Raw genomic sequence first — 143,693 nt, 5'->3', positions numbered from 1 at the left:
CACAGATTACTAAATATGGGTTAAAGTAAGATGTGAGAATTGGCCAATAAGAGGCTGAAACTATGGGCCAGGCAGTGTTTTAAAAGAATACAGTTTCTGTGTAATTATTTTGGGTAAAGCTAGCCAGGTGGTGGGACACAGCCCTCCATTCCTTCTACAAGGAGGTAACCAGGAGAGGGAAGAGAAACTATAATCAGGATATATTGTGGGAGGAAAAAAATCTATTTTGAATAAAAGAAAAAAAAAAGAAAAGAATGGCTACTACCGAAAAAAAAAATGAGATGGCTCAGCTCTTCCCAGCACCAACATGGTGGCTCAAGCTGCCTGTGACTACAATACCAGGTGATCCAGCGTCCTCTTCTGATCTCTGTGGGCACCAGGTGTGCACACACAGGCAAATACTCAAATACATAAAATAAAAACAAATATTCTTTAGACTGACTTAATCAGCCCAAGGGAATAGCTGAGAACTAGGGTAGGCTCTACATACTCAAGTTCACCCCAGTGTTAAAGTCATCTTGATGCTAACTCACCCCCTCTCGTGCCATTACCCACTCTGGGAGGCAGTGGCCTGCAGGATCCGAGCACTTTGTATAGGCCCTACATTTAGTACTGATACATTGAAGATGCTTTTTTCAATATGCTAACTTTAGGGCCATGACCATAGTTCTCAGGTTCATTCAGAGGACTACAATAAACATTCACAAAGTGAGTGTTTTAGACATTTAATTGTGTAACAGGTTAAAATAATAGATTGGTCATGCATTTAAAAGTAACTAATATAGGGTCATCAAGATGGCTCAGAAAGGAAGGTTTCTTAACCCCAAGCCTGACAGAATTTGTTTGACTCTTGACCACATGAGGACAAAACTGGCTCCCTAGAAATTGTATTCTGGCTTCTGTGTGCCCTCCCCTCAAGCAAATCAAAGTCCTGGTTTGTTAAACAAACTGCTAAAACCATTAAACGCTACACTTTTAAGTCCAGTTGGTGAATTTTGTTTTTCACCACAATTTGAAAATTTATTTTAGCTGGGCAGTCGTGGTGCATGCCTTTAATCCCAGCACTTGGGAGGCAGACAGGCAGATCTCTGAGTTTGAGGTCAGCCTGGGCTACAGAGCAATTTCCAGGCTCCAAAGCTACACAGAAGAACCCTGTCTCATAAAACCAAAACCAGATGAAAGAAAAAAAGAGAAGAAAAAGAAAGAAAGGACGATTACCCGACTCTGCCATTGTTATAGCAGCAAAGAACAGAGGAAAATATAAAGGTGGATGTCACATTCCAACAACCAAGGGAAAAAAGAGGATGACCATGTGTTGTAAGACTTTAAGACTTTAAAGTCATTTTAAAGCCATTTCTGACAATTCTAAACCCTCTCAGCCCCTGTGCCATAGTGCTTCCCCTCCTCCCTGGGAACCAAGGACTTAACAGCTACACATGCACGTACTCAGTTCCTGAACAATTACCCATATACGTATGTTTTGATTCAGTCCCCTGGGAAACGGGGTCAAAATGACCTCTTACCTCATCTGATCTGGCAACAGCTCTCCAGCCAATTATTTGTAATAGCCCCTTCGAATAAGCCAATCACAACCCCCCTTGCTTCTATGGCCTTCTCCTTTAAAAGTAGCCTGTACCAGCTAGTTGGGGTCTCTTGGCTTCCCGAATGCTGAGGGACCCTGTCATTACAGAATTAATAAAATCCGCATGCTTTTGCATCAGCTATGGTGTATGAGGTGGTCTCTGGAGGCGACTCCTCCTCGGTGTTTGGACTCTAGAGTCCAACAGTGTCAAATCTCTACAAGGCTGAGACATGAGTATAGCTGGTCCTTAAACCCAGCAGTAGGTTGAATTTACTATTGTTATTGGAGAAAGACAAAATGAGAAGCTCTACCTGAGGCAGGCAAAAGTCATAGCTAGAGAATCGAAGCCAATCCCAACATCTCCAGGAACCTCATGGGTCCAGCATTTACATTGTCTGCCTCAGATTGCCCATGATTTACATTCCCCAGATTGAAGCGGTTTTTTTTTCCTGGCCTTAGAAACTATTTCTGATGTGGAAAAGAAAATTAGCCTTACACTGCTTTGTCTGCCCAAGGGTGGCCCTTTATTGCTCTGCAATTTCTATACCAGACTAGCTGGTCCCTGGCTCTTATAATATATACTGCTGAAGTCGGGTGGTGGTGGCAGTGGTGGTGCACGCCTTTAATCCCAGCACTGGGGAGGCAGAGGCAGGCGGATCTCTGTGAGTTCAAGGCCAGTCTGGTCTACAAGAGCTAGTTCTGCATTGGCACAGGGAACCACTTCCTAAATATAACCCCAGCAGCACAGACACTGAGAGAAACAATTAATAAATGAGATCTCCTGTAACTCCAAAGCTTCTGTAAAGCAAAGGACACAGTCAACAAGACAAAATGACAGCCTACAGAATGGGAAAGATCTTCAATAACCCCACATCAGACAGAGGTCTGATCTCCAAAATATACAAAGAACTCAAGAAACTGGACACCAAAAGATCACATAATCCAATAAAAAATGAAGTACAGTCCTAAACAGAGAACTCTCAACAGAGGAATCTAAAATGACTAAAAGACACTTAAGGAAATGCTCAACATCCTTAGTCATCAGAGAAATGCAAATCAAAACAACTCTGAGATTCAATCATATACCTGTAAAAATGGCCAAGATCAAAAACACTGATGACAACTTATGCTGGAGAGGTTGTGGGGGAAAAGAGAACACTCCTGCATTGCTGGTGGGAATCCAAGCTGGTACAACACCTTTGGATGTCAGTGTGGCGATTTCTCAGAAAATTAGGAAACAACCTTCCTCAAAACCCAATAATACCACTTTTAGGTATATATCCAAAGGATGCTCAATCATGCCACAAGGACATGTGCTCAACTATGTTCATAGCAGCTTTGTTTGTCATAGCCAGAACCTGAAAACAACCTAAATGCCCCTCGATAGAAGAATAGATTTTAAAAAATGTGGTACATTTACACAATGGAGTACTACACAGCAGAAAAAAATAACGACAGCTTGAATTTTGCAGGAAAATGGAAAGAGCTAGAAAACATTACTTTGAGTGAGGCAACCAAGACAATAATCACATGTACTCACTCATAGGTGGTTTTTAAACATAAAGCAAAGAAAGCCAGCCTACTAGTCACAATCCCAGAGAACTTAGACAACAATGTTACCTGCAAATAGTTCCATGTAGACCTCTAAAATAGAGACACCCCCTTTAATGTAATCACACATTTATTTGTAGGCAGTTGAGTCTCTGGGGAAATTCCCACCAACCATTTCACCATGCAGCAGACAGAAGGAATTACATAATTTAAGAGCTGCCTCCATCCTACAAGCTAATTTTAAGAGATCAGAAAAGGAGAAATGGTAGCTCACATCCCTACAAAGAGACAAACAAAAGCCCAGATGCAGTCGCGCCCAACTTGTAGACAGAATGTGCCGGGATGAATGCAACCCAATGCATCTGTAGATGAATACGTCAAAATATCAAAGGTTAGACATTCCTGGGTAGAGCATCAGATAAACAGCCAGCTACCAAAGCCAGAGTTTGGTCCCTATGCAAGGAACTTACCTTTGGAAGCCATTTGGGAAACTTCCAATCCCAAACCTTGCTTGCTGCAGAAAAGAAAAAAGCCCTTTTTTTCCCCTAATTATATAATAAACGAAGGAGCCGGAAGGTGGTGGCACACGCCTTTAATCCCAGCTCCCGGCACTCGGGAGACAGAGGAAGGTGAATTTCTGTGAGTTCAAGATCAGCCTGGTCTACAGAGCGAGTGCCAGGACAGGCTCCAAAGCTACAGAGAAACCCTGTCTCAAAAACCCATAAATAATAATAATAATAATAATGATAATGTGAAGTGAAGGCTGCCCCTCCTCGGAAATGCCCTAAAGAACCCACCCAATCTTCACTTAAAACAAGGCTCCACCCTTGACCCAGCCCTGTTCTCCACCCAGGATCACCTTAGGTGTGCCTACTGGCAAGAAAAAGAAAGTCTGCCTTTTCAAACACAACTTGCGTTCCTTAAACACACCCTGAAAGGAATCTTCATATTTAATCCCTGTGTTATCTTTATAATGTCATTGTTTTATTCCCACCTAGACTGGAAGGCAGTGAGGGCAGATCTCCCAGACCGGAGTGAGCTGAGGACTTTGACGCTCCTGCTTACCACATTCCACTGATGTAGTACAAGAGAAAGCTACGTGAGAAACAAAGTCTGTCTAGCTCACAGTGTCCATGACATTCAATATATGATGGATTAATGAATACTGAGAATATAGGCAATAGAGGGCCCATGGTGACATTGAAAAGGACATTATAAGACTCTTGTGGGGATTTTTGTTTGTTTGTTTGTTTGTTTGTTTTGGTTTGGGTTTTTCGAGACAGGGTTTCTCTGTAGCTTTGGAGCCTGTCCTGGAACTACCTCTTGTAGACCAGGTTGGCCTAGAACTCACAGAGATCCACCTGCCTCTGCCTCCCAAGTGCTGGGATTAAAGGCGTGCGCCACCACTGCCCAGCTGACTCCCGTGTTCTATAAGCATTAAATTGTTTGGTTTCTGAGTATCTCTTGTAGCTCAGGTCAGCCTCAACTCCCGCCCCCTCCCCCACCCCGCGTAGCTGAAGATGACCTTAAATTCCTAATGCTTCTGCTGACTCCTCCTATCTTAACCTTTAGTTCTAATCAGGAATGGGGAAAATGGACACCTATAATTCCAAACTACTCAAAAAAGCTGATGCTCAAACTCTACCTCCAGAGCTCTGGAACGAAAGACACATGCCACCTCCACCAATCAGAAATAATGTTTTTAACTGAGCAAATTAATGGCAGGAGTCACAGAGGAGCAGGGTTAAGTTAGAGCTCAGAGTTTCCGGCTTGATTTCAGGATAGTTGATGTTCAGTAGCTATAACGAAGCTGAGGTTAAAGGAACATACCAGTGGACAGACATGAAGTCCTGGGCAGCCCTGCTCAAGAGCTGTGGCTGTAGTGGCCCTATGCTGTCTGCTTAGGGACCTCAGCCATTGCTCTGGGAGCAGTACCATGTTCACTGGGATAGATGGGAGTGGGGTGATGCTAGAGATGCACTGAGAGAGACCAGAACAATGCTTCTCCGGAAAGCCGGCTCACCTTTATTCCCAGGTTGCTGCCTGCTTACTGCAGCCTCCTCCTGTGAGATCACAGCACTGGACTCTCACAGCTTTGCCTCCAGTCTCCACAAACACCGTCTTTTAAAGCTCTGGCATGCCCCACTGTGTGGGAGGAGGCCCGCGACACACTACTAGTCTCCTAGATCATCTGAAAGAGAAGAGGTGTCCCAAGCCAGACCTGGTGGACACGCCTTTAATGCCAGCACTAAGGAAGCAGAGGCCAGGTAGATTTCTGTGAGTTTGTGGTCAGCCTGGTCTACAGAGTGAGTGTTATGGTTTTGGTCCCTGTCCCTTTAAGAGACAAGCCACCCCCACTCCCTCCCCCATTCGCTGAAGCAGGCTGATCTTCAGCCTGAGCTTGCTCTCTTTTCCATCTTCCTCTCGGAGAGGCAGCTTCGGTTCTGCCTCTCTCCCCACTTCTCTGCTTCCCCCCCTCTCCCCTTTCCCTCCCCCTTCATAACCCCCTTGAATAAATATTCAACCTCACTCTGTAAGTCATGTCTACCCATTCTCTGTCTTCTGCCCGCCCGCCATGTGTCTCCCTGCCTGGGACCAGCCACTGCTCGGGGACCGGCAGCCTTCTCTGCCTGGGACTGGCTGCTCGCAGGGCCCGCTGTCTGCCGCCACATGGCCTGCTACCACCATTTGGGACTTTATAGCATTTGCTGCTTGCCTACAGCTGCCGCCTGGGACTCCGTAGCATTTTTTTTTTAAAGAACAACAGTGAGTTCCAGGACAGCCAGGGCTACACAGAGATATCCTGTCTCAAAAACATAATAAAAGAGAAAGAGAGAGGTCCCAGCTGGCAGGCAGGCAAGGCAGTAAACGAAGAAGGAAAAAGAAGGGGAGAAAGAGGAAGCAGCAAAAGAAAGGCACCCTGAGGCTCAGACAGCTGCTGACAAAGGCAGCTGAAGTTGAGGAGGGAGATGGTGCTGACAGCAAGAAGAACTAGTCAGACAGAAACGGTCGGATGTAAAAGTGGGGAGGGACTAGAGAAGTGGCTCAGGGGACAGAATGCTCACCTAAGCACACAGGGCCGAGGGCTCAAACCCAGCCCCAGCATAAAGTGTCTAGAAGGGCACGTACTGAGAATCCCAGCATTCCGGAAGCAGGAGCGGGAGGATCAGAAACTCAAGGTCATCTGAGCTACTAGAGGATTTGGGGGGCCAGACAGAAATAAATTATAAAGAAAAACAGATGGCTCCCAAGGTCCAAATGAGGAGCAGAAGGAGGGAGAACATGAGCAAGGGAGTCAGGACTGTGAGGGGTGTGCCCACTCACTGAGACGGTGGGGCTCATCTAATGGGAGCTCACCAAGGCCAGCTGGACTGGGACTGATGGAGCATGTGATCAAACCAGACTCTCTGAACATGGCAGACAAGGAGGGCTGACTGAGAAGTCAAGGACAATGGCACTGGGTTTTAATCCTACTGCATGTACTGGCTTTGTGGGAGCCTAGTCTGTTTGGATGCTTACCTTCCTAGACCTGGATGGAGGGGAGAGGATCTTGGACTTCCCACAGGGCAGGGAACCCTGACTGCTCTTTGGACTGGAGAGGGAGGAGGAGGGGGATGGGGGAAGGGGAAGAAAATGAGAGGAGGTGGAAATTTTTAATTAAAAATAAAAAAAGAAAAGAAAAACAGATGGCTTGATATAGCCATCCCTACCCCCACCCAATTTCCCATCTTGGACATGGGCCACAAATGATTAATTCTCCCCTCTGTCTAAGCATGTTCCCACCCCAACCAACCAAAACACATTAGCTTGTAGTAAATGTGGAAAGCAATACAAGTAGCTTGCTTTTCTTTTTCTTTTGAACTGGAAAGTGTATGCATTATGCATGATTCAAACATCCAAACCTTCCATCAGGCAAGCCCTAGACACTAAGTCCCAGCTGCAGTCTTTAGGGCCTGTTTGGTGAGTGTATAAAAAAAATCTGGTCCTACAACAAGGATCTTTTTTCTTTTTCTTTTAAACGGTTTTACTGTATGTCCTGTCTATTCTTGAACTCTCTATGTAGGCCAGGTTGGCCTCAAACTCATAGAGACCCACCTGTCTCCTCCTCCCAAGCACTGGAATTAAAGGCCTGTGCCATACTTGGCTAGCAAGGATTTTATCTGCTGAATTGTTCTACCCAAAAACAAAATGTAGGGTAAGCCTATGCTTCTTCTAGCATTTGTTTTCTTCCCCAAAATTCAAAGTTCCAGACAGGTATGTTGCTGTTTGCTGTCATTTTCCCTCAGCATCCTGAGTTCCCACTTAGGGGTGACCTGTCCTGTCCCTTCTACCTCAAGCTGCTGCCAGGAATCCCCAGGAGCAGAAACCCTCTGTGCCTACTGTCTTATCTTCTCTTCAGTTCCAGTGTGCTCCTCCCCTCTCTGGCGGAGACTGATGCTAAAAAAGATCTGTTCCAAATTGCTCAATCTTTTTTAATGTTCCTAAGTCATCAATTGTGGTGGCCAATGTCTCCATCCCTCTCCATTCCCTTCTTCTCCCCCACTCTCCGAGGCTAGGCTTTGTGGGCATCCACCAAGTTCTTCAACCCTTTGAAAAATACACACAGCCAGGGCTGGAGAGATGGCTGAGGTTAAGAGCTGAGTTCAATTCCCAGCAACCACATGGTGGCTCACAAGCATCTGTAATGGGGTCTGGTGCCCTCTTCTGGCCTGCAGGCATACACACAGACAGAATATTGTATACATAATAAATAAATAAATATTTCAAAAAAATACACACAGCCTGTGTTCAGTGGAATACATCCAGGCAGATGCTGTATACATTATTAATAAATAAATCTTTTAAACTATTCCTGCCAATTTCTTTCATCAAGACAAAGGGGGGGGGAACAGATGGTAGTGGCACATGCCTTTAATCCCAGCACTCAGGAGGTAGGCGGATCTCTGTGAGTTCGAGGACAACCTGATCTACAAGAGCTAGTTCCGTGACTGACAGGCATCAAAGCTACACAGAGAAACCTTGTCTCGAAAAACAAAACAAAACAAAACGACAAAATGGATGAGTCCCATAAAAATGCAACACACACAGCTGATAAACTGGCAAAATTAGAGATTTGGCAGAATTACTTTTTCCCAAGATGTATTTTATTTGTATTATGAACAGGCTAAGGAACCACGCTAAACTTACTTGGGGATAGCCTGACACCGTAGGCCGCCCGCCACGTATGGCCCCACCCATTAAACAAATGAGGAGGAGGCGCTATATTTCTCGTGGTGCACATCTCACCGGACTGGCTCGGAAACTAGACTCGCCATTATGAGAGCGGCAAAACAGGAGCTACTCTAGCTGAACTAGGGAGGTGCCTCCTGCACCGGATTCCCGGGGTCACCCGCAACCGAAACCTTCTGGGTCTGGTGCACGGGAAGCCGCTCGCCTCGCCCGGTGTAAAAGACAGCCCAGCAGAGTCGCTACAGAGATGGGGACGGCGCCAGGTGCAGGCTACTTCCAAAGGGGCAGTCTGTTCTGGTTCACCATCATCACCGTCTCCTTCTCCTACTACACGGTAATGTAATGCCGGCAAGCGGCAGGCACGGGTCGCGCAGTCGCACTGGCCTGCCCGAGCAAAGCCTGGGAAACCGGCTCGCCCGGCTCGCCCTGCGTGGACGAGGGTGGGAAGCAGGTCTTGCCCCACAACCCGGTGTTTAGGGCTCTCAAGATGGTGGTGGCGAAGTCGGAGGCCCGCAGGGACGCCGCTACATACTTTCGTGCAGCCAGACCCTGGCCCTCGTTGGTCACCGCCCTGGGGCTGGGCTACTTCGCGGTGAGGTTTGAGACCTTCGGGCGCTTCTGGCCCCCAGGCCCCTGAGGGCGAAGTGCGCGCCCGGAGGAGGAGGAGGAGGAGGAGGAGGAGGAGGGGGGGGGGGGTGGCCTCTGCGCACGCGAACCGCGGTTGCCTAGGTTACGGGTGTACGCGGAAGTTCGGTGGGCACTGGGGATCTTCTAGTTGACGGTGTTCCGGTCCGGTGTCTTCTCCCTCCGAGTCATTGAGGTTTAACCAAGTTTTATCGTTTGGGGAAGGGAGAAGTGAAGTTAGTATATTTCCGGATACCTAACAACTCAATATAAAATTCGGAGCAGAGTGTTTGAATAAGTTTGAACTGCTTGGAAAATGATGATAAACTTAATGGATGGGTAGGGTTTAATTAGTAAGAAGGAAAGGAGAGAATATTACTGGATGTGGAAGAAGACAGTTGCATAGAGGAAGAATAACTTTTGTGCAGTTGAGAAATATTCTGTTTAAAGAATAACAAGAAAGGTGCTGGAAAGTTGGGCTCAATTGGTATAATTATGAAGAAATGCTATTTAAATATTCGAGGAGACCCAAGGGTCGTCGTGCCCACAGTGTTGCTGGTGTCTAGTGTGGCCACCCCTGTCCTAATTTCACCATATGCAGAGGTGTGAATTGAAAGATTTCAAGGATATATTTTTGTTCTGAGGTCCCCGTCTAGCGGATATAGAAGGGAGGAAGCCTTTGCTAGTTCAAGCAGGTATTGTGGAAATGGCAAGTACAACCCCTTAGTTCCCTTCATTTGGAAAGATGCAGTTACAATATTAGCTTCATCTGGACTTTGTCTGTGAAATAACACCCACAGAGAGGTAAAGGTGTCCTTGACAGAATGTACAGGATTATAATATAATATACAATATAATAAAATATAATATAATTGTAATAGTTTTTGCAAATGTTGGCATGTAATAACAGAAACTACACGGTAGACGCTGAGAAGATGGTAATTCAGCTACAGAACCCTTATACAAATAAGCAGTTGCAGTTCAAACTTCAGTTTTAGGGGTACAAAAGGTGAAAGAGCAGTTCTAAATTAAAATGGGAGATAGATCTGCTCCGGCTGTAACTTCTTCAGCCTAGCCAAGGCATGCGAATTTTTTAACAAATGGCTAATGACATCTATAAAATAACATTTTACTGTCGTCCATTAAGAATAGCACACGCTTTTAATCCCAGCACTTTTGGGAGGCAGAGGCAGGCGGATCTCTGTGAGTTCGAGGCCAGCCTGGTCTACAAGAGCTAGTTCCGGGGCAGGCACCAAAAAATACAGAGAAACCCTGTCTCGAAAAACAAACAAACAAAAAGAATAGCAGTCACCCAGGACACTGATTCTGATAAGCAATTTTCTTCAGCATAAATCTCACAATTAAGTTGTTATTCAGGAATGAAAGTTGGTGCTGGAGGACTGGATGATTTGTTCATGTTCTTTGGTTTGTAGTTGTTTTTGTAGAATCATTATTGTTCCACAGCTGCTGTTAAATATAATCATTTACTGGACATATTCTATGCCTCTGGTTCTCTTTCAGTGGGTTGTCTTCTGGCCTCAGAGTGTCCCTTATCAGAGCCTTGGACCCCTGGGTCCCTTTACAAAGTACTTGGTGGACCACCATCATACCCTCCTAAGAAATGGGTAAGAGAAGGGAGGTTATAAACACTCACTGCGGCTCCAGGCTCTCTGGGTACCTGGAAGGCCTACAGTTACCTTTAGGTAGCTAACAGAGATTCTAGTTTGCATTGAGATGCCTTTCTTTTTAAAGTTTCTGTGTTACAGTTAATTAGTAAATTACTATAACCTTACACTAAAAAACAGCTTTTTGTTGTTGTTTCAGGTATTGGCTTGCTTGGCTGATTCATGTGGGAGAGTCCTTATATGCCATGGTATTGTGCAAGTAAGTCTTTGTAATAGGAACTTCTCACTTTCATCTTGGTATTTGATGTAAGTCATGAGCAGCCATGTCTAAATAATTCATAACACTTTGAGGCTGAGAGCCTGCAGCCTGAATCCCTATACCTAATACTGAGCCTGGAACAGAAGTTCTCAGTAAATGATTGATGAATGAATGTAGTTTGCTTGCATTGACTAATTAATTATTTAGTTGGGTTTTTTTGTTTGTTTGTTTGTTTGTTTTTTCTTTTTTCTTTTTTGGTTTTTTGAGACAGGGTTTCTCTGTACCGCTTTGGAGTCTGTCCTGGAACTCACTCTATAGACCAGGCTGGCCTCAGACTCACAGAGATCCATCTGCCTCTGCCCCCTGGGTGCGGGAACTAAAGGCAGAGGCTACCATTACCTGGCAATTATTTAGTTATTTAATTGAGGTACTTTGCTGTGTTTCAAAAATTGTGTCTAACCAATGAGAGCAGTTAATACTCTGTCTTCTAATTTGCAAAAGAATTGAGTTAATGATCTAGGCTGTTGGTTTTCAATCCAGTTTCAACACAGAATCCCATGAGGAGCTGTTTTGAAACATGCATGCCTAGTTTCCAGATCAAGAGATTGTGATCTGATAGACCTTGCTTTGACACAAGTTTATGTAACTTGCCTAAAACTCCTCGGATAATTCTGTGGTTTGATGCAAATTAAACGCCCCCCAAACCATATCCTCATATACTGCACTTCAGAATTGTAAATAGAACTAGAAGTAGAATACAATAATCCCCTGGCACCAACATTAAAATTCTCTTGTTTAAATTTGCTCCTTTCCAGGAATAAAGGAATCACAGACGGCCAGGCCCAGCTCCTCTGGTTCCTACAGACTTTCTTCTTTGGCATAGCTTCTCTTTCCATCCTGATCGCTTACAGACCAAAGCACAAAAAACACAATTAAAGGAGATAGCCAAGTTTCTTTTCCACTTCTTTAAGCCCTCCTTTCTGTGGGTCCTGGTTTCTGGGATGACCTCTCTGCATTCCAGGCAGGGTCTGTCACAGAAACCTGTCTAAACCTGTCTAAATTGCACTTCTTTGGCGTGCTCTGACCAAACTTGGATAGACCATTTGTTGTTTAAGAAAGACCCTGCCATTTCAGCTCTGCAGATGACCTGCTTGGAGAAGGCCTTGGGCCTCTTTCCTGAGGTCCTTGGCCAAGGCATTTGCCTCTTGTGTCTTTTGGCTAAGACACAAACCGGATTATTTTTTTTATAGGTTCACCCTTGCCCTTCCTTCAGACTAATGCTCCTTCCCCTCCTCCCCACTGATAGCTTTCCACCCCCACCTTTCCCCCTGGTTTGGGACTAAGATAAAGTAAAACTTCCACATATTACCAGTTCCACAAGCATTTATCCACCATGAAGCAGGATTTTATACACACACACACACACAGAGCCGCCACCCCACCCCGCACCCCGTTTCCATTTCTCCAGCTACAGAGAAAGATAAAAACAAAGCAAGTGCCTGGCATAGAAACTGGAGGGACATGCTGAGCCTAAGTTAGGAACATTGGGGGTGTCCTCCCTGATGCTGCAAACCAGAGGAGGTGACTGTTAAGTTGGAAGAGTAGCCCCCCCCAGCCCCCAGTCCTGAGAGTTGTATTGGTCTGGACTCCAAATCCCAGAGTATTTATGTGAGCTCCCAAAGGAGAAACACGTGGTCCTTTTTCCTTCCTCATGGCCTCCCGGTTCCCCCTTGGGGCCACCCGAGAACACAGGAATCCCATTAAACCTGGATATTTCTTGATTTGGCTTGTTTTGATTTGGCTTGATTGGGAATTTGCATCAGCATAGAGTTTGCATTAGGAAAAATTCCTAACAGTGACCCTACCCAGCTTATGGTTGGGTATGCTGAAAGACCCCCCAGAGTAGGGAGACTCACTCAAGTCTCAGGATAACACCCTCCCCCCCCAAGAACTCATGAGAGACTGTCCTTGCTGCAATCACATGAGGTTTATTGACAGGAACCAGCGCACTGGGGCCGAGACTCATTTCCCATGCAGCAGTAGAGGAGTTCAACCAAGTAGCTGGGAGAAGGGGCATTTAAGGGAAGAAACCACAACCCAAAGGGGGTAGGGAGGGCGTCATTGGAAAATTTCGAAAATGCCAGTGATAATCACAAGGGGGTAACTCCCCATTTCTCAAGATTGTTCTCAAGATTATAATCTAACTTTATGGTCAGCCAGTTCCTGGAACAGAGTCACTGAACCGGCTAACCTAGATTTTTGGTTCTTCTCTCCCTGCTAGGTTTTTGGCTCTACTCTTCCTGGTCCTTCAGTGCTTAGGGCATTGAATGCTAATGCTAATGGCACTACCAGGTTGCTCCTTCTCTTCAAGCTACTTCTTATCTTTCTTTTCCCCTTGGTCCTCAGCTCCAGCCCTATCCCATCAATGGTAACCCTTCAGGGGCGCAGACCGAAACTACAAACCCATCTCACTGTGCTCCATGCGTAACTTTCTCCATGTGAAAACTATTGAGCCCGTTTAGTGCGCTTGGCCACAGAAGAGCCCAAGACTGCTCCTATCAGCAGCACCCCTCTGTGTGGGTCCTCCCTGGGAACCTGGTCTCCCTCACACATTCCTGCTCAGTCATCTGTCCCGCTGGCTGAGTTGCGTCATCACTCCGTTCTGGTGATACTCACCTAGGGATTAGCCGGCCTGCTACTTCCGCTTCCCCATTCACTGTGTAAGCCTGATTAGTGCTAACTGTGTGTAGCTGACTAGTGCTAACTGGTTGGGAGGAATCACTAACTCGTCCGTCCCCTAACCCTGGCAGGGTGACACTGTCAGCTCTAGGAGTCGTTACAGCTCTTTCCCCAGAAGACCAGCTATTCTCAGAGCAATTCCTCACTTCCCTTCAGTGACGGTGGGGAGGCGATTTGCTCACGTTGGCAAACATTTACAAGAAACACCTCAGGCCAGGAAAGCCCCCAAGTGAAGACTCACCCTGAAAGGTTGTAGACTCTTGCAAATGTATCTCAGCCTTCTGTTTTGGGATCAAGTATTGCATTTAGGTAAAGGAGATTTGTACCCAAGTTGGTTTGGGTTGCACACTGCTATCAGCACTTCATTTTGCTTCCTTTTCCCGAAGAGCACTTTTCCAGAACACTAGTCAGACTCTGGGAATTAATTTGAATTCTAAAGTTTTGTGTTCAACTCTGTGCCTTCACCAAGAAAGGAATCCACTCACAGCAGAGCAGGGCTTGGTGTGTCCATGGCAGCTACATCTCAGCATCAGGAGGACAGGAACCGATCTGGTGGATAGAGTCTACACAAAGCTTCCCACACACACACACCCCTCCACCATCCTGGGATCAGGGATTTGATAGGTTCTTCCTCTGTAACTATAGTTGGCCTGGTATTCATTATGTAGCCCAAGCACAATTTGAACTCATAACAGTCTTCCTACCTCATCCTCCAGAGTGCCAGGCCTACTGGCATACACCACCATATCCAGCTGTATGTCTCAATGAAACCATTATCCCTGAAGAAAGTAAGTGAATTCCTACCAAGATGAAACCCACAGAAACAGGAACCATAGTGCCTTTTGTAATGGTCTGTCCTGTCCCTTTAAGAGACAAGCGTGCCCACTCCTCCCTACCTTCTCCCAGGCAAGCGATCTTCTTTCTGCTTGTTTCTTAAAGGGACAGGACAGACCATTACGCCTTTAATTAAAGGTAGTGCCACACCTTGAATCTCAGCACTTGGGACCTCAACACTTGCAGGTGGATCTCTGTGAGTTCTAGGACAACTAGAACTATGTAATAGACCCTATCTCAAAAAAAAAAAAAGAAGAAGAAGAAGAAGAAGAAGAAGAAACAGTAGGAGCAAGAAAATGCGAAAATGCATAGGTTTCCAAAACTAAGGCAGAGGAATTCGAATTCCTCTCCACCTCCCTACACTGAGGATTTCTGGAACTGGAGGCAGAATGCTAGTAACCAGTGTTTGACTGACACATGGAAACCCCAAGCTGAGACCTTCTAGTCACATCCCTCAAGTTGCTGTAGGACATAATAGTTGTCAGGGTGGCCCTTTTAGTAGTAGCAATAGCATCTAACAGGATGCTATTCACAGATCCATCTAACAAATGCTTCTGCTACCAACACAAGAACCCTGGTTTCCACATCATCATGCTGACTCACTACACACAATTTTGGAAGCACACCGTGCTCAGCCAGTATCGCTACAAACAGCCACTGCCTCTGCAGTCTTTATGCTTGCGTCTTAGTTCTTTTTGTTTCTTCTGAATGTGCTATTGGTGTTCAGAGGGTTTTAAGTTTGTTTAGTAATTGCCATTGCCTTTTAGGTTTACTCTTCCCTGGCCTTCTTTTCTCCATAGTGCATCCTTGATATACATGATGCTGATAATGCCTCAAAGGCAAAACTATACCATACGTGTGCTTGGAGAAGTCCAGCTTCCCTCCTGCCTCTGTTTATTCCCACCCACCCACTTAGTTAAGGGTTAAGTTAAAATGTGCATAGTGGACAATCCCTAATGTAATGGAAAAGACAAAAAGAAATGTCACCTTTTATGGACAAAAATGGACAGAAGCTCTGTCATAAAATACCCCTCGTGGTGTTATAGGTAGCCATCCCTAGAATTAAGGAAAAGGGCACAGATAGAATGAAAGAGCCATGGATGTGAGGGCAACCTGGTTTTGACATCTGCTACCTCATTGGTCGTCAGGATTTAGTCAGCTGATCTGGCTGGCTAGGACAGTGTCACCTTCCTTGTAGCTCCCTGTGTGTTCCTCTCTAAGCTGTACTCCTGGTGGAGACCTTTCTGAAATAGAGGAGGATCAGTGTGGTGGTTTGAATGAGAATGGCTATCATAGGCTCATAAATTTGTTGGCATTTTTATTGTTCTTATTGAGCTATACATTTCCTCCACTCCCCCCCTTCCTCCCCTCTCCGTTTCTACCCTCTCTCATGACCCCCACACTCCCAATTTACTCAGGAGATTTTGTCTTTTTCACCTTCATATGTAGATTTGTGTAGGTCTCTCTTAGAGTCTTCTTTATTATCTAGTTTCTCTGGGGTTGTGGCCTGTAGGCTGGTTTTTCTTTGCTTAATGTCTAAAAGTCACTTATAAGTGAATATGTATTATATTTGTCTTTCTGAGTGTGGGTTACCCCACTCAGTATGTTTTTTTCTAGATCTATCCATTTGCCTGTAAATTTCAAGATGTCATTATATTTTACTGCTGTGTAGTACTCCATTATATAAATGTACCACATTTTCTTTATCCATTCTTTGGTTGAGGGGCATCTAGGTTGTTTCCAGGTTCTTGCCATTACAAATAATGCTGCTATGAACATAGCTGAGCACATGTCCTTGTGGTATGATTGAGCATCTTTTGGGTATATACCCAACAGCAGTATTGCTGGGTCTTGAGGTAAGGCTCATAAATGTGGATGCTTAGCTCCTAGTTGGTGGAACTATTAGGGAAGGATTAGGAGGTGTGGCCTTATTGGAGGAGGTGTGTTGGAGGGGGTTAGCTTTGAGGTTTAACAAGTCCAGGCCATTATCTATATATGTTCTCCCCCACCCCACCTTCTATTCCTCTTTTTGTTTTCTCGGCATATAAGCTCCCAGCTTCTACTCCATGCTCCCTACCTCATGATTTTGTATTCCAACCTTCTGGAACAGTGAGTCCCCAAATTAAATACTTTCTTTTATAAGTTGCCTTGGTCATGGTGTCTGTTCATAGCAATAGATAAGAAGCTAAGCAGCATGTTCCTCTGCTAGAGTCTCCAAACAAGCTGTCAAGAATGGAACAGCTAGAGGATAGGAAGGAGCGCTGTGAAGCAGTCTCTTCTGGACACGACATTGTGGATTCATTGCAGCTGCAGTGACCTACTCAAGATTGGTCCCATCACCCGTCACCTATTTCATCATGCACATGGGGAGCCAAATGACGCCCCTCACCCCCCATGAAGGAACTGTGGGAAGTTAATGGATGCTGGTAGAGAGAGTATCATGCTCTTCAGTGGGATAGCCACTGACAAGACACATATTCTAGTAATTAAACCCCCACTGATGCTCATTCAAGCCATCATTATTACACTCAATGGGTCTCCCACCCACCCACAAATACAAAGACTTGAAAATAGGAGATAGTTTAGAATGGTGGTGGAAGATACAAAATAATCCCACACTAGTTCAGAATGATGTATAATAAAGGGTTATTTATTTAGGGGAGACTCAGATCACTGTCCTAGATCACAGTCCTCTGCAGGAACAGGGAAGAGAGTCTAGTAGCTGGGAGCAAGAGAGAGAGCACACACGTGCTTTACAACTACATTTATAGTGTAAGAGACCGCGCCCACGTGGGGTGGTATCTTAAAGGCTATTGGCTGAAGGAGCTCCCATAGCATTAGAAGACAGTTTTCAGTGAGAGGAGGAGGAGGAAGAATATTTTTAGATAGTTTTGGTTGTTTATTTTTTCATTTTATTTTATTTTTTTTTGAGATATGGTTTCCTTGGCTGTTCTGGAAATAACCTCTGAAGACCAGACTATAGACTGGCCTTGAACTCACAGAGATCCACCTGCCTCTGCCTCCTGAGTGCTGGGATTAAAGGCATGCACCACACCGCCCGGCTGTTTTTTGTTTTTGTTTTTTGTTTTGTTTTGTTTTGCTTTGCTTTTTGAGACAGGGTTTCTTTGTGTAACCCTGACTGTCCTGGAACTTTCTCTATAGACCAGGTGGGCCTCGAACTACAGAAATCCACCTGCCTCTGCCTCCCAAGTGCTGGAACCAAAAGTGTGTGCCACCACTGCCCGGCTCTAAGAGTATTTTAAAAGAACCATATCTTCCAGAACTTCCTACTTCAACTCCTGAGAATTCGTTACCGGTTCATTGAGCTGGGATTATTTACCCCAGGACAATCATGCTTCATTTCCTTTCCTTTTGATGCTACTGGGAATGAAATGAGTCAATCAAGAAGAAGCAGAGCTCCCCCAAAGGGAAGACAAATGCACGAATCTGTTCTTTCCAATGAAAAAGTGACAACAGCAACAGTAACCTGAGAGTCGGTGACGAATAGAACACTGCTTTCTTTCAGTTTTCAGGTTAGCATGCAAAGCAATGGCTTCCATACATAGGTGTCTTTATACAGCAAGGCCTTGCTCAGTCATTTATTTGTTTGTTTGTTTGTTTGTTTATGAGGCAGGGTTTCTCTGTAGCTTTGGAGCCTGTCTTGGAAGCTGGTCTGCAGGCTTCGAACTCACAGAGATTTCCCCCTGCCTCTGCCACACTTCCCAAGCGCTGGGATAAAGGCGTTCATGCACCGCCACCACCAGCACCCTGCTCAGTCTTTCATTGCTGCCCTTGTTTGCTCTTGAGAGCACAAGGCCGAGAGCAGGGGTTTGCTCCTTTGAGTGACAGCTCTGTTCAGCTCAGCTCCACTTAACAGCTGTATATCCTAGGGAGCATTACATCATCTCTTTGAGACTTCTCTTGCTTGTTTTTCCTTTTATCCCCATTCCTTGCTGTCCTCGGTCCTAGGCAACAATTCCTATGCATTAGATATGCATGTCATATAAACATACATTATTATTGTGTGTGTATTTTTAATTTAAATAAAGAATAGTGTATTTGTAACAGAAAGGCCCTATTGTGTTGCCACATGTCAGCTGCCATTTAACACTGGCATCTCAGAAAGCACTCTGAGTACCTGTCTGGTTTTCATTTAATACTTGACAGTTTGCCAAGAAGACCTAAGCTGTTCACATCCCATGCTGCTCCCTTAAAGAGGGAACAGTCTATCTTGAAGACAGTACAAGAGTCAAGTGATAGCCACTCGTGAAGGGCAAGTAAGAAAAAAAAAGCCATAGCTGGGAATGGTGGTGCACACCTTTAATCCCAGCACTTGGAGTCAGAGGCAGGTGGAATTCTGAGTTCAAGGCCAGCATGGTCTATGAGTTCCAGGACAGCTGGAGCTACATAGAGAACCCCTGTCTTGAAGAACAAAAAAAAAAAAAAAAAAGGGGAAGGAAGAAAGAAAGAACAAAAAAAAAAAAAGGCTGAACTGAGCTGGCTAACACACATTGTAGACACCTCCAAATTCTATTTTGATCAATTTAGCTAGGACAGATTTAAAGTACACAGTATAGGGGTTGGTGAAATGGCTCAGCGTGTAAAGGTGCTTACCCCCAAGCCTAATGGCCTGAGTTTGATCCCAGTACACACACACACACACACACACACACACACACACACGCCATGGCACATATACCTCTCAACTTTTCCCCAAGCTGCCTGTCAGGAGTGTGGAATGAACCACCCAAAGTCATGTTCTCAGCAGTGTGCCTCATGCCCCAAATATTTTGCAAAAGTTTTCCAGGAATAATACATTCAGACAGAACGGTCCCTGTCGTTAGCTGCCTTAAATCCTACATCCTGTCCATGTTACTGGCGCCTGCCTTTGTGCTGTATCCATAGCAATGCACAAATAATATAAGCCCTCTGCAGACCTGGGGTTTCTTAACCAGCCCAGGGTGATTGCAACAGCATTTAGGAAGCTTTAACGTTTGCACAGCCAGGGTTCCCAGGCTTATGGTCAGACTATTAGACTATTTCCTAGGAAACTGAAATAAATACATCAGGAAGTTTTGGTGATTGATGTGTTACAACTGTTACCCTGGCACCTTGTCAGTTTTGTAGTGAGACATCCCTCCCCAGAGGAGGGTCCTTATGCAGTATCATCATGTCCTTGGAATCAGCAGGATCCCACAGAATGGCTTCCATGTTAATAAAATTCAGTGAGCACTCACTGCATGCCAGGTATTGTACTAACAGCCATGCTTGCCTTTCATGTAGTACTCCTTTAACCCCTGCACACCCAGATCCCCGATGTCTTTATATTTTCACCAAGCTACCTTGGTGAATACTTTGCAAATATTATCCAAGAAATATTGCTGCTAGCCCAGTTTTTGCAACTTAGAAAACTCCAGCATGTGGGAGTTAGAAACAAGAGGTTCATGAAATCATGTTACATGGTGAGTTCTGATGAGCCGGGTAGTTTGATATCCTTTCTCAAGAAGTCAAAAGCAAGGAAGACAGCGGGAACTGAATGAATAAGTAACTTCTTTATAATCAGGACTAGCAAATGAGGAAATAAAGGATCACATCTAGACGCCCAAAGTCTGTAATGTGTTCGGGACTAATTGCCAGGCACAAAACTAACCGTAGCACAGTCTTTCCCCAATAACCGTATATTCACAGTGAAATGCATTTCCTGTGAAATTCATATCTGAAGTAGACTCCACCATTGAGTTCCTTTTACGGAAATGATTCCATTTCTTTGAACAAAGGACCTCTTGAGATGCCTTTTTGAAGTGACATCCAGTAGGGAAGTAGCAATTTGAGTATTGAGGGACCACTGCACAGTGTCCCTGTGACCTTGTAAATGAATGATTCCAATGTTGCTCCTGATTTTTTACCTCAGGAAGAAGGGCTAGGTCAGATATGCAGGGTGACTAGGCTGATGAGATTCCCAGGCACCAGTCCAAGTTCACGTTAGTAACTCTGAGGACTCCTGCAGTGAAAGGGAGAGATGGCCAGGCCTCTCCCCTGCATACCCACATGATGTTCTGAACCTCCAGTCCTCACCGTGAGGGAATGACCCCTAGCCGTTCAGCTGTAACTAGCCACCAGGTGCCTTCTGCTGTGAAAGTATCCACACTCGAAGGCACAGACCAGTCGCTGCACATTGGCCTCCAGGGACTGTCAACCAAAGACATCCTCAATCCGGGTCAAAGTGCACATCAAGAGTCCACTTGGCAGGCCAGGGGTGGCTGTGGGGAAATGACTCAGCCTGGAGATCATGTATGAGGACCCAAGTTTGGCTACCAGCACTCAAATCAGGTGTCTTGCAACCACCTTAACTCCAGCCCTGGGGAGATTCATTGCCTCAGGCTTCTGTGGGCATTTACTATACCTATTGCTCTCATGTGCTCTCTCTCTCTCTCTCTCTCTCTCTCTCTCTCTCTCTCTCTCTCTCTCTCTCTCTCTCTCTCTCTCTCTGTGTGTGTGTGTGTGTGTGTGTGTGTGAGAGAGAGAGAGAGAGAGAGAGAGAGAGAGATACACATAATTAAAAGTGATAACCCCCTCCCCCTTTTTTTTTTAGAAAACTCACTGGGCCCCAAGTGAAGCAGTTGTTGGTTGAAGGATAGGCAGTGCACATGGGTCCTCGGGTATCTGGCTTCTTCTGTAGCCATGGGGCACAGCAACTATAACATGGACACATGTTTTTGTTGAGACAGGGTTTCTCTGTGTAACAGCCCTGTCTATACTGGAACTCACTTTGTAGACCAGATTGGCCTCAAACTCACAGAAATTCACCTGCTTCTGCCTCCTAAGTGCTGGGATTAAAGGCGTGCGCCACCACCGCCCGGCTTTATAGAACTCTTAAGCACAGTAATTTAAACATAAAACATAACTTTAGCCATCACATAGTAACCCTAACCAGTACACACTCTAAACACTGAGGACAGGAAAAAATATTTTTGCAGATGACAATAATAGTTGTTCACTACATTTGAAAGCAAAATAAAACTTTTGGGTTTGTTTTTGTTTTCAAGAAAGGGTTTCTCTGTGTAACAGCCCTAGCTGTCCTGGAACTTGCTCTGTAGACCAGGCTGCCCTCAAACTCACTGAGCTTCACCTGCCTCTGCCTCCCAAGTGCTAGATTAAAGGTGTGTGCCTCTACCATCCAGTGCAAAATGGAATTTTTAGGTGATTAATGATTTACTTGAAGGTAGCAACAGTCAATGAACTGAAACAAAAGCATCTCCACAAGATTATGGAATTAATTCTGACCTCAAAGGCTCTTGAAATCAGTATTTTAAAAAATGGTCAGTTTGTGCCAGGGGGTGGCAGTGGTGGCACAGGCCTTTAATCCCAGCACTTAGGAGGCAGAAGCATGCAAATATCTGAGTTCCAGGCTGGTCTGATCTACAGAGCAAGTTCCAGGACAACCAGGAATGCATAGAAAAACCCTGTCTAGAAAAACCAAATAAATAAAATTTTATTTGCTTTGGTTTATAGTATTTGAGCTTGGAATATTTTAAATATTAAAATTTTGATTTTTACATTGTGCTATTCTTTTCATTTAGGAAGGCTTATGCAGTTTATTTACAATATAGAATATATAATATACTTAAACTGTCCAAGCTCCCACTGACATTAGACCGAATATGAATCATTTATTGATATAAGCAACACTGTGCATGAAAAGACAAGCAAAGAAACTTTTGGAAGAATAGTGTGTTTTTCAATTTCTATGAAATATAAAGTCAAACAAAACTAGTTCATACTATCAAATGGGAATGGTGGGTGGTGAGAAAAATGGTGGCTTCTTGGATACTGCTGTTGGTCTGTCCTTTGGTCTGGGTACTGTTTACATGGGTGTCTTCAGTTCCTAAAATGTATGCACAGTGTAGTTCCAAACTTTAAAAAAAAATGACCTCCTGACTCCAAACCTCTTGTCCCTTTAACTCAGTTGTTGCAATCACACCTTCAGCAGAATAGAAAAAGTCTAGCCTCTAACTAACCCCACCTCTCTCCTCTAGAGCTACAATTGTAAACATCTGATGCTACCCTTCCAGGTTTGTGACTCTTCACCCAACCCTAGGGAGAAGGAATTGTTTTAGTCTCTCACAACTGGGAGGATGAAGAAGAGAGGCTGGCCTGCTCAGGGCTCCACTGTCCACTAGGGAAGGTATTACAGAGCTATTGAAAGCTAACATCACCTAGTGACCATTCAGATACTGACGTACAGGGATTGCCAACCACGTAAGGTAGAGAATTAAATGTACCTGACTGAAGGTCCTTTTGTTTGTAATGTATTAGCTCTCATCTCATACATTGGTGAAAGATTTTTATTTTCTTTTTGAGAGTTTTGCCATACAACCCAGGCCGGCCAAAAATTTGGCTTCTGCTACTCTTGGGAGCTAGTGAGGCAGGCGAGCATAGGAAACAGTTCAATACTCTTGGACACCAATCAAGATGATCCTCCAGTGTATACCAAGAGCCAGGCTCTTAAAAAAGGTGTTTGTGTATAATCATCCTACTTCATAGTTTCAAGTCAGTAGAAAGCATGGATTTGAAATTAAGTAAAAGCTTTAAAAAATTTTTAGAAACCTGGAAAAGCCTGGTGTAGTATGGTAACATCTATAGCCCAGCTATAAGGAAGGCTGAGGCCTAGTGTTCTCTTGAGACCGTAAGCACGTGCACGTGCGTGCGTGCATGCGTGCATGCGTGTGTGTGTGTGTGTGTGTGTGTGTGTGTGTGTGTGTGTTGTCTTAAACGCTATGTGCAGTCAAGAATCACTTTGAAGTCTTCCAGTGTGCGGGGATCAGAGGCCCATGCCACTGTCCCAGTGAGTCTAGTATTTTAAGGCCAGAGTTGATGGCACAGTAAGTCCTCATCTCAAACAAAATAACAATTTAGATGAGGGAGTTTGCACTGGATATAAACGGCAAACACCTATAGTCCCAGGACTGGGGCAGTGGAGGCATGAGTGGAGGATCATGGTTAAACTGGTTTCAGAGCAAGTCCGAGGCTAGCCTTGGCTGGAAGAGATCCTATCTCAAAACAAAATCAAACAAAAAGCAAAGATTGTGGAAGAGAAATGATAAATATTTGCTTAGGTCACCTTGATTTGAACATTCCACAAAGTCTGTGCACATACTGATGTCTGTAAATATGACAGTTATGTGTTGACTTTGTGTGGAGAGTACATAAAACTATGTACTCTTTTTTTCCGGAAGAAAAAGAATGAGATTTTGTTGTGACTGTGTCGCTGTTGCAGCTCAGTTAAACCCTGCCAGGCCTCCGCTGTTACCAATTTTCCTTGGACGTCCTGATGATCTGGCATCGCTCACGCCTTTCTACCCTGAGGAAAGTTGGAATCAGCAAGGCCCTGACTGAACAGCTTTAGGCTCAGAAAAACTTGGGAGAGCAATTCAGAGACGGGCAGAGGAATTCTACTGTGTTGCCCAGGCTGGCCTTGAACTGCCAACCCTCCCATCTCTTCCTCTAAAGGGCTGAGAATACAGGTAAGTGCCCACACCCTGCTTTACTTGAGATGTTTTTATTACTCCATTTTCTAGTGTGGGCTAAAGATGGGGGTGGGGGTGCTGCCTAAGGCTACAACGCCAGTAAAGATAATCAGGATTTGAACCAACTCCATAACTAGCAGAAACTAACTCAGATTCTTCAAACGGTCATCAACACATTGTCTGCAGACAGCTAACATTTTTATGGTGACATAAATGAGATCATCTCTCCAGAGAGTGCTGCAGAGAACATTCCCTAAGGGTTAGGGGTGGGGGGTGCCAGCTGCCACCAGTCTCTACAGGAAACCCTAGAACATCTGGGAAAAGCCATGTTTGTGATGTTAACTGAACTCAGCACTGTGAACGCACTGTGTGGAGCACCCCGTGTGTGAGTACCCCATGTGTGAACATCCCTTGAGAGCACCCCAGAGCTGAGCTGGCAGGTAACACACCATTGTTAGCATTCATCTGTTCCCTCATCCCTGCATTTCTGTCTCCCTGCACTAAGGAGATTGCCTCATCTTCCTATACCTCCTCCCTCCTGGGAGTGTTTGGGACAGAGGAACAACTGGGGCTGTTGCTCAGTAAGTAGAGTGCTTGTTTAGCATTTACAAAGTCCTGGATTCAGTATCCAACACCTCATAGACCAGGCACAGTAGAGCACATCTGTAATCCCAGAAATGAAGGCAGAAGGATCAGAAGTTCAAGGTCATTCTCAGCTACATAGTGAGTTCAAGGCTAGCCTGGGCTACACGAGACCCTGTCTCAAAATAAAATAAATAACTATTTTTAAAAGCACTGAATGTCAACATTCTAAGTCTTCTACCTCCTTTTCTTAACCCAGTGGAGGCGCCCATGCCAAACTAGTGACACATTTTCTGACTGTTGATTCTGTGAGCCTTGGACCATCAACTGCCCTCCTTTTGTGCATAGAAAAGCTGGCCTTTTTCAATGCATCAAGGGGGGCTTCCTAGTTCAGGCTTCCCTGTGGCTTTGGAAATCTTTGTTTGGTGCCAAAAACAGAGGACAAGAAGGCGTTGTGCATTCCAACCCCCACCCCACCCCAGCCACTGAGGCTCTTCCAGTTGGACAGACCCTCTCATCCAATCTCTATGCCCAGAAGTCTAGCCAACCTCTATTTCCTGCTTCCCTTGGCTCCGTGCCTTTGGCCTCAAGCAAGAACAAGTCCCTGCCAGATTCCCTGACATGTGTTCCCCAGCAGCCCAGGCTGAGGAATTCCTAAAATAGACTGTAGCATGCATGCATGGCCTGAAGCAACACTGGAGCAAACTGCTTGGGTCCCTAGAATGGCATACCTTGGCCACCTCTTATTCCACTGTATGTGGGTTTCTGTGCTACCTGGCAGGGAAATAGGATCTTTCCAGGATGGGGTAGCTCTTCTGGAAAGAGCACTTCCCTCTGTGGGTGGCCTTGAGACCCAGACTGCACAAGGCCCACCACTGCCAGGCACCAAATAACCCCACGTGCTTGTCGCCTCCTACACAGCCCTGGCTGCTGATTTTCCTGGGGCCTGAGAGTTCAGAGGACGAAGCAGGCTGCACAGACACACTCTGCCTCCAACATGCGATCACTTAATCCCTTTTGTATCTAAAACATAATCGCTGATTGCCTCACTGGTGCTAGGAGCAGTGCAGCCTCAGCTGAGCTCCGTGCTCAAAGAAGACAGTGAGAAAACGACGGAATAACAGCGAACAATGGCGCTCACTGCCACCGCCCAGCCAGCTCGCTCGTGTGCTCCGCTGCCTGGCAGCGGCCTGGCACATCCCACTAGTTCTAACCGTTGATGCCCACCTCCATTTCCAACGTCAGGGCTCATTTCTGGAGAATGCTGAAGGTGGACCTTAGAGAATAGGTGTGTACTGCCATCCTGTTAGTGTTCCCTCGTGTGCTTCGGCTGGCTTCTGTAGGTGAGCACGTAAATTTCTTTCCAAACACTGCAGTTCTGCCAACGTATGGAGTGATTCATGTCCTTCTAGTTCTGGTGGCTTTTGTAGGGAAACAAGCAAACCTTCTACCACTAGCAATATTTTGTCTCTTTCACCTCTTCTTGGGGAGCTGGGGAGGTGGCTCAGTGGTTAAGAACACTGGCTGCTCTTTTAGAAGTCCTGAGTTCAATTCTCAGCAACCACATGGTGGCTCACAACCATCTGTAATGAGATCTGGTGTCTTCTTCTGGCCTGCAGGGCTACATGCAGGCAAAACACTATATACATAAGTAAGTAAATCTTTTAAAAAAGAAAAGAAAGAAAGAAAGAAAGAAAGAAAGAAAGAAAGAAAGAGAAAGAAAGAAAGGAAGAAAAAAGAAAAGAAAGGAGGGAGAGAGGGAGGGAGGGAGGGAGGGAGGGAGGGAGGGAGGGAGGGAGGGAGAGAAGGAAGGACTGATTTGCTGCTCTTGAAAGGACCTAGGATCAGTTCCTAGCATCCATATCTAGTTCCAGGGGATCTGATACCCTCTTCTGGCCTGCATGGGCACTGCACGTACAAATCCCTGCACCATATCATGCAACTCACAACTGCCTGCAACCCCAGCTCCAGGGGATCTGACAGGTCTGCCTCTGGAGGAAACTGCAGTCATGTACATATACTCTCACACAGACACATAGTTAAAAATAACTTCAAAAATTAAAAAATGTTAGCTGGGCAGTAATGGTGCATGCCTTTAATCCCAGCATTGGGGTGGCAGAGGCAAGCAAGTCTCCGTGAGTTCCAGGTCGGCCTGGGCTATGTAGACAGATCCTGTCTCAAAAAACCAAAAAACAAACAACAACAACAACAAAAATCTTTCCTCTCAGACATAACATGTCTGCATTTCCAACTACAGAAAAGTACCCGGGAAGCAAATGAATATAAAACAACTGGAAAGAGCGCGCCCTCTAGTGGAGCGTCGAAAAAACCCTCTTCGTTGCTAGCTAGCCTGGAACGCTGGTAAATAAACATTAAAATATTGATTGGTAAATTCCCCTTCAGCATCTGGTACTGGAAGCTGGATACTGATCAAACGTGTCATTGGCTGGAGCGGTGACTCGGTGGATAAGAGCACCTGCTGCTCTCTCAGAGGGTTTGAGCTCTATTCTCAACACCCACGTGAGGTGGCTCACAACTGACTGACTCCAGCTTGGCGAGGTGAGGAATCCAATCCCTCTTCTGACTTCTGCCATCAACCTCACACACGCAGCATACACTCACAACACACACACTCATACATATAATATATATATATATATATATATATATATATATATATATATATATATTTTCCAGGTTGATTTCAAACTCATAGAGATCCACCTGCCTTTGCTTCCCAAGTGCTAGGATTAAAGGCATGTGCCATCACCGTTTGGCTATATTTTTAAAAATAGTATTTCATAATGTGGAAAACCCATGACTACACGTCTATTAGTAAAGGATACCAGATAAACAGTGGCACACACTGGGATCATTTGTGATGTTTTCCTTTTCATTTTATTGGTTTATTTTTAATGGTTTTAGTTTTATTTTCTGTGCACAGGTGTTTTGCCTGCATGTACGTGTGTGCACCTGGTGCACACAATCCCTGGAAGCCAGAAGAAGGTCTTCCCTGGGACTGGAGTTGCAGACTGTCGTAAGCTGCCATGTCTGCTGGGAATGCAGACCATCTGGAAGAGCAAACAACACACGTGCCTAATCACTAATCCATCTCTCTTTTTGCTGCTCTCAGAAGGAATTAAATGGCTGTTATTTTGTTCATTTCTATGAACTTTCTCAAGTCTTCAATGACCTTCCAAGATCTAATGATAAGACTGAGGTAAATATATATGTAAAAGCAAAATATCCCTTTCATCCCATGTCTAAATATATATTGAATAAATGCAGAATTTGTGGATGAAGAGGAAAAGGCCACCAAGCTGAGGGGACTGGGCAAAGGTAGGAGCAGCTAGTTACAGAGTGCTTTCAATGTTTTTACATTATATATTTCATTACTTTGGGGTTTTTTGTTTTCTTGGTTTTTTTTCCTTTGTTCCTTCTTTTTTCTTTTCTTTCTTTCTTTTTTTTTTATTTCAAGACAGGCTTTCTTTGTATCTCTGGTCTCTGGCTATCCTGTAACTCGCTTTGTAGACCAAGCTGGCCTCAAACTCACAGAGATCCACCTGCCTCTGCCTCCCTAAGTGCTGGGATTAAAGGCATGTACCACTACCGCCCGGCATTACTTTGCTTCTTTAATTCTTTTGAGACTAGATTTCATTGTGTAGCCCTAGCTGTCTTGGAACTTGCTATGTAGACTAGGCTCACATCAAACTCACAGAAATCCTCCTGCCTCTGCCTTCTGAGTGCCAGCATTAAGGGCTGTGCGTCATCACACTCATCAAATTAATTGATTTTTTAATTTAATTACTTTTATTCCTCTCTGTGTGTGTGTGTGTGTGTGTGTGTGTGTGTGTTGAGTGTGTATGTGTACATACCACACACTGCTTATGAAGGTCAGGGTCTTCCCCAGTGTGGATACAAACCTAGGTGAGCAGGCATCTTTACCCACTGAGTTGTTACATGGGCCCATACTTTGTAACTTAACAATGATGAAGTGCCTAATTCATATGTTATTTATTTGTTTATTTAGAGTCTGGATCTCACTATGTAATTCAGTTTAACCTTAACCAATTACCCTCCTGCCTAAGTCATCTAAGTTCTGGATTACAGACATGTGTCAACATGCCAGGCTTTGTGTTTCCTTATCTTAAATTCAAAAAATTAGGTAGCCCACTGGCTCTAAGATGAAAAAAAAATCCTATGGGTTTAGGTTTTTGTTTTACAATTTCATGCCCATCTAAGCTAAGCTAAAGCAGAATGCCCTATACAAGTACAGACAATTCTTGGCATTATTGAGACAAATCCTTCCCCCTAAACCTGCTCATCCTAATCCTAGAGGGGGGCAAGTAAGGTAAGAATTAGATCCAAGTCTTGATGGCAGACCTGATAACTCCTAGTGTCGGGGGGGGGGGGGGGGGATGAGCAGGAAGAGCTCCTGGTGAACACAGGGAGTGTGTTGTGCAGCAACTACATGGCTGGTTCAGCACGTGAGGGAGGGCTCAGCAGTCGAGAGCACTCCCTGCGCTTGCAGAGCGCCCAGGTTTGGTCCCTGGTACCCACGTCAGGGGGCTCACAACTGCCTGTAACTGCAGCTCTAGGGCATCTGACACCCTCGTTGGGTCTCTGTACTCATCTGTACACACCCACATGGAGACACAAACACGAACTTTGACAGTCATGACCCTCAGGCGCTCTCTTGACTCTTGATGGGTGAAGCCATTCTCCTGCAAAGGTGCCCAACCTGCAGCTAGGAGCTCTGTGCTTGGACTCTGCAGATCTTTTAGAATCCGTGTTCTCGTTTTATGGTTTTGTTGTCATTTGATCTTGCACTTGTTGGATGGGTGTGTTCCACAAGTGAAGCATCAGCCATTCATGCTCTAAACCGCAGGAGGTTTGAGATGGTTTCAAAATCACTGAAAACAAACAAACAAACAAAATCCCACCCAGCTCTTGATTGAAGACGCGCACCCTCCCTTCCTCCATCCTACCCTTCCCACAGCAGCTTGCTCAGCATAGAAACAGAACTAAGGGGAGCGGTAGTTATCTAAAACATTGGTTGCAGGCAGAGGCAGCAAAGCTAAATTTGAAGCCTGATTCCACATGGCCCAACTGTGTGGCCATCAGCAAGTTTCTTAACCTCTCTGAATATCAAGGTTTTTTTTTAAAAATATTTATTTATTCATTTTTATTTATTATGTATACAATATTCTGTCTGTGTGTATGCCTGCACGCCAGAAGAGGGCACCAGACCCCATTACAGATGGTTGTGAGCCACCATGTGGTTGCTGGGAATCGAACTCAGGACCTTTGGAAGAGCAGGCAATGCTCTTAACCTCTGAGCCATCTCTCCAGCCCCGGTTTTTTTTGTTTGTTTGTTTGTTTTTAATCTTCGGAATGGTTATGATAACAGGTCCTTGTGAGGTTATACTGAGGATGAGAGGGGGTATGGCGGAAGAGAACACCAGGGTTTAGCTCCAGTTTATACCGTCTCTGACATAGGCAGTTTAGATGTCTCTGACTCTGGCTGTGCTCTCCCTTTTATCTACAATAAACTTTTCATACCTAGGAGCAGTCATGTCCCTTCCTTTTTATTTCTTTTATTTTTTCCTCCATTCACCAAATACTCCCTAGTGCACGATTAACATATTTGCTAACTGCTATGGCTTCAGTTCTCTTTCATCTCTGGGACATCCCTTGCTTTTAAACTGCCTTGCAAGTTGTAACTTGTAAGTGATAAAGGTGAGAAATAACTCTCTAGATTTGTAAATTCCACCTGAGATGAGTTCACCTACTGCTGGTTTCGTCGCTTACTGGGTGATAGGCCAGGCGCCCTCACCGGCACAGACAGACAGGTCGATACCCCGGGTCTGAGTAGCTGTTTGGACACCTTGTAGCATCTCATTCCTTTACTCTTTAGTCTCTTTAGTAAGGAGTTAAATGGTCTTTATCAGTGAGTTTCTATGGACGGCAGCGCTAGGTCTTCAGTTTCCTCTGTCCAATACCATGAGCCTTCATTTTCTGGTTCAGAGATAGTGCTTCAGATCCTGCGCGATCCTGGGAGGGACATAGAGGAAAATCCTCATTTCTGGCCTCAGTCTGGTTGTCTGTGGAATAGGCTTATAAAGAGTAGTGGCCCCCGAAGCAGCCTCCTCCCCCACTTCTCTGTGGGGTCAGGGGCTGGAAGGTCTGCCCCGAGGAGAGGTGGCCTTGGGATGGGATCCTGGGCTGGGCCTTCTCGGTGGGTCTTCTGGAGGGGGCGGGTTCTCTGGAGCCAGAAACCCGGAGCCGCCCAGGAATTTTGGCTGGAACTGCATTTCCTTGGGCCGGGCGGGCGTGATCCCGAGGAGGCGGCTACGGACACACAAGCTGTGCTCGGTTGGCTCCTCATCATGCAGCCGCTACTCTGCGCCCTGGCCGGGCTCGCTCTGCTCGGCGTCGAGGCGGGTGAGTGGGATCAGGGACCCAGGGACACCCCCGGACGGCGAGGTAGGAATGAGAGAGGAACCAGAGACAGAGATACCGGGAGAAGGGGAGGGACGGAAAGGTGATGGTGACAGAAAATAGAAACACTGTACAGAAAAGGGAAGAGATCGAGAAGAGAGATAAGAGAGGGGACTGAGAGCGAAAGAGGCTTTGAGAATAACGCGTCTGTACGAGGAGAGCTAGAGCAGGGAGTTTGAGAAAAACACAAACAAGAAGGAAAGAAATGGGAATGCAGGAAGAAACAGGGAAAGAAAGATTGGGGGAAATGTGACAACCGGATGCCTAGGAGAGCGCGGGCAGCCTGGGCGGAGGTCCGGTTGCAGGGTGTGGCTGCCCTCGGGACAGAGCATCCAGGGAAGGACCGCAAAGGGGAAGGAAGAGGAGTGAAAAGGGTCAGTGATCCAAGTAGGGTCAGCACCACCATTGAGGAGACAAATGGAATAAAGGTACCGTCTCACCTTCCAGGAAGCTGGAGGGGTCTATAGTGAGGTGAGGGGGGGCATCTTCCAGTTTCCCAGAACGATCCAAGGGCTATGGCTCATCTAGTAGTCTAGGCAAGGAGTGAGCTCGGGCCTTAAAGTGCCAAGGCAGACCCAGCACCAAACCTCAGTCCTCTGGCTCTTTGGGGTTCTTGCTCCAGTCAGGCAGAAATGCCTGGCACTAAGAGTGAAGCTCTGACTGTTTTTTTCGACGCCCACACAGAGAAGGGAGACTAACTCCCTTCCATAGGAAGTAATTCCTATGGGGCGAATCTCTTTACATGTCACAGCATGGCTTCCGGAAGTGTAAGAAAGACCGTGCCCACCAGGGAACAAACACTAGTTCTCTCATCATCAACCCCTCTAGCCTCAGTTTCCCCATCTGTTAAGGAGTGACTGGCACTCTTTGTAACTCAGAATCTGCTCACAAGGCACAAGCTCCTTTCTCCTCCCCTCTCAGACTCTCCTGTCAGCTCTGCATGGGTGGCACAGGGCTTAGCTGGTGCCTCCCAGAGAAAGGAGCTGTCCCTGCTATGAATCGCTTTTCCTACCCCTTTGAGCCACGACCTTTTTAAACATTTCTTTCTTTCTGATATGCATGGTCATTGCAACAGATTAAGAAGAAAGGATAGATGTACCAATGGGGTTTCCCAAGTTTTCACTTCTAACCTCTCAATCTTCAGACACTATCCCACACTTAACTTTCTAAAAATATTTTCAATACTTTCCTTGTACATACTGTGGGGTACAGATTTTGCATGACTTTTGACTATGAAAATGATTTGAATACAAAAAATAGAGTTTAAAATGACAGCACACATAAAAATGGATTACTAAAATGTAATTATACTATAACTATTAAGCAACCTTACCTCTGCTGTCATCCTTGGGTTATTTTAAAGGAAATTCCAAGCACTGCGTTCATTTTTTAAGTTTATGTGTTTGACAATTTCATGCATGTGATGAATTTTGTCGTTCTCACACCCCTCCCCCAATCTGTTTCCCTCACTGAAACTTTCTTCTGAGCAAGTCCCTCCACCACTTGCGTGTTTTCTTTTTAGTTCCTCTTTTTAAAATATTTACTTTTTTATGTGTGTACGTCTAAGATTGTGTACGTGCGCCACATCTTTGTGCAAGCCTGTGGAACTCAGAAGAGGGCACTGGATCCCCGGGAACTCGAGCTGTAGATGAATGTGAGCCACCACATGGGTGCCGGGGAATGAACTCAGGTCCTCTGCAAGAACAGTAAGCACTAGTTAGTTAGTTAGTTAGGTAGGTAGGTAGGTTTTTTTCAAGACAGGCTTTCTCTGTGAAACAGTCCTGGCTATCCTGACACTTGTTCTGTAGACCAGACTGGCCTAAAACTTACAGAAATCCACCTGCCTCTGCCTCCCAAGGCATTGTTGGGATTGCGTGCACCACCACCACCAGGCCAACAGTAAGTACTCTTTTTTTTTCTGTTGTGTTTGTTTCTTCCCCGTCTGCACGGCCAGCCTTCCCTCTGAGCTGAACTACAGCAAGGGTAGAACCTCCTGACAGGGTTGGTTTTTTTTGTTTGTTTTGTTTTTTGTTTTTTTGTTTTTTTTTAAATTGAGCTATACATTTTTCCCACTCTCCTTCCTTCCTCCTCTCTTCCCTTTCACCCTCCCCCCCACCACACACACTCCCAATTTACTCAGGAGATCTTGTCTTTTTCTCCTTCCTAGGTGGATTCATGTATGTCTCTCTTAGGGTCCTCTTTGTTGTCTAGGTTCTCTGGAGTTGTGGACTATAGGCTGGTTAGTCTTTGCTTTATGTCTAATATCTGCTTTATGAGTGAATACATACTGTATTTTTCTTTCTGGGTCTGGGTTAACTCACTCAGTATGTTTCTTTTTTTTCTCGTTTTGTCTATTTGACAAGTTTCAAGATGTCATTGGTTTTTTTTTTTAACTGCTGAGTAGTACTCCATTGTGCAAATGTACCACATTTTCCTTATCCATTCTTTGGTTGAGGGGCATCTGGGTTATTTCCAGGTTCTGGCTATTACGAATAATGTTGCTATGAACATAGTTGAGCACATGTCCTTGTGACACGATTGAGCATCCTTTGGGCATATACCCAAAGTGATATTGCTGGGTCTTGAGGTAGATTGATTACTAGTTTTCTGAGAAACTGTCATACTGATTTCTAAAGTGGCTGTACAAGTTTACACTCTCACCAGCAATGGAGGAGTGTTCCCCTTACTCCACATCCTCTCCATCATAGACTGTCATCAGTGTTTTTGATCTTACCCATTCTGATAGGTGTAAGATAATATCTCCAAGTTGTTTTGATTTGCCTTTCTCTGATGTCTAAAGAAATTGAGCATTTCCTTAAGTGTCTTTCAGTCATTTGAGATTCCTCTGTTGAAAGTTCTCTGTTTAGGTCTGTACCCCATTTTTTTATTGGATTATTTGTTCTTTTGATATCTATCTGGTTTCTTGAGTTCTTTGTATATTTTGGAGAGCAGTCCTCTGTCAGATGTGGGATTAGTGAAGATCTTTTCCCATTCTGTAGGCTGTTGTTTTGTCTTATGCGTCTCAGTTTCAGGAGGTCCTATTTATTGTTTGCTTCTCTCAGTGTCTGTACTACTGGAGTTATATTTAGAAAGTAGTCTCCTGTGTCAATGCATTCAAAGCTACTTCCCACTTTCTCTTCCATGAGGTTCAATGTGGTTGATTTTATGTTGAGGTCTTTGATCCATTTGAACTTGAGTTTTGTGCATGGTGATAGATATGGATCTATTTGCATTCTTCTACATGTTGACATCCAGTTATTCCAGCACCACTTATCAAAGATGCTTTCTTTTTTCCATTGTATAGTTTTAGTTTCTTTGTCAAAAATCAGGTGTTCATAGGTGTGTGGATTAATTTCAGGGTCCTCAATTCGATTCCATTGGTCCATCTGTCTGTTTTTGTGACAATTCCAAGCTGGTTTTTACTATTTTTTTTATCTTATTTATTTTTTTGTTTTTTTTTTTTTTGAGGCAGGACTTCTCTGTAGCTTTGGAGCCTGTCCTGGAACTTGCTCTTGTAGACCAGTCTGTCCCCAAACTCACAGAGATCCACTTGCCTCTGCCTCTCAAGTGTTGAGATTAAAGGCATGTGCCACCACCTCTCGGCTCATCCAGCTGGCTTTATTACTATAGCTCTATAGTAGAGCTTGAAGTCATGGATGGGGTGATGCTTCTGCAAGTTCCTTCATTGTACAGGACTGTTTTGGCTATCCTGGTTTTTGTTTGTTTGTTTGTTTCTCCATATGAATGAAGTTGAGTATTGTTCTTTTAAGGTCTATGAAGAATTGTGCTAGGATTTTGATGGGGATTGCATTGAATCTGTAGATTGCTTTTGCTAAGACTGCCATTCTTACTATGTTGATCCTACCTATCCAAGAGTGTGGAAGATCTTTTCATTTTCTGATATCATCCCCAATTTCTTTCTTTAAAGACTTAAAGTTCTTGTCATATAGATCTTTCACTGGTTTGGTTAAAAGCTACCCCAAGATATTTTATGTTATTCGTGGCTACTGTGAAGAGTGATGTTTCTCTGATTTCTTTCTCAGTACATTTATCATCTGTATATAGGAGGGTTGCTGATTTTTTTTAGTTAATCTTGTATCCTACTACAGTACTGTAGGTGTTTGTCAGTAAACAGTAAACATTCTTAACTCCTGAAGCATCTCTCAGTCCTGTACTTAGAGTGTGGTGTCCAGAATCTTACATTTTATTTATAAACAGAACTGCAATGCCATCATAAATAATAATAATTCCCTGTCATAAAACATTCATCATGTTCAAGTGTCCTTGATCTTGTCATGTTTTCTGTTTGTTTGCTTCGTTTTTACATTTAATTTGTTTGATCCAAGCAAAGGTTACATGACTGGTTAAGTTTGGTTGACATGTCTGCTGTCTCTTTAAAAGTGTAATCTCGGATTCAATTTGCCAGTATTTTATTTAGTGTTTTTGCATCAGTGTTCATAAGTGAGATTGGTCTGTAATTCTCTTTCTTAGTAATGTCTTTCTGTGGTTTGAGTATCAGGGTAATTGTAGCCTCATAAAAAGAGTTTGGCAATGTTCCCTCTGTTTCTATTGTGTGGGATAATTTGAGGAGTATTGATATTAGTTCTTCTTTGAAAGTCTTGTAGAATTCTGAGCTGAAACCATCAGGTCCTGGGCTTTTTTTGGTTGGGAGACTTTTGATGACTGTTTCTATTTCTTCAGCAGTTATAGGTCTGTTTAATTTGCTTATCTGGTCTTGATTTAATTTTGGTAAGTGATATTTATCCAGAAAGTTGTCCATTTTCATTAAGTTTTTCAATTTTGTGGAGTACAGGTTTTCAAAATATGACCTGATGATCCTCTGTATTTCCTCCGTGTCTGTTGTTATATCCCTCTTTTCATTTCTGATTTTGTTAATTTGAATATTCTCTCTCTGCCTTTTGGTTAGTTTGGATAAAGATTTGTCTATTTTGTTGATTTCAGCTCTCAGTTTGATTATTTCCTGCCATCTAGTTCTCTTAGATGAGTTTGCTTCTTTTTGTTCTAAAGTTTTCAAATGTTCTGTTAATTCACTAGTGTGGGATTTTTCCAATTTCTTTATGTAGGTGTTTAGTGCTATGAACTTGCCTCTTAACACTGCTTTCATTGTGTCCCATAAATATGGGTATGTTGTATGGTCATTTTCATTGAATTTTAGGAAGTCTTTAATTTCCCCCTTTATTTCTTTCTTGACCCATTAATGATTCAGGTGAGCACTGTTTAATTTCCATGTGTTTGTGGGCTTTCTGGAATTAGTATTGTTGTTGACTTCTAGTTTTAGATCATGGTGATCTGATAAGGTACATTGGGTTATTCCAATATTTTTGTATTTGTTGAGGTTTGTTTTGTTACCAAGCATGTAGTCAATTTTTGAGAAGGTTCCATGGGATGCTGAGAAGAAGGTATATTCTTTTCTGTTTGGATGGAATATTCTATAGATGTCTGTTAAGTCCATCTGAGTCATAGCATCTGTTAGTTCTCTTATTTTTCTGTTCATTTTTTGTCTGATTGACCTGTCCAGTGGTGAGAGGAAAGTGTTGAAGTCTCCCACTATTAGTGTGTGGGGTTAATGTATGATTTAAGCTTTAGAAGTGTTTCTTGACATATGAGGGTGCCCTTGTATTTGGGGCATAGATGTTCAGTATTGAAATTTCCTCTTGATGGATTTTTTTCTATGACTAATATGAAATGACATTCTTTGACTCTTTTGATTGATTTTAGCTTGAAGTCTATTTTGTTAGATATTAGGATAGCTACACCTGGTTGTTTCTTAGTTCCATTTGGTTGGTATATTTTTTCCCAACCCTTTACTCTGAGACGATGTCTGTCTTTGAGGTTGGGATGTGTTTCTTGTATGCAGAAGGATGGATTCTGTTTTTGTATCCAGTCTCTTACCTGTGCCTTTTTATAGGTGAGTTGAGTCCATTTACATTAAGGGATATTAGTGACCAGTGATTGCTATCTCCTGTTAATTTAGTTTTCATCGTTGGTGATGCTAATTTGTGCATTTTTTTTCTTCTTCGGGATTTGCTGTTATGAGATCATCAATTGTCTGTGTTTTTGCTGGTGTAGCCATCTTCCTTGGGTTGGAGTTTTCCTTCTAGTATTTTGTGTAGAACTGGGTTTGTGGCTAGGTATTGGTGAAATCTAGATTTGTCATGAAATATCTTTTTTTGTTCTTCTATGGTGATTGACAGTTTTGCTGGGTATAGTAGTTTGGGCTGTCATCTGTGGTCTCTTAATGTCTGCATAATGCTTGACCATGACCTTCTGGCTTTCATTGTCTCCAATAAGAATTCAGGTGTAATTCTGATGGTCTACCTTTATATGTTACTTGGCCTTTTTCCTTTGCAGCTCTTAATATTATTTCTTTACTCTGTATGTTTAGTGTTTTGATTATTATGTGGCAAGAGGACTTTTTTTTGATTCAGTCTATTTGGTGTTCTGTAAGCTTCTTGTATCTTCATAGGCATACCTTTCTTTAGGTAGGGAAAGTTTTCTTCTATGATTTTGTTAAATAAATGTTCTGTGTCTTTGAGTTGAACTTCTCCTTTTTCTATACCTATTATTCTAAGATTTGGCCTTTTCATGGTGTCCCATATTTCATGAATATTTTGGGTTAAGCTTTGTTAGATTTAATGTTTTCTTTAACTGATGAGTCTATTTCCTCTATTGTATCTTCAGCGCTTGAGATTCTCTCTTCCATTTCTTGTATTCTGCTGTTCATGCTTGCATTTGTAGTTCTTGATCTTTTTCTTATGGTTTCTGTTTCTATAATTCCTTCAGCTTGTGTTTTCTTTATTGTTTCCTGGATAGTTTCTTTTATATGTTTGAGTTCTTTTTCTTGGTTTTCTTTAAGTGATTTGCTGATATCTTCCATTTTTTTTGTTTGTCTTTCCTCCATTTCTTTTTTAAAAATATTTGTTCATTTACTTATTATGTATACAATATTCTGTCTGTGGGTATGCCTGCAGGCCAGATGAGGGCACCAGACCTCATTACAGATGGTTGTGAGCCATCATGTGGTTGCCAGGAATTGAACTTAGGACCTTTGGAAGAGCAGGCAATGCTCTTAACCGCTGAGCCATCTCTCCAGCCCCCCTTTCCTCCATTTCTTTAAGGGAATTTCTCATTTCATCTTTAAGAATTTCAAACATTCTCTTGAAGTTATGTTTTAGGTCATTTTCTTCTGGTTCATCCATATTTGGTTGTTCAGATCTTGCTGTTGGAGGGTCTTTAGGTTACTACAGGTGTTGTGTTGCTCTCTGTGGTGTAGCATGTGATCTTACCTTTTCTACTCATCTTTTCCTCTAATAGGTGTGGTTGGGGCTGTCTGAGATTCTGTTGAATAATCTTCTAGGTGCCAGTGAATCCAATGCTCAGATGGTTGTTCCTCATGCTACAGTCAGTGTCACAGTTCTAGTTACCCCGTTGGTTACTCCTGTTCCTAGAGATAGCTCAGTGCTCCTGTGGTTTGGACTGCTCCCTTAAAGTTTGCTGTCTCAGGCCTACTTTGGCCTAGGCTACTGGATTTGATCTGTTTCTGTAAATCCTGGTGTGGATCTCCTCCTGCAGAAGTCCCTGGCTTGGAGTTGGACCTGTTCTGGTAGAGATCACAGACTCTGGATCTGGTTGTTAGCTCAATCCTGATCTGCCAGTGTTCTGGGACTGGGTTGGTTCCCAGGACTGGATTTGCTCCTGGCTTCTGCTCCTGGTGGAGTTTGTTTCCTCAGGCTCTCTCGGTCCTAAGTGGCTAGTTCAGTCCCACTCCTGTGGAATTTGTTGCCCAAAGTGGAGTTCCTTGCCTCAGGGCAACTTTGGCCTAGGTTACTGGCTTTGACCTGTATTTATAAATCTTGGTCTGGACTCCCTCCTGCAGAAGTCCCTGGGTTGAAGTTGGACCTGGAAAGGTTTCTGATTCCAGTCTACTGCCTCGGAGGTACCAGGCTCAGGTGCACCTGGACCCACAGAGGACCTGTTTACTTCCTCAGAGGTCCCAGACTCACACTCAGACCCATAGGGGTTCCAGGTTTCTACCTATTCCCTTTGATGTCCTAGACCAATGCCCCATTCCACCACATCTTTATTATTTTAATTGGATGTTTTTGATTCCTGCTAAGGATAGACTTCTTTTCTTCAAAGGCATTTATGATTCTTGTAAACTATTTAAGGCTTTCTAAATTGTCACGTTGGGATTTTCTCATATTATTCTGTTTACATATTGAGGGAAGTAAAATGGTTTGTATTATAAAGATCTTTAATTAAGTAATTTGTGTATTATTGTACCTGTGAGGTTACAAGCCACAGTGCAAGTGAGGAAGTCAGAGGATGACTTTGTGGAGTTGGTTCTCTCTTTCCACCTTTATGAGGGTTCTGAAGATAGACTTCAGGTCTCCAGGCTTGTGCTGTTGTATAAGTCATGTTACCAGCTCCCTTTATGGAGACCTTTTCAGAGACCAACTTCAGCTCAGTTCCTGTTTGCACACTGTCCACTGTCACAGAATTCTCAGTGTCTTTCTTCTATTTATTTACCTAATTTCTCTCTCTCTCTCTCTCTCTCTCTCTCTCTCTCTCTCTCTCTCTCTCTCTCTCTCTCTCTCTCTCTCTCTCTCTCTCTCTCTCTGACAGGGTTTTCTGTATAGCCTTGGAACCTGTTCTGGAACTTGCTCGGTAGACCAGGCTGGTCTTGAACTCACATAGATCCACGTGCTTCTGGCTCCTGAGTGCTGGGATTAAAGGTGTGTGACACCACTGCCTGGATCTTTTATTTTTTTATAATTAAAAATATTATATGTATGTATATGTGTATATATGTATGTATGAGTTTTTGAGTTTCTGTGGGCCATGTACAGGCAAGTGTTCTCAGATGCCACAGAACATAGTATCCTAGAACTGGAGTTTCAGGCCATTGCTGGGTCCTATCCTACAGAAGGGCAATAAATTGCTTAGCCTTCTATTCATCCCTGTGTCTCCTCCTTTATTTTTTTTTTATTTTATTTGATGAATACAGGTGTTTTGCCTGAATGTATGTCTGTGCACACAACTGTGGTACCCACAGAGGCTAGAAGAGGATGCTCTAGAACTGGAGTCACAGATAGGTGTAAGCCACCATGTGGGTGCTAAGTATTGAACCCAGGTCCTCTGGAAGAAAAGGCAGTGCTCTTAACTGCTGAGCCATCTCTTCAGTACCCTGTATCTCCTCTTGTAAGCAAGTATAACTACCCACACCTTTGGATCATAGCATTTCTTACTACAAGAAAGAAAGAAAGAGAGAGAGAGGGAGGGAGGGAGGGAGGGAGGGAGGGAGGAAGGAAGGAAGGAAGGAAGGAAGGAAGGAAGGAAGGAAGGAAGGAAGGAAGGAAAGGGACCAAACAAACATGGGAGAACAGAGACAGAAAGCCATCCTGTGTCTCATACCTTTGTAGGTTCCCCCATTTTACAGATGGTGTAAGAAAACATGACCATCACTTCATAATAAGAGTGCTGGGCAGGGGAGGCTGGAGTGTAGCTCAGTTGGTAGAGTGCTTGCCTAACATCCATGAAACCCCAGGTTCAATCCCCAGCACCCATGCAGCAGGTGACAACCACCTGTAACTCCAGTTCCAGGGAATTTGATGCCTTCTTCTCACCTCCAAGGGCACCAGGAATGCATGTGATGCACAGACTAACACACAGGCAAAGCACCCATACACATTACAAATAAATAATTTTTTTTAAAAAAAAAAAGAGCACTGGGGACTCAGAGTAGCAACATCAAGGTAAGTTATTTTTTGACCTTGCAAAGTTAGGTGTCAGCCTACAGAAAAGATAAAAATGGCTGGCCCACCAGTTTGGCACAAAATTGTGTATCTTATATTCCTAATCACATTTCCCTTCCCCATGAATTCCTCATCAGCTAAGTTCTTTAGGGAAGTACAGTCTTCCTGGTGTCTAGTATTACTACCTCTCAAGATTCCCCAATCTATTTGTTCAGGATTCAAAGCCTTATCTGATGTTCAAAGATGAACCTGAAATTCAAGATGCTCTCCCTTCTGATACAGGGGCTCAGTCACAGAGCCTAACTTTTTAAGTCAAAGATAAACTAAAAAGCTCCCAAGAAGCAGGCACTAGCTGTGAGCTAAGGGAGACAAGAACCTGTGCATGTATGCTTGCATGCGTGCATGGATGCCTGTGAGCATGCTGTCTAAGGGAGAGACAGACAGGAAGATAGAGAAAGACTCACTATGCCGCCCTGGCTTGTCTGGAACCCATTATGTAGACTAGGCTGGCCTTGAACTCATAGAGGATCAGCATGTCTCTGCCTCTTGAGTGCTGGAATTGAAGGTGTATGCTATCATCACTGAATTCTAAATGCTGTGGAAATTAAACATAATTATTTAGTTCTTACAAGGGGAGACGGTGGGGAGCCCCAGTGTAGAACTTCCTTTACACAGTCACATCACCAACAGGAACAGACAGTGCCAGGTGGTTGGATTCCAATCCTGTCACAACCACCTTTCTGCCATGAAATCTTTTGTATGTCACTTAAACTTTTGATTTTGTAAAGTAATAATAATAATAATAATTTGGGGTTTTGCTTTGTTTTTAAGACAAATACTTGTTGTGTAGCCCAGGCTGGCCTCACACTTGCAATTCTCCTGCCTCAGACTCTCAGGTGTTGGGATTACAGGAACACCCCAAACTCCATGTAGAAAAACAAAACAAAAAATATTTATTTTTTTAAGGTGGGGGAGTATATATAATCCAGCACACGGAAGGCTGAGGTGCCAGAGGATTAAGAAACAAAAGAAGAGTGACTTTATTTAATACCAAATGGTCAGCCCTGACAACATACATAAAAGTAACATTATATAGACTGAGCAGGTTATATTTAGGAATATATAGTACATGTATACATGCATATAATAAAAATTAATGGAAAAAGGCCATGAATTTGAAATAGAGCAAAGAGGGGTATATGAGAGGGTTTAGAGAAAGTAAAGGGGAGGAAAAATGTTGTAATTATATTATAACCTGAAAACTAAAAGAGGAAAAAGACTAGAATTAAATGTCATATCCATATATACATTCAGCAAAAAGCTTGGCATGATATAGGACCATAAAGCAATAGTAACTTAGAAGACAGAGTATGGTTATGTCCATTCTAAAACTAGCAAAAGCCAGGATCCAACAAATGGAATTGGTATGCAGCAGATGATCCAGTCAGGTCAGGGCTGTCCCAGCATCCTTGTTGGAGAAGCCCCTCTAGAACATGGTACCTTCTGACTTTCCACGTAGATTTAACCCTAGAGAGATGCCCTTCTATCCTAGAACCTGATCGAAGTGATCTTGATTAGGTTCTAGACTCCATGTGAGGCAGAGCAAGGGGCTCCCTGACAAACGTGCTACACCATCCTGAGCCTATTATTTGTTCATCTGGTCAATGCTTTCTGTTATTGTGATGAACACTGTGGCCAAAAGCAGTTTGGAGAGGAGTTTATTTCATCTTACAGTTCATTAAGGGAAGTCAGGGCAGGAATTCAAGGCAGGAACGTAGAGGCAGGAACTGAAGCAGAGGCTGTGAAGGAACACTGCTTACTGGCTTGTTCTCCAGGACTTGCTCAGCCTGCTTTCTTATAGAACCTGGGACCACCTGCCCAGGGGTAGGACTGCCCATAGAGAGCCAAGCCCTCTATATCATCATTAATCAAGAAAATGCCCGGCGGTGGTGGTGCACGCCTTTAATCCTAGCACTCGAGAGGCAGGCAGATCTTCATGAGTTCGAGGCCAGCCTGGTCTACAGTGTGAGTTCCAGGACAGCCAAGGCTGTTTCACAGAGAAACCCTGTCTCAAAAAAAAAACAAAGAAAAAGAAAAAGATAATAAATGTCAATCAAACTTCCCCACAGGCTAACCTGAAAGGGTCAGTTCCTCAACTGAGGCTCCTCTCTGTAGGTGACTGTAGTGTGTATCGAGCTGGCATCCTCCCTGTGGTTCACAGGCACCTTTAGGTGTGGCGTCACAGCAACTCTGCAAAGGAGACAGGGCAGAACAGACAGATCTCTTACTTAACATGAAGTTGAGTGAGAAGCAAAGAACATCCCGTAGACTGTGCCTCTGACTTCCAATTGTAGGCTGGTGAGGTTTAACTTGGGTGGGTTTGAGGCCTCAGCATCCTGGGATTTGGAGAGGGTTAGCTTATTATAATTAGTAGTTTAAAAAATATGGGGTAGCTAGACAGAATCTGGGTTCATGTCTAGCCTTAGGAATAGAGCTGCCTCAGAGCTTGCCCTTCAGCCAGTCTGGTTTTGAAGGGACACAGGAGAGAGAAGTAGACAGGAGGTGGTGATTGACAGGGGCTTTTCATAGGATGCAGCTTTACTTGCATCCCAAGGAAAACACTAACTGAACCCCAAAGAGAAAGCATGGGAAGGACACAGATACGTTTCCCAGTATCCCAGGAGTCTCAAATTCATTTCCGGAAAAAGACTCCAAACAAAAGAAGGAGATAGAGCACGCCTCTCCCTAAACAACAACAAAACAAACATGTCTTGAAATCTAGCTCTCTCTTAAAGGGCTTAGGGATCCTTGGTCTTTTTCAGCCAGAGCAGTCCCATGCAGACTTCTTCATACAATCCTTTTAAAATATCATTCCACTTCTTTTTAAGAATCATAATCCGTTGATGGTTTTGAACGTGTCACAAATATTTATACAAGTACTGGCTGTGGTAAAGTTTATTATCCTATTATACTGAATGTGGTCAAATATCATTGACCCCAAGTGGCCAGTGTTGCTGGTAAATATAGAATATGGCTTTGTAAGTTTGGATACTTTCTCCCTGCGTGAGTCCTGGGTGCCGTGGAAGGGCCGTGACTGGGTGGGGCCATATAGAAGACAAAACTGGTGGCCAAGCTTCTTTGGTTAGTTCAGCCAGTCCAGCACCTCTCCTGGTCTCTGGCCTCCCCTCACCACAGGATGCTACTTCACCATGGTCACCATCCAGGGTACAAACAAGGCTTTAATCAGAACCAGGCTAAAGAAAACAACCTATACCCTAGGAAATCCATTTCCAACTAACAGAGTAGGGAGGGCAGAGAGAGGGAGGGAGGGAGGGAGGGAGGGAGGGAGGGAGGGAGGGAGGGAGGGAGGGAGGGATGGGAGGGACGGGAGGGGGAGGGACGGGAGGGACGGGAAGGGGAAGGAGGGAGGGGGAGAGGGAGAGAGACACACACACTGGGGAGGAGAGGGAGGGAGGGAAGGAGGGAGGGGGAGAGGGAGAGGGGGAGAGAGAGAGAGAGAGAGAGAGAGAGAGAGAGATGAGAGAGGAGAGAGAGAGAGAGAAGAGAGAGAACAAGCCCGATTTTTGGCTTGCCTAATTTTTTTTTTTTTACCAAGACTCCCCCTCCCCCCTGCTTACTCAACCTAACTTGGTCCTCTGAGGCCTCAGGCAAATTCTGAAAGATTGACAAACTCCAACCTATTTTTGGGACACAGAGCCTCAATCCAACCCCAGCCAGCGTGGTAGAGGAGACTGCAGAGGCCAGAAAGTTAATGGCTGAGGGTGTAGGCTGAGGTTCTCTTCAGGGAGGGAGCTCTTTGTGCAGGACAGTTTTTAGGGTTGTGCTCCAAGCTTTCTGTCAGACTAGTCTCCAGGAGGCCTGGATGAGCTCAGATCACAGCTCCATCCAGATGTGAGGGATTAGGGCGGAGGGGAGCGACCTCACCCCAGCCTCTTCCCCTGAGGGATTCTGAAGCCAAGTTAGACCTCATCACAGCTCTGGAGAACAGTGTCTGAGGCCAGTAGAGAGAAGCAGATGCTTGCTGCTCAAGACACCCACAGGCACAGCCTTCATGGGTAAAGGATCTCAGCAAGTGCAAGTAACCTGGCTGGAGGCCCCAAGCAGAGCATACAGAGACTGTGTCTATGCAGACTCCCACCAGAACAGGCTCATCTTCCCAGAACAGCCCACCCTGGAGTAAGAAGAGCCCTTCCTGCCTTTTCTAACTCTCTCCAGGCTGAGGCTCTGGCTTCAGCTGAAACAAAACGTGGAGTCCCTTCACTAAGGCTAGTCCCTTCACTAAGGACCTCTTCTCCTGTCCCTCAAAGGCCATCTCAGATCACGGAGCGCAGCCTTCCAGAAGGGAGGTCTGAACTGAGGATCTCTTCCTCGTCCCCACCATTGTATATCTGTCCATTCAGCCCATCACGGATGGCTTCTGCTTTTAGCTAACAATCCCACCAGGCAACTGAGTTATAGAATAAAAACCTCAAGGGGTAGGGAACATGGCTCAGCAGTTAAGAGTGTGTATCACTCGTCTGGAAGACCTTAATTCAGTCCCCAGCACCCACATTAGGTGGCTGACAACTGCCTGTAACTTCAGCTCCAGAGGATCTGATGCCGGCTTCTGGCTTCTGTGGGTACTTGAACTCAAATGCACATACCCAGCACACAGATCACAGATGCAGTCACATACATGTAATTTAAGTATCTGGGTCAGAGAGATGGTTCAGCAGTTAAAAGCACTTTCTGTTCTTCCAGATGACCTGAGTTCAATTTCTAGCTCCCACAAGGAGGCCCACAACTGTCTTGTCTGAAACCCCAGGACCAGAGGATCTGATGCCCGCTTCCGACCTTCTCAGACACTGTGAGCCTATACTGCACTTATGAACATCCCATAAAATAAAAATGAATTAAATAAACAAATAAAGCTATATAAATAAAAGTAGAGGGATAGCCGAATGGACTCCCAGGACCTTTGCTGTGAACGCCCCTTTATGCTTCTTGTTGTCCCTCCACCAGGCCTGGGTGATTTTGAAGTAAATCTAAAGCTAACATTTTAGCAGGGAATATTCTAATATGGGTCTCTCAAAGACCCATTTTTTTAAAAAAATTATTTGTTATGCATAATATCCCAGAAGAGGGCACCAAATCTCATTATGGATAGCTGTTAGCCACGGTGTGGGCATTGAGAATTGAACTCCATTCCTCTGGAAGAACAGCCAGTGCTCTTAACCTCTGAGCCATCTCTTCAGCCCCCAAAGATACATTTCTACAAACATAGCCAGCATACCACTTATCCTTGCTGCTTTCCTGTTTGGTATAGGAGGTCCTTCTGTTTATGTGCTGCTTTTGAAGTCAGCTTGGGTGCCTGCCCTATGGAACATCGCTGAGCACTATTGGCAGACAAAGAGGGAAGCTTGCCGCATGACTCAATTAACTGCGCCATCTTTCTGCAAAGCAGACTTTATTTTGGTTGTTGAATTATTCCACTTAATGCCCTCTGGCACATTTTCAGATCCAGAGCTCAAAGAAAATACTGACGAAATGATTGGACCCTCAAATGTGTTACCGGTCTTTTCAAATTCTTCAGCTGCTCAGGCTGATAGGCTGTTGGGACCTCAGTTTATCTTCCCCAGTAATGTTTACCTGAAAATACTCTTTTTTTTCTGTGCAGAGGAAGCCTGGCCTGTATTTCCCACTGCCTTGTATTCTACCTGTTTGTCTTCCAGCTTCCTGTCAGAGGGAGCCATTGTCTCAGGACAACTAGCGCGATTCCTGGCTTCTAAGTCTCTTTCACCTAGAGGCAGAATGCCCTTCTCTCCAGAGAAGGTTGCTCTTGTACCAGCTGTCCTAAAGCCTGCAGCTTTTCTTCTGTTAGAGGCCACTGTTTAACCCATATTGGTTTCTCAGTTAACCATTTTAAAGACAGGGCCTTTAGTACCTCTGAAGGTTTGTCAATTGTTTTGTGCTTTTGTACAGCATGAATGGCTGGAGACCTTTGCCATAATATCTTCTAATATCTTCCCCAGAAACATAAGTTTTGGGGGCTGCAGGAATGTTAATCTGGGTATTCTATTGCTGCAATAGGCCACGACCCCACAAATTCACTGTAATATTAGCTACATATGGCCTTAGCCTTCCTCTCTGTCCTTTTGGCCCTCTGCATTAGACCCATCTCATGCTTTGTTTTACTTGAGATAGGATTCCAGTTTCTAGGAATTGAACATCTACCTCTTGAAGAGGCCAATTTGGATGCCAAGCTTGGGGGTAATGATATTTATATCCGCATCCATGTCTAGTAAGCCTTTAATAAAAATGCCATTTATATATACTCTTAGCTTTGGTCTTTGATCACTTATAGAAGTCTGCCAGAATATACATTTCCTATGTCCTACTGGAGTGTTGATCCATCCTCCACATCTAGTCCATCATCTTGACCAGTATGGGTTTTTACAATAGGCACTGGATTTTTAAATTTTTCTGGTAAGATACGTTCTCCACAGTAACTGGGAATGATTGGACCACGTTCATCATGGGGGTCTGCAAGAGGCCCCCCAAGAAGTTTCCCGATGGTGTTGGGTTGTCTTGTCTGTCTTTTGTTGACCTAGATTCATTGGTCCAATGTTGGCCTTGCCACACCTCCTACATATACCTGACGGCTGAGTCCTCCTATTTTTGCCATTTCCAGAGGAGACATTATTTCTAGGAATTCCTTGTCTACAATCCCTTTTCAGATATCCTATTCTACCACAATTAAAACATTTGGTATTTTGATGTCTCCTCATACCATTAGAAGTTGCTTCTACCCAAGCTTTAGTACTATAGTCAAGTGTCTCAACATACATTGTATGCAAGATTCATTTATTCATTGGTGCTGATCTGACCTTTAAAGACCCAAGGATCTTTTTGCATTCTAAGTTGGCATTCTCAAAAAAAAAAAAAAAAACCCAAAGATTTAATTAGTACAGATCTAGCTTCTGGGTCTGTTACCCCTATTTGTACAGCCTTAGTTAATCTTTGGAAAACATCACTAAAGGGTTCTCTCTGATCCTGATTAACCCTAATATATGATCTCTTTTCTGGTTTCTGAATCCTGTCCCAAGCATTTAAAGCTGCTGTGCTACATAGAGACAAGGTGTGTTCATGGTAAAGAGCCTGATCCTGAGGATCAGAGTAAAGTCCCATGCCCAGAATTTGATCTTGGGAAATCTCAATTCCTTTTGCTTTTTTCTGTTGTTCTAAAATTGAATCGAATCTTGTGGCATTGCTTTGTTGCTTGAACCCCACATTTTGACCATTACCCTAATGAATGTATTTCATAAGATACAATTGCATGTTTAATTTCCTTTACATCAGTCATACATATGGGCTCCCATGTATATTCTTTGGCTACTTTAGGGTATTTGGTGTCCGGTGCTCTTTCTGATGACATCACTGGAAAAGCAGGTAAACTCTGGGTAAGCTATCCTGGAGTTTGGTATGTACTGATGAGGCTAAATTTTGTCTTTGTATGTACCTTTTGTCCCTGGTCATTCCAAGGCAGAACAGTGTATACATAATAAATAAATAAATCTTTTTTTTAAAAAAAGAAATGATACAGTCTTTACAGACTGATAGTGTCCAACTAAAAGGGACATTCAGTACTCTGGAGAAGGATACAACCAATATGACAAATAAAACCTAGTCAATGACAGAGGGTACTGAGACATTGTCTGAGAGAATTTGTAATGTTGAGTGTATTAAACAGACTCTGTTGAAGGGTTGTGATAGATTGACTGATAGAATGTCTCTCCAGGAAGGTAATATGCATGCTATAAAAATTATGTCCAAGGATGAGACATTTTTTTCACCGGACAGACTTTACACCTTGGAATGCTCATTGAGGGCATTAAAACAGAACACTGGACAGGGGATCCAAACTCTATAAAAGGTGCCAGTAAAAAGATTTGAAAAGATTAAGGAATTTATTGAATTTAATGACCAGGGAAAAAAGGTACATACAAAGACAAAATTTAGCCTCATCAGTATGTACCAAACTCCAGGATAGCTTACCCAGAGTTTTACCTACTTTTCTGGTGATATCATCAGAAAGATCATCTGCCACCAATTGTAATAGCTCAATCTGGGAAATAACCAGGCTAACTAAAAGATAAACAATTATATTTTTATTTATTATAAGGTGGAAAACTCAAGAAACAGGAACAAGAAGTCCAAGCTCAGCTGTGCTGCAAGGGAACCACAGAGAGAGCACCTGGGCTGTGCACCCATTTTTCTCTGGGTCCCAGAAAGCCACACCCTAACTTGATCCCACCTCTTGAAGATAATTGGTTAACAAAGCTTCCCCATCAGAGGTACATAGGCAGAAGTGTGTCAGGATAAATGTTTGCCCCCAATTTGACGAAGACAGAATTGTAGGCTCTGCCTTTATAAGCACTTAACATACTTGGCACCATACTCGGGGATTACCTGGTAGGAACCTGGTCAGTATCCATCGTCCTGGCCAGTATTTAAAAAAGCTTACTTCAAATTTGTCTCAAAAATTGTGGTAGTGGTAGCCAGGTGGGATTAACAGCCATCATAGTAGGTTAGACATCTGATCCTCTCGCACTAGCAGTGTGGCTTCGGGCATGACCTCTCACCCCTCTGTGCATTAATTTCCTGGAGTACAAAATGAGGCTCATGTCAGGACCTCCTCAGCATGCCACCTGGTGTACAGCAGCTCAGACTGACTGGTTCCCAGTGCCGAGGCCACTCAGTCTCCTCCCTGGATTCTACCTGATACTGTCTGACTTATTCCTTCAAACATGGATTCCTGTCGTCACTGCCTTTCTCTAAAGTTGCATCCCTCCACATTCTCTAGATCTGAAATTCAAAGCACTCCCTCCAAATATTCATGGAGGCTCATGGAGGCCTTGGGTCCATGTGCTACCCTTGGTTTTGATCCCAAGACCCTGTGCTGGTCGAATCTCCCACCCACCTGGTTCTTTGCAGGCATTCCAGTTCCCTGGATGGTTTGTCCAAGGAAGATTTACATCTCTCCATGTCTTTGCAAGCAACCAAACCTTCCCTGTCTTGACTTTACCCAGCCTAAGCACTGCCTACTTGATGGCGCCCTCCTGGTTCTGGAGACAGCACTTAGGGTGGTGGGTCATCTTCATCCTCCCTCTGCATATCCTTGTGTCTGATTTCAGCACCCACGTCACTCAAGCCTGGTGTTGTACAGGACTCTCTAGTGCCACAAGGAAACCAATGGCCCCATAGTAACAAGACTTGTTTTCTCTACAGCTGCTGAGTCCCCCGGTTCCTCCAGAGAAGATCTAGCCTGGGGCCCAGGCTGTGACAGACATGTGGCTATCCAAGGCCGTTTAGACATCATGGAAGAGGTAATGAGGGCATGGGAAGAAGGGATTGTGAACTTCATGGCCATCTGCCAGGCTTTGTGCGGTATGATCGTCAGGAAACGCAGGCCAGTGCCTGTTTCTCAGCTGCTCTAACTAGGATATTGGGCTGAGCAATGTGTTATATACCCTACCTCTCAGAAAGCATCACTTACACCCAGCCTGAGATTTTTTTCTAAGTTGGAGAAGGTGTAAGTTCCACCATCAAATTTTGTGGAATAGCCATGAATCATAACTTGGGGTTCATAAATTTATATGGGGGAAAGTTTTATCTTCATTCCTGGAAACTTTTAAATTCTTTCCTGTAGTCAGAGGCATGCTCATTTATTTCCCAGCCGCTCAGACCAGAAATAAACACACAGAAACAATATTAATTGCAATACTTTTTGGCCAATAGTTTTAGCATATTTATAGCTCTTATATCCTAAACTAACCCATCTCCATTAAGCTGTGCATCACCACAAGGTTGTAGCCTACCAGCAAAGTTTTGGCAGGCTTCAGCAGAAGCATCTGTCTCCTGCAGCAGCTACATGGCTTCTCACTGATTCCACCTACTTTCTCCTCTATCTCTACTTGGAATTCCTGCCATACTCTATTCTGCTAAGCCACTGGCCGAAACAGCTTTATTCATTAACCAATAAAAGCAACACATATACAGGACTTCCCATACCACTTCCCTTTCGCCATGTGTGTCCCAGGGATTAATTTACATTGTTAGAGTTTGTGGCAGTTAACTTGACCTGCTGAATCACATTGCCTGCCTTTTTAAAAAATTACTATTATTAATTTTATTTGGTGACGCAGGGTCTTACCATGTAGCCATGGCTGGTTTAGAACTCACTATTAAACCAGCCTGGCCTGAAACTCATGGCAGTCGTCCTGGCTCTGCTCTTGAGCGCTAGGACTACAGGCATGGACCCACACACCCTGCTTCAGTGTGTCCCTATACGCCTTCGTCTTGTCAGGATGGCAGCAATCACTGGGCCTGATGGTAGACTGTTACTTAGTGAGTTAATAAGCACATATCCTAGGATATGGACATTTTGCTTTTTGGGGGGGATAGCTCAGTCTGTACAGCACCTGCCATGTAAGCATGAGGAGACATAGTGGCATGCCGGCACCGGAGGGAGAGGAAGAGACAGGAGGGTCTTTGGGGCTCGCTAGCCAGTCAACCTAATCTAATCATTGCCAGTAAGAGCTCCTGCCTCCAAGACAAGGTGAGGCCTGTGTGAGGGCTCACCAGGTGCTGGTCATCAAGCCTGATGCCCAAGTGTGAGCCCCAGGTCTCTCTCTTCCCCCTTCTTTTTTTTTGTTTTTGTTTTCTGTTTTTTGAGACAGGGTTTCTCTGTGTAGCTTTGGCTGTCCTGGAACTGGCACTGGCTCTTTAGACCAGGCTGGCTTCCAACTCCTGTCACTATTGCCTCGCCTAATCCCTAGAATTTTCAGAATTTTCAAAGTAGAGAGAGAACAGACCTCTACGCACTCCCATAGTGAGTGTGCCTCTACACACACACACACACACACACACACACACATACACACCCCACACACACTGCACCGCTCCTAAGACTGACATTTGGCATTTCTGCTTCCTTACTCCCATAATGATAAAACAATTATTGGAGAGACAAACTCTGAATCCCAAACTGGCCTGGAACTTGTGGTGATCCTCCTGTCTCAGTCTACTGACTTTTGACCTTACAAACATCAACAACCAAAATAATATGTAGTTTTTAACTTTTGAATGCTATTCTAATGTACTTGATATTCTGTTCTGAAGTCGGGCAGTGGTGGTGCACGCCTTCAATCCAGCACTTGGGAGGCAGAAGCAGGTGAATCTCTATGAGTTCGAGGCCAGCCTGGTCTACAGAGCCAAGGCTACACAGAGAAACTCTGTCTCCGGGGGGAGGGGTAAGTACTTTTATTAGGTTGCCAGCAGGACCTACAGCAACACACATCCTTTTAAGCAATCCCTAGGAAAACTTTAAAACCCCAAACCTGTCATGTAATAAAGGTGCCACAAGGGGGCGGTATGACAAAAGGAAGGTGCACTACTGCTGCCAAGTCCCAAAGAAAAAGGTGTTCAGGAGTTCCCTTTGCGTGCCAGGGCAGGAGGATCCTTCAGAGGCTGAAGGGGGCAGCCTGTGGTGGTGTTACCTGAGGAAACTGAGCAGAGACTGGGTGAGGGCCTGGATTCCCCAGCACCCAGTTCCCTCTCCACTGCATTACGCTGGGACCTAGGGCACAGTGGAATTTCTTTAGGATATCACTAAGCTAAGCTGAAGGTGGCCCAAACCCCTGTGCTTGACTTTGCCCCCACTGCAGACAGTGGAGAAGACAGTGGAGCACCTGGAGGCAGAAGTGACAGGTCTGCTGGGCCTGCTCGAGGAACTGGCTTCGAATCTACCCCCAGGGCCCTTCAGCCCAGAACCGGACCTGCTAGGAGGTGGTGAGTGGCTCAGAGGGCAGAGGGCCACCTGCTGGGCCTGTCCTCTAGGGCCGCTGGCAGCTCCAGCACACTGGTGGAGCCAGAACTCAGGGGATGCTATGCACCCCCAGGGACAGAAGGAGTAGCACACCATAAGTCTTCAAGCATTCTGGTCTGTGCTCCTCTGTCTATTCTCACCCTGGGCCCTGGCATCCTATTGATGCTCTGAGCAGCCCCCAGATCCTTTCTTGAGCCCTGTGTTTTGGTACTGTTATCCCAAGGGACTGGGAAGCTGGAGGGAGGAGGTTGTAGGGCACAGCAAGGATACCCCTTCAGCATCCTCTGCTGCTCACTCAGGGCACCCCCTTTTCTTGCAGATCACTTCTGACCATCAGGGGTAGTGGAACCTGGCAGCTGAAGAACCAAGTCAGGCTTCTTGCCTTCTTGCCCCACCTCTATGTGAAATAAACGCTACTACTCGGGCCTATGATTGCTAACAATGACCTCTGTAACCACAGTCCCAACTCCTGTCATACTCCCTGAACCCCACATGCTGTTCTGGCCCACAGACCTGGGTAACCTGGCCATCTTTTATAGGGACAGACCACAGAAACTGATTCACACCAAGTGAGGCACCTGAGGCCCAGGATGGTAGCAGGACACAGAAAGCCCTTTGTGCAGCATTGCTATTCAAACCGTGGCCACAAAACATCAGTAGTACCACCCAGAAATACACGGTCATCTGGGTCCCATCCAGCCATCCCCCACATCAGAATCCGTTTTCATCTGATCCCCCACTCTGCCCTCCTGGTGGTGACAAGTTGTGTGCCCATTAAGAATCCTGTTCCCTGACCGGGAATCCAAACATACTTCCAGCCTCTTTTTCTTAGAAAAATTCTATTTCCGTAAACAAAGTTCACATTACATAAAATTCACCTTTTGCAGGGGGAAGGGAGGATGCACCAGGAAAACTAAGCTGGGACCACAGGTGTACAGCCAGCAGAACTCGCCCTTGTCACCTGCACCAACTCTGTGCTTGCTAGTCTGCTCACTGGGTGACAAAGTCATCCCCATCGGTTCCAGGTCATTTTCAGCACCCCAGAACTCTGAACCTATAGCAGCCACTTCCCCTTCCACCTCTCCCCACTCCCAGCGCGCTAGGAACCATTTACCTTCCTGGACTTGCCTACTGTGGGCAGCTTCTGCGAATGGAATCAAGAGTTTCACTGGGCATTGCAGGATGGGTCAGTCCTTCGCGTGGCTAGACAATGCTCTATTGTATCACCCATCTGTTCATGGGTCTTTGGGGTGTGTGCACATTTGGACTATTAATGCAATTCATAACACTGGTGCTTAGCTCAGACACTTTGTCATTCTTCCTCCCACTGCAGGGGAGAAGCGAGGGTTGGTACCCCAGCAGCTGCCACTCAGCTGAGGCTTCTCTGGGGTTCTAGCCAGGGCCCAGGAGTCCAGAGAGACACTTGTCTTACTGGAGTATCATTATCCTAAGCTTTCTAACACAGGGGAAGTGAGGGGAGACCTCCAGTCAGCGAAAAACTCCATGCTCCTGGATATGACAAAGAATCCCAGAAATGATCTCTGCTAGTTCCCTTCTCTGAACACCAACAAGCAGAGAATCTGCAGGGCTAGAGCCAAATACCCTTCTGACTAGCGTTTCCAAGGGCATGAGGCTGGGGCACCTCCCTGGGTTGTTCCTGTCCTCATCACTACCAGGACCCGGGTGACCAGCCATTCTTTCCACCTCACTCAGGGAACTAACTCTACCACCTCCATCTGGCTTGGGCATCGGTGCCTTGTCACTACCTGGCCCTGTGTGGATCTGGAGAGCATCTTTCGCAAGTCCTTCAAACACAATCCCTGCCAATAGCTTATGCTTGGGATTTCCACAGTGTATGTTTCTAGTTCAACACATCCATTTTCACTAGCTAACAGGGCCGGAATCTCTGAGTCATAAAGCGGAAGAAAACAAGCTGGCACTAGAAAAGATATTTCCAGAATGTTCCAGAACTGGCTGACTTTAATTTGGAAACAGCTTTTGGCTACAGACATTCAGGTTTAAGGCACAGTACAAACTACAAGAGTCCCAGTCACTCGCAGGGGACTGGCTTTATTCTTGCATGGTTTTGCATGTGATGGAACAAATGATTTCTTGACCTTTTTTTTTTTTTTTAAAAAAAGAGTGAATTTGGCAAAAACAAAACTCATGACACATTCTTACCACACACAATAGTACCTTTACAAGACCTCCCTTTATCCAGCAGGGATGGGATGTGCCACCCACTGACCAGTCTCCTCAGAAACATGTATATAGTAAACACACTTATATGCATCTGCCTGGCAATGATGGTTTAAAAGTTTACCAATAAAAATACAAAATCACATGTCTACAACAAAGCCACAGCAATGAGGAATGATTGCAGGAGCCAGGAGAGCAAAAACATCTATTCTGAACAGCAAGAAGCTGTGAGGGTCAGGGAGATGGCTGCCTGAGAACTCTGGCCCAGCTGGGCCCTTTCGGCACAATATGTGGATGAGGAGGGATCAGAAGGAAAAGAATGGTGTGTCTGGGGATACTGGATAGAATATGAAGAACTGGACACTCTGTGGGCCTTTCCCTGCCAATGCCAGCAGGAGGCAGAGGAGAGCCACGGTCGCTGCTCAGTCATTGCCACCGCAGATCTTCAGCAGAATCTTCCTATAGTCCCCAGAAGTGTCTCCCTGGTGGCAGAAACAAGAGTGAAAGTTAAGGGAGGCCAGAAAGGCCCCAAGTGTCCTCGTGGAGAGGCAGGCCTGTCCTCGCTTGCTCGAACAAGTTATATCCAGCGATCCCCACATTCTATGTAAAATGAAAGCCAAAAGCCAGGCATGATGGCATATGTTTGTAATCCCTGCACTGGGTAGGTGGAGACAGGCAGATGCCTCAGGTCCCAGTGAGACCCTCAAAACAAACAAACAACAAACAAACCCCCAGCATTTATGTAGCTCCCGAGAAATGATACTCAGTGCTGACCCCGGCTTCCACATGCATGTATGTGTGCACACTCGTGCATATCACAGTATCACTCACCTATTACCGAAGTCAAATAAACACCCAGAACATTTTAATCGGCCTAAGGACCACCACCCAGGGCTCCTCAGCACGCTCTTTCCCTAGAGCAGCCACACTGGGCTCTACTGGAAAGCAATGCTGTGTCCTTGTGAACACCCATGGTAACATCATTATTGTCACAGCCCAACCTCTGCCCGATACCACTGCCTTCTCCACGAGTGCTGTTGCTCAGGCTTAGCTAATTTCAGATCATTTTCTGCCACCCTAAGCTCTCTGAAGGCAAGGTCTGTGGCTTCTTTAGCTGTCACAGCCTACTAGTACCCTGGCCACAATCTGACAGCAATGACAAGTTCTCTCCTACCACAGCCTCAATCCCACAGCACAGGGATGGAGATCAGCAAGCCCAGCGATATCAAATGCCAAGTCTGAAATCAGGCACTCAAGTGACTTAGTGTCTGCCACCCAGCTCAGGCACACGATGTTTCCTCCAGCATTTGTGGAGACTGCCACCACCACACCTGCGGAGGAACTATTATCCTTAGAGATGCTGGTTCACTGCTTGGGTGGTGTGCAGACAATGTTCAGGTTCATGAGGTTATCCAAGTAAGAACATCCAGGATCAGACACCCAGGCTGACCCAAGGGCTGAGCTACCTATGTGGTCTCCACTGTAAAGTGAATGGGGGAAAAGCGACATGCAGCAAACAAGAGCTGAGTTTCACAGATATGAGTTCTCCTTGGTGGACCACACCTTCACAGAGAGGTGGGGATTCTGAAGGTTAGGGACAGGAAGAAGTAAGGCCTGAGATTTCTCTATGCCACTGGCAGACACGCCTGTCCGGTTATTAAGAACTGGGGTCCTAGAGGGTGGGAACGTGGGGTGATCTGTTTGGAGGTTACTGGATGAAGCCCAGTAGGCCAAACGTAGGGAGAGGGGAAGGAGACAGGGAGGCCTGTTGGCCCCCTGAGCCCGTACCGTGATGTCGTGGTACAGTGACTTGCCGTACATCCGCTTATACTCTGCTCGGATATCCAGGAGGTCAAGCTCGCTTCGAGACACCATGATGCGAATCAGAGTCCGGTCTTTTGTTCCTGCTCCCTGGAGAGCCACGCAGATAAGAGTATGCACATGGGGCTTCCCACCCTCCCACTTTCTGAGGCCCCAGTCCCTCCCATGAATCTTCTACACTCAGCCCCCCGTGAACCCCTTAGACCCAGGATACTCTAAGATGTCTTAGATCAGGGCCCCTAGACACAGTGCTACATACCCGCATAGCCTTGTTGAGTCTTTCAGCAAAGAAGGCCGGGGTGTTCTTCAGGCATTTCACTACGAGAGGAACACAGCATGATGTCTGCAGGACTCAGGAGGGCACACACTGGACAGCAAACCTGCCACAACCTACCCACCTCTCTTTCCTGCTGGCTCTGATCCCGTCAATATGGCTCCACACAAACCAGGACCATCAACCTAACCCCTTTCTTAGCACCACTGGGCAAAAACCACCGGGACTGGGCAGGGGGTGGGGGCTTTAATGACGAAAAGAGGCACCAACTTCATGGGTGCCTAGGCATGAGGGGCCAAACAGAAAGACCCTCATGGAAAAAAAAGGAAGGCTAAGGGGATGTGGTGTTTTTCTCAGACCATGCAGGGAAATGATCTAGTCAGAATAAACCAAGAAAAACATACGAAAAGAAATGGGCAAACTGATGTCTCCTGGCGAGTATAAAGAGAGGTGGCGAGGGCTGTAGGCTGTAGGGCAAGAACCCAACTCCACATTAGGGGGAGGTTCCCAGAGCCTCCAAGATCTGCTGTAAGGGCACAGTGCTGAGAGAGGCGCTCCCCACGCTGGAAGCTCGGCCAGCATTCCCTACAATGCTGTTTTGTTGTTGCAAGTAAAAAAAATCTTTCCATGTGTTTCTATCACAGACAGCTGACAATTGCCTGCACGGACGTATTTTTAGAGGAAACTTGGCAGGATATGAGTCACCTTCCTCCAGGAGAGCAGTTGGACAGGCCCCCACTAATGCCCACACTGTAGCTCCGTTCGGCAGAGCAGCACTGCAAACACAGAGGCCTCTGTCCCAGAAGCCGGGGACTCATGGATTCCCACCAGACAGATGGTTCGGATTAGCGAGCTCAGATTCTGTGGTTCTCTCACTACACCACCTTCAACCACAGGGCACTGAGCACCCAGTGGGTGGGCGGGCAGGCAAACGAAGCTCCAGATGCCTACCCACAGCCAGCATGCCCTGCTCGAGATCCCCAGACATCTCCCGGCAGATGCTCTTCTCAATGTCTCGGCCCGTCATCCTCTGATATTCATTGAAAACTAGGAGGAAAGAAGAAGGAACATGTCATATTCCGCATCATGTTCTCTCAAATTTCCACGTTGCAGTCCTGACCCTCAGCACCCCAGGATAAACGCCACGATGGCAGGACCCGAACCTAGCTAATCAGTGGCATCCACAAACAGGTCAGGTATGTGTGTGGACCAACAAATCTCAGTCTGAGACGGCTTGGCTTAGGGCTTTTGCCTTTCAATTTTCACACACAACCACAGCGCTCTCCAAGTCCCACTAAGTACTACGGACTGTGGTAGAGAACTCCACTCTCCTGTATGTCAATGGGTTTTGAGTCTATTTAAGTCACACAGGGTCAACCTACGACTTTCACTACACTGGCATCATAAATGCATTTCTGTTTTTTGTGTGTGATGGAGTCACATCATATAAACCCTCTGGCTTTAAGGGACCCCCATCTCAGCCTCTCGGGTAGCTAGGACTACACGTGTCACTACCTAGCTTTAAGTGTATTTTTTGACTGATGATATTTACACAGGAGCTTGTTGGACAGCATGTCATCACAAATTATGAACATCGATGTAGGAAGAGACCATGTGGGGACACAGGAACAAGAGACTCATCCAGAGAGAGAAGCCTCAGAGGAAAACAATCCTGACAAGCTTACTGGCATCCAAAACCCTAAGAAAACACATTCTCGTTGCTTAGGTCCAGCCCAGTACTGTTGCACGAGAAGTCCTGCCTCTTTCACCTCTGCCCTGGGTCTGCTCTAGTGCAGCTCACAGGAAGCCACACCCTCTGCCTTAAGTCTTAGGCTATCTGATGCCCTGCAGCCAGGCCATTCCTTTATCAGGGCAGTCGTCTGCTCACCCATCTTGACGCCCTCTGCTCTCTTCTGCACATCTCCACATTCCCAGCCTGCTCTACCCCACTGTGAGCCATGGCCCACTCAGACACAACAGCCCACATTGTTCTGTCATGCTGAAAACCCTTCATTGTAAACCCAAGAGCTGTTGAGTGCCACGGAACAAGCTGCTGGCTCCTACAAGAAGAAGCAACGCTAGAGCCCACTGAGGGACGCTAGAGAGTCGGGTTTAAGAATGTGGCATCTGAGAAGCCATCCGTGCTCCAGTAGGGGGCACTACGTCAATGGACAGAACAATGCACTGGTGACACTAAGTGGTATAGGAGAGAGAGAGGGGGGGGGGAGGAGGGAAGGAGGGAGAGAGAGAGAGAGAGAGACTGACAGACAGAGACTAACATGCCTTTAATTCCAGTTCTCAGAAAGCAGAGCAAGCAGATCAGAGTTTGAGGCCAGCCTGGTCTACACAGCCAGTTTCAGGCCAGTCAGGGTTACCTAGAAACACTGTTTCAAAAACCAAAACAAACAAAAGAGAGCACATAAACTTGGGAAGAAAAAGTGGAGCATGGATAGGGGAGGGGATAGAGGTCAATTTGATCAAAACACATTACATGCATGTATGAAATTCTCAAACAATAAAAAAGACAACAAATACATGTTAATTGAGTACATCTGTGTTCATCCACACTCCATTACAGCATGCCCTGAGCCGGGCAACGGTGGAACACACCTTTAATTCCAGCACTAGGGAGGCAGAGGCAAGCAGATGGATCTCTATAGGTGTGAGGATAGCCTGGTCTACAGAGCGAGTTCCAGGATAGGCTCCAAAGCTATACAGAGAAACCCTGTCTTTAAAAAAAACAAAACACAAAAAACAAACAAACAAAAACAAAAAAAGCATGCCCTGGGACAGGGCTCAAGCCCAAACTTAACAAACTCACTCACTGGCCTCGTGCCAACCCTGAGACTGAGGGAATAACTCTCCCGTCCTGTGTGTCCGGGTAAGAGGCCCTGGGACATGAGCTGGAGTGCTACGATCCTTACCTCACTCCTCCCCTGCAGCAGCTCCTACAACCTTAGCTGTCCTATACTCTGCTGATCCTTCACCTGTCTGCCTGCAGGGCCTCTCTCTAGTCTTCCTCCCAAGAAGACCTTCTCATAATCCCAATGCCTCAGATACTTGAGCCCTCACAGCCTGCAACCTTCCATGCCCAAGACTTCTCCTGACATCCGGGCTCATCAGTATTACCTTTCTGATGTCCTTTGCTCCGGATGTCTATTCCGCCCACAGCTCTTACTCTCAGCTGAGGGCCACTGCCTTCCCACTTGCTCAGCTGATGGAATCCCTGTCCTCCTAGGCCGCCTGACTCCAACACACCATGTCCAGCTTACCCACAAGCAGGCTGGACTCTAGTCCCTTCTACCAACTCTCTATCCAGGCTACCACCGCCTCCTGCTCAACTGTGAATCCTTCACCCTCTTTTCTTCACACCCGATGCCCAAGGTCACCTAGGCAATCTGGAAACATGCTGTCATCTGCAAGCTGAGGGAAGATGTATTCCACTGAGGCCCTCCTGTGACTCCTGGCCTTCTCAGGATGAACCCCTAACTCCCTGAACTGTCAGCAGAGCTGTCCACCACCGGATCCCACCTCCTGCTACCATCATTCTATCTGCTCCAGATACACGAAGCCCCATGGCTGTTCTCTTATACCATAGAGGACTGCTCCAACCCTCCCTGAACTCTATCCCTTCACCTTCTACCCGGTTCCAGTCTGTTCTTTTTCTGTTCCAGTCTGTACTGAATACTTGTCTCCTGACATAAAGCAGAACCCATGAAAACAGACTACACCTGATAGGCAGAAACCTATTTTACATATTCAATAAGTAAATGTTACCCAGCAGTGCTGGAATGTTTTTTGTTGTTGTTGTTGTTGTTTTGTTTTGTGTTGTGTTTATTTGTTGCTATTGGGGGGAAGGCACATGCCCTGTGTGTGAAGGTCAGAGGAGAACTGTGCTTCTGCCCGCTGGACCACTGCTTTCCTTACGCTGACATCCCTCATTTCAGTGCATGGCAACCCACTTCCTCGTCTTTTCCTTTGTCCTACAGGCAAAGTTTGCAGGAAATTTTCTCAGTCTTTTAGTGAAAGTCCATACAGAGACACCAACTGAATATTCTGTAGGCTTTTTTCTCCATGTACTGTCCTGTCTGCCCTCCTCTGGCTGACCCAGGGCTGTCTTACCTGCCACCAGGTGCGCCCGGCTCCGTGAGCACAGAATTGCATTGAACTTGGACTCATCTGTTCCTAGGCGGTTCTCCCCAGCTGCATACAACTCCTGGATAGGGAGGAAGACGCATGTATACAACAAGCATCAGCTAGGCCCCAGGCTAAGATCACCTAGGCAGCATTTAGCTCTTCAGAGCCCATGGAAGGGCAGGGCCCTGGAGTGGGAGCACAGTCTTCTGAACCCTGCAAGCTGCACTTGCTGCAGACCCAAACTCGGCCATCCACATCCTCTCATCTGCCCATTTGGAGCACAGAGGATTCTGAGACCAGAGCCCAGCGCCACAAAGGAGGGAAGAGGAGCCTGGACTTAAGTCCTAGCTCGGAAGCAGCTTGCTAGACACAGCTCTGGCTCCCGAGCCTCGATCTTCTCATACACAAAATATAAGGATTAGATCTGACTTGAGATCATGACTCTGAAGCCCAAGGGGTCACATGGAGAAAAAAATGAGTGGGAAAACTAGAAGAGACTCTAGCCAGCTCCTCAGAGCAGCACTTCTTAGCAACAGGAAGGAGCGCGGGTCCTTGGCTGACAGACCTAGGTCTCAGGAGAAGCCAGTTGCCAGATTTCCATGTGACATTCATTCCCCAATCATGGAAAGCAGCTTCCCCCTCTATAAGAAACACACAGGATGATGATAACTATCACGCTTAAAAACCAATCATGAGCCAGGTGGTAGTGGTGCACGCCTCTAAGCCCAGCACTCGAGAGGCAGAGGCAGGTGGATTTCTGTGAGCTCGAGGCCAGCGTGGTCTAAAGAGTGAGCTCCAGGACAGACAGAGATACACAAAGAACCCATATCAGAAAAAAACAAAAACAAACAAAGCTAAACAAAACCAGTTCCTGGAATGGAGCCAGCTCAGCAGTGAACCCAACACCTTCTTTGACCCCACCCCCCAGGCACCAGGCATACATATGATTCACAGACATGCATGTAGGCAAGACATTCACCAACATAAAAATAAATCTTAAAAAAAAAAGCACATGTGGGGCTTCCCCCAGACTTTTCTCCATGGTTCTTTACATGTATCATGTTTGTTGAATTGAGCATCAGAGCTTTTTAAAACCTATGAAGGTTTGAACCACAACTATTTGCCAATCAGCAAGCAACCTTGCCCCAGAAAGTCATGAAGTTAAGGGCACTGATGCCCCAGGACACTGTCAGGTTGAGATCTGAGCAGTCAAGAAGGGAGAAGAAAGGGCAGAAGCCAGCCTTTCCGAGAAGGCTGGGGGAGGTCTGGCCACCTGCTAAGAAGGCAGGACAGACTGAACTGCCCAGCAGGTAGGAATTCAGATGTGCCTCTTCCGTCTTCAACTCATAAAGCAATAATGGCAAAGCTTAAGGATTTGGGGCTAAGGTGACAGCTCATTTCTAAGTCCGCAAACTCAGAAGCTGGATAGACGGGCACCTTCACACACCTAGCAGTACCTGCATGGGAAAGTACCCTATCGCGGCAAGTTCCACACCCGTGATCTGCTGCAGCATTTATTACCCGGGAAACCCAGAGGGCGGGGCCTATTCAAGTATCCGAGCCCCTCAGCAACAAGGAACTAACTGACCGGTGGCTATCGCTCTTCCCGTCACTGAGTACCTAACCACAAAGCAGGAAGTGTGACCCAACTCTGGTTTAGACCCCACAGTGGCACCTTGTTGGACACCATACGCACCTGGACGTCTCTCTGCACAAGGGACATGTCCACGTTTGTGCTCTCATCACGGTTTCCCTGAAAGGAAGGAGGCTGTAAGGTCAAGCCACTTTTTGGAAGATCACACCCCTCCCTCCTCATTCATCTGCCAGTGCTTTGATGCACCCCTCTCTCCTCTCCCACCTTCCAATTTCCTCTCCAACATCTCGTTGTGAGGAAGGTACCTGAGAGAGAGAGATGAGGAGCCGCTGGAAGTGTCCTGATGTGTCACTTCGAATGGCCTCCTCCAGAGTCTTTTTAAATTCTGAAAGACACACACCAGGCCTGCTACCTCTAAAGATATAGTTAACAGGAGGAGGGGGGATGGGCATGACAAGGGTCTCACACAGACTAGAGGTGACAGGTGCCCCATTGAACCTTTTAGGATCATATAAGTTTATGACTCCAGGCTGATCTGACCTCTGGTCAGGCCTGGCCCAAACCCTACAAGATTTTCCCCGCCCTTCCCAACCACAGGCACCTGCCCTGTATGTAAACAGCACGCAGGGCTAGGCTTTGGATCAAAGCCCAGAGAGTTGGGCGTGACAGGAAATAGGGGACAAAGAGGCCAAGGACATTGAGGCTTCAGAAACAAAACCATTTGTAAAGAGCACAGGCTAGGGAGCTTCCAACCTGTTTTGTAGGCTCGGTTTAGTTCCTGGATGTGTTCATTACTTCGGGAAGCGAGGATTTCGATCAGGCAGGCCTCATCAGTACCAGCTCCCTATGGTAGCAGAGAATATAACAGACCTCTTGCTGGTGACTGGGCCCTCACTAGCATCCAGAAGGACATCAGCAACAGAGGCCCCTCAACACAGACACACATACCCCACTCATGCCTGAGAAGCCAGCTTCCCTCCCAGCCCTAGACCAGGAGATAAGGACACAGTAAGCACCACCACACATGGGGTCATCCCCACGCACCAGGAAACTGAATGAGAAAAGGGGAAGTGTACAGTGACTATCCCACACCACACCCAGCTGAGCCAGGCTGAGGTGCACATCAATGTGTTTCTGCCAAGTTCTGGCCCTGAGTAAGATAGTGAACGGAAGCACAGTCCAAAAGTAAGATTATAACGGATACAAAACAGCTAGAGTCCCGAGTGGACTCTCTGGAGACATCTAGGAAAAGAAGCCAGAAGGGACAAAAGCAATGGCTGTGCCCAGGACGGCAGGAAGGTAGAAAACAGGATGGAGGCCTGGCTTTTGTATCAGCCTGGATCTTAGCTCTGCAGCTCACTGTGTAACCTCGAGCAAGTTTCTCATCTATAAAGGGAATGTATGTGTGCCTACCTCCCAAGGAGTCCTTAGTGGGGCTGAATGGGCTAATCTGTGAAGAACGTCTAGCTGACATGGTGTTTTATGATACCACAGCTGGCACGCTACTGACTTACAAAGGATGGGCACGTTTGCACCTTACCCAAATCTCCCTGTATGTCCTGAAAGAATATCCACTGTCTCCTCTCATGGTGCTCAGGGACACAACAGCTATTCAGCACACCTGTGATGTTCTAGCATTCCACCAACTTCTCCTAAAACTGGAGGTGGGCTCTGAACACTCCCAGGCCAAGGCCATTGCCACCCTGTCTGTCCTTAGCACCCTCTAGTCTACAACAGGTGTTGGATTTCCGGCGGTCTTCTCTCCCTTCCAGACCACATACAAAGCTCTCAACCTATAGCGGAGGTGGAATCTGTTGTGCCCAGCATGCCTCTGAGCGAGTAGCTCCATCAGGGTGCCGAGTAGGGACCCACCTCTACTCACAGGACACACAGCCAAGTGGCTGTAGAGCCCACACAGGACCTGCCCTATGGTCAAAATCGACTAGACCTAGGAAGACAGACAGTCAAGTTAAGCCGCAGGAAAAGGCCCTGTGAGGAATTTGGGTTCTTCTAGAGTTGGATGTCTGGGAAGGGGCAGATGTGGGGACAGACATCTCTGAGACAGCACAGGACAGACCCAGCAGCCAGGAGAGTGAGGTGGTGCTCAGAAAGCAGTGGAGACAAAGACAGAAGTCTCTTCTGTGTCCTAGTTCCAGCCCTACCTCTCCCACCCCCAACTGGGTGGTGTCCTCCTCTGCTGCTCTGGCTCCTCATGCTGCTATTTGCCAGCAACAAATACTCTCTAGTGAGTGAGAATGATCAACAACAGCCCTAAACCCCTTCTGTCATCTGGGTCCTCCATAACCCAGTCTGGTCGAGATGGAGACAGATAGTCCCTGTGAGGAATAACATGTTACCCGCCTCTCTAAAAAACTACTATGCGCTCCTTCTAAATCTCATGGGCTGTAGCCAGGAATGCCCAGAAGTCAGGGTAGGCAGCGACTAGTGAGTAGGTAACACATCACCCAGTCCTCTCGCACTCGAGCTGTGGCTATGCACACCCGTGACGGCAGGCACCCATGAGCACAAGGACACACCTTGATGGCTTCCTTTATCTCACAGACATCAAACAGGACCGGGGTCTTCATCAGGGCCAGGATAGTCTTCTCAAAGTTTCCTGACAGCTCTGATTTTAGGTCTTTGATCAAATCCTGATTGGACAAACAAAAAAAAATACACAGATGCAGAACACTGCAGACGATGGGGCTGACAGTATCAGTCCAGCCATGGGAAGAAGCCTGAGCAAGAGCACTCACATGTTCCGTATTAATGTACTTTACCTAAGACTCAAAACCCGGGGAGCTCAAAACGCAACCCCCTTAAGCCTTTTCCACCAAAGCTCTTCCATTAACTAAACCTCCCTGGATCCCCTGAAAGCAGAGGAGGGGAGATGGAGGCTGGGTAGGGGGGAAAATGACCGATCTACAGACTGGTCTCGGCAAAGCCAAAGCTAGACCCTGAAACAACCCTAACTAAGCCTGCTGTCCATCCTAGAGATCTAGTCCTATGAGGTCCCAATTCCTGGAAAAGCGGAGTGAGTGGGCCTGTAGCTATGCTGGTTGCAGGCCCTGCAGCTGGGCTGAGGAGAACCAGGCCTCAGTGGTCTTCCTGCATTCCCCTCTGCTCCTCACCTTGCCATAGGCCGTCTTGAAGGACAGGAGGATCTGCTGCCGCTGCCTGTTAGAACGGCTCCCTAGGCAATCGATGATGGCTTGTTCATCCGTTCCTGAGAAAGAGGAAGGAGTAGGCATGCTGCGGGTTAAGAGGACGCTCTACGGTGTGGCCATGGACTCTCCAGTCTAGGGCCTCCAATTCATTCTCCTGGACATCTAAGACAGCTCTACTTTCATCTCCCTGGCCAGGCTTGCCTACCCCTCCCACACAGTGAACTGCCCAGGGATCTGCCTGCCTCTGCCTCAGTCTGGTCTCTTACCAAAGCCCTTCATGGCCTTCCGGAGGACCTCAGCATCTCGCAAGGGGTCAAATCCAGAAGCATCTGTGATGGTGCCTCGGTTTCCAAACTACTCAAACAAACAGCCACAGGTAAGATGACCCACCCATGCCACCCTAAGGTGCAAGACTCTTCCACCTCCTCCTACGCCCCAGATAATGCCCCCTTCTCTAAGAGCTGAGGCACCTAAAGGAAACTCGAAGTCAAAAAAAGTACTAAACATAAATACCCCAAGGCTCATGTGTCGAAGGTGCTGTTTAAAACCAGCTACTGTTAGAATGGTTACTGGGAAGACAGCAGGTCACTAGGGGGGAACAGGTCTGTGAAGGGGATGCTGAGGCCCACGCCCCTTTCATTCTTTGCTTCCCATCTGCTAGGAGGTAGACAGCTTTGATTCACCAACTGCTTCTTACAATGATGTTCTGCCCCACCACAGGCCTACACTGACAAGGCCCAAGCAGCCAAAGTCAACCTTCCTCCTTTTAAGGTGTGTTTCCTTCAGGTATTTATACGCAGGCTTACTGTTGCCTAGTGAGTGATCTTTTCAGTGGCTAGTATGTGCTGGTCATCAAGGCAGTAAGGACGTACGCTCAGAGAAGAGATAAGGGAGCGAGAGTGGGTACCAGTGCAGAGTGGGAAAGAGTGGGCAGTAGTACAAGGGGAGGAATAGAAGCAAGGAGAGGACCCTCTGTCTAAAAGTAGTAAGCCAGCACACACCACTAGCCCCGTGTTTGGCTGGTTTGGTCATGTAACCATGACGATGAATTGTAGGCATCGCAAACATGCACTGATCTCCAGAATGAGCCAAGATAAACCCTGGCAGAACTGCTAATCTTCCTCACTCAGAGAGGATTCTGAGAGTCCTTTACATTTGTCTAGGAGGCCACATAATGGGCCTGTTGGGCATGAGGTCATGAGACTGAAGGCCTTAGGAGTCACCTCACATGAGGAGCAACCCCCAAGGCAGTGCTTCCTGACCTTAAGGAGTATGCCCTGGGGTGGGGAGCACAAGAGGAATCAGCATGGTTTTTCTAACACAGTATGCTGTAACTAGAGGCCTGAGCTTCTCCCTGTGCCTTCAATCCCCCAAGGCCTTGCTGGCTGGACCAGAGTCCATCCTTTGAACTCAATTTGGATAGCACTCACCTGGGCTGGAGGAACAGCAGGGGTAACAGTACCGGATCCTGAGTATCCTGGATAACTTGGCACTGGCTGCTGCCCAGGGGGTGGCATCGGTGACTGTCCAGGATAGGTCATTGGAGGCTGTCCAGGATAGGCCCCTGGGGCCTGCTGCCCAGGGGGTGGCATGGGTTGGCCTGGCACAGGGGCCCCTGGGTATGAGGGATATGATGGGTTTCCCCCTGGGGGTGGATACATTCCATAAGGAGGGACAGGCTGCTGGGCAGGAGGGGGCTGCCCAAAGCCACCTGGGGGGACTGGAGGATAGCCACTCCCAGGAGCTCCAGGATACAGGTTTGGCATGTTGGCGCCTCCAAATGTCCCAGACATGTTGGTTGCCTGCCAAGTACACAAAGTAGAGCCTGAGACTCATAGGCCCAGAAAGGCCGGTACCCTGCCTCTCTACCCTTATGAAGTTTAGCAATGGCTCTAAGTAAGGAGCCCCCTAGCAGAACCACCCCTCCCACAGCACTGTGTACACCTAGCAATGAATGCAGGCACCATTCTGCCAGCTCAGTCCTATCCCCACCCCAATGGGACAAGAAAGGCAGTCCCACCATGGATGATGGGTACACTTGCTCAGTGAATATCACTCTATATGTAATCCAGGCTCTCCAACCCTTCTGGAAATGGAAACATGGAAGATGAGGCTGTTTCTTTCAACTAAGACTAACTGGACAGAGCCGACCACTCAAGGAGCCAGAAAGTAGAGGGGCCCCTTCTGTAGGCATGGGGTGGCCCCATCACACGAGTTTGCTAATAGTCAACTGAGGTAGGTGGGGCTTGGGTAGGTTTGCATGTGCCCAGAACAAAAGAATGAATCTTCACCTCAGCCTCTGATGCCCAATGCAGAATGGGTCCCCCCATCTTCATCCCTCACTTCCCTTCTTCAACCACAGAGGCCTATTCTTCACTGTCCCCAAGCTCATCAGGCCCATGGCCATCTCAAGGACTGGCTGTTCCTAGACATTCACACAGCACATTTCTCTACCATGTCAGATCTTGGTTCAAAGTCTCTCTTTTCATCTTCCACCTAAAGGTCTTCAGTCTACACTGCCCCGCCAGCACCTCTGACCCTTTACCATATTCTATCCCCTCCTCCCGGTACTAGGGATCAAATCTATGGCTTCATGAATTATAGGCAAATGCTCTACCACTAACCATTATATCCCTATCTCTTCTTACTTCTTATTTTGAGACAATGACTCACTATGTTGCCCAGGCTGGCCTTGAACTCACCCTGTAGCCCAAATGGGCCATGAACTTGAGATCCTCCTGCTTTAGCCTCCCAAGAAGCTAAGATCATGCCATCAGGGCCATGTTTCTATTTCCTATCTTCCTTACTCTTTTCTACCCCTCTCTTACCCACCCTCTCTGTTCTTCCTTTTGATTCTTCTCTTTTGAGGCAGGGTCTTTCTATGTTGCCCAGGCTGGGCTGGAACTTTTAGTCCTCATGAATTTACTTACAGAATGCTAAGTGCTTGCCACAATGCTCAGAAACACCTGTCACTTTCCAATATCGCCATCTGGTAACACAAGTTATTTTCTGTCTCCTTTCCAGAGATGCTAAGCATACCTAGACTGAGCTTTGCATGTTTGCAGGTGCACATGGAGGTCAAGGTTATATGCTGTTTACCTTGTTAGAGACAGAATCTATCACTGGCCGTGGGATCACCATATAGGCTAGTCTGGCTAGTCAGCAAGCCCAGTGGATCTGCCTGTCTCCACCTCCCTAGCACTAGGATTACAAGGACCACACCTGGCTTTTTTCACATGGGTCCTTGGAATTGAACCCTGGGCCCAAGGCTGATAAAATAAGCACTTGACTGCCTGGGTTATCTCCCAGCCCAGAGATTTTGTTTGCTGCATTTGGGTGTCTACTAGTTGCACTGTTCCCATTAAGGGCACATTTGTTTTCTGATTATAAGATGCACTCTTCTAGGGTTAGAGAGATGGCTCAGAGTTTAAGAGTACTGGCTGCTCTCCCAGAGGTCCTGAGTTCAATTCCCAGCAACTACATGGAGGCTCACAACCATCTATAACAAGAACTGGTGCCCTCTTCTGGCATGCAGGCATACAGGCAGACAGAATATTGTGTACATAATAAATAAATCTTTTTAAAAAAATACACTCTTCTAAACGCAAGACAACAAATAAAAACAAGTACAGCCTAACCTACCTGCGACATGGCCGCCAAGTCCCAACCGAAACAGAATCTGTATGTGTAACACCCCCATACCTCTCCACAACCACCCTTTCTTCCCTCCAGGATGTGCTCAGCTCATGAGACATTCTCAAATTTCCCTGCAGGTACCAACTTTACCCAACGTCCCAGAACCACAAGGACCCGGAAAGACCATCAGCTCAAAGAATCTCTACCCCACATATAGATGGGAAAATTGATGCCTGGAGGGGGCGGTAAGTAGATGATCCTCATAGTATAAGTCTCTGCTCAGCACTCTATGCTCACATAGACAGGCATGAGGTATCTCGGGAGCCTTGATCTCTACAGCCCTGCAGCCACCAGCCCAGGGTACCTTGGCAGGGGCCTGACTCACCATGCCTGAGAGGTAGTCCTGGTTGAACTGCCCCGCATAGTTGGCCACGTTATCCAGTCCAATGGGGGGCATGCTGGGGAGAGGAGGATAGGCAGCACCTCCCCAGGGACCGCCACCTGAAAGCAACACCAAACTCATCAGCTCACATGCCTGGCCCAAAGAAAGGGCAGAGAGGGCTGCAGAGGAACATGCTGCAGTAGTCAAGCAGGGACTCACACCAATGTTATAAATACCCAGAAAGACTGGAGCAAGAGGGTCAGGGGAAGGAGAGGAGGTTTCCCTTATTCCAGGGGAAAAGGCAGGTTCCGCCCTCTGTGGGGATCCAGCTAAGCTTTGTCCTGTCAAGCCCAGCACCATGGGGCGAGAGAACAGATACAGCCTTGGGCTCTGTGCTGAGCATGTGACAGCAGGGAGCTCCACGAATGCTAAGGATTCTCAGACGGAGGACACGGACCCCATAAAAGACAGCAGCAGAGCTGGCTGGCCGTGCGTCCTGGGCAAGGCGCTCAACCACTCCCATTCATATCTGCAGACACCTGGAGAGGATGGCAAGCGTGACGTCAGGCTGCTGAGGTAAGGGCTGAGCCAGAAATGTGGCCAGCACCAGCCAGATTCATCTCACCCAGGGCAGCTCAAGTCTCACCCAGGGCTTTCTAATCCTGGGAGCATGCCATCACAACAGCAGAATTTCTGCTGGAGAAGGGCCGGTTTCAGAAGGAAGATAAGCCCTGCGGCCGCCCTATGTGAGTAACTTCACCTCATCACCAAGGCTCTCAGTAGCTACAGGGAGGGACAGTGAAGCAACCCTTGCTTGGTATTGGCCTCAGCAGAAGAGAATCCAAAATCATACTCCGCGAAACAGGGTAGGTGGCTAGAAGCAGTACTTTGGTGGGCACCCCTACAGGCTGTCAGTACAGCCGGGGGAGGAAAAGAACCTTGAAGCTACTTTGCAAAGGAGAAAGAGTCTCAGAGAGTGGCAGGCCTTTCTCAGCTAATAAGGCCCTCCCAGTATCAACCAAATCCAGACCTCTCCAGCCTCTCTCCCAATGGGTGAGCCCTCTGGGGCCTAAGAGAAACAGACTCCATCTTTTTGCACAAAGGATCCACCCAAGTCCTCTTACCTGGAGCAGCTGGAGGGTAACCACCTGCAGGTGGGGGGTAGCCTGGGTAGCTCATGGTTAAACCTGGAAAAGAAGGGAAAATGTATTCAGATTACAATGAGCATGCTCCTCACCAAGCCTACTGGGATCTGCTTCTTGGAACACAACCCCATGCCAGGCCCCTACAGGAGGGATTAACTCCCCATGCACCAGTCCAATCCAGTCCACACGTCTCTGCTGGACCTCCAGTTAGGTCAGGCCCACCCCAAAAATACAGGAGGGTACAATCCCACAAGCCAGCTAGGTTCCTTGATAGCTGCTCCCCCAGACCTGGTCTGCTCTGATAATCATATTATAGATAAAGCATTGCCTCAGGCTCCATGTCTTCCTGGCTCATCTTTCTTGTCTTCCTGGCTCATCTTTCTTGTCCTCATCACTGTCCTTCCCACAGCAGGGGAGGACCCCATTTTCCTGCACCCCATCTATAACTCTCAAGCTTGCCACAGCAAACACCCCTATTAACCAGCCCCAGGATCAGACCCAAACCGCAAGTATAGAGCAGCTGCTGCACAGTCTATAAATGGCTGATCGATGCCTCTCCTGGGCATTCCATTCTCTAACGAAAACAACACAGTTGTATAGGAGTCATCATTCAGAACCAAGAGGTATGCTCAGAAAGGCCTGTCTGCTACAGAGCAGTGAATCAGGGCAAGTATCAAAGCCCAAAGAAAGAGTTAGACAGAGATGAGGCACCTGCTCTCACAGTCTTCAGCAACGCCCCATGTCAATTAAAATGCCCAAGAGGAACAGAGATCAGCACGGCCCCACAACCTGCCTGCTCTTGCCACATAACAGCTGCTGCTGCAATAAGCTCAAAGGTTCAGGGCAAGGTCACGTGAGGAAATTCATGGCCTCGACAGTCATGTCCACAGGTTCTAGGATAGCCACTCTGTTTTCATACATTGGCATTGTAAAAATATTAAGGGTTCCACCATCAGTTTCTATTCTGAGTAAGTTCCCAGGTGATGGTATTGGATCTGGGATCCCCACCTTAATAACTGTCTAGAGACTGTTCATTTAAAATAGTCTAGTTACCCATCATGTCTACCTTGAAGAACTGAGTATGTTGTCCCAAGGACATTACAGAATTTCTCTAGGGTACCACTAGCCCTCCCTCCCCCCAAAGTGGACCTGGCTTTCAGCCCACTTACTTTGGTCACTGGGTCCAGAGGGGACAGTAGACAATACAATAGGAAATGAGGTGATGCCTTCATGGCCGTGGATGGAACTAGAACTGGTAGCCCTTTACACAGCTTTGTCTTTCTAAACTCCTATGCATGTGTGGTTCCTAACATGTATGTGGGGCCACTCACAACTGCCTCCAGCTGCACCTTTTGGCCTCCATGGACACCTGTACAGGAATATGCATGTATGTGCATGTACACACGTACATACACAGAAATTTTTTCATTTTTAAAAATTATCTTTATTATTTTTATTGTATGAATGTTTTGATGTCTGTTTTGCCATGTGTGTGCCTAGTCCCTGTGGAGGTCAGAGAAGGATATTAGATCCTCTAGAACAGGGTTACAGGCAGCTAACTGTGTGGGTATTGGAAATTGAACTCAGGTCCTCTACAAGAGCAGCTACTGATCTTAACCACTGAGCCATCTCTCCAGCATACAATATTTTTCATTTTTAAAGTAGAAACATGCAAACCAAGAGATGTGGGCACACATATGCACAGACCACCCTTGGTACCGTACACAAGGCACCGAGCAACGCTAGTTGCCTCTGAAAGAAAACAGGCTGGAGGTGAAGCTCACTTTCCATGGGCAGACCCTACACATTCATGGTGGCCTAATAAAAGCAACTTTAAGAAAAGGTTCAATTCAGACAGGCATTTATTTCTAACCACACACGAACCTACCCCTTCCATTCTGCATGGCCTTGGTGGCTCTTTCAAATTAAAAATAATGCACACAGGGTTCATTCAGCTCAGACATCCAGGACATGGGAGGATAGCCCTCCCCTTCCTGGAAGAGCTGTCGGGGAGTTTCCTGGCAAGAGTAGCATCTGTCGCCTGGAAAGAAGCCTGCCCTCAGGGCCCAATCTATGGTCAATTCCACTGCAAAACTCAGTCCTGCCATGACCCTGGCCCCTTCCCTCCCACAAATTCCGCTTCCAGTCTTTCCTTCTCCAAAGATTCATTTTTCACCTGGAATTGTTTGAGCATGCTCCTTCTCTTTCCCTCGGAGGCTTGTCAGGACTAAAACCATGGACTAGTCCAGAGATTACAGGGCAGGATTGCTCCCTGCAGTTGGAGCTTCCTGCTCACTGGATGGGAACATGTGGGTTTTCTGGATGATCGAGCCATCAGGGATTCCTACGAAACTTCTCTTGTGGGTCTGCCCATTTTCCCATCCTTCCTCAACCTCTGGCTGTGGTGACTCACAGTGATCATCTTAGTTCTCTCTCTCAGCTGTTTCATAACCACTGATCTGGTGTACATGGCATTATGTTCCTCTAAGTAAGTGATAAAAATTGGCCAATGGCAGAGACAGTCTTGAACTATCATACCGAATTTTCTGCTGATATCTGTTGCCCACATCCCCACCATGTTCAAATGCCAGCTATTATGCTGTTATGGCTTGAATCTCAAGTGTCCCCTCCAGGCTCAGAATTTGAATACTTGTTCTCAAGATAGCATGATATTTCAGAAGGCTGTAGCAACCAGGAGGTAGAGCTGCTGAAGGAAGTAGGCCAATAGAGACAGCCCTTGGGTTAGCTAGCTCCATGCAATTTCCTGTCCTGCTTTCTTGACTTCCTAGTCCACAGTGGCGTGAGGAAGTCCTGCATCCCACGTCAATATCGCCATGCCTTCTCCACCATGACAGCCTAAACATTCCCTCTCTTAAATTTTCTCTCAGATATTTTAACACACATGTGTAACACCCTGCAGCTCATCCACCTACTAATTCCCAGGCAGGAGTCACCTGCTCAGAGGCAAGACCCTCGGGCTCTAGTGAGCTCCCAAGGGAACTCAGCATCCAGGGACCTTACCACCCTTCTCAGCTCTAGCTCTCCGTGACAAATGGGAGCACAGTGAGCTACTTGCTACCTTCCACCTGACCAAAGCCTTTCTTCTACTTTATCCTTCAACAGAGAAGATGGATGCACGGGTGAGAGATACTTCCCATGGCTGAAGTGATTTGGACAGCCAGAATGTCCTGTCCCATATGCCTGCTTCTGACCATGGCACTCAAACATGGGACACCTCATACCTTCTGCAAAGGACGGACACCTGGCTCTGATTCTAATAACCCTGCCTACAGAGAACGTGTAGCCTCTGGTTCTGACTCTCTTAGGGACGTTACAGCAAAAACATCACCCTTCCTTCCTCACTGGGACTATGTAAATACGGCTGGGTAGATTCAACCAGCTGCAACCCTCTCCAGCGTAAACACATGTGTCTTAGCTAGAGTTTCTACTGCTGTGATAAACACCATGAGGAAAGGGTTTATTTCAGCTTACACTTCCCTATCACTGTCCGTCATCAAAGGAAATCAGGATAGGAATGCATAGGGGGCAGGAACCTAGAGGCAAGGGTTGATGCAGAGGCCATGGAGGGGTGCTGCTTACTGGCTTGCTACCCATGGCTTGCTCAGCCAGCTTTCTTGTAGAACCCAGGACCACCAGCCCAGAGATGGCCCCACCCACAATGGGCTAGGCCCTCACCCATCAGTCACTAATCAAGAAAATGCCCCGCAGGCTTGCCTACAGCCCAATCTTATTGAGGCATTTTCTCAATTGAGGCTCCTCTCTGGTGACTCCAGCTTGTGTCAAGTAGACATAAAACTAACCAGCACAATGTGTTTCCAAAACAGACCTTTGTGGAGCATGTTAAAACTTAGACTGCTGGGCCCCTGCTGAGTGCAGGACTGCTCCTTCACCCATGAGAATGAAGGGGGGGGGGAGGACCTGGATCCTAGCAACCAGCAACCCTTAGAACCAAGTCTCACGGTACCCAGCCAATAAAGAAACTGAGGGGAGGGCTTCTTTGAACTGTGAAAGGGCTTATTCCCTAAAGTCATGAATACTCACACCAGTGGACCCTTAAATTTTAAGGGTCCCCACCACATAGGCAGAAATCTGGAGACAGGGAAAGTCTTCCAGAACAGAGTTCCTCTCCCCAGACTCAGTCACTGCCCCACCACAATGCATTGCCTTGTGCTTTCCACGCTAACAGGAAGAGGTGGATACAGGCCTCCAGCCTGCAGCGAAGCCATCACACCCTCCAGTGGCCAGCCTGGTTTCTAGGGACACTGAAAAGGAGTGGTAGTGGTACCAAGCCTAGAGCACCGGTCCAGAAGTAGCCTCTCCTCATGTAGAACAGAAACCACCCCTGGCTGATGCTCACAGGCAGAGTCTGGAGAAGTCCAGGGCCTAACAGCCCTTGGCACTCCGAAGCAGACAAGTCAGATCTGATGTCTGCCACAGTACTTTCTCAGGCTGTTGGCTGAAGGGTCGCTTGCTCTCACACAACACGAATACACAGTTTAAACCACACAGCTCTGACTGTCTTTGCTGACTTTTTTTTCCTAAGTAAAAGGAAGAAAGCCAGACATGGTGATACACCCTGTAATCTCAACTGCTCAGGAGGTTGAGGCAGGAGGATGAATCCCTTATGGACAAGGATTTAAGGCCAGCCTGGGCAAACAAACTAACAAGAGCCTGTTTCAGATAAAGAAGGAAAAAAAAAAACCCTACAGAACGACTGAATGTATTCCTAAAGATACATCTGATCAAGGGATTTACAAAAATATAGCAAAAGACCTCAGAAGGCAGCTCACCAAAGGGTATGCAGAAATGACAGTACATGGAAAGGCCCTCAATATGCCACTGTATATGGAAACAACAAACTGCACAGCTATCAGAATGGCCAGATCCAGAACAGTGACCCATCAAACACGGGGGTATGGACAACAGCTTCCACACTGCTGTGGGGAATGCTAAATAGTTACAACAAGATCTCTTTGAAAGAGATCTTAGCAGTTTCTTACAAAACTAAGCATATTTTATGAAACCAGCAACTGCCATGATCTTGGTATTGGTCCATGTGAGACGAAAAATTACAGGATGGTTGTATGAGCCAGTCTTTTGTCACTGTAACAAAATGTCTGAGTTAAACAACTTAGAAGGAAGAAAGGTTCATTTGACATGCTGTTTCAGGAGATCCAGTGAGAAAGTGTAATGGGGACAGTAGAAAAAGAGGAAGGGGTTAGATTTCCAATACACCTTTCAAGGGTGCCCCACCAATGTATATCCCACCTACCTACTGTACACTGGGGGAGATTGTGTCTCAGATCTAAATGCAGCAGTGTTACTCCCGACTACCCACCCTCACAGGAACCAAAATGTGGTTCAGCAGATGAATGGATAACCCAGTTGCACATCTAGAAAACTGAGTATTACTGACATCAAAACAGCAATGCACCGGGCTGGGACTGCAGCTCAGCTGGCAGAGGGTTTGATCACTAGCACTGGATAAACTGGGTGTGCTGGTGCCTGCTTGTAATCCTACCACAGGGAGAAGTGGGGATGCTGCAGGAGGATGATCATGAGTTTACGGCCAGCCTAGGCTAAACAGGAAGAAACGGTTCCAAAAATCCAAAACTGCATAAATTTTATTTCAAAAAATAAATAAAGGAATACACTGGCGGTGGTGGCGCACACCTTTAATACCAGCACTCGGGAGGCAGAGGCAGGAGTATCTCTGTGAGTTCGAGGCCAGCCCGGTCTACAAGAACCAGTTCCAGGACAGACTCCAAAGCTACAGAGAAATCCTGTCTTGAAAAACAAAACAAAACAAAACAAAATAAGCAGATTAAAGAAGAAAATCAGAACAAATAGAGAAGGCCACTATCCCCTCCCCTAACAGTAACCACCAAGCATTCTAACATACAACCTAAGACATACGCAATACAAGTGTACATATATTTACAAAGCATCTACATACATAGATGAAAATATATATATGCACATGTATTTGATTCACATATACAAATGATATGCGAATGTCTGAAAATAAGTAAACGTTCAGTATAGTGGCATGTGTCCTAAATCCCAGCACACAGGAAGCAGAGGCAGGGGATCTCAGAGTTAGAGGCCACCCTGGTCTACAGAGCGAGTTCCAGGATAGCCAGAGCTACAGAGACAAACCCTGTCTTGAAAAAACGACACATATACCAAAAGAAATCAGGTAAAATATTTTCTTTCTTTCATGTTCTTTCTTTCTCTCTCTCTCTCTCTCTCTCTCTCTCTCTCTCTCTCTTTCACACACACACACACACACACACACACACACGATCTTGCTATGTAGCCCAGACTAACCTCAAACGCTTTTTTCCCTTTTTAAAACTGTATTTACATATTTATTCATGCATGTGCGTGCGCACGCATAAGCCCTGGCGCTCACCTGTCCCAGGTTACTAGACAGAGGTGGGTACTTATCTAGACAGAGGTGGGTACCTATCTAGTCCCCACTGCCCTTGGTTTTGTCACTAGATCACGTCACGTCACCAGGGAGCCAGGACATGGCCCCAGGTGGCTTTGTCATTGATAACCTGCCTTAAGAGCTTTCTTCCAACAGATAGGAGAGACAGCACAAAGAACAACAGGTTTTGAACTAGAGTCAGAGGTTCCTGAATCTTTTAATGTTTCAGAACTTCCTTCCCTCTACTGAACCCAGTTTTCAGGTCAAGGCTGTTGGCTGTGAGGGAAGAGGGAAGCCCCACATGACTAATCCCTACCATACACGCACTCAGAGTCAGCAGAGCCGGCCTAGCACACCATGTAAACAACTCAATTCCAAGGAATGACTCATAAGATGGAAGCACTGATGATCAATGATTGACAGGGCGAGTTTATATAAGCAGAATAGGGCCGTAAACCTTCGACTATCAGCTTCATCAAAGCACCGCTTCAAGGTCGATCTTAATTTATCTGGACCAGGGATTCTTAACCTGTGGGTCACAACCCTTTTGGATCAATTTGTAACAATGAAAATACATCCTGCATATCAGATATTAATATTAGGATTTGTAATAGCAGCAAAATTACAGCTATGAAGTAGCAAAGACAATGATTTTATGGTTGAGGTCACCATACATGAGGAATCTGTATTAAAGGGTCACAGCATCAGGAAGGTTGAGAACCGCTGATCTAGACACTATCCACTCCGTTTGTTTCTTTAAGAAAACTCCAGGCACTGTAAACTATTTCCTGTGTAATTTTTAAGTGCTATCAACTTTTAATGTATGATCTCTCTCTCTCTCCACTCACTCACTATAAAACTACATGTTAACCCTGAGTTCCTATGCCAAACATGGAACTTGGGGGCTGGACCATCTTAAGGAAAGTGGGAGCACGTGACACTTGAAGGCACCAGTCTAGAAAGGGGACCAGAGACCCAGCCCAAGCAGCCCAAGGTAAAACTTAAGAAACAGATACACAGGCTGGAAGGATGGTTAAGTAGTGAAGAACACTGGGACAGAATTCAGATCCCAGCATCACGACTATCTATAACTCCCACTCCAGTGGGAAGATCCAACACCTGCCTTACCCAAACACATACCCTTAGGGACTCTGGGCACTTGAACATACATGCGTACACACACACACACACAAATACACACACACACACATACACACACACACATGGGGTGGGGGAGTCATACATATTCCCCCACACCAAAATGGAGTTGTGTTTGTAAGTATAGTGTGCAGGTCTTTGCTTTTGTACCACCACCCAGGGTCTGAAATGGTGTCTACCAGGACTCTCTAGGGAGCATGGTCAAAGGTGCTTGGTGGGAAGCATCACCTCAGCTCCCTAACACCCCTTTATTCAAAAAGTCTAGATTGTTTGGCTGGGGGCTTCACCCCAGCTCCTGGCATAAGCTCCCTCCCCTGGGAGTTGCCTCAGTCCAAACTCCACTTTCGAGAAAGGCTGACAAATGGTGACCCCTCCCCAGGGAAAGTCAAGACCACTCCCAAAGGCTATTTAAACTGCCCCCCAGAGAATGAACACGTGGCCTCCAGGTTTCATGTGGTCTCCCCTTCTCTCTCTCTTCCCCCTCCATGTTTTCCCGGGGCCACCCGGGAGCACTCCATTAAACATGGGCATCTTTTAATTTGGTCTGATTCGGTCTGACTGGGATTATTTGCATCGGCGGAGAGAAAATCCCTAACCAAAGGGACTACAGGTCATCATGGACCGATGACAATATTTGAGCCCCCCAAGATCTCTCTAGCCCCAGCAAAGCCCCTTGAGCTTGAGATGCTTCTGCACACTAAACCCTGCAGTGCCCAGTTACTGCCTCTGTGCCATGCAATCCTTCTAACAACTTAAGAGGGATGGGACCATGGGAATCTCTGCTTGACCCCTCATTCTAGCAGGAGCTAAACTGAGCAGACTGAGATCAACTCCCTTAGTACTGGTGTCTCCACATGACCACAGAAGATAGGCTATGACAGACAGGCAAGGAATTAAGGATCTAAACTCTTAAGCTCACCAAACTTCTATATACAGCTATTTATCAGCTGACCCATACAGTGATGGGACCAGTCTTCAGGGTCACAGGGCCTTAGGACACCACTGCTCAATCAAAGGAGTACAGGGAAGGGCATTCCAAAGCCTGAGACAAGGCCATCATCATCCTCCAAAAATGTCCCAGATACAGTATTCAGCCCCAATGTCTCAGAACTGTCTATGGCAAGAGCTGGTCCAATGTGACTGGGATTACCAGCCAGATGAATGCAGTACTCTGATGGATTACCTGGGTGAGATCAATCCAACTGCAGGCACTTGAAATTAGACACTCTTTCCCTTCTACGAAAGAGTAAAAACAGGAAGACAACACCAAGCAGACAACTGCTCCACCTGTAGAGGAATGGGCCACAAAGAACATGGACAGCCACCAGGGCCAGAGACAACAAGCAAACAGATCAACCCCAGTTAAGGCACAACCCTGTGTACACCTTGAGTGTCCCTCCATGACAGCTATAATACTAGACTAAGCCTTCCGTTCACTCCTGCTTCACCCAGAAAGCCCCATTCCTCTCTGTCTAAACCCTACCCTCAGAGAATCTCCAACTAAGAAAATGCGCCAAAAAGCCCAGTTCCACATTCTTGGCAGCCATAGCAACTCCTCGCTTAAGGTTGCCAGCAGCCCAAGATCCCACCTAAAGTGGTCAGCTTTTGATCATACTTGGCCACAAACCCAGCTTGTGGCAGACACATCATCACCACCTTGCCTACAGGCTCTATAACCTCCCCGTTTTAGTTCAGGCAACGTGACCTCTCCAGCCCGATCTCTGGGGCTGGAGAGCTCACCTAGGAGTGGCTTTGCTCAAATAAACCTGTTCTTTTATTTTTTTTCAATTCTGTCTGATCTGGCTTACTGCATCGGTGGAGAAACCTATTATCATGCTATAGAAAACCTATTAGCTCCTAAAAAGAAAAGAAAAACCCAAAAGTCTAAACAGAACTACCATAGGCTCCAGCAAACAAAAGCAAGAGCTTGCACAGCTATGTAAGGATGCATTCTCATCTAGCAGCGTCATCCACAAGTCTAAATGCAAAGGTGGGGACCACTCAAGTGTCACAGATGAACAAATAAAGAAAATGTGAAACCATTTTCTCACTCTGAAACCAAAGGACATCCTGGCGCATGCTACAACACGGATAAACTTAAACCCAGCATGTTAAGTGAAATAAGTCAGTCACAGAAAGATAAATAGTGCCTGATTCCACTCAAAAGACAGAAGGATGCCGGGCGGTGGTGGCTCATGCCTTTAATCCCAGCACTCAGGAGGCAAGAGGCAGGCGGATCTCTGTGAGTTCGAGACCAGCCTGGTCTACAAGAGCTAGCTCCAGGACAGGTTCTAAAAAAAGCTGCAGAGAAACCCTGTCTTGAAAAACAAAAAACAAAAATAATAATAATAATAATAATAGACAGAAGGATATTGCTGTCCACAGGTGCTGGGGCAAGAGGGAAATGGGATGATCCGTTAAGTGGGGAGTTATCTTGGGCAATGAGAAAGTTTTAGGTAATGGTTGCACACAAAGTAAATATTCCATGCTATTGAACTACACAGCTAAACTTAGTAAAAACAGTCAATTTCATGTCGTGTATAGTACCACAAAAGCACGCTGAAGTCTGTGGTGATCTGCAAGAGCAGGAATAGCATAATCTATCCAGTAGTCACCTCTTCCTTCCCCTAGATCCCTTCCTGTCTGAGGTCTATGACCAGCCCATACAGCCTGGCCAGCGTCTTTGACAGAAGCATCAAACCCCTAAGACCACAACAAATCATTACAACATTACCACTAGGTGCTTACTGCTCCCTCCTGTCTGAAAGAAGGAGCCCAGATAGGGCTTGCTCACTTGTATTATAGGTCAACACAGTCACCATAGTCACAGTGAGTCACCATAATAAGAGCTGGGGTAGGTTCTCTGGGGCCAGGCAACACACCCAGTCAGCAATGCAAACTTTGGGGGAGGGAAATGCTAAGGACCTGATTTATGCATGTAGGTAACAGAGCATGCGGTCCAGCTGGTAAGCCATCATGGCCCTAAGAGGTGACTCAGTTTACTCCTACCCACCACACCTCTTCTTTCCAGTTACAGATGGAGAAACTGACAACATGTCATGCCACCATGACACAGCAAGGGACCCAGCCCAGAACCTTTTGCTTCCATGACAAAGTGCTAAGATGCAAAGGGCGTGGCATCAGCACAGGTTCAGGGCTCACGAGGGACCCACTTCACCTGGATGCTTCCTTTTACCAAAGGCTCTGAAGGAGTAAGAGTTCTAGCTGAGCTCCACGCCCGAGGCAAGGGTAGATGAGGTGGAGAAGACAGACCAGCACTACAAAAGATGATTTCACACAAGGGCAAAGGGGTGGTCTAACAGAGCCCAAGGACTGAGCACTGCTTATGTAAGTAGACAACAAAAGATCACAGGACATCTGAACAAGATCTCCAATAAGAGCAGGAGAGACCAAAACAAGAGACAGAGAAGTAAAGGGAGACAGTACAATTAGTATGCTCAGAGACACAGAGAAACATCTACCCATAACACAAAACCAAAAGAAAACTCTGTACACACGGAACAGTAAGAAAGCAATAAGGTGTGTTCAGAAACTGAAAACAGCCAGGCGGTGGTGGCGCACGCCTTTAATCCCAGCACTCGGGAGGAAGAGGCAGGCGGATCTCTGAGTTCGAGGCCAGCCTGGTCTACAAGAGCTAGTTCCAGGACAGACTCTAGAAACTACAGGGAAACCCTGTCTCGAAAAAACAAAAAAACAAAAAAACAAAACAAAACAAAAAAAAAAAACAGAAACTGAAAACAGAAGAGATTAAAATCTCAAAATCCAATAGATAGTATCAAATAAATGTGTGTAAAAAGGGAATAAAAAACAAACAAACCCCAACATTTAACAGAAAGGTTAGAAAAGCAAGTCTGGAGAAATTCAGAGATTAAAAAAAAGAGCAACAAAAAGCTGGCTGTAGTGAGCCACGCTTGTAATCCCAGCTCTCAGCATCAGAGGCAGGGGGTTCTGGAGGCCAAGGGCCTAGGTACATAGTGAATCTGAGGTGTGATCTTATTCTGAAAATAAGCAAGCAAGCAAGCAAACAACAGGAGCCAGGGAGAGGTTTTAGTCAATAAAGTGCTTTCTACAAAAGCATTAAGACCAGAATTTAATGCCCAGAACTAACATTAACTGGCTAGGCACAATGGCATATGCTTAGAATCCTAATGCTGGGGAGGTGGAGACAAGTGGCTTCCCGGGGATCGCTAGTCGCCAGCCAGCCAGCCAGCCAGCCAGCCAGCCAGGGATCGCTAGTCAGCCAGCCAGCCAGCCAGCCAGCCAGGTGAACCTAGATAGAGAACACCAGATTTCATTGAGAGATCCTGAGGAACACCTGAGGCTGACTTCTGGCCCCCACATACATGTGCATGTACTCACACACACAAATGAAAGGCATTAACAACCACAAAAACGCATAAAAAGATGTATGAACATCATGATCTAAGCAGTGTTTCTCAACTTGTGGGCCATGACCCCCTGGGTTAAACACTTTTTTACGGGGTCACATATTAGACATTCTGCATATCAGATATTTACATTACGATTCATAACAATAGCAAAAGTAGAGTTATGGAATAGCAACTGTTAGGATTAAGTTATGCTGGCCTGGCCTGTCATCCGGCAGGATGCACCCAGGCAAAACTCAGGGTCCTAGTCTGTACACAGGTACAATAGGTCCCTCTCAGAGACAAGTCCCGCCTACTCCTGCTCTCTTCCTTTCTGCCATTTCTTTGAGGAGGCAGTTTTCTATCCCTCTCTCTTTTCTCTTCCCTTTTCTCTCTGTATTTCTCTGTCTCTCTCCCGTTCTCTTGGTCCTCCCCCATTCCCTTTATCACAATAAACTCCACACTCAAGCTCACCCAACCAAGGCCCCAACTTGTGTCGTATTTATAAAAGCAACAAAAATAATTTTGTGCTTGGGGGTCATCACAACAAAGGAACAATATTAAAGAGTCGCAACATTGGAAATGTTGAAAAACAGTGATCTAAAATGAGTCCCAAGGGGGAGGGCAGGAAAAGCTGAGGCAAAAAATTATCCGTTATAGCACAAGAACACTGTGAGAGTTGGGGATGGCTCAGTGGGTAAGGATGCTGGCTGCACAAACATGGACACCCAAGTTCAAATCCCCAGCCTCCATGTAGAAAGCTGGCCATTGTACGTATATGCCTGTAAGCCCAGTGCTAGGAAGTAGGGTGGAGACAAGGGGATCCCTGGAACCCAGTGGCTACCAGTCCTGAAGTCAGTGATGGAATAGAACACTCTAGAGTTCTCTTCTGGCTTCTGTGCATGCACACACAGGCAAACACATGTTTATACACCACACACACCCACTGGCACACACACAAATAATAATAACATCTATGATGATCTAAGAACACTGACTAGCACCCGAAGAGCTACTTTAAGTCGAAAGGACCACCTAGTGGCAATCCAATGTCTGAAAAGAAACCATCAGCAAAGCTTATCAACCTGACTTAAGAACTCAGAAGCAGAGAAAAAATATTATAAGCTTTCAGAAAAAGAAAGGAGCCGCAGTTCTTCAGGGGAAAATGGAATAACACTAGGCTCCTCAACCACTACTGGGAACTATAAGGCAATAGCTTGATGTGGGGTGTCCTTCTGTATATGTGTTGCTTTTATTGGTTAATGAATAAAGCTGCTTTGGCCTTTGGCAGGGCAGAATATGGCCAGGCTAGAAGAGATACAGAGAGAGAATATGTGGAATCAAAGAGACACCATGTCACTGCCAAAGAAGACAGATGCCAGAAACTTACCGGTAGGCCACAGCCTTGTGGTGATACATAGATTAATAGAGATGGGTTCATTTAAGCTAGGAATACACCTAAGCTACTAACCAAACAGTGTTGTAATTAATATAGTTTCTGTGTGATTACTCAGGTCTGGGCAGCCAGAAAACAAACAAGCAGCCTCTGACTGCAAAATGGTGCCCAACGTTATGGATCCACATAAGACCTAAAAAAGCTTAAGAAAAAAAGGGGGGACAGCCTCCGATTACAGTAGAACCTTCTTTCAACCTCCCAGCTTTCTGTTCATTCCTACAGCTAGCTAAATTCCCACTACCAACAGGATGCCACAGATGTTCCAAAGGACTCAAAAATGGGAAGTACCCACCTCCCACTTACTTTTACTAGAAATTTCTAAATTCTGACAAAATGAGAAAGTAAATAAAGAAATAAAAAAACCACAGTGCAAGGGGAATATAACACAGAAAACTTAAAAAAGAAGACCCAAGATAATAGCTGAGTGACAGATGTGGGGTCAACGTGTCCTGCTCAGAACAACGGGTGTGAAAAAACTCAAGCTCAAGGGGAGGAGTGACTCACTGCAGGAACAGGAAGCTTGGTAGCCCCGCACGCATAACCACACAAGTTGCTAGGACAGCAGTGAGCAATACATTCTACAGTCATAATAATGCAATTAACATTGATATACGTACTGATTCCTTATCTATCCAAGCAGCACGTCAGCAAGATAAATTAATGAACAGAACTAGAACTATAAGCCCATCATTTAAACAAAGACATTTGTTAGGAAAAAGTTACCTACACAGAAGTAGACAAAGGGGAGGGTGTGTCTGGAGACAGCGGGTTTCATTTTAAGCCCTTCAGATCAATATAGTTGATTTTTCTCATTCTGTAAACTGCATGTTTTATAATGCAGCAATAAGTGCTACATATGAAGGGGACCCTGACACCTAACTCAAAAATGGACTATCCCTAGCCGGGCGGTGGTGGCGCACGCCTTTAATCCCAGCACTCGGGAGGCAGAGGCAGGCGGATCTCTGAGTTCGAGGCCAGCCTGGTCTACAAGAGCTAGTTCCAGGACAGGCTCTAGTAACTACAGGGAAACCCTGTCTCGAAAAACCAAAAAAAAAAAAAAAAAAAAAGGACTATCCCAGCACAATTACAGTACCATATTCAACAATTCTCTGAAAAACAAAACTTTTTAGCTAAAAGCTGAAACACCATTTGTCCTCAATGTGCCCTTGCACCTGTCCCTGGTTTTTTGTTTTCTTTGTTTCTCACCATCTGTAGGCACAGGTAGAAGTCTGGTGTCACACAAGACTTACAGGATTTAAAGGGCCCTCTCAAGGAAAGGATACCAAACACTTTCCTTTATGCCAATGCTATCAAGCGGTATGGCTTCTACAGCCCTCCCAGAGCCCAGTAGAGTAGAGATGGAAGTGAGGATGGGAGGGATTGGTGATAATCTGATTCTGCCCCCCTGCACTGGAAGAGGGCCCATTAGACACCCCACGACAGGGGGCTGAACACACAGGCAATCCTGCCTTCTCCCGTGGGGGGCGGGGAGAGCCTGAGAGGATGGGAGGTAGTCCTAGGGCTACACAAGGATATGAGGAGACCCACTTCTCTCTAGTGGATGCAAGCAGATCCAGACTCTCTGGGGTTCCTGGAACCCACCTATTCAGGCAACTGGTGCTTCATGAAGGTTTTTTTTTTTTAAGATTTATTTATTACATATACAGTGTTCTGCTTGCATGTATACTTGCAGGCCAGAAGGCACCAGATCTCATTACAGATGGCTATGAGCCACCATGTGGTTGCTGGGAATTGAACTCAGGACCTCTGGAAGAGCAGTCAGTGCGCTTAACCTCTAAGCCATCTCTCATGAAGGTTTTGTAGCCACCTTCAGGAAGGTTCTGTAGCTCAAAGTTGCTTCCTTGGGGATGCAAAGAGGATCTATGACTTAAATACTTTTAGAAATGGAACAAGAAGGCTGGGCCCCTCTGCTAATCCATCTTTAACCTCTCAGAGGCTCGCTCTCCTCTGAAAGGCATCTCCACACTTTCTTGCAGCAGCGAGGGACAGAGGCTGAAATCAAGGCCTACAGGCTGCAGGGGCTCTGATCCAATATGACTGTCACATACTCATTGCCCATTTATCCGCTCAGGAGCTTTAGTGCCTTCACACCCAGAAGACACACGTGTTCGACTTTTCTGTAGTACAGCGGCCAGCCATGCTGTCAGAAATGGAAAGGAAGTCCCTGGAGAACATACAAATCAATCAGGTATAAGATTCTCTGTCAGGCTGTACTAGGAGTTACACTGGGCCACTAATAAACAGCAAAAAAGGCAGGCAGTCCAAAGAACCCCTAAGGTATGTATGTGATGCAAGAAGTCAGGAAACATGTCTCTCACTCAACCAAGCTTAGCAATTTCCATCTTAGACAACTGCTCAGTTGTTCCTATGGTTGGCCACCCTGCTGTCTCCTAGGTTTCCCTGGGGCCACAGGGGGTCCCCACCTTTTAGGAAGCTATCTTGACCTCCCCATTCACAATGATGGCTCTTTCTGGAACTCAGTCTAACAAGTTCTTTCTTCTAGTTCCTAGGATGAGCATGTGCATTTCCTCACTAAACAGCTCACTAACCTTCTCAGCAATCTCATGGGTGTGTACCATACTGCCACCCCCATTTAACACACCAGGGAACAAGGCTCTGAGGTCAAGGGCCAGTGCTAGATCACTTCTCCTGGCCTCTCAGGGAGATGATGGCTCCTGCAGGCTGTTGGCCTCCTTGCTGCTTCCCACCACTGCCCAGTAGAGTTGGCACTGGGATCCTTCAACATAGCTGCATCCTGCCAGGACCACAAGTACCTGACTCATCTCTCCTCTCCCTGGCTGGCACCCGTCCTGACAGCTTGTCAGTAGGCAGGACTCCAGGAATCTGAGGGGCAACCAGTACCCTTCTAGAAGAACCCCTTCTCTTTTCCATCCCAAACAGGATGTGAGAAGATATAGGAACACCCTAGGTCTTCCATGTCTATAGAGTCCCACACCCTGGAATCACAGGGCACTAACCTCACCTATGTGGGTCATGGGTGCCATTAAGTGACTGATACAAGCCAGAGAGCCCTGCGGCAGCACTCACCAACCTTGACTGCATTTTCTCAGGCACTACACAAACAGTCCACAGAAGGTGGAGGCAAGGCATTCAGCTCCCCACCCACACAGAAGGAATTAAAAATAGCAGAGCTGACATCAATCATTCTCCGGGCTGTGTAGCAGACGCTGCCATCCAAGACTGTCTCCTGGGCTTCCATTCTGGGCAAAGCTGGCAGGATAGTAGTCATAGCGATCATTAGGGCCTCACCACAGGGTTGAACCTGTGCAAGCAAATCTGAAAGAACGTTCTTAGAAATAAAAAGCCAGTCCTCGGTGGCATTTGGATTGCTCCAGGATTCTGAACCACTGGCATTATTTCAGTCAATGGGTTAAAGGCCCAGGGAGTACGAGAGACCTGCCTGAGTTCTCAGGGCTGGCTGGGGACAACAGGACAAGGCCTGCAGCTGTATCTCTTGCCGTCTTGTCCAGTGCATTTCATCCCAAGATGCCAGTTGTACACTCCAGACTCTCAATCCCACGCTCCCAGACTGGAGGTTAAGTTGGGAGACATGAAGGTTAACCTGAGAAAACCAAAGTGAGAAAGTGACGGTGATCTCCTAACAACTGGCGCATTCACTGAGTCAGACACAAGGTACCATTTGTTCCAGTGACCTGAGTGGCGACAGAGAAACTGGGGCAGGCTGCCACAGACCTCATCTCTCATGAATGCAAGGAGCCCCTGCAAACATCAGCCTTACTTCAGCCAGGGCATACAGGGCTGTTAACAGGCCTGACCTCTGCGAGGAGGCTGAAGACTCTCAAGCATCAACAAGGAAGCAAAGGCCTGCCAGCATGTTCCCCCACCCAAGGGACAGAACTGCCCTGCTGTATGCCCTGCTGGCTTCTGGCTGCTACGATACACGGCAAGGTTCCCATTCCCTAACCTGTGCAGTGCCAGCTCAGTCAATGGCAGGAGGATAAACGTATTAGTTTCAAATTAAGGAGAGAAGTGGGTGGTGTTCCCGAACCTTCTGACTGTCATCTGTCAACCATCTGCCCTGTCTTGCTTTAGGAACAAAAGACTCACTATAACCTGGCACACAGAAACCCCAAGAACCATGTTCCCAGTCACTCCACCAGGTCAGCAGTACCTGTCAGAGAGTATTAGAGTAGGCTGACCAGGTCAATGCAGGTAAAGAAATCACAGAGACGTCAGTACCCAAGCGTGACCCTGGGGCTAGACACATCAGCACAACCTGGGCACCTGCCAGAATTAAAACATTCAGATATATATGTATACACAGAGACACAGTATATGCCCCGGTCAGACCTGGAGTCTAGAACTGTGTTTTATAAGTCTTACACACGCACAAGCTTGAAAACCACAGCCCTAGAAGATGCTTAAAGCAACATAATGTTGGGAAGCTGGTACCTGGACCACTCAGGAAAGTTGTAAAACTCAGTCTCTGATGTCAGAAGAGAGGGAGAGAGGTAAGCCCTCTGTGATAAACGAATAAGCCAGAATCCTAACAGCAGGGATGGAGAAGGAGAAATCAACCAAAGTAGCAAGAAACAAGAAGAAAAAAAACAACCTCCAAGTGTAATAAAGCAACAAAGGTAACACAGAATAAAATGACAGACAGCCACAACAGCAAGAATGTGAATTCCTCTATCAAAGATAGAAGCCTCCAAGCTGCCATGGCCTCCTGCCACCCCCTTTCTCTCCAAGACCAGACATGTGCTGATTATAAGAAAAACAAATTCTTAAACATAAATGATATGAAATTCAGAGCAATACAGAGACATAAAAACTAAGCAAAAAAGAGACAGGGAATATTAATATTAAAAATATGCTGGTGGCTGGTACATTTCAACAGATAAAGTACTTTGCTATGCAAACATGAGGGCCTAAATTCAAATCCTTAGAACCCACATAAAATGCCAGGTGTGGTGGCACATGCACCTGGAAATGGAGATAACGGGCTTGCTGAGTGCTCGGTCTAACCAAACTGGCAAGTTCCAGAGGCGCGTGAGACCCTCTCTCAAAACATAAGGTACAGAGGACAATACCTGATACCAACATTTAAATCCCCTTGTGTGCACAGCACAGATGCACACACAAGCATACGTCACACACATCAAACATACCTGCACACAAGCATGCACACATGCTCAAGATATCTTAAGGACTTTTTCATAATCCTAGACCACAAACCAAGGACTTTTCCAGCTGTCTTTGTAATTGTATGTCTTGTCTGAAAACACTGGCCTTGGAAAATTTCTAAGATCAGTTTAAGGGCAAGTAAACCAGGACACTCTGGTCCAGTCCACCGAGACAGAAAAAAGAATGACTACAGGCTGTACAGCATCTTCCCCCGCCATTTGGCCCTCTATACTTCTGTGTATTACTACACTGTCATTTCCCTTGGAGGACACGGAAAGTTCAATCTGGTTGCCTCACGTGAGGAAGGAAATGTGGTTGGTCAAGCTGAACTGGCCATACATCTCTGGACACATAGGAAGGGGGCCCAACTGCAAGGGGGTTAAGGCAAGAGGTCCTGCCCCTGTGATGGTATGGTCAGTTCTGCTATGGTTCTGCACAGTTCGTCCTCTAAAGGCCCGCCTGGGGGAAGCCTGACCCTCTGTGTGATGGCACTGAGTTGAAAAGTGACAAAACCTTTAAGAGGTGAGCTGGGTCGGATGTGGAAACCGGCTATTGTAGCACCAGCAGCCTCATCCTTTCTTACTTCTCCTTCCTGCTCTGCCACGCTATGCTGCAGCACACAGCTGCCAGAACACTGGGCTTCATTTGTCATTGGTTTACCAATTCTCTGTATTTGTTATCCACCTTCAGATGTTCTACTGTAGCATCAGAACACGGACTAAGACTTCCAGGTCCCTTCCCTAAAGTTTACAGGTGAGTCTCGTTTTATCCACGTTTCCTAAAAGCCTGGCTGTGCTGAGGACAAGGTCCACTGGGCCACTGGCAGGAGAGGGCACTCGTAGTAACTGCAGGTTGAGAATCAAGACACAGCTACCAACTGGACAGAAAGCTCAAGAGTATAGCTAGAAGTCAGCCAGGGGCATTGCCTCTAAATGCCTGGGTCTTGCTGTTTTGTAAAGTGTGTTTTTATTGTTGGGTGGTGGTGGCACACACCTTTAATGCCAGCACTCAGGAGGCAGAAGCAGGCAGATATCTGTGAGTTCGAGGCCAGCCTGGTTTACAGCGCAAGTTCCAGGACAGGCTCCAAAGTTACACAGAGAAACCCTGTCTCAGAAAGAAAAAAATGTGTTTTATTAATTTTAGGGCTGTAAGGAAAAATATTACCCCTACCTCTTGGTTATTTCTTCCCCTAAACATAAATAATATGACCCCGAACATCAAAGGCCACACAGTACGATCCATGAAGCAGGCCTGAAACACCTGTCAACTCCAAACATGATAAATTACAGTGAAAATTATTTTGGTCTGTTTTTTGTTTTGTTTTGTTTTTAAGATAAAGACTCACTATGTAATCTAGGCTGACCTTAAATATATGGTCCAAGTCGGTCTTGAACTCATCAACCTCCTGCCTCAATCTCTCAAATACTGGGATTACTGGCCCATGCCACCACAATCAGCTGTACAGTGAGAATTTCCAATATACCTCTTAATGATAAGAAAAAGTCAAGTTGAATTTGTAGGTACACTTTTAAATAAGGTAGTCAACCACAGAGGATTTAATGCAGTCTGTGTTGTTTGCTTGCTCACTAATCACAGCCCACTAAAACCAGGACCAACCAATCACACAGCCCACTAAACCCAGGACCCAATCAATGAGAGCCTACTAAAACCAGGACCCAGTCAGTCACAGCCCACTAAAGCCAGGACCCAATCACAGCCCACTAAAACCAGGATCCAAATATGAAGCAGTCAGTCTCTCCATGACACTACATTGTAAACGGAGAAGGAGCTTTTCTGTCCTGATCACCTCGTCTCAAATAAACACACAAAAGCTTATATTAATCACAAAATACTTGACCTATAGCTCAGGCTTATTACTAACTTGCTCTTACAATTTAAACTAACCCATTTCTATTCATCTATATTTTGTCACATGGCTTGTGGCTTTACCTGTCCCTTAGCATTTTGTTTCTCTGGCAACTGGCTCACATCTCTCTCTCTCCCTGACTCCACCCTTCTTCCTCCCTTTATTTTCAATTTGGCTTTCCTGCCTACACTTATTCTGCCTTATTAAAGGCAAAGTCATATTTATTATTAACCAATGGGAGCAACACATATTCATAGCATACAGAAGGATTATCCCACAGCACTACATGACCAACTTGGAAATTCAGGACTGTTGTTCTAAATAATTTCCAGATCATAGCAAATTTACAGAGACCAAAGGACACCAAAGGACAATGAAAGGTGTGCACTTTGTATGCGTGGTGGTTTAAATGAAAACGATACCCATGGGGAGTGGCATTATTAGGAGGTGTGGCCTTGGGGGTGGACTTGTAGATTTCAGATGTTCAAGTCAGGCCCAGTGTCTCTCTCTCTCTTCCTGCTGTCTGCTGTCCAGATGTAGAATTCTCAGCTACCCTTCTAAGCACCACATCTTCCCAAGCACTATCACCATGATGATAACAAACTAAGCCTCTGAACTGTAAGTCAGCTCCAATTAAATGTTTTCCTTTATAAGAGTTGTGAGGAAAAAAAAAAGGAAAACCAAACAAGCAAACAACAATAACAAAAAAAGAGTTGTGGTTGCGGTGTCTCTTCACAGGAACAGAAACCCTAATTAAGAAAGTATGGAAATCCATCTGCTAGCATCATATCCAAAGGGCAGTATTGAGCGTGATGGGCTTCACAATGACAAGAGAACAAAATAAACTAAAGAAGGAATGGATAAAAGTTGAAATGGCTCTTGAACAGAAAAAAATAATAAACATATAATTAAAATTCTCTTGAAAAGTAGCTAAAATCCTGGTTCTTGATTGAGAGAACTTAGCAAATACATTCTGGAGCATTCAAAGCAGACAGTTTCTTTGCCTCAACTCTGCCTCAAGTCAATAAAAACAGGAAAAGAATTCATTGTGTTAACGAGGAAAAAGATTGAATAAATTATGGTAATGCTGTACTGAGAACATTCCACAGCTGCTGACCTACAGCAACGGTAACCCAGACACTGTCACAATAACGACGTCATGCTCAGAAGCTGCAGGGTGAGGTACGGGGACAGAGGCCATCCACAGTCCACTCTCCTCAAGTGAAAAAGGAGCAAGACGGGTGAGCTGGGGAAAGGGGACCCCGCGCTCTCTCGTCCTTTCACACAAGGCTCTCATGAGGCTCTGCACACATCTGCTCCAGCTGTTCCTTCCCATCACTGGCCATTGCAGCAACGCTGCCAGTGACCCCTCAAGTCTACCAAAGCAAGATAACCCTGGTTCCTGGGACTAGCTCCTCTACTGTTCATTTTCCTTTACTCAGTTATTCCAGGGAGTTCTTAAACATCACCATGCCCTTGGCTTCAAATATAAATATAACCTAGACTAAATTGCCCAGGTTATATTGTCTCTAGCCTAGACACTTCCCCCAACTCCTAGAATCTCAAAACAACTGAAATGCAACATAAAAGAAATAGAAGTTAATGACCTTTCCAAACTGGGTTCTCATCTGGGATATCCAGGGGGCAGGCAAATCTGGTGTTGTAGTAGGCTTGGAGGCCTCTGAAGATGGCTATCAGGGCTCTGTGGAAGCCCATTAAAGGAAAGCATTCTTCCAGATAAAAGATGGATTCTACCTCTGGCCCTGGGCAAACAGATGACATTTTAATCTGCTCCAAAGATTAGATCACTAAATGCTATAGTGGGCCTGTCAATCACCTGGCCAAGAGACCATGCCTCAGGAATGCTAATTCACCCTAAGTCATGATTAGGAGGTGGGAGGAATTCTCTTAGTGGAGGGTACTTATCCCCTGTGCAGTCACCCACAGAGCTTCCATCAGGTGGCCCTGTGACCTTCCACCTTTCTGCATTACTCAGAAAAGCACAACTTTCCCCCCTTTTTCCTCTCCTTTTCTCTCAGATACTGGCCAAAGCCTGGGCATGCTCTTCCAGATTCTCTGAGCTTTCTCACCCTTCTCTAAAGCCTCCCTCCCCTCCCGCCATGCGGCTGCTTGTCTGCCATGAGGCAATTTGCTGACCTGTTACTGAAGCATGACTTCTCTCTTCCTCATCTCCATCCCTTCCTCCTAGCAACTACTGAGATTCAGTTTTCCTGATCTGTTGTTGTTCTTTCCAACTCTAATAAGGATGTCCTTGAGCACCCTTCCAAGTCCCTTCCTAGATTCTTTTATTAACGAACTGGCTGGACATGCAGTGGGCACTCAGTAAAGATTTCAACAGAAACATGCCGTGTCACCTAATTCCTAAAAATAACTGTGCCCTTTGTGGTGGACGCAGCAAGCTCTTGTCCCTTAATTCTAGCCCTGCCCCCACCTTACACATCCCTTTCCCCCCAAAAACGCTTCCCAGGCTTCATGTGCCTTCTTGCTTGATCTCCCTGTAAAGCATTTCCAGTTTCTTCTCTATGCCCACCCTGAATTTTCATCCCTCTGTCTTGCAAGCCAGCCTCCACTGGTGGGCTCAGATCCCTGAGCCCCTCAAACGTCTTCTTTGCTGCTAAGACAGTGGGACCTTCAAGAGCACAATTTCAAAACAACTACCACTAATGATCAAAGAGCCAGTCTTGACTGCGGCACACTTCACTTTCAGCTTCCTGGTTCCTCGGCGACATGGTGACAGGCCCACAATATCAACAAGATCCTCACCCCTCTCGCTGATCTCCAATCTTGTCATCCGACTCTCTGCCGGAGGCAACCATTTGTCAGCCAGAAAACTGGGACCATGCGGCTACATGGCTCATCCCGGGTTAGCCCGCAGATAAGAACTGCCCTCCAATCCTCTAATTCTTTTCTATTAACTTACACACATGGGTGCCTGCATCTATGTATGTTCACACTAACATGACTGGTGCCCGCCAAAGTGGGAAGAGGACATCAGATTCCCTAGATGTTATAAATGGCTGTGAGTGGCCATGTGGGTGCTGGAAATCAAAGCTGGGACCTGGTTTGAATAGAGAACAGTCCCCAAAGGCTCATGTTTGAATAGCTGGCTTCCAGTTGGTGGTTGTTTAGAAGGATTAGGCGTGGCCCTGCTGGAGGAAATATGTCACAAGGGGTAGGCTCTGAGGGTTCAAAAGACTCACATCATTCTGAGTTTGTTCTCTCCGCCTCCTACTTGCAGGTCTGAAGACTGAGATGTGAGCAGTAAGCTGATTCTGCTGCTGTTTGACTTTGCTGTACCATCATGACTAACGCTCAGAAAACATAAACGCTTTTTTATAAATCACCTTAATCGTGGTTTTTCTTCCCAGCAATGGAAAAATAACTAATATCTGCTTTACTTTTTTTTAGTGATTTGCTTATTTTTATCTTATGTACACTGGTGTTTTGCCTGCACTCATGTCTGTATGAGGGTGTCAAATCCCCATGAGCTGAACTACAGACAGTGGTGAGCTGCCATGTGTGTACTGGGAATTGAACCTGGATCCTCTGGAAGAGCAGTCAGTGCTCTTAACTGCTGAGCCATCCCTCTACTCTTAACTACTGAACCGACTCTCCAGCCCCTGTCCCCTAATTGTTCAGCTGTCCTCACCCTATCCTTTCTCACATCAGTGTGGGCAGGATCATCAGAAGCTGACCACTCCACTACATAGCCAGTCTTCTCCCCATGACCCTGGGACCTTTATTTCATGAGTTACATCAACATGCCTGATGTGGGCTAATTAGTTTTAGAGGTTAACGGAAGGTTTCATTCCAAAGCTCAACAACTCTTTACAAATGCCAACTCCCACCAGGGAAACCTAGATCTCACGGATCTTCAGAGCTGTCCTATGCAGGCACCACTCAAATTCCCGATGGTCTGGAGGGACAGTGGGTTTGTGAAGAAAGAGTCACGCGGAAGCTGGAATATGTTCTCTCGACTGTGTCTTCAAAGCACAGCCACACCCAGACTCTCCCATGCTCATGGGACCGAGTGCCAGGAATTGCTTTGGACTAGAGGGAGAAAAACAGCTAGGAAGGGAAGAAGAGAAAGCCTCAGGTCTTCTGAACAAGCATGCAATCCCACCCAGCCTGGGTTTCTCTTCCGTCTCCCGGGAGAGTTCCCTCTCCTATCATCCCAAACTACCTTCCCGGGTCACAATACCCAGCAATCACTGATCAATCAAACCCTTTGAAGCAACTGAACTGAGATGGCCCTTTGGCTTTTCCCTGTCATGGCTACAAAAAGAGCTCAAACAGCTGACTTGCTTGTTTTTGTTTTAAACAAATATTTCAATTTTATCTGTTTGTGTGCCTGTGTGTGCACAGGCATAGGTAAGCCACAACTTACAGGAGTCAGTTCCCTCTTTCTACTATGTGAAAACACAAGATCAAACTCAAATTGGAAGGCTCAGCAGCAGGTGCCTTAGCCATGGTCTCATGGAGCCCTGACTGCACTCAAATTCACTATGCATTCCCAGGAGGATGCTCAGTGGTAATTACATTTACTAATTTTGTGTGCATGTGTGCACTGGGGTAGGGGAGTGCACACCACTGTACCTGTGTGGAAGCCAGAGGATAACCTATGAACACCAGCTTTCCACTTACAGAATCATCTCTCTAGCCCCAAATTCATTCTGTATCTGAAACTGGCTCTGAACTCCTGATCTTCCTGCCTCGATCTCCTGAGTTCTGGGATTACAGGTGTGAAACTCCACACCCAGGTCTTTCAGCCTCTCTTCGTCCCCCTCAGTCTGGATGCATTTCTCCTTCACTTCCCCCCATTCTCTGCCCATCCTACAGTTCCAATACTCAGGCCACAAAGACATTACTTTCTTGCCTGCCTCTCACCCAGCTGAAATTTCCTGAACGTTTTAAAGGGAAGGCTCATCATAGGCACTTTGAAAGACCAAGAGATAATCCAGAAATAGTCTCTGTGCTCCAAAGACTGAAAACAGCACAGGGACAAGACACCTGGTCATAAATCCCTTGAATCCAATGACAGAGTGAAGGAAAGAACACATGTCTTGCCCCTCCTACTGGGAAGCAGAAGCCATTGGAATGGCACGTGAATAAGAAATGGGCAAAAGAGAGGAACGATGGCAGAGCAGTGTGGGCCAAGACAGGGCAGTTCAAGCTGGCTGCACCTCTGCTCTTGCTGTCACTGGCTGCATTTGATCACTAACATGCCAGACCTTGCCTAGTGTGTACTATGCTTAACCTGAGCACCATCCAACTGGGATGCACCAGTTGCCACCTGTTCTGATGGTCAGTATCTGAGCATTGTAGAACTGTTAAAAAAAAAAAAAAACCATTAACTTGCTGGGCATGGTGGCACAAGCCTTTAATCTCAGCATTCAAGAGGCAGAGGCAGGTGGCTCTCTGAGTTCTGTAGACCATACAGAGCAAGTTCAGGACAGTCAGAACTACACAGAGAGAACCTATCTTTAAAAAAAAAAAAAGTAAGAAACAAACAAAACAAAACTGAAACAAACCTCAAGGGGCTCGAGTGACAGCTCTGCAGTTAAGAGCAATTGTACCCAAGTGGCAGTTCATTACTGTCTGAACTCCAGTTCAAGGATATCCAAGGCCCTCTTCTGATCTCCAAGGGTACCCAGGGCACTAGACATCCACATGGTTCAGACATACACGCAGGAAAAAAAACTACACACATAAAACAAAATAAAATATTTGCTTAAAAAAATGTAAGCCGGACAGAGGTGACGCACGCCTTTAATCCCAGCACGCGGGAAACAAAAGCAGGTGGATCTCTGTGAGTTCAAGGTCAGCCTGGTCTACAGAGCAAGTTCCAGGACAGGCTTCAAAGCTACACAGAGAAACCCTGTCTCAAAAGACCAAAACAAATAATAAATAAACAATAGTAATATAAATAAAAATTTTAAAACATTAACTTGCTGGGCGAGGTAGCACACGCACTTAAGCTCAGCTTTCAAGAGGCAGAGCCAAGATCCGAGTTTGAAACCAGCCAAGGCTACATAGGGAGACCTTGTTTCAAAAAGCAAAAAAAAAAAAAAAAAATCAACAAAGAAAAATTAACTGGCTGAATCCTCACAATAAGTCAATGACGTATGAGTTATCATTATCCTTATTTTATGGATGAGAAAATCAAGGTGCAGAGATTAATAACGGATGGGGAGGGATGGAAGAATCCAAAGTGGGCACCCCTGTGTTAGAGCAACAGACTGCCCTCCACTCACCTGGCCTGGTTAAGAGAATACTAAGCATAGGCCAGCACCGAGGGACCGGCCCTGTTGTTAATCCTACTGGAATTCTCAACAACTGAAGCAAGGAAATAATGCATAATGAGAGCAAGCTGAGGGTGAGCAAGGCAGTGGCCTTGCCCTACGAGGCTCCAGGCTTGTCCAGCCTTTTGACAATGACACACTGTCGTCTTGTAAATTTACACCTGAGAAAATCTCAATCCAGTTACAAATATATATATATGATTTTGGTTAGGGCTTTTTTTGTAGCTTTTTTCCCTCACTATGTAGCCCCAGGGCACGCCTGCTCGAAAGTCCCTATTGTGCCTGAGGACTGGGCAAGGCAGTAGGGAGCAGCTAGTGGAGGCCTAAGAAGGAAGTAGACGACTCAGGCTGACAATCGAGGGTCGGATCCGAGAAACACAACCTCCACAGACGCCCACTGACTATCGGGCAGGGATTGAAATCCCCAGAAAGAATGTGCCTAGCTTGAATTTAGCTATCCTTCCCCCACATCTGTTTGCTACCTAGTTACGCCTGAGTCCACGGGAAGTGGAGAAACCAACCCCAAGAGTTCCTCGGGACTCTGGAACGGGGGCGCAAGTGGGGGCGCAGGGATCCTAGCTGGATAAACGTTAAGGAAGGCAGGCAACACAACACCTGGCACGATCCCTCGTTCTCTGGACCGCTTGAAAACCTGCCTTATATAAACCCCGGGTGGCAGGTCCAGGAACCCGCCGCTCTGCAGTTCCGGAGCAAAGTTCCCAAAGACAGCCTTCTCGGCCGGCTAGGCTCGGCTAAAGCTGCTCCCGGAAGCACACCGAGCTGGCTGAGGGGACCGCAACCACCCTCAAGCCCGCTGAGGTCCCCAGGCTCACCTGCCCTGACTCTGCCCAACTCCGGGCCGTGACCTCGGGGGACCCTCGCAACCCGCACCAAGCGCGAACACTCAGCACGCGCAGGCAGCCAGCCGGGACCCTCACTCACCTGTCACCGGGGACCCAGACGCTGAGTTCTACTCAGAGCTTCCTTCCCACTGTCGCTTTTCCTTTTCCGGATACCGACCCGCGACCGACTACGTACCACTGGAGGAGCCCGCGGGGCGGAAAACTCTACGGGCGCGGTCGCCTTAAGCGCGCCGGGGCGGAGCCACGTGGGAGAGGAGGGGCCTCTCTGGAGGGACGGGGTACGTGGGACCACGCCCACAGGTGAGGTCTGCGGTCTGCGCTCCTGCGGGGCTCAGTAGGAAGCCCAGCGCCTGCTCGCTGTGCGGAGCCGCTCTAGATCCCTAGAGAGTGGGACATTCACCCGGCTGTGTGTTTTTAGACATCTGACAGTGAAGAAAACTTTAAAAGGTCACACCACGTGTACTGTAGGAGGAACTTTATAATGGAAAACATTACCAACTGCCTCAGCCGGGAGATCAGGGCCAACATCAATGGTGATTTTCTGTCGTATGGTGTCTTCCTCTCATTGACACACGATTCGATGTAATCGTGCAAAACCGTCAGACAGCTCCACTTGAGGAATTCACGACTGTCCAAAACTGTCAAGGTCATCAAAACAAGGGAAGAAGCTGTCCCATCAAGATATGAAAACTAAACAATGTGACATCTTGAATGGGATTCGGGGCGGGGGGGGGGTTATTTTAGGTTAAAAAAAGACATTTGAACTACATAATTTTAATAACAATACATCAGTATTGGTTCATTCATTATAGCACAAACACTAGTATGTTAATGACAGGAGAAAACCATAGTTATGGTAAGTAACTCCAAGTCTTATCTTGCTAATCTTTTCTATAAATCTAAAAGTATTCTAGAAGTAGTGTTTGAGGTTATTTTTGTTTTTTGTTTGTTTGTTTATTAGAGAAAGATCGTGTAGTAAAAACATGATTTTATAACATATTTAAATGATAAAAATTGAGAGTCCTCTTTTTGTATCTATCCCCATCTCACATTTAGGCACCTCCTTCCAAGTGTCTGTCCAGCACTGTCTATGTGTGCATTGCTTAGTATGCCTAAGTAAACTTGTTGTTTATAAAACTGGATTACAATATTTTTTTTCCTCTCTGTATCTTGTGAAGTCTTCAGTAGGCACCCCTGGATCAGTCAGGATCTTCCTAAGGACTACACAGTATTCTCCCCACCTGGTGTATGCTTCTTTCATTGCCTACTTTTGACTTGCAAATAAGTCATTAGACATTTGTATCTCTGAAGCCCAATGAACAGTAAGAGCAGGAAGGAGCCCTAGTAGTAGGCAGGTGCTTGGCTGCAAAGAGGGGTGGGACTTCCTGGCTACTGCCACACAGACCAGCTGGTCAGCTCTCTGGGACTGCCATCACCGTGTATGGCCACGCTAACACACACACACACACACACACACACACACACACACACACACACCCCTGCAGGCACAGCTCCTTCCAGACTGGATAGCTTACTTAGGACAGGAATGGGTGGGCAAGTGGGAAACTCAGGCCAAAGGCTCCATAGAAAGCACCTCCTGAACAAAAGAGGAGAAGAGGGGCAAAAAGACCAGGAACTGGTCTATTATATTTATGGGGACCTTGGACTCATGTGAAGTTCGTCACCAAACCAACTCAGTACTGTGGAGAGATTAGAATTCTGCAGACTCAAAGGCAAATTACTTTATCATAGGTTAGTTTTAGCCTTCCAGAACCCCCCACTCTTTATGTGAACTAGCATCTCATGATAAACAAAAACCTCTTCAAAGCTATTAATTTAGAATTAACATCTTGTGGCAATAAACAAAAACCTTAGAAGCTATTAATTTAGCATCCACAGATCCATGAACTAAGAATGTCATCAGATAGCATCTTGGGGCTATGACTTGTTAATCCCAAAGATTTGAGGAGAAAGACCACCAACCAAAATCATCATAGCCAAATTAATTAAAATCAGCTTTTTTAAAAAAAAATGTGTACAGGGGTGTTAGGAATAATCATAAAACGAGCCTCTCCGAAGCAAATAATTCCAATCAGACCAAATTAGACCGAATAAAAGATGCCCACGTTTACTGCAGTGCTCTCTGGTGGCCGGGAAAGCATGGGAGGGGGGGAGGAGGGAGGAATCAAACAAAACTCGAAAACCACGTGTTCCATTTTGGGCAGCAGCCGAAAGAGCCTGTGGGAGTGGTCCTGACCCTTCCTGGGGAGGGGTCTGTGCTTGGCAGGCTTTCCCTGAGGTGGAGTTTGGACCAAGGCAACTCCCAAGGGGAGGAGGCTTCCAAAGTTGGAGCTGGGTATTACAAGGGGGGGCTTTGTCCCCCAAAGCAGGGTTCAAGAGGTCAGCCTTAGACTTGGAAAAGATAAGGACTTTTATAGCTTAGGGGTAGAAGGTTTTCAAATGAGGGGTTTGGCAGGCAAATAGGTGGGGTTACAGGAGCAGAACTAAGTATAAGAAGCTGGTCTCAACAACTTCCTGAAACAAAAACATGATTGTAAGGTGGTCATAATGTAATCATAACTGTTATGCCCAAATCCAGGAAGTCTCCGCAAAAGCCAACAAGGAGACTGAGTCCCATATGTAAAAGCAAAGAGCCTTTATTTTAATCAAGTTTGCAAACTCGGTCTCTCCATGTGTCCAACGTATTGGAATAAAAGAAGAGCCCCGAGCTCAGTTAGAATTGGGTTTTTATAGTAGTAAAGGTGGGGGTGAGGGGTTTCTGAGGTTCGGGACCCTTGATTGGCTGACATTCATCTGGGGGTGTCCTGGTGAGTGTGTGTTGGCAGGTGATCCTATCTATAGAGGTTGGTATGTTAGTTCCTTTGAATGGTCTGTTCTTGGGTGGAGGTCAGGTAATCTCACCTTGTGGTTCTTCCTGCAACCATGCATTGCCTCAGACTGAGGTCTCTTATTAAATTTATCTGTGGCCAAGTTCTACTCTGGTAGGTGATAATGGTTGGAAGTCACCTTTGGGTGACCTGCCCATACTTAGCTTATCATGGCTGGCCCCCACAATAACAATGTGGTCATAACAAGGTGGTCATAATAACTTTTTGAAACCAAGCTGGACGGTGATGACATATACTCTTTCTTCCTTTTTTCCTTCCTTCCTTCCTTTCTTTCTTTCTTTCTTTCTTTCTTTCTTTCTTTCTTTCTTTCTTTCTTTCTATTTATTTATTATGTATGCAGTATTCTGCCTGCATGTGTCCCTGCAGGCCAGAAGAGAACACCAGATCTTATTATAGGTGGTTGTGAGTCACCAAGTGATTCCTGGGAATTGAACTCAGGATCTCTGGAAGAACAGTCAGTGCTCTTAAGCTGTGAGCCCCATAGTGCATGCTTTTAATCCCAGACCTCGGGTGGCAGAAGCAGGCAGATCTCTGTGAGTTCAGGTCAGCCTGTTCTGAGAGAGCCAGGTCTGTTACACAGAGAAACCCTGTCAAAAAAAAAAAAGGAGAGAGAGATTTAATTATAAACAGGATGATGATGAATTAACAGGGTCTCACTATATGGATCTGACTGACTTAAAACTAACTATGCATACCAGGCTGACCTTAGACTCACAAAAATCCATTTAGTTCTGCCTCTCTAGTGCTGGGATTAAAGGCTTGAGTTACCATATCTAGCTAGAGTTAACTACTGAGCTGTCTCTCTGACCCAAATTCTTTTTTGTTTTGTTTTGTTTAAATAAGTTGTGCTCTGGGTATCAAATCCAAGCGACTCCCCCTCCCCCGCCCCCAAGCATTCTTGCAGGATCATTCAATGATACTTGTGCCCTGAGCCCCCAAGCCCTGGGAGTCACCTCAGTTGTACTCAACCATTATGTATTGAACAGCTTGATATAAGAAAGCATGGATAATACCATGCTATTCCAGAGCTCTATACAGGGATCTTTCTTTATAAGGCATTTTACTTTCTCTTGTGTCTGTGTCATCCCTGAGCACAGTGAAGTTGGGTCATCCTTTGGAAGACTATAGGCAAGAAAACCAAACTGGCAGTATGTATCAGTGGTGTCTTGAATAAGAATAGACCCCACAGTCTTATATTTGAATGCTTAGGGAGTAGAGTTAGGAGGTGTGGTCTCCTTGGAGGAAGTGCGTCACTGGGGGTGGGATTTGGGGTTTCAAATACCCAATCCAGGCCTGGAGGAGTTTTCTCTCTTCCTGCGGTCTGTGGATCCAGACATAGACCTCTCAAACTCCGTCTCCAGCACAATGTCCGCCTGTTCACTGCCATGCTTCCCGCCAGGATGATAATGAACTAAACCTCAGAAACAGTAAATCAGCCCCCCATTCGATGTTTTCCTTCGTAAGAGTTGCTGTTGTCATGGTGTCTTTTTACAGCAATGGAGCACTGACTAAGATAGCATCACTAGTAAATGTCATATTGAGATTAAAAGACAAATTTCACATCTTTCCATCCATCCAGTGTTCTCTGGGTGACTCCTGCCACTGCCCTTTGGGCTGGGACTCTGCAAACCCTCTGTAGTGCCTGCTTAACCCCTAGCACCTCACTGACTCTGAGCCAGGGCTCCAGCAGATTTGTTAAAAAGTAAAAGGCAAAGGTGGAAATGTAGCTCAGTTGGTAGAGTGCTCATTTGTCATGTAGGAAGACCCAGGCTTGATGCTCACACGTGGCCCCTCTGTGCTTGGGAGTTGGAGACAGGAGGATCAGGTGTGGTTTGACTAGAAGCAGGGTGGCTTGTTTTCGATACTTGGGCATACATAGTGCTTCTGCTACTGGAATGAAATGGTCAGACTGGGGCTAAGTCATTCTTTATGGCTGGGGCTGGTGCCCACTACATCCCGACTCAGTTCTCACGACCTGAGGCTATCACCCAACAGTTCCTATGGCTGTGTGTGTTGGCTCATGGCTGCTGTTCCAGCACTCTGGAAGCTGAAGCAAACAAACAGCTGATGCAACTTGGAGGCTGTCTAGACTACAGAGCAACTTTCAGGGGAGGGGAGGGGAATTCTTGCATTCTTAGCACAGCTAAGTCTCGTGGAGAAACAAGCGCATCATCAGTGCCGCTTGTGACAAAGATCTGCAAGGAGAAGCCCCTGCACCAGCACCCGCACAAAAGCTAAACACAGAATCACAGCTGTTTCCACAGCACAGCTGGGGGCTGACAGAGACCCTACTAAGGCCAGCCAGCCTGACCAATCAGTGCGCTCCAGACTCACTGAGAGCCCTTGTCTCCAATAACAAGGTAGAGAGTGACAGAGGAAGACTCCTGATGCTGACCTCTGACCTCCACACAAATCACATGTATATATTGTAGTGCATTAATTTTTAGTTATTTTAATCATGTTAATTTTTTTTTTGAAATAGCTTTTTGCTCTGATTTCTGCTTTTATCTTGGTGGTTGCTTCTCGTAGGTTTACACTGGTGTTCTGGTTTCTAGAGTTCAACATCAGGATGAAGTGTTTTCAAAGTCTTCAGCAGTTTTCTAGTAAATGTGTCTAATTATAACCGCCCCCCCCCCAAATCTGGCTTTAGCTGCATCCCAAGTTTAAACACTCAGTACTTTTTCACCTCTCAGGTTAAATAAATTCTTTGGGAGGGCGTTGTTGGGATTTTACCTTAATACTTGCTTTAGAAAGCCGGGCGGTGGTGGCGCACACCTTTAATCCCAGCACTCGGGAGGCAGAGGCAGGCGGATCTCTGTGAGTTCGAGGCCAGCCTGGTCTACAAGAGCTAGTTCCAGGCCAGGCTCTAAAAAAGCTGCAGAGAAACCCTGTCTCGAAAAACCAAAAAAAAAAAAAAATACTTGCTTTAGAAACACATTTTCAATTTTTTATTTACAAATTTATGAGGGTTTTTTTTTTAAGAAATCAAACTTTTTTGTTGATTTCTCCCTTTAGTGTTTGGAGATAAGAAAATCCACTCCTTTTAGAAGGACACCTTTCTTGGTGTCCTCATTTTCGGCTGAACCAGTTTTTGTGAGCGTGGCTTCATGGTACATGCAAAGGTCCACTTGTAAATCTTCCTGTGAGTTTGTCAGGCAGGCTATTTCAGCATTTAATCGAATTTTTCCTTTTGTCTCCTGTTCAATCTACTGATATCCAAGAAGGTAGATTCTTATTTCCCACTTTTATTGCTATCCAACAGCAGTGTTCATGTGGTTTACATTCTTTCTTCTCTCAGTATTGCTATTTCAGTTTCTTGGAAATAACATCAATTTTCACAAGGTTTCAAAAATTCATCTGAATATCAACCTTTAGGTAATGCATTTAATCAGTTCATATTGATAATGATGCACAAAATATTTAGATTCGTTTATGCCTTCTATGCAAGAGATACCATATGTTCACCTAGAACTCATTGTAGTCTTATGAATTAATGCATGATGGAATTCTTCCATCTTGACTGAGAGACAGCTGTTGCCCTAAAACCTTCAAAGTTCTCTGTTTCCTCCATTCCTTTCAGAAGCTTTCCCTGACAGAGGAAGACCCCTCCAGGACCCTTTGCAAGACCATATGGTTTCCAGAGCATCAAACTCAAGTAATAAGGTTTAGTAGTAAGCAACTTTATTCTCTAAGCCATCTCATTGGCCCTAAAAATATAACTTTGTTTTGTTTTTGTTTTTTGGGACAGGGTTTCTCTCTGTAACCTTGGCTGTTCTGGAACTCACTGTGTAGATCAGGCTGGTCTCAAACTCACAGCAAGCCACCTGCCTCTATTTACAAAGTTCTGGGATTAAAGGCATTTGCCACCATCACCCGGTTTAATTGTTAACATTAGAATTCACATATTTGAAAGAAGCGTCAATTATCAATGTCTTTATGAAGAAGGTTAAAACAATTATGTGATGCGTAGAAACAGGGTTGCATTTGTCTAGTGTGAATAGCTGCTGAAGATATCAGTATCTGAAAGTTCATTAATATTTTACTTTAATTAATGTTTTGTTAAATAGTCATTGCTATTTAACACGCTGTGCTATCTAAGACTTCCCTAATTATCTATATTTAACTTATTGTTACATTTATCTTTATGAGGTGTGTGAGTTAGTGATGTGGGAGAGTCTTCTGTTTGTGTTGATTTCATTCATTAATAAAGAAACTGCCTTGGCCCATTTGATAGGCCAGCCCTTAGGTGGGTGGAGTAGACAGAACAGGAAGAAGGAAGTGAGGCAGATGGCTCAGACAGTCGCCATGACTCTCCTCTCTGAGATGGATGCAGCCTAGAATCTTCCCAGTAAGCCACCCCTCATGGTGCTACACATATTACTAAATATGGGTTAAAGCAAAATGTGAGAATTAGCTAATAAGAGGCTGAAACTAATAGGCTGGGCAATATTTAAAAGAATACAGTTTGTGTGTTGTTATTTTGGGGCATAAGCTAGCCAGGCGGTCGGGAGCTGGGTGGCAGGAACACAGCCCGCCGCTCCTCACTACAAGTTAGCATGTGGGTGCATTCATGTGGAGGTCTAGTTTTCTCCTTCTACCATTTGAGTCCCGGGGATCAAATTCAGGTCATTAGGTTTGGTAGCAAGTACCTTTACCTACTGAACCATCTCACTGGCCCAGCTATCTGTGCTTTCAAAAGTTTTTATTAAGTGTTTATTTATTGTAAGTGTACAAACTGATGACATGACCACTCCGTGGTATGGTTAAGGGGAAGGTTTTCAGTGTAGTTATAAGAGCGGAACAAAACAGGTGTCTGACCCAACAAAGGACCATTAATCAAAAACACCCTTATTCAGGGACAAAGGAGAGGAGAGCATGTGCAAGGCCTGAATCAGCCCCACAAATGTCTCAAGGACAAATTCTGCAACCTTCCCCCTTCTGAGTTATGTCTGGACTTGCCCAAACTTGCTCAAGTTTGTCCAAAAATAATAATGCTGAACCTCAGCACAATGACGCCCTATGCTTATAGTCCCAACAACTAGGAAGGTGAGGATCAAGAGTTTGAGGCCACCATGAGTTAGGTAGAGATCCTTTTTAAAACATAAAAAATGGGTGCAGGATGTGGTAGCGCAACCTGTAATCCCAGCAGTGGAGAAGATAGAGAGTTTGAGGTTAACCTGTGCTACATAGCAAGTTCCAGGCTAACCTGGACTAAATAATGAAACCCTGTCTCCAAAACAAAAAGGTGGGGGGAAAAGGATCTGGGGATAAAGTTCAGTGAGCGAACACTGGCTTAGCATGTATAAGCCTCTGGGTTCCATCCGCAGTACTGGAAGAAAGGAAGGAAGGAGAGAAGAAAGGAGGAAGGAAGGAAAGGAGACAAACCATGGACCATCCATAGAATACTGAAGCATCTTTCTATTAGAATATGGAGCTATGAGGCCTCAATAACCCATTCATCATATGTTGAAGGACTCTCAAAGTTCCTCCTGCAGAAAAGCTCAGCTCTGCCTGTGAGAGCACCCTTGACCTTGCAGTTACGTGCTCTTCCTGATGCTTGAGTTTTCATAAGAGTGTGTGCAGCCCCAACTCAACTTATTTTTAAAGTATGACTCATCCCTTAATTGGCAGTGGAAAGTACCACTCCAAGTAGAGTCTCAGTCTCACAGCCATGCTGTGCCTTTGAAAGGCTGAGCAAGAAAAAGTTCTCTGTGGACGAGTGCCTTCAGAGCACTCCCCGTGTTCTCAAACACATGATGAGTTTAGTAGAACAACCTAACTGCGTACCTGCCTGCCTCCCATAGAGTCCTTGAGGAATGACTTTAATACTTTTGTGCTTTGATTGGCAGTCCTCAACCTACATGGAGGAGCACTAAACAGAAACGTGGTTTTTGAACTTGAGTCCCCTCTCTATTGAAGGGGTGGTGTTGAGGATGGGGACCCTCTACAAGACTCCAGAAGAAGATGCTCTTTGGTCTCAGCAGATGGAGCAGGCAGCCTCCAAATACTCAGCACCCTGCAATGGATCCTATTTCTCTCTCCCCATCAGCTGCTGAGAGCTAATTGGAAATGATGGGAGACCATAGACACAAGACTAACCATTCAGGTCTGGACAGTTAAGGGGTACAGGACATGGGTGTGTATTATTGGCAAGATATTCTAGAGCTGTGGTTCTCAACCTTCCTAATGCTGTGGCCCTTTAATACTGCAGCCCTTTCCAGCTCTCCATGTTATGGTGACCCCCCAACCATAAAATTATCTTCATTGCTTCTTCATAACTGTAATTTTGCTACTGTTATGAATTGTGATGTAAATTTCTGATATGCAGGATATATGACATACAATCCCTAAAGGAGGTTGACCCACAAGTCAAGAACCACACGTTTGTTTTCTTCCCTTGGCCCCCTCTCCATTGCCCCTCTCTCTTGGTTTTCTTTGTCCACACTCTCTTTGTCTTCTCTCACTTCCTACCTCCTCTCATGACCTGGTCCAGCCTGTTGCCCATGTTCTATCTTCTACTTTCTCTCCCTGTTCTGGATTCATCCAGATACCTCTGGCTGTACTTTTCCTCATATCTACAATAAAAAACCTTTTCCTCAGCCATACATTGGAGGGATCATGTCCTCAGTATAGACAGAGACAAGAACACCAAAGTCCCTGGCCTTGAGTGGCTTTGGTGATTATTGAGTGTCTGGGGCCCTAGCCTCTCAAGCTAGCACAGCAGAAATTGAAAAATACCCCGTGTCTCTTAAAGACACCCCGATATTCCTGAATCATGGCTCTCCCAGGAGAGAAGGCAACTACAGCTCTGGTAAGAAGCAGAACCATACCTGGGGTGAGCCCATGTGTCTCTCTCTCCGGCCTGCAGCAGCCATGTTCTGCCTACAACTACTGTTCACTGCGCCACTAGACAAGGGGTCAAGTTCCATTCCATTGCATCACGTTCACATTTTACCTGGGTCTAGGCAAGATGGTTCTTAATATTTGTGATCTACAGGTTTGTTTTTGTTTTTTTTTCCCAGTCTGGGCCCAATAAAGACAAGCAATATCATAGAAAGTCTTACTTACATCTTATGCATTTTGTGTGATTGTGTATGTAGGCAAGCGTAGTTTGTGTGTGGAGGTCAGACTATAACTTTCAGGAGTCAAGTCTTCTAGTATGTGAAGCTCAGAATTGAACTCAGATTATCAGGATGCCTTTACCTGCTGAGCCATTTCGGTGGCACCAGGAATGGTTAAATTCTGACAAAAGCCTAAACACATTCTGTAAAAAGTGCCTTATAAAACTGCCTTCCTACACCTGAAAGGATCGTCCCAGGAAAGAGAGCTTTAAGCTGGAAGCTCCTTCCTAGGCCAGAAGGCCAGACTGTTGAGGATGTGATTGCTGAAGCGTCCACATGCCAGAGGAATGTGCTGGAATGCCTGGGCTAACACTGGTCTGCAATCACTGGCCAAGATGGAAATAAGCATTCAGGGCACACTTGAGCCATGATCACAGGGCAGGGGCATGGTCACGTGGAAAGAGTCAGGTCTCTGGTAAGGACAAGAGGCATGGAGCACACAGTGGCTAGATGCTGGCAGTAGTCAGAGATGCCTGAAGAAACTGGTGATTCTCTCAAGTGTTCATCAATTGAATGGATGATTTAAGGAGAGGGGAACTCAGCCTCCATCTTACATAAGCCATAGGTGAGGACTCAGAAGCTGGGTGTTTAATTAAGCTGTCCCCTCTCTAGCCACATCACTTTTAAGGAGAGAAAAGACCCCTCAAGTGCCATTCCTGGCAAGACTCTCTTCTATCTCTTCCTCTCCAGACTCAAAGACTGTGCAACTGTTATGTCTTCCAGCAAATGGCTTTGGTCTCAGTACAGCTCAATTGGTGACCAAAGACAACACACTTAATTTCCAGATTCTCACAGTGCTGAAACTATCTTGGGTAAACTGTCTCTAGCTACGTAGGCCAGTTATAAATTCATTGGTGGTGTAGACTAGCCATAAATTCCTATGCAGTGTGTCACTGACCTCAGGTCATGAGATCTGCCTGACCACTTAACTACCATCTTTCTGCTTCAGCAAACAACACTTGCTTGGTACAACTATCCACAGCTCTTCCATTTTTTCTTTCTTTCTTCTTTTGCTTTTTTGTTGCTTTGTTTTGTTTTGTTTTTTAGACAGGGTTTCTCTGTGCAGTGTTGGATGAACAGGAACTAGCTCCATAAACCAGGTTGGCCCTGACTTCACAGAGATCTGCCTCCTGAGTGTTGGGATTAAAGGTGTACTCTATCATCACCTGCCCTGCTTTTCTGTATGATACAATTGTGGGGTTTTTTTTCCCCTTTAAAACTTGAACAAATTGGAGGCTGAGGATGTTTCCCGCTAATCTGCCCAGGACAACTTCATTCACCTGGAGTGAATAAAGGCTCCATTTAATTTGACTTATTCAGGCCTTGTGGATATTTTTTTCTTCTCCCCATAACAGAAAGGTTTGTCTTTTGTTGTTCACTATACTTCTGCTGTCAACAAGGTGACGTGTGGTAAAGAAACAAATAACAGAAGATCTTCAGTGACCTTTACTCTTGTACCCAGACTTCCCTGCAGATTGACCTTACTACTATCTCCAGGCCTTCCTGCCTTCTCTCAAAATGACTTATCCAACTGTCTTAGTTAGGGTTTCTGTTGCTACTACGAAACACCATGACCAAAAGGCAAGTTGGAGAGGAGCGGGTTTGTTTGGCTTACACTCCCACAGCACTGTTCATCATGGAAGGAGGTCAGAAGAGGAACCTGGAGGCAGGAGCTGATACAGAGACCGTGAAGGGGTGCCACTTACTGGGGTGCTTCCCCTGGTTTGCTCAGTTTGCTTTCTTATAGAACCCAGGACCACCAGTCCAGGGATGGTAAAAGCCACCATGGGCTGGGCTCTCCTACATCCATCACTAATTAAGAAAATGCCTTACAAATGGATCCCATGGAGGCATTTCCTCACCTGGGAACTCACTGTCTAGTGGGTTCAATGAAAGACGTAGAAAACATTCCACACAGCTCTGGGCACAAAGTATGGGACTATGCTGCCCCTTACAGCCCTACCTAGGAAATGAGCAGTCTGCTCCTTTGGAGCCTTGTTACCCTTTTCTAAGCTCTTCTTGATTATCCTCAGCAAGGCAGTTTGTATCAGTGGTTAAGAGCACTGACCGCTCTTCCAGAGGACCCAGGTTCAATTCCAAGCACCCACAACTGTCTGTAATTCCAAGATCTGACGCTCTCACACAAACGTTTAACACAGGCAAAACACCAATGCACATAAAATAAAAATAATAAATTGGATGCTTGGTTCCTATTTGGTGAACTATTTAGGAAGGACTAGGAGGTGTGGCCTTGTTGCAGAATGGGGTGGGACCATCGGGGGTAGGCTTCAAGGTTTCAAAAGCCCATGCTAGGCCCAATTACTCTTTCTCTGCCTGCCACCTGCTGCCTGCAGATCAGGATGTAAAACTCCCAAGGCAGTGCCTGTCTGCTTCCTGCTGTGATGATCACGGACTAACCCTCTGAAACTGCAAGCAAGCGTCCAATAAAATACTTTTTTTTAAATAAGAACTGTGATGGTCATGGTGTCTCTACACAGTAATAGAACAGTAGCTAAGAGAACATAGGGACTAAAAATTCCTTCGAGGCAAAGCCAAAAGTGCACTACATATCTTTCTTTGTTGTTGCTGTTTATTTGTTTATTTTCCTAGACAGGGTTTCTCTGTGTATCCCTGGCTGTCCTGGAACTCACAGAGACCCACCTGCCCTGCCTCCGGAAAGGCATGTGCCACCGTGCCCGGATGAGAAAGTACACTAGAGTTCAATCAGAAAACCTGACCTCGCTCTGTGAACGTGCGTGTGTCTTTGCCTTCCTGTTGTTGAGCGTCAGGTTTGTAAACTGCAGTGAAACTCAAGGTGCGGCTTCTGCTCCCTGTATCACAGAGCTGCTGGGAGACTCCACGTTTACTAAGGTAACTGGCTTGCCAGGAATGCAGATGCTCTGAAGAGACACTTGTAACTCTCAGTCTATCAACCAGACCACTGAAACAGTGGACCCCAAACAAACGGCAGGAATCTCAAACTTATCTCAGAAAGGGCTTACAGCTTCTCAGTTCACACGACGGAATGACATTGGATCCTGACCGATGATTGGTCAAGGGTGGCCTGCGCCACACCTTGGTTGGACTGCCAAATCCTGTAATCTCTTGCCTGGAGGATGGCCTGAGGCAGGGTTGCTGTCGGATTGCTTGGCCCCTCTTCTTTTGATGACTCATTACGTAGTCTTTTTCTGCTTTCCTCTATTAAGTTGGTTCTTTTAAAAAGCTTTATTATTTTGTGTAACACACACACACACTGCTGTCCAAGACAGTGGATCTTCTTGGGACTGGAGATACAGGAGGTTATTGAATTGCCTGATATGAGTACTGGGATCAAACTCCATTACTCTGAAAGAGAAGTGCACTTTTATTTTTTTAACAGCTCAGGCATCTTGCCACCCCCTAATTGGGCTCTTTTTATTGGTTTATTAAGGACAAGTGGCAAAACCTGGCTTGGGGCACAGGCTGACCTCCAATTTCTGTAACATTAAGGCCTGCCATCTAATACTGGGGCTCCTTCCCATGCTTACTCAGTGTTTTCAGCAGAGGCGGAGTGGAGGCTCCAGGAGCTGCAGTGTTCCTTGACACCTGCTTCTCTCCTGCCAAAGCCGGCAATGGGGAAGGAGTTGGGACCCAGGAAAGCTAGATGCTGCCCTCTGCTGATCGCTTTCCGTGTAGCGGCCGTCTACGTATCTCAACTTGTTTAAACTTAGGCAGTTTCTCCGCTAAGCAGCATCGTTTGTCCCAGTGAAGCTTGTTTGTTTTGCTTGAGACAGGGTTTCTCTGTGTATCTTTGGCTGTCCTGGAACTCGCTCTGTAGACCAGGCTGACCTCTAACTCATAGAGATCCGCCTGCCTTTGCCTCCCGAGTGCTGGGACCAAATGCGTACAGCACCACCACCCAGCAAAGCGGGGTTTTGTTTTGTTTTGTTTTTTAACATATTACCAACATGTTTTCGTTCATTTGTTCATTTGTTAGTATTTATTCTAAAAAAGTGTTTATTTTTAGTCTGTTTACTGGTTTATTGGCCTATCGTTTTGTCTTTCCTATTAATGCTGTTTCGTTTTGTCATCTACTCAGGATTCTAAACAACATGCTTTCCCCTGCTCTGAACTACAAGGATTAAGAATCCCTCTACCCTGCCCATCCACAAGTTAGAGAATATCAATATATTCTTCCATTGTATTGATCCCCAATATTTTTCCAGCTCTACATTTTGTGGGAACTCTCAAAATGTCACTCACTGCTAAATCAAGAGTTAACAATAATTATTTTCCTCATTATGTACACCTGAGACACTTCCTAAGAGTACTTTTTATTCCTTTTGTTTGTTTGTTTGTTTTTTGTTTTTCTAAGACAGGGTTTCTTTGTGTAGCCGTCCTGGCTGTCCTGGAACTAGCTCTTGTAGACCAGGCTGTCCTCGAATTTGCAGAGATCCACCTGCCTCTGCCTCCCAAGTGCTGGATTAAAGTGCTGGGACCACTCCTGGCCATTTATTGTATTTTTTTTACATACTTAGCAACTTAAAGAAAATACTTATTTTTATTTTTGTGTATTGGTGTTTTGCCTGCTTGTATGTCTGTATAATATATGTATGCAGGGCCTATGGAGGCCAGAAGAGGCAGGAGATCCTTGCGATTGGAGTTACAGGCAGTTGTGAGCTACCTGTGAGTGCTGGGAACCAAATCTGGTCCTCAGTGAGAGCAGCCAGTGCTTTTCAGTGCTGAGTCTTCTCTCCAGTCCCATATTTAGTGGGTTTATCTCCAAATAGGATTTCATACCTCCAAATTGGGAACGTACTGATTTTCCTCCCAGGTGCGACTTCTGGGTTGCCTTGGAACTTGCTGTGTAGACCTGACTGCCCTTGAAGTCCTAGGAGCCCTCCTGCTTCTGCCTCTGGAAGTGCAAAGATGAGCGTATGTGCTACCGTGCCTGGCCTCAGCATACCCCTAGCTGCTCCAGTCCCTGGGACAGCTTTTGACAGGTGCTGATCTTGTATTAAATCTTCACTTGTCAGTGAACAAGGCGAGTTCTTCTTCCCTTAGACATTTGTACTGAGTTCTCTGAGTAGGAGGGCAGAGTTGTGTTCCAGGACAGCTGGAGTGCAGCTGAGTTATTTTAGCCTTGAGTTTTTCCAGGCCAACACCACTTGGCAGTTTCAGGACTCATCAAGCAGCCCTTCTTCCCCATCTGCCTCACTGACAGCAGACTCCATGAAAGAATGACGTTGGTACATACGGTGTGTATGCATTCACGTATGTGTGTGTGCATGTGGGGGGTATTTCTTACTTATTTCCATCAACTATACTTCTTCTTAGCACAAAACTGGGTTCTTAGAAGTTCCCCTGCCCCTGTATTTGTATATTCTTTTTCATGACTGTACCCTAACAGTCAACAATACAAAACTGATCTTCAAAAACAATCCAAGGGCTGGGAGATGGCTCAGGGGGTACAAAAACACTTCTTGCACAAGCATGAGGACCAGAGTTTATGGCCCCATCACCTACATTAAAGTCATGTGGAAATAGGGAGCGACTGGGGGATCAGTGGTTAGCCAGATTAGCCAAACTGGCTACTGCAGGCTCAGTGCATAGATCCTGTTCCAAGACAATAAGGCGAAGGAACTGGAATGGTGACTCAGAAGTTAAGGGCACTGACTGTTCATCTGGAGGACAAGGGTTTGATTCCCAGCACCCACATGGTAGCTCACAACTATCTATAAGATTAGTTCCAGGGTATCTGATGCCTTCTTCTGGCCTCATTGGGCACCTGCACTCTTGCACACAAGACGTAGACACATAATTAATAAATAAATAAATCTAACCTTTAATTCAAGCACGTATGAGAAAGAAGCAGGTGGAACTCTGAGTTCAAGGTCATCCTGGCCTGTAGCGCACGTGTGGTCGGCCGGCAATGGGAAATAACTAAATTAGCCTTATCTGAAAATAATCGGCTTTAATAAAGGGAGGAAATGGGAGAAACTTACAGAACTAGGGTTCCAGAGAAGAGCAGGGAACCAAGAGGGAGGAGCTTACCCAAACACAGATCTTTTAAAGATATTTTGTGCCCTGGAGCGGCCATGCCCCTCAGACAAGGGATTGGTCAGCTACCCCATCACTGACCTAAGTAGAAAGTTACAGAACAGCCAGGATTACATAGATACCCTGTCTCAGAGAAAAAAAAAGGAAAGGGCTGGAAAGAAAGGACAGAAGACATGTCTCAGTGGCTAGGATCATTGGCCGCTCTCTGAGGGGACTCTGGTTTGATTCTCAGCACCCACATGGTAACTTGTAACCATCTATAATTCTAGTCTAGCCTTTGTGGGCACTACACACATGCAAGTTCACAGATACACATGCAGGCAAACACTCATACACATAACTGTATTTTAAAAAGAAAACAAGGTGGAGAGTGATTGAGTTAAATGTTAGAGCATCGACTTCTGGCCTGCACAGGAACAGGCATGGCTACACACAGACTAACCCACTTGGCAAGTTTCAGGCAAGGGAGAGACACGGTCTCAAACAAAGAAACAAACAAACAAAAAAAAAAATCAAGGCGGTCAATGCTTAAGGGATAACACTTGAGGTTGTTCTCTGTTCTACACACACAGACACACACACACACATTCACACATATATACACCAACACATACACACACATTGGATATGAGAAAAACTAGCAAATCACACAATATACAAAGGACATTATGATAATCAACACTGACCATCAACCTTACAAGATCTAAAATTACCTAGGACGCAACACTCTGGGTGTAAGGAAACTTCTAGATTGGGTTCATTGAAGTGTGAAGATCCACTCTGAACATGGATGAGACCGTTTCATGGATTGGAGTCCTGGATTGGATGAAAAGGTAAGGATGCCAAATCCAGACAAGTAATAGCATCCATCCTTTTCTGTTTCCTAACTGTGCATACAGTGTGGCTGTCATTTCACATTCCTGGTACCCTGCCTTCCCTCACAAGGACAGACTGGGAGCCTCAAACTGTGAGACAAAATAAACCCTCCCTCCCTTCCATTGCCTTTGTCGGGTGCTTTGTTACAAGAAGAAAAGTAACAATACACTTATAATGTGGTCCATCTTTGTTACAGCAACCTACCTGTGTCTCCACTCACACGGTGCTTATGTCTCCTGATTGGATGAATGAATAGCTGTACCCACTGCTGTCCTCTTGACACACTGATGAATGGGGCTCTGGTTCTAGTTTTTCCAGAGGTTTAAAGGACTACCTCACCCTAAACAAACTACTCTGGGAAATGGATTATAAGGGAGGATTTTAAAAGTTTTAGGTGGAAAGGGGATGGATAGATGATTCAGCTATTAACAGGATTGGCTGTGCTTGCAGAGCATGGGGTTTATGCCATCTGCAACGCCAGTTCCAGGAATCTGGCGTCTTCTTCTGGCCTCCATGGACAATGCATGCGTGGGGTGCACAGACACACCTGCAGGCCAAACACCACTGCAGGGAGGACGGCACAGCACTCATCAGGGTTTCAAAGCCTTTCTTTTGTTTGTTCACATTGTTATTACAGAGATAACACAAAGGTGATCCCAGTACTTAGGATCACATGCGTTTAATCCTAACACTAGGGAGGTGGAGACAGGAGTAATATGACTGGGCAGAAAGAGGACTATAGGGCCAGAGAGACGGGAGCTCAATGCAGTCTGAGGAGCAGTGAAGTCTGGGGCAGTCAGTCTGAGGATGCAGCCTGGGAGCAGAATCGCCCCTTTGGTCTGAGCATTGGTAGAGGTTAAGAACTCTCCAGAGGCTAACCACTCACTGTGCTGCTCTGATCCTTCAGCTGATAGCTGACTCCAAGTTTTTATTATTTTTTAAAAGTATTTATTTATTTATTATGGATACAATATTCTGTCTCTATGCCTGCAGGCCAGAAGAGGGCACCAGACCCCATTACAGACGGTTGTGAGCCACCATGTGGTTGCTGGAATTGAACTCAGGACCTTTGGAAGAGCAGGCAGTGCTCGTAACCTCTGAGCCATCTCTCCAGCCCCTGAGTTTTATCATTAAGACCAATTAGAATTCGTGCTAGCCAAAGGAGCCTAAGCCAGGCCCAGAGTGGGTGGAGTTAAATGTGTCCTTGGGACTGAGCAGCTTTCTTTTCGGGAAAGGGAAAGAACTGGAGTCATCTGATTGGACTCAAAGAGCCAAAAGCCTTGGTGTTTCCGTCATCCTCCGGCGTAGAGTGCCACAGCCTGCAAGTTCCCTTCACAGATGAGCTCATGCTGGCCACCATCACCTGTTGGGAAGCACAGGTGAGTATTTTCTAGCTGGAGAGAGGGAGGCAAAGCCAAACAAACAAAAACAAAAAAACCGGCAGGAGCGACTCTTGGCACCCAGGTGGAAGCTGGGCCCAGGGCCAGCACCAGCTCTTTCCCCCACACTCCACATACATCTGATGGGAGTCTACTACCTGTAGAAGGGTTGATGAGACCTCCAAGGAGCCAGACAGCCTCTTTGAGCTGACCCCAGGCCCGTGCTGATTTCAGGAAAAAGAGAAACCAAGCTGGAATCAGAGTACCAGGGTTTGATTCCCCACTCTGCTGCATATTGCACAAACCACCGCTCTTCCCAGGGATTTAGCTTCCCCGTCTAGCCAAGCCTGTCCAACTGAGGCCCTCCAGAGCCTTGAGCATGACTAGGTTTTGTTCACCATCAGAATCTATCAGCAGTCAGGAGCTTCCAGAAGTTTCTGGGGGACCTTACTCTTGTCCTTCCCCTGCCTTCCAGGCAGAATAGATGACAGTTCAGAGGCTCTTCAAGACTACCTCCAGGCAGCTGCTTCCGTAAACACCGTGGCAGCCATAGCAGCTGCCTGCATAGGTCCCACCAGAGGTCCAAGGCTTCCTAGTTAGGAGATTCTGTTCAAGGGTTGAAAAACAATATATTCTGGAGTCTCAGACTTTCACTTCGCAGCAGGGCTAACCCTAATGTTCCTCAGCATGAGAACAGGAACAAGGTATGTCCTAGGGCTAGTGAATTGGCTCAGAGGTAAAGTTGCTTATCACTCAGGCTGACAGCCTAAGTTTGATCCCTGGATCCCAAGAGGTGGAAAGAGAGAACACACTCCCACAAAATTATCTTCCAATCTCTAAATACAGGCTGCAGCATGTATGCCTCGCCCCCAGTAAATAAATAAATGTAAAAATAAAATTTCATTCAAAGATGCAGTCAATATGCATAATGGAATGTTCTACAGCAACTAAAAAGGAATAAGGTACAATGAAATTAAATGTGCTTGGGAATACTCCCTCAGTGGGAGAAGCCGGATAGCACAGTCTTATGTTGTATGTAGAAACTTGTTGGTACAAAGCCGAGGAAAACTAGGGCAGTGTGCAGATGTCCTGGTGCTAGCTGCCATGTTCACATTGTCCCTCTCTCTGTGTTCATCTCTCTGTCCCTTTCTCTCCTGAAGTGACTCTTGGCCCTGGTACACACTGGGCTCAGCATTGAGGTGGTGAATTGCACAGAAGGCCACCTGCTTCTGAGTGGTTGGTGAGTAGAGGAAGAATACAGACTCAGAGGTCACCCAGGCAGTGTTTCCATCTTGGCTTTGACGAACATTTGCTCTGTCTTCCTGCGTAAGTCAAGTTTCCTCCTTTGTCTTTTGGCTTGTCATGTTCTCATTTGTCAAATGGGGACACAAGTTGGTTAAGAATAGAACAAATTAAGTTCTTCCTGTCACAGGCATTCGGGACACAGTAGTGAATAGAAGAACATGTGAGCACATGTGTGTAATACACACACACACACACACACACCTCTGGTGTGGGAGTGTGATAGGAACAAGAGAGGACAGTTACTCTAGAAACTACAGGGAAACCCTGTCTCGAAAAACAAAAAAACAAAAAAAAAAAAACAAAAAAAAAAGAAAGAAAGGACAGTTAGATGCCAGCCCCTTGGGAGACAGACCAGAGGGACACTTGAGATCTGTGGGCCAGAGAAAGCTGAGAAAGTTTAAATATGGGCCTCTGCTTATACCAACAGGCTCCCATCTCAGGGCCAGGCCTTGCTCTACCAAGCTGTCCTGGGAGGCCCAATCAGCCAAGAGTGCATAGAGCTGGCAGAATGCCACAAATCAAAGCTGGGCCCAAGGTTTTCTGGCTAAGTGGCAAGCAGCAGGAGAGGCCCACAGCCCAAAAGTCCCATGGAACCCCTGGTAATTGAGACCCCGGGTTTCACAACAACTTGGGTTGAGTGACTGTAGCTTCTAGATTCTTCCCAGACCCCTGCCTGGGCCGGTACTGCTGCCTCTGATGGTATTGTTGGGGAGGGGACAGAGGAAAGTCGGGCAGGGGCTGGGAGGGGAAGTCAACAGCTGTTAGTGGGCTGAGGGCCTGGGAAATTTGAGCCCAGCCACAGACTGTCTCAGGCAAGACAAAGCCGACTGCTGAGTGCTAGCCCAGTCTCCCCAGCAGTCCCAGTTAGCTCAGCAGCCTTCCCTGAGCCCTGGACATCTGCAGGCTGCAGGCTGCTTCCCTATCTTCCAGATCCGTGGGGTGAAAGTGGCAGTGACAGCTGTGTCCTAGAGCCTACCCTCAGACAAGAATGGCATTGGAGCGGTCTGGCCTCCTTCCAGAAAGGCCTTCCCTTTCCTCTTGCTTCTGTGCCTGAAGGAGATGGAATTGGAAGAAAGGAAGAGGAAGGATACTTGTGTAGCCCACCAGGTACAAGAGCACCTCGGGCACTTTACCTCCTCCTTAAAACTCTCTCAAGGCCTTCGCTATTTGTTGCCTTAATTTAGAAGACAGGATCAGAGAAGTTAAGGGACTTTCTCAGAGTAACCCAGGGGAAGTGTCAAAATAAAAATCCAGGTTAAAACCAGTCTACACCTGCTTCTGGAAGCCCGTCTGGATTACAAAGAACCAGAAGGAGGTATCAGGTCGCCCCTTAGCGGACTGAGAGCTTCTGGAGACCCTGACTGCATCATCAGCCTGCCTGATCTCCTCGGTTCTCACCACAGGATGAGCTCTCCAGCATGGCCCTGGCTAGTTCATCCTTTGGAGTGATGAGCAAGGGCGGGGTCAGTTCTGCTTTCTTGTCCTCAGGTTGGCTCTCCTACACCTATACCTGCAGGGCCTGCTCCACTGTGTTGCCCAGGCATAGCATATGGGGGCCATTCTCCAAAGTGCTGCAGCTGGTGATGGGCAGGGATGACTCTCCTGCTCTTATGAGCTCAAGGCCAGCTCTCCCACCTGCCTCGGCTGTGTGTGTGGGAAGCCTTGTTCTTCCTTTTTTTATTTTAAGATTTATTTATTATGTATACAGTGTTCTACTGCATGCAGAAGAGGATACCAGATCTCATTTCAAACGATCGTGAACCACCATAATGCTTGCTGGGACTTGAACTCAGGACCTCTGGAAGAACAGTCAGTGCTCTTAACCACTGAGCAATCTCTCAGCCCCACCTTGTTCTTTCTTAATAGCAGTTGTTATGTGCAGGTTATTTACCAGCGCTTGGCTCTTATCTCTTTTCCATAATGTGGAAGTGAGAATCCAATAGATTGCTGTGGAGATTAAATGAGATGCTATACACTTACCTATACTGTGCCCGACGCCTGGCAAGCCCTCTCCAAGCTCGTTGTTCTTGTTCTCATTTCTACCTCAGATCCTATGACCTGCCCCTCCCAGAATCCTTGGCAGCATCCCGTTCCTCAGCCTCTCACATCGCTAAGACATTAGTCAGCAGCTAGGGCAAGGCAGGGAGACATCTGCATGCTGGCCAGGGACACTAATTTTTCTGCACTATTGCCCCATGCGCTGATAAGACTGGGCCCTTCTCTATGCAACAGCCTTTCATCGCTTATCCACCCCAGCCCCACATGTTCCTCTCTTCCCTGTTCCAGACAGCTGCAAAGCAGCTACCTTGGCTAGCTTGCCTTCCATTCTTCCCTGACAGTAATTGATCCAATTCATACTCCTGTGTTTGGGGCATTTAAATGAAGCCCTTCTGTAAGAACCTGTCTGCAGTCAACTGCTCTATTTGTGGTAGATTCCGAAGGTCTCCCCTCCCAACCCTAGCCACCATGCCACTACTGTTTGCTTCTTGTCACTCAGCAGACTTTGCTGCTTGCAAATGTGGACGGTATCCCCGGGCTCTTCACTTTCTGACCTGTAGACTTGACTAAGACCATTTTGGAGACATCAAGGGCTGTGATGTGGTGGACCAAAATGGGGGCCACGGAAGCACAGAGGAAGGGCAGGACCTAAAGTTTTTGGAGAAGGCTGGTTGAGTCAAAAAGTTGCTTGCTTACCTCCCTGCCAGCCGAAGATTTCCCCAGTCGCTGCAGATTGGAGAGTTTAGTCTGCAGTACCGGCTTTGAACAGTAGGGGAGGACCAGTGACCGTGCTGGGGCCACTCAGATGGGCAGACCCAGGGTTCAACCCCCTCTTAGGTCCATTTGAGCCGCAGGGGACATCAGGGTTCTGGGCTCTCAGCTCAGTTCTCCCCACCTTCTAGGAGGCTCCTGTCCAAAAAGGTTGACGAACCTTCCGCTTCTCCTCCCTGGAACTGTCTCATCTGCCTGCCTTATCTCCCAGGGCACAACTTCTAGGGCTCTTGCAAAGAAATCTTCATATGTATCACTCAGAGCTTGTGTGTCTTCTGACAGGATAGCCTGACAACCTCAGAATCAAGGCTGTCCATGTTCTCAGCTCTTGACACCACTCCACCCCCCTCTCTTATATATATGGCAGAAAAATAGGTGATTTCTAGCAATCTCTGGCTCTCATCAGGGTTATAGGCTCTGTAGTAAAGAATCAGACAGTTCCGACACTAACCAAATTATTTGACAAGCAAGGCTATTTCCTCTTGTTAACACCTTACACCTCGCTAAACAGAGACACTAGTGACTACCTTCAGCTCGCGTCACCATCATTAGCTCCAGCACTGCTCAGCTTCCTCAGGAAGGCATCCCAGATCTCAGCAGTACACCTAACATATGTCTTCTTGGGCCTTCAGCTTCAGACAGCTCTCCCCTACACTTCACTTTTGGTGACTTTGGGTGGCTTTTGATGTTCCAGGTCCAGCCATCTCAGTTAAGGGGCCAACTCTCTCTTCTCCCTTTGCTCTTGTGTGCAGCAAAAGCACCAACCCCCCACCCCCACCCCAAAGAGACCCTCCAGGGAATAAAAGGACTTGGCTCATTCTACCTCCCAAGAGTTTAGTCCACTGGTTCCATCCCCAGTAGTGGGCCTTCTCTCCCACGCCGCCAGTTCATTGTATTCGTCAATTCTGTCTACTGCAGAACACAGGCTTGCTTGCCAGCCACTGCCCTGGGACATCTCCAGAGCAGCAGAGTGAATGCTAAGGGCTCAGAGGGAACTGAAAACTGCTGCCCTTCAAGTCAGGGTCCCCTGGATTTCCATCCTCCATCAGCTAGCCCAGTGGTTCCAACAGCTGGATGTGTCCTTTGAAAGATCATGTGTCAGAAATTCAACCCTCAGTCACATGGTCATGGTGTTTGGAGATGGGACATTTAGCAAGTGATTAGGATGAGATGATCATGAGGGTGAGGTCTCAGGATGGCATTCGAGTTTATATCAAGAAGAAGAAGGCTGAAGCCAGCATGGGAGCTGTCTCACCACGATGCACTCTGCCGTGTTGGAGCTCATCACAAAGCCCCCTCCATATTCCAGTACTGTGCTCGGGACTCCCTGGCCTCCAAAACTGCTAGCCAAATAAATGCTTAGACTTTATAAATTAACTGTTCAGTGTTCCATTATAGTAACAGAAAACAGACCAAATCAGCCTGCAAACTTATTATACACATGGCCCGTATGAAGTACACACTAAGGCTCTTAACTTTTTATTTTAAATTTTTAAAAAAAATTTCACTTTTATCATTATTATTACTATTATTGTTTGTGTGTATACAAGTGTATGCATATGTATGGTGTATGTGGATGAGTGTGTGATATGTGTGTATATTAGTGTGTGCTGTGTGTGTGAGTGAGTGTGAGCATGCTTGTGGAAGTCAGAGAACAACTTCCAGGTGCTGGTTCTCTCCTTCCACTGTGGGATCTAAGGCTCCAGTTCAGGGGCTGTCTTGTATAGCAAGCACCTTTATCCAGTGCCTCTTATCTCTGGCCCACTCACTACCACCCGCTTGTTAGAAAAGCCACTTGCCTTTCTCCCGCCACCTCCCTCTTTTTTATTGGAGGAAAGGAATCCCAAGATTGAGATCTTGAAGAGGTTTGTAACAAATGATGTTCTCTCTGCCTGTTCAAAGAAGCAACCCAGATGCCAGTCTGCATTACTTACCTAATGCTCTGATAGCCAGTACTATTTGGCAATCTTACTGCATTGCTAAGATTACTCTTCCTCTCCATTCTCAGTCCAGAGCATAAGAAAGCCACCAACAAATTTCTGTGGGAGAACAAGGCCAACGCTCAGATGAAAGAGAAGTTTCTGATCTCCCCACAGGATTATGCTCGGTAAGTCGCCTGGTATAAGAGATAAAGCAGCAAAGTGAACACTCCAGATGTTTGCCAGGCACAAAAACTGCTTCAAAGTGGAAGGTTACAAAGGAGTATCTGTATCCAAACTAAGAGTGGATTCTTGAGAGCACAAAAGCAGCCTGGGCTATAGAATGAGACTCTATCTCTAAACAAGAACAAATTTGGGACGTTTAGAGTCAACTCTGTACACACTCATAGTTCCAAGACCCAGCTGAATCAGGAGGGTCTCAAGTTCCAGGACAGTCCAAGCTACATGTCTCAACACACCCAAAATAAGTAAATGTGTTGGGAAGTCCAGCAGGGATTTTATTGTTGTCTACTGTTTTCATAGCACTTTTTGTTAGTATGTCGCTCCCCCTCCCCCGCCAAGTTCTGTGTTGAATGTGCACACACAAAAGATGTGATGCCTGGGTGTAGAGCTTTAGGCCTATGGTCCCTGCTCTTTGGAAGACTGAGACAAGAGGATGGCTGCCTCAGAGGCTAGGCAGGACATTTGGTCTTCTGGAACTGAACTCACAGAGGGTTGTAAACGGCTATGTGTTTCTTTAAACCTGGGTCTCTGAAGAGCAGCTAGTGCTTTTCATCTCTGAGCCATCTCTCCAGCCTCCTGCATAGGAGTGTTGGATAGTAAATGAAGATATATAGAAGCTTATTGAGGGGAATGATGAGTTCTTTCTTTTTTTCTTCCTTCCTTTCTTTCTTTCTTTCTTTCTTTCTTTCTTTCTTTCTTTCTTTCTTTCCTTTTTCTTTTAGGATACAGAGTTTCTTTATGCCGTCCTGGAGCTCACTATGTAGATCAGGCTGGCCTTGAACTCACAGAGATCTGCCAAGTGCTGGGACTAAAGGCATGTGTCAACACATTTGACAAAAAATAAAGGAAGCTGTAAAAGAGCAGATTATAGGTACACATCTATAATCCCCACCAAGAAGGCTAAGACAAGAGAATTACCTAGCCTTGCTTGTTTGGAGACAGGATCTCACTATATAATCCATGCTGTCCTCAAATTTAAGATCTTGTTGCCTCCACTTTCTCAGTCGTAGTATTAGTTAAAACTTACTTTCATGTGTAGGAGTGTCTGGCCTGTATTGTATGTATGTATGTATGAGCATGCAATGCCTGCAGAGGTCAGAAGATGACGTTAGATGCCCTAGAACTAGAGTCACACAGTGGTGAGCCACCACATTGGTATTAAAAACCAAAACCAGGCCTCTCCAAGAGCATCAAGTCCTCTTCACCTCTGAGCCATCTCTCCAGCCCTTATCTTTAATAATGTTGAGGGAGGGGAGGGAGGGCGTGTGAATTCAGGTGTCCTTGGAGGCCAGAGAGATGGTTTCCTGGAGCTGTGGTTATAGGCGGTTGTGAGCAGCCCCACATGTGTGTGTGCTGGAAACTGAATTTGGGTTGTACGCAAGAATGGCATATGCTCTTAACTTCCCGGCCCATCTCTCCAAGCCAATAGTGGGATTTTTTTTTTTAAAGATTCATTTATAAAAAAAAAAAAAAAAGAAAAGAAAAAAAAAAAAGGAGTTCATGGCTAGCCTGTCTACAAGAGCTAGTTCCAGGACAGACTCCAAAGCTACAGAGAAACCCTGTCTCCAAAAAAAAATGTAAGTAAGTAAATAAATAAATAAGCTGTGCAAGCTGGGCGGTGGTGTCGCACGCCTTTAATCCCAGCACTCTGGAGGCAGAGACAGGCGGATCTCTGTGTGTTGGAGGCCAGCTTGGTCTACAAAGAGAGTTCCAGGACAGCCATGACCTTTACACAAAGAAATCTTGTCTCAAGAAAACAAACGAACAAAAACAATCAATAAACAAATAATAGAAACACTGTCTCAAAAAAAAAAAAAAAACAAACCCAAGCTGGGAGGTGGTGGTGCACGCCTTTAATCCTAGCACTTGGGAGGCAGAGGCAGGCAGATCTCTGTGAGTTTGAGACCAGCCTGGTCTACAAGAGCTAGTTCCAGGACAGGCTCCAAAGCTACAGAGAAACCCTGTCTCGAAAAACCAAAAAAAAAAAAAAAAAAAAAAAGGCAATAAATAAGCTGTGCATGGTGGCACACACCTTTATGCCCAGCACTCAGGAGGCAGAGGCAGGCAGATCCACAAGTTTGAGGCTAGCCTGGTCTACAGAGTGAATTCAAGGACAGCCAAGGCTACACAGAGAAAGCCTGTCTCAAAAAACTTTTTATTTTGTGTTTGTATGTGTGTATGTGTGTGTGTGTGTGTGTGTATATGTGTGTGTGTGTCCATGTTTGTTGGGTCTGCTGCACAGGGAGGCCAGAAGTATCAAATCCCCCTAAGTCTGGAGTTACAGGTGGTTACCAGCTGCCTAACATGGATGCTGAGAACTAAGTAGTGTTGCCTTAAAGTTTGCTGTCTCTAGCTTTGAGTATTGTACCTCATGGTTTCCTTATCTGGTATCTTATTTTCACCATGGGATACACCTGGCATTGGTAACATCCACTCAGGTAAGTTTCTGAGCAATGTTTCTATGTCTGCAAGATAATTTTGGGTGTTTTGTTTTGATTTTTGATTGTTACCGGGTCTCAATTTGTAGCCATGACTGGGGATGGCCTGGAACTCAAGATATCCGTCTGCCTCTGCCTCCTTAGTGCTGGGGTTGAAGGTGTGTATCACCATGCCCAGTTATTTTGAAACAGGTTAATCCTTGAGCTCCTGACACAGTTTTTTTCTTTAAAGATTTAATGATATATACAGTGTTCTGCCTGCATGTGTCCCTGCAGGCCAGAAGAAGGCGCCAGACCTCATTACAGATGGTTGTGAGCCACCATGTGGTTGCTGGGAATTGAACTCAGGACCTCTGGAAGAACAATAGGTGCCCAGTGCTCTTAACCTCTGAGCCACCTATCATCTCTCTGGCCCCAAGACCTGACATTTTAAATGAAAGGCAATGTTGTTGTTGTTACCCTGGATCCTGGATCCTTGTGTTAGTTCAAGGACTGAGGAGTTATAAGAACCCCAGGCTACACACATACACATCCTGTTGGACGGCCTGAAACCTTTAGACAGCTGCAGGTATCAAGCAATGTCATCCCAATGGCTGATGACAGCAACCTCCACAGTGGGAGGAGTGAGGAATATCCATCCTCTGTGCAGAGGAGGAGTCTGAATGTCACCACACCATCTTCAGGTTTTGAAGTAGCAGTGAGCTACTTGCTTTTCTGAGACTTTGAAAAGTGCCAGTGGGGAGAAGGCACAAAGAGGAAGAAAATTTTAGGGTTCATAGATGTTTAAATATAGGAAACAAGTGAGTATCTAAGTACTGGACAGAGGTTGGAAAGTCATTAGTATGGAAAGAGTTACCTTATTTAAATAAAAATGAAAATAATATTTTTTCATCTTTTAAAATTCATTTTTACATACCAACCACAGTTTCCCCTCCCTCCTCTCCTACTTCCCCTCCCCACTGAAAATAAAAATTTTTATTTTACATATTTTTGTTCCTTTTTTATTTTGATTTTTTTAAAAAGAAAGATAAAACATGAAGTTGGGGGTGAGTGGAAAGGAGAGGGAGGAGCTGGGAGGAATGGGAAAAAGCAGCAAAAATATAGTAATATGAAAAACATTTTTAAATAAAAAAGAAAAGGGGGCTGGAGAGAAGACTCAGCGGGTGAGAGCATTGCCTGCTCTTCCAAAGGTCCTGAGTTCAATTTCCAGCAACCACATGGTGGCTCACAACCATCTGTAATGGGGTCTGGTACCCTCTTCTGACCTGCAGGCATACACACAGACAGAATATTGTATACATAATAAATAAACAAACAAACAAACAAACGAACGAACGAATGAAAATAATAATTTTAAGTGTAATGTGCTTGACATTTAATCAGTTGTTTTTTATATAACTGAGTTTTGAAACAGTTTTGGGAGATAAAAAATTATTCTAATGGCAAATTTAAGCATTGAGCAGATACAGCTGTGATGAAAACAGATAAAAATGTCCCCACGAAAATATAGTTCTGAAATGTAGAAACTTCAGTGACTCATATCATCCTTTAAAAACTAGATGAGCTTAGAAATAAAGTGAAATATGACAACATGGGAGAACTTATAAACTACAAGAAAAATGATAAAGGAAATTTAATTATAGCATTTGTATTAATTACATAATAAATTATATCTACATAATCATAAGAATATAATATTGCTATTAATTTTTGTGTGTGACGAAGTCTTGCTGTGTAGTCCAGGCTGACCTTGAACTTGAGACCCTGCTGCGTTAGCTTCCCAAGTACTGTGACTGCAAGTGTGCACCACCATGCCCAACTGCTTTCTGTTTCCAGAAGCAACATATTGGCAAGCGTAGATGCTTAGTTTTCTTAGCAATGATTAAAGAATCAAGTGTAAATGCTAACGATCTTAGTAATATAATTCATGCACAAAAGTATAGTTATAATGATATATCATATGACTTTTAACTATAACTATAATAAAATATATAATTATATAAATACATGTTATATAACGGTAATAGACTAATTTATTAGACAAAAAATAATTAAAGACAAAAAAAAAAACCTAAGAAAAGTTTGGGGTGGAGAAATGGCTCAGGGGTTAAGATCACTTGTGCGATTTTGAGGACCTGAGGACTAGGGTTGAGTTCAGCACCTATGTCAGAAGTTAGGCTTCCTGTGCGTACCTGCAATCCCAGCCCCAGAGAAACCAGAGGATTGCTGGAGCTCGTTGGTCTCGCCCTGCCTCAAATGAATAGGCAAAGAGTGATAAAGGAAGACAGTCATGTTTTCTTCTGGCATTTTTACTTGCACGCATGGGCATGCACACGCTTGCACATATGCACACACACACATGCACAAACAATATCAATAAATAAATCTTTTTGCTTGTTTTGTTTTTCAAGACAGGGTTTCTCTGTGTAGCCCTGGCTGTCCTGGAACTCACTCTGTAGACCAGGCTGGCCTCAAACCCACAGAGATCCACTTGTCTCTGCCTTTAGAGTACCGGGATTAAAGACATGTGCCTCCATCACCTGACTAAATAAATAAATCTTAAAAATAATAAAAAAAGAAAAGGCAAAAGAATTAACAGCCTAATTCTCATTAGGGGTTTTTGAGATACTGACAAGAGATAAAAATTTTAAAAAAGAAAATAGAAATAAAAGTATATTGTCAAGATGTCCAAATACAGCTGAGAGTGGGCTATAGCTACGTCAGTGGCGGGGCATGTGTTGGTGCACGTGATTGAGCACGTGATACATCAGTGGCGGGGCATGTGTCAGTGCACGTGATTGAGCACGTGATACATCAGTGGCGGGGGCATGTGTCGGTGCACGTGATTGAGCACGTGATAGAGCAGAGAGGAGAAGGGAAGGCATTTTTACGAGATAAATTCCCACTTTTGTTTCCTGAAACTGGTAAGCCAAGGACTGGATCCAGATGGTTTGACAACTTGGTGCTTGCAGGCATGAGGACTTGAGCAAGGATCTTCCTCAACATAGAAACCAGTCACGGTGATATGTGTCTGTGAGCCCAGCACGGGATCAGGAGGCAGGTTGATCTCAGAAGCTCATCAGACAACCAGTATGTCTGAAATGGCCAACTCCATGATCAGTGAGAGACCCTGCCTCAAAAAGTGAGGTGTAGAAACAATTGAGGAAGATGCCCGGATGTCAACCTTTGTCTGCCACATGCTCACACGCGGAGAAGTAGACCAGAACTCCACCCCCTGTTGAACTGAACTCACAAGCATCTTATTTAGATTTAAAAAGGCTAACTGCCCAAATAAGCAAAAACACAAACGATCAAGATAATTTACACAGGAGAAGTGAAATCAAGGGGAGTGAGGTTTACCCGAGAAACAAGTTCATCAACATGAAAATGTATAACATTGCTTGGTTTAGGAAAATACAATGAGGGAGGGGGACTGGCTCAGATGGCTCAGCAATTCGGTTTCCTGCTCTGCCAGAGCACCTGAATTTGATTCCCCACACCTATAACTCCATCCCCAGGGGATCTAACACCTTCTTCTGGCCTCCTTGAGCACCTTCATCCGTGTGTGTGTGTGTGTGTGTGTGTGTGTGTGTGTGTATAAATAAATAAATAAATACAAAAATTAAGGAAATACAATGTAGGGACTGGGGAAAATGATCACACAGTAAGTGGAGAACTTGCTGTGCAGTCATAGGGACCAGAATCAGGGTCTCCAGCGCCCATTTAAATGCCAGGCAGATGTGGCAGCCTGCCTTTAATCCCAGTGCTCAGGAAGCAGGGGAGGCATTTCCAGAACAAGCTGTCTAGCTTGACTAGCTGAATTAGCTTGCTCTGATGAGACAAGTAAGACATCCTGACTCAACATATAAAGGCGGAAATTGACTCCGGAAGAGACTAATGTGTCAAACTTTGGCCTCTGCACACCTTAAACACATACATAAACAAAAAAGAAAATACAAAGTAATGCACTGTTTTCATGGAGTTCGTTTGTTTTTAGATTTAACAATGATTATCAATCCTTCCCTATCAAATTGATGAAGAGACGACTGAGGTCATAAAACTTGGAGTAGGAAGGGCCAGGTGATGCCTCATGCAGCCCTAAGAGCCCTCCTCCCCTCCTGTGACTTACTGTCACTCAGGCCTCTCTGCCTGCTAACTGTTATTTGCTCTGCCCAGTGGGTCCTTCACCACTCCTTTCCCTGGCCTGTGCCACCAGTTTTTTATGAAGAAGTCTGGAGTCAAGTCCTCCATGACTATGTCTCTTCCACAGTATCGTTGACATTTGGTTGTCCATCCGTTTATCCATCTGTCTTTCCATCTTACTGTCCCATTTGTCAGACTGAACTCCTCAAAGAGAAGTCTGCGTGTGGCCACCCGAGCACGGCCAGCAGGTATTTGGCAGTACATTCAGGGTGAATGGGTAGAGTGTGCACACTTCAGAGGATGCTAAACTGCTGGTTGGTGGCCTGAGGACCAAATCCTGGCCACAGGCCTGACAGCTGAGGAAGAGGATGCTTCATCAGATCCAAATTCACCCCTAAGGAATTCTCTCAACCCCGGCCCATGGACTCTGCCACCCTCAGTTTTCTTCCTCATCCCCAAATTTATCTATCTACACATCTCAGCAACTCCCCAAGTCAAACTCAAGAGCCAAGTGAAGCCTCCTATCTGGGTTGAATTAAATCACCCAAAGACTTATGTCCTGGAGTCAGCAGGACCGGAGGAAGACTTTCAGAAAGAAACCCGACCATCCCCCTCCGAGAACTAACTCAAAAGAAAAACAATGAGCTCGTGAACGCCATCCAAAGCAGTAGGGAATGTGGGCAGTGAATGACGAAAGAAGTCTTTGCTGACTGCGAAGGTTCTGAGTCGTGGGGCCTCTTTTCTTACCTGGGTAGTATGGATGGATAGTGGTGCAGTTTTGTGGTGGAGACTGAGTGAGGCAAATAAGAGGCAGGGTGTGCACAATTGAATAGTCAAGTCATTATTTTACTACAACAAACGCAGCTACTTACTCTGTGCCCTGCCCCCAACCCCGCAGGAGGCAACCATTCTCAATCCCTTTTAAAACAATTATTTTGGATTTTTTTCTCCATATCTCCATTGCAACGACTTGTTTGCATTAATGTTTCTGAAGATTCCATTTTAGGCCTTCCCAATTGACATTTGTTTTTACCATGTGAGATGAAGGGCTGGGGTCTCATATACGTCCTCCATCCTTATCCTCTATCTGTCTCTCTGTCTCTTACACACACACACACACACACACACACACACACACACACACGCTTCCTGTGCTTGCCCCCCATTATGACTGTGTTCTAACGCAACAGAGTCGCTTTCAGGATTTACATCTATTATAATTACGTAAACAGTATCCGTTGCTTAGACATAACCTTCACCACAGTCATCTTTTTCTGCTGGAATTAGTAATTACGATTTTGTTCAATTGGGTTTTGGATTGTTCAGTGAGGTTTGTTGTCCTCCCCCCATACACACACACATTGTGTAATCCGTCCTCTTTCGGTGGGAAAGCCAGCCCTCTGCTCCGTGGTCTCTCCCCTCCTCCTAGCTGGCAGCTGTCCTGATCTCTGCACAGTCAGCCTCGGGGATCCTCTTTCATTTTCATCCCCCTTCTCTCTTGTGTTTGAGCTCCTGCTTTCTAGACCCCAACCTTTTCTCTTTCTCAGTTTATGGCCTCATTTTTAGTGGGTCATATGCTTTACTAGTGTTTTTGGTTTTTTGGGTTTTTTTTTTTTTTTTTTTTACAATCAATGAAGTAAATATCTAAAGATTCTTATTTTTCCACCCTCAAACTTGATTGATGACTAGGCTGAGCATGGAGTAAAATTCTACACAACTAGAATACTTGGGACTGATTTCCTTTAAAACCCTGCATCCAGCACTTTCTCTAGTGCTGGCGCTATGCTGCTGGCTGCTTCTGCTTCTAGCCAGGGCCATGTTTCCAAAATCTTTAACACTTCTTTTTCAGTGACCCAGGAACACACAACATTTGGGTCTAGGAGATGCTCTTGAGTTATTTTGGGGTGATTTTTCTTTCTGTTGTTCTCTCTGATCTCTGGTTTCTGGTGCTATGATTATCTAAATGTTGGACCCTGAGCGGACATCCATCTGCCTCAGCTTTTTCATCCTGATTTCCATATCTGCATTTTTGATTTGATTTCATCTCTCCTACTTTTCCTTCCTTCCTTCCTTCCTTCCTTCCTTCCTTCCTTCCTTCCTTCCTTCCTCTTTCTTCCTCTCTCTCTCTCTCTCTCTCTCTCTCTCTCTCTCTCTCTCTCTCTCTCTCTCTCTCTCTCTCTTTCAAGCTATGCAAGTCTGTAATTCCAGTCGTCAGGAGACTTAAGCAGGAAGATCTTCATGTATTTTGTGTTAATCAGGGCAACATTGAAACACTCTTAACAGGGACTGATATAACCGTTCAGTCAGTATTTAGGATTCTCCATGCTTCTACATAGTTTGATAGCCCAGTTCTTTTTAACTTACGGCAAAAACATTTCACTGTCTGGATGCAGCACAGTTTATCTGGTCACCTGTCAGAGGACATCTCTGCTGCCTCCAGCAGGGAGCAGTCATGAATAAAGTAGCTACACATACTTGTGTGCAGGTTTTTGTATTGTAATATTTTTCTATTAATTTAGTGAGAAATGGTGGGCGTATCTTCCCAAGTGTCACCGTACTCTGTTGCCAGCAGGGAGTGAGGGCTCCTGTCCCCACCCATGTTCAGCAGCATTTGGTGCAGTGGTATTTGGGGGTTTTGCCATTCTAGGAGAGTCATGGTAGTGAGTCATTGTGAGCACCTCTCTATTTGCTTGTTTCCTGTTTGTTTTCTAAGAGTTTGGTCTCTCAGATCTGTGGAAATATGTCCCAGCAGATACCACAGATGTTCAAAATCTCAGAGAGCACCAAGATGCCTGGCTCCCATCACACTCACTGACCCGGGGGAAAGTTGAATTTCTATTCGATCGGTATGAGAAGAACAAGGATTCATAGCCAGCCCACAAGTTTTAACTATAATGTAAGTTATTCCAAAATTTTGAACCATTTATTCTAGAATGTTCTATTTACTGTTTGAGGGTGGCTGACCAAAGATAACAAACTTTGGGAAACAAGACGAAGGATCAAGGGGAAGTGCTGTCTGTCTCTCTTTTGAACATGTTTCATCACAGCAATAGAAAGCCTAACTAAGACAAACGAGGACCAGGCTGTGGGGTATTGCTATGACAGAACTGACCACGTGTTTGGGGGAAAATCATGGAAGAACTTTGAAACTTTATCTTAGAAAAGCCACTGAGGGCTCAGAGCTTGGTAAGCTATTGTGGAAACTTGGAGGGTGAGGTTGAGAGCAACGCAGAAGATGGAAGCCAGGCTTATCCCAGGGCTTCCTCCCAAGTATTGGGATTACAGGCATGTAGTAGGAGGCTGCTTGTTCCCAGCTGCCCAGACCCGAAATAACCACACAGAAAGTGTATTAAATTAAATCACTGCTTGGTCCATTAGCTCTAGCTCCTTATTGGTTAACTTATTTCTTATTTTAACCCATTTCTAATAGTCTGTGTATTGCCAAGTGGCTGTGGCTTACCGGCAAAGTTTCGGCATCTGTCTCTGTGGCTCCATGGATTCTCACTGACTCTGCCTCCTTTCTCCCAGCATTCAGTTTAGTTTTCCCCACCTAGCTATGTTCTACACTCAGGCCAAGTAAGTTTCTTTATTAACCAATGGTATTCACAGCATACAGAGGGGTATCCCACATCACAGGCATATGCTTTAATTCCTGGTTATATGCTGGCTTCATGTGGTTCTGGGGATCAAACCCAGGGCTTCATGCATCATAAGCTATCACTCCACCCTTAGCTTCTTTTGTTCTTTTGCGTTTTTTTTTTTTTTTTTTTTTTTTTTTGAGGCAGGGTTTCTCTAAGTTGCCCTGGCTGTCCTGGGACTCTCTATGTAGACAAAGTTGGCCTTAAACTCAGAGATCTGCCTGCCTCTGCTCCCAAGTGTACCATCACCTCCAGCACCAACTCTTAATAACCCTCATAATAAAAATATGAAGGCACTATTTTTGTTACCTTAAAATAAGATTCTATTTTTTAAAAAAGGCCTTCAAAGTCTGGTATGTTAGCTTGCAGCTTCTAATCCTAGCACTTAGGAAGTAGAGGCAGGAGGATCATGAATTCTAGGCCAACCTGGGCTTTATAGCAAGACTCTGTCTTAAAAAAAATACAAAAAACCCTGTACTTCTTTGTCATTAAAGATCCATCCTTTTAACTTGAAGCCTATTCAAACAATGGATAGTTTGAAGGAATTTTACTATCAGAAGCTATTTTGGTAGCTTTTGTCTTGTTTTCTGAGATGTGTCTCTCTATGTAATCCTGGCTATCCTGGAGCTTGCTGTGTAAACCAGGATGGTTTTAAAATCACAGAGATCCTCCGACTTCTGCCTCCCAAATGCTGGCATTAAAAGCATGCACCAGCATGCCCATCTAGTAGCTTTTGGTTAAATTACCCAGGAAAGTCCAGATTGAAGATAGCCTTCTTGAGTATTTATTTTTACATATATGCATGTTTTATTAGCACACGTATATGTACACCACATGTGTGCTTAGTGCCTGTGGAGGCCAAAAGAGGGCATCAGATCCTCTAGAACTGGAGTTACAGATGGCTGTAAATTGCCATGTGAGGGTTGGGAACCGAACCCAGGTCCTTGGCAAGACTGGGATTCTATCTGTTTTCTGTTGCTGTGGTAAACCACTGACGGAGATCAACTTGAGGGAAGAAAGGATTTGTTTGACTTAGAGGTTTCTGTTCATTATTGAGGGAACCCTGGGATTGAACTCAACTTGTCAGACTTGGTGGCAAACTGCTAAGCCATCTCACCAGCCCGTTATTTTTGTTTGTGTGTTTGTGTGCATTGTGGTGTGTGTGTGTGTGTGTGTGTGTGTGTGTGTAGTGTGTTTGTGTGTACATGCCACAAGGGTTGGTTCTCTTCTTCTACCATGAGATTCCCATGGTTTGAACTCAGGTCATTAGGCTTAGTGACAAGCCTCTTTACCTACTGAGCCATCTCACCAGACCTGTTTTGTTTTATTTGTGACTGAGTCTCAATATGTATCTCTGGCTAGTCTGGAAGTTTTTAGTATTTAAAATAGATTATCTATCTTCATTGCATCCTGAAATCTGCTAATATCCTAAATGATTAAAAAATTGTATGCATTTAGGTTCATAATTTTGTTCTGTAATGTCCTGTGGATTTTAACAAATGTATCATAAAATTGCCATGCAAAATAGTTCCACAACCCTAGATGTCCCTATGTTTACCCATCTTTCCCTACCCACTTGCAATCGCTGACTTTGTTTCTTTCTCTGTAGTTTTTTTTGTCTTTGTCAGAATGTCATATGTCAGGGATCATTCAGTTCCCAGCCTTCTCAAACATGGCTCTTTATAACAAGATGCATTGAGGATTTGTGTACATCTTTTCAGACTTGGTAGGTCTGTTCCACCATATGGAGGAATCACAGTTCTCTTTCCCTTCACACATTGTGGGGTGCATTGCTTGGTTTCAGTCGTGGGCAATTATGAACAATTTGTGGACCAGATTTTATGTAAGTACAAGTTTTCAATATTTGGGAAACAGTTGACCAATCACTTCTCTTTCTGGTTCCACCGCCATGTTTATCTCTAACAGAAAGAAAGCCTGTTGCTGAGTAAATCAATGTAAATCAGCTTGCTTCTGGCCAACCACATCACATCCCTTTCTCATTATTCTAGTGAGTTTTCTATGTTTTCATAATTCCTACTGTCACTTTAAGAGGAATGGAGTGGTGGAGTGGAAGCGTCCAATTTACTAACTAGTTAGTGATGGCTCCCTTTCTATTCCCTAAGGCTCAACTTTGAGTTCCCCAGGCATAAGGAAGTCTCTTGGGCTCCTCCCCTACCCCACCACCGTGGCTATGATAAAATGCCTAAGGATGAATATGTTACAAAGAAAAAGAGGCTTATTGCGATGAAACCCATTACTTTGTATGGTAACCTAAAATTTTGATATAATAATAAAGGAAAGAAAAGAAATTTACTTAGCTTAGTGCTTTGAAGGTTGAAAGTTCAAGACTGGGCAGCCCTATCTGTTCAGCCTATGGGAAGAGCCGCTTTGACTGGGTTGCAGCTTGGCTGAAAATAGAGAGGGATCACTTCTATGCAGAAGAGGCCAGTTGCATAGTGTGTCTTAACAATAAACCAATGCCAAGGAGCCAACACTAATTCCTTCCCAGAAAGTACCCCATGATGTCACCATGCCCCATGACTTAAAGGTTCCACACTCCCTCAGTGTCATCACACTGGAGGCCAAGCTTCAAGCATGTGAGTCCTTTGGAGGGGCTGGTCACAGCATCCTAACCCTAGCTGATAGACAGGATATTAGTGAAGTCATGTCTTCTTTGACCACAGGTATATAAGAATACTCTGTGTCTACAAGTCCTCAATCCCTTGTCCCTGCCAGGTTCAAGGTCCAAACTTTTGCCCAAGCTTAGGGTTTTGTTGGCCGAGACCTATGGAGTGAGCAAGGCTCAGCATTCTGAGCTGGAGGTCTCAGTGCTTGGTATTATCTGGCTGTGGTTCAGCCTTGGGAATGGATGCAAATGGGGAGGTAGGAAGGGTGATACACGCAGCAGGAGCACCATGAATGGATTTGTGAGTGTTTCTCAGTGAGAGCATCCTAAGTCCTTGGTTTCCATCCTGAGCACACACACAGATATAACACACACACACACACACACACACACACACACACAAAACAAAAACAAAACCAACCAACAAAAAGAGAATACGTGAATGATCATTACACTCAACCTCCTGCTAGTCTCTACTTGGCACACCACATGCATTTCCTAACAGTATCTTGTGGCCAGTCTTCTGGGGATGTGACAGAAATTTTTTGGTGTGGGATAGAGTCAAGTAGGTAATGATGTATCAGCCATTGAGTGGAGCCACCTCCCTCCCCACCCTTACTAGTCTTTCTTCTTTTCTCTTGCATTTTTCTCTCCACTATGACACTTTCCCCTAGAGGATGCCAGTCACATAGTATCCTCACCTACAGCCTCATCCTTAAGACTGTCCTAGTGACATCTCCAGCTATAGTTCCCTTCCTGAGAACGTGCTGGTGGAGACAGTGTACCGCAGTAGTCCCAGCATGTATATCTGTAGTGATGAGCTGCGGGCTGCGTTCCTGCCACCCAGTTCCCACACGGCTAGCTTTACACCCGAAATAATTACATAGAAACTGTATTCTTTTAAACACTGCCTGGCCCATTAATTCCAGCCTCTTACTCACATCTTGACTAACCCATATCTAATAATCTGTGTAACACCATGAGCGGTGTCTTACTGGGAAATATTCAGCACTTCTGACCTGGCAGCTGGCTTCATCGCATCTGGTTGTAGAGGCAGGGCTATTGTCTGAGCCATCTACCTCACTTCCTTTTTCCTGTTCTGTCTGCTCCACCTATCTAAATCTTGCTCTATCAAAAAGCCAAGGCAGTTTGTTTATTAGCCAATATATATCTCCTGCCAGCCCCTCTTCCATTCATAGCTATCTGTTTGGGGTTTCTTGATGGTCCCTCATCACATTTAGTTGAATTACACATCTTCTCTTGCTTCTTAGAACAGTTACAGATTTATTTGATAGCATTAAAATATCTTTGTTAAAATATTTTAGCAAAATTCGCATGAAGGAAAGACAGGTGTATGATTCAGGGTTGGAAGAACATGGCACCTCTCCTTTCCAGAGCTACTGTCCTTCTTCCTCCTCCTCTTCCTCTTCCTCCTCCTCCTCTTCTGCTTTCTCCTCCATTTTCTTCTCCTCCTCTTCTTTCTTCTTCAGCCCCCCTTTCTCTTACTATTCTTCCTCCTCCCCCACCTACCTCATTTTAAAGATAAGATTTGTAGCCTAGGCTGACTTTGAACTCAAGACAATCTTTCTGCCTCTGGTTTTCATGTACTGGGATTATTGTTCTGAGTCACCATGTCTTGTTCCAGAGATTTAGATTTGAAGAGCCCTGTGACCTGCCTTCAGCCGGAACCCTTTGTGGTGTTTTGGTTTCTTTGTTTATTGTTGTTTTTTAAGATACAGTTTCATTATGCAAACCAGACTTTCCTTCTCCTGAGTTCTGGGACTAAAACCAAGTGCCACCATTCTTAGCTTGGATTTTGTTTTAAAACAGCAACTCAGTATGTATCCCTTCCTGGTTTAAAACTGGCTATGCAGACCAGACTGGCCTTAGACTTGCAATAATCCTCCTGCCTGAGCCTTTTGAATGCTGAGATTTCCAACGGAAACATGGAAACACCGTTTGAACAAGCACAAGATTATCTTCTGTGGGGGAAAATGATTTGCCAACTGCTCTTCAGAGCCAGTTGGGGCCTTTCAGCTGTAGATGCTTTTCTTGGGGATTGTTTAACCAGCTCTCCTCCTGTACTACCAAGTTGTTTTCTGTTGGGGTCAAGAACCTCCCAGTTGTCCTTTTTCCTCTCTGAAAAATATCCTAGGGGTTTTGTTCCCAAGGGAAGGACGGGATGAAAATCTGGTTCCTAGGATGACTCCATAGCTATTTAACCAATTACTTGGGTTTAGGCAATGTTCCCATTGTCCTCAAGCCTGTGCCAGTAAACTCCCAGCTTACAACGCACACGCCTCCTCCTGGGATCACAGCTACCCACCATTTGCACATTAATCTTTTCTCTGGCTGCAAGGAGTCCATGGGAATGAATAAGTTTAGGAGTGTGGATTGTAGCCTGGGTCATAGCCAGAGTCCACGACGCAGTTGCTGTGAGATGTCACACAAGCAACTTCACCCTGTTACATCTTGTAAAGTGGGAAGTAGCAGTCATAGTGCCTGCTTCATGGAGTTTGGGGACAATCAATGAGAAGGGTTCAGAGTAGTCTGTGCCCTGCTTAGGTTAGTTCTAGCCTTCCTGCCTCACTTCCTGGAACAGGCTTCCTCTGGGGTCCAGCTGCTCCCCACCCTGGCTCTGGAGCTGCTATTGGCCAGCCTACACGGATCTAGAAGGCTAATGGGTGAGTGTCATCCTGTGAAGCACTGGCCAGTCTCCAGGTCGGCTGCAGTTTACCACGCAGAACCGATGGCCTCCATCACAGGGAGGAGCGCCAGTTCCCACACGGCTGTGCTGATTTGGAGGGTGTGACCTCTAAGCTACCTCCTACACTGGCTCCCACAGGACCTCCAGTGCCTGGGGAGGCCATATGTTCTGTGGCATCCGTTGCTGAATCTAAGATGCCCCAATCTGGTCACAGGCACTCAAACCCCACCCCCAACCCTGGCCCTGACCCCCCGTATGGTATCACATACTTCATGGGAGGTGGTAAAGGAAGCTAGTCCACAGAGAGAGGGGCATCAAAGGTCTGGAGCATCCTCAGGTAAGTCTCATTCTACTGGGACAAGTTACTTTGACTCTCAGGGCCTCATCTCCCCTCTGGGAGAAACTGAGACAGAAAGTCAGCTATGGGGTGCATTGGAAACCCGATGCAATCCTAGAGGGCTGCAGAGCTTCGCAGGGTAGGTGTCCCTTGGTGTTCCTCTGAAGCTGGAATCCATTGATTTTTCAAATCCTGAAACACAATATCACACTTGTGACTCCCCCACCATCTCACCTCCCTCCAGGCCCTCTCCTCCTCTCTCTCTTTTTTAATTCTTTTTTGAGAATTTCGTACACAGTACGCTGTATTTACATAATTTCTACTCTTCCTTCTCCCCCTTCAACTCTTTTCATGACCCCTCATCCCTTCTCAAATTCATTAGCTCTTCTTCTACAGTTACTACTGTTACACACGCACGCACGCATGCACACACACATGCACAGACATACGTGTGTGTGTGTGTGTGTGTGTACACAACCTACTGAATCCAGTTAGTGTTGTCATATGTGCGTGCACTTAGGATTGGGGAATCTATCAGAGGACTCGTTCCTGGAGAAAACTGGCTCTCTCTCCCTCGGTAGCCACCGACTGCCTGTACTTAAGTGTGGAGCCTTGCTAAATTTTCCCCATCCATGTTGGCAAATCAGCTGGTATGGTCTTGTATGATCATCCCTGCCATTTCTAGAAGATACTACCGCAAAGCAGTCATCCTGGTCTTCTGACTTTTACAGAATTTCTGTCCCAAGAATTTGGTGTTAGGAGTTGCTCTAAAGCTGTCCGAATTGGGCGGGGGCACTCCATGCCCACTTATTTTCTGCCTCCTGACCAAGTGTAGACCTTTGGCCTAGCCTCCATCTGCTGCAGAAAAGAAACCGATGAAGGGTGAAAGCTACATTAGCTAAGGATATAAGGGCAAATATTTAGAGCACAGTTGGGGGCTGTGCAGGGAAAGGCCAACAGTTCTCCTCCTCCGTAGACCTCACAGCCTGAGCTGGTAGCACAGACTTCTCCTTTCAGACTCTTCAGTTTGCAACAAGACCCCCAGAGAAGCAGAAAACAGAGATTCAGCTGGCGATTTTAAGCCTTGCCTTGCCCACAACCTGATGGTACGACGAAGAGACAAGGAACAGCCCTTCCCTACCCCCCTTTCAGAGGCCCAGGTGTCTGGTAATGCCCAGCTTGTAAGAGACCAAAGGAAAGCTTTCAGGCAGGCATGAGAGCGTGACACAGTTGAAGACCGGCACACAGCGGGGAAATTTGAATAGAGTCAGCTGGGAGAAGGGCGCTTTGTCTCCAAGTGGTTCCCCCTCAGCGTCCTCTCCCTCAAATGTCCTGCACCCATGGGCACCATTGGACCCAGCCTCATAGAAGCTCTTCTCTTTTGTTCAAGCTGTTGTGACAGGGCTCTAGTGCTACCCCCCTGGGTATCTGCATCCTTAAACAGCCTGAGATGAAAAAAGCCCATAACCACCCATAGAGGGTGCAGAAGAGACACTTCCTGTTGTGACTTCCCCTCCCCTGTTTTTGAGACAGGGTTTCACTGTATAGCTCTGGCTGTTCTGGAATGTGCTTTGTAGACCAGGCTGTCCTTGATCTCACAGAGATCCACCTGCCTCCGCCTCCCCAGTGCTGTGATTAAAGGCGTGCGCCACCACCATCCAGATCTCAGCCTTCTTTGTACTTTGATATAGGATTCGCATGCAGAAGAGTGGCCCCTTTAAAGTCTGTTGTTTCTTACTGTAGGCCTGAGTTGGGCAACCTTTAGTACTATTAAATTTCAGATCATTTGCAGCCCCAAATGAAGATCCATGCCCATTAAGCAGTCAGCTGCCATTGTGCCAGAGCCCTCAGCCCCTGCGTTCAGCAGATTGCTCTCCGGGTCCATGAACTTGCCTATTTCAGATATCCAGTTAAGTAGAATCACCCTCAAAGGAAAAAAAAAAAAGCCTTTCCTGCTTTCCTGTATGGCTTTCACACTCACCCTAATATTTTCTAGGCTTGCCCATGCTGTACCAGTAGCAGCAAGTTATTCCTTTTCTTGGATGAAAATTAATGCCCTCCTCCCACACACACCATGGAGCTTGTGGTCATTGTCTCTGATAGTGTGTGTACCGTTACCGTGACCATCTGTGTACATCCGCGTCCCTATTTTTGGTGCTTCTGGGTAGATACTTATTGCTAGGTCATGTCTTAATTCTGTTCACTCTTTTTTTGGGGGGTTTCCTTTATTTTGGAGACAGGGTTTCTCTGTATACTCCTGGCTGTCCTGGAACCCATTCGGTAGACCAGGCAGGCCTCAAACTCAGAGACTGGCCTGTTTCTGCCTCCTGAGTTCTGGAAATAAGGGTGTGTGCCACCACTGCCTGGCTTCTGTCTCAGTTGTTAAACAACCTCCAAAATGTGTGTCACGGCTACATCATTTCCCGTGTCAGAGTGCAGGCTTCAGCTTCTCCACATCCTCCCTAATCCTTATAGATGTAAGGAAGTATTTCACTGTGGTTTTGATTTGGATTTGCATTTCCATGATATACGAGGTTCAGTATATTTTGGGTGCCTTTGGATGTTTCATCCATCTTCTTTGGAGAAATGTCTAGCCAGATTATTTGCTCCTTAAAAACATAATTATTTCTCTTTTGGGGGAAGCCGACAAGGTGTCATATGACTTGCCTAAGTTTGCCCCAAACTCCATGTGTCAGCTAAAGAAGACCTGGAACTTCTGCCTCCTGAGGGCTGGGGTTACAAGTGTGCACCACCACACTTGGTTTATGAGGTTCTGGGCTTAGCTCCCACGAAAGCATTCTACAAACTAAAACTACATTTTGTGTGTGTGTGTGTGTGTGGCGGGGGAGGAGTCTGCTTGTATGTGTGCATAAGTACGCTGCTATACTCACATATGCATGCACACATAGAGCCTCAGAGGTCAATGTCAGGTATTTTCTTCTTCTCTCTCTACTTTATTTTTTTTTATTTTTTTAAATTCCATTTTAAATTTTCACAGTTAAATAATTGTGAAAGAGTATGCGTGCTTGATGTTTGTATAGAGGTCAGAGGACAATTTGCCATAGACTGTGGTCATTTCTTTCCACCATACAGGTCCTTTGGGTCAAACTCAGGTCATCAGGTTGGCAGCAAGTCTCTTCACCTGCTGAGCAAACCCCTCATTTTATTTTCTGAGACAAGGTCTCTCAAGGAACCTTCTCGCTAGACTGGCTGGCCATGGAGTCCCCAGGCTTCCTGTTTCCTCTGCCCCAGCACTGGGGTTATGGCACAGTCACCACATCCAGTGCTCTCTGTGACTGTAAGGATGCAAATTTGTGTTTCATGCTTGCACAGCCAATACGCTCCCCGTGGAGCCATCTCTTCAGCGCCTACATTGTCTTTTTATTAAAGAGCTGAAGTTGTTCCTCATCTGTTGTGGATGCAAGTCCCTCTTGAGACATGTGAACTGAAAAACGTTTCCCTTGTCCTGTGTGCTGCCCTCTCACCGCCTTGATAGCGTGCTTAGGAACACAAAAAAAGTCTCCTTCTCATAAAGCCCCCTTGTCTACTGGGTGGCCATACGAGCCTTTAGTGTTGTATCCAGGACATAAGTCGTTCTCCCCTCTTGAGATCCTTTCCATCTGCTTCCTTGTGTTTGCAAGCCTTGCTGCTGATACTTGCCTCTTGAACAAGTTTATCCGTCTCTGATAACAAATTCCACAGGGGCAGTAACCAGCCCTGAGAAAACAAGAGAACAGTATACAATTAATTAAAGCTCTTAATGATGACTGTTGATGATGATCAAGGGTTACCAAGTTCTCCCCTGTGTCTTCTTCACACAGCAGAATAAATCCATTATATTTTCACAGATGATGATCCTGAGATTGGGGACACTCTGGCATTACAGTAGAGGGGATCCAAAGACGCTGTCCGACTTGAGACAAGACCACCATCCATCCTGGCTTCCTATCAAACTCAGGACAATGCTTTTGTTGGGAGAATGGTGTAGGCTCCTGCTCCAAGAGAAAAAAAAAATGTGGTACCTGCACAGGATCAGAGCCCAAGGCTCTGAATCCAGGCTTGAGAGCTGCGGCCTCAGGAAGGCACTGCTTAGCTCCTGGTCTCAGACATTTTGCCAGCTAGAAATTGGAGCCTATCCCTATAGGGATATTCCCAGATCAATTGAGAACTTTTGCCAGGGCACAGGTGTTGTGGAAGGAGTGGCGGGCTGCTTCCTGCCACCTGGCTAGCTTTACCCAAAATAATTACGTGGAAACTGTATTCTTTTAAATACTGCTTGGTCCATTAGTTTCAGCCTCTTATTGGCTAATTCTCACATCTTGATTAGCCCATTTCTATTAATGTGTGTAGCACCACGAGGTGGTGGCTTTCTAGGAAGGATCTTAGCCTACATCCATCTCGGGTCGAAGAATCATGGTGTCTGCCTCACTTCCCTTCTTCCCAGCATTCTGTTCTGTCTACTCCACCTACCTAACTT

At 45.7% G+C, this 143,693-nt stretch overlaps 3 protein-coding genes across 5 annotated transcripts; 2 read left to right on the top strand and 1 right to left on the bottom strand.

Moving 5' to 3' along the window:
* Positions 1–8,400: 8,400 nt before the first annotated feature.
* Tmem254 (transmembrane protein 254) lies at positions 8,401–11,831 on the top strand. 2 transcript variants are annotated; one of them, XM_038349271.1, is made up of 4 exons: positions 8,401–8,696; positions 10,508–10,611; positions 10,811–10,870; positions 11,686–11,831. In XM_038349271.1, the coding sequence occupies exons 1-4, from the start codon at positions 8,610–8,612 to the stop codon at positions 11,804–11,806; spliced, it is 372 nt and encodes a 123-aa protein (XP_038205199.1). In that variant the 5' UTR covers positions 8,401–8,609; the 3' UTR covers positions 11,807–11,831. The 2 variants fall into 2 exon arrangements, with proteins under 2 accessions (XP_038205199.1, XP_038205198.1); XM_038349270.1 differs by lacking the exon at positions 8,401–8,696 and adding an exon at positions 8,761–8,954.
* Positions 11,832–30,890: 19,059 nt separating this feature from the next.
* Positions 30,891–53,145, top strand: Plac9 (placenta associated 9). The gene is made up of 4 exons (XM_038309536.1): positions 30,891–30,996; positions 50,118–50,215; positions 52,556–52,679; positions 53,036–53,145. The coding sequence occupies exons 1-4, from the start codon at positions 30,942–30,944 to the stop codon at positions 53,044–53,046; spliced, it is 288 nt and encodes a 95-aa protein (XP_038165464.1). The 5' UTR covers positions 30,891–30,941; the 3' UTR covers positions 53,047–53,145.
* A 1,522-nt stretch (positions 53,146–54,667) lies between these two features.
* Anxa11 (annexin A11) lies at positions 54,668–99,002 on the bottom strand. Of its 2 annotated transcripts, XM_038349300.2 has the most exons (16): positions 98,847–99,002; positions 79,867–79,970; positions 71,051–71,113; positions 69,930–70,045; positions 67,339–67,710; positions 66,175–66,262; positions 65,873–65,967; positions 65,279–65,392; positions 63,495–63,585; positions 63,047–63,126; positions 62,844–62,900; positions 61,133–61,226; positions 57,962–58,057; positions 56,996–57,054; positions 56,704–56,826; positions 54,668–55,397 (listed from the first exon to the last, which is right to left on the bottom strand). In XM_038349300.2, exons 3-16 carry the CDS (start codon positions 71,103–71,105, stop codon positions 55,338–55,340), a joined length of 1,500 nt encoding a protein of 499 aa, XP_038205228.1. In that variant the 5' UTR covers positions 71,106–71,113; positions 79,867–79,970; positions 98,847–99,002; the 3' UTR covers positions 54,668–55,337. The 2 variants fall into 2 exon arrangements, with proteins under 2 accessions (XP_038205228.1, XP_038205226.1); XM_038349298.2 differs by lacking the exon at positions 79,867–79,970.
* Between the last annotated feature and the right edge of the window lie 44,691 nt (positions 99,003–143,693).

The sequence above is a fragment of the Arvicola amphibius genome, chromosome 12, assembly GCF_903992535.2.
Source record: "Arvicola amphibius chromosome 12, mArvAmp1.2, whole genome shotgun sequence".
NCBI classification, from domain to species: Eukaryota; Metazoa; Chordata; class Mammalia; order Rodentia; family Cricetidae; genus Arvicola; species Arvicola amphibius.
Note: the sequence above shows the minus strand (reverse complement) of the source record. Positions and strands in the feature narration are given on the sequence as shown.

Coding starts and splice junctions, on each gene's coding strand:
- Tmem254 (XM_038349270.1), top strand. CDS start 8,850: ATGGTGGTGGCGAAGTCGGAGGCCCGCAGGGACGCCGCTACATACTTT. Junction 8,955..10,507: donor TGGGGCTGGGCTACTTCGCG/GTGAGGTTTGAG, acceptor GTTCTCTTTCAG/TGGGTTGTCTTCTGGCCTCA. Junction 10,612..10,810: donor CATACCCTCCTAAGAAATGG/GTAAGAGAAGGG, acceptor TTGTTGTTTCAG/GTATTGGCTTGCTTGGCTGA.
- Anxa11 (XM_038349300.2), bottom strand. CDS start 71,105: ATGAGCTACCCAGGCTACCCCCCACCTGCAGGTGGTTACCCTCCAGCT. Junction 70,046..71,050: donor TTACCCTCCAGCTGCTCCAG/GTAAGAGGACTT, acceptor TGTTGCTTTCAG/GTGGCGGTCCCTGGGGAGGT. Junction 55,398..56,703: donor CACTGTACCACGACATCACG/GTACGGGCTCAG, acceptor TTCTGCCACCAG/GGAGACACTTCTGGGGACTA.
- Plac9 (XM_038309536.1), top strand. CDS start 30,942: ATGCAGCCGCTACTCTGCGCCCTGGCCGGGCTCGCTCTGCTCGGCGTC. Junction 30,997..50,117: donor TCTGCTCGGCGTCGAGGCGG/GTGAGTGGGATC, acceptor TTTTCTCTACAG/CTGCTGAGTCCCCCGGTTCC. Junction 50,216..52,555: donor GTTTAGACATCATGGAAGAG/GTAATGAGGGCA, acceptor CCCCCACTGCAG/ACAGTGGAGAAGACAGTGGA.